We start from the raw sequence: 144,179 nt of genomic DNA on the forward strand, positions 1-144,179 counted from the left end.
GATGAAAAATGCGGTTTATGGGAGACGTTGATTGTAAGTCTCCTGAGCCCGGCTAGTCTGACCTCATATTTGGAATCTTGGCATGAAAAATGTTGCGAACACTGATGAGGTGAGGCTGAACAGCCTGTCTTCATATGGGATTGCATGAAAAGCTTCTTCTGATTTAGCAGAGAAATAATTCTCTCTCTTCATCCGAGTTATCAGTTCTACAGATCTCTTCTTCCTTATGTGAGCATTTGCTTTTTGGAAACTGTCAATAAACCGGTCACTTTTTGGAATCACCAATGCTGGAACGTGTATGTTCACTATTGTGCATATGCCTCCCCAGTCTCTTGGGCAGTCTGATGTATGCTTTGGATCCACACGCCCAATAATGGTCCATTATCACTGCGGTTCCATGTAACATTCCTGGAGCGTCAAAAACTCGTCCACAGTTCTGATTCTCTCCCATCTTCCTTGTGCCATTATTCCTAAAACAGAACATTGGGCTTTCTAGTGGCACTATCTGCAAGGGTCCTCCTCTGTCTTCGACCCATGTGAGTAGTTTAGCAAGTTTTGGGCATGATGGCTTGCATCCGTTTCGCACTATGTTGATGGTCGGCTCGTAGTGACCGAAGACCATCCATGCTTGGCATATCACTACTCCTTTCTCCCATCTGTCTGGTGAAAGCACTGTTCCCCAAATTTGCATTTGGCCTCGGTTCTTCCATCTCCGGGCTTCTTCTGGAGTTTTTCCTTGGACATTTAGCTTTTGATTTGCTTCTCTTCTGATCTCTGCTCCTGTAACTCCAGGCTTCTCATATCTGATCACAATGTGTTTCGTCTTTCCATTGTTTCTTGTCTTTATGTCCTGGACATAATCATCTTCATTTGGATCAGTTGCTTCAGTTGCCCATTTCATAGTGGCATCACTACCCATGAACTGGCCTCTGGTCTTGCACATTGCTACGTGTGACATACAGTGTGCTGTCTAGACATCAATTTCTAAAGCTATGAAGATCTTGGACTTCCCCATGCTGTATGGTAGGAGTGCGCAAACAAAGCATTCCCCTTCTGAACTTAAGTCTTCCAACTTCTTTCATGTGCTGGTACCAAATGTTGTTTCCCATATGTGCTGTGCTGTCCAGGTAGTCGTTGAGTTCATTGTTATCTCCATGCATACGTCTCTTGATTCTTAATATTTTCCTGTAGTTGGCTACGACTACATCCCCGAATGCATCGGTATGACTTTTTCTTGGCAGCTCTTTCCCTCTCTTCATACATCTTTCTCTGTTGGGTTATAAATGTTCGTATCCATTCTGGCATTGGTCTAGTATATGGTTGTACTGTGGAACTGGTGCTTGTTCCTTGCGTTGGAATGTATATGCTTGGTAATACAGTCTCTGCGATTTTGTTCTTCAGTTCCTCTTGTAGTTCCCTAGCTCGGGCTATGTGTGGAACTAATGAGTCTACTATCAGTTGTGTCTGTACACAGTGTTTCTCAGTGTTGGCTCTTGTTTTCTTAAGAGTTTTTGATATATATATATATATATATATATATATAGCAGGGCCTCTGTGTCCAGACTGCATTAAGTGATATTCAGATTGCATGGATAGGCCTCTCTCCCATTATACAGGTCTCTCAAGTTTAGCAGGGGTTCTGTCCCAAACTTGCATTATATGATATTCAGATTGCATTTATAGGCCCCTCTCCCACTATACAGGTCTCTCAAATCTAATAGGGTTTGTGTCCAGATTGCATTGTATGATAGCCAGATTGCATTGATAGACCTCTCTCCCACTATACAGGTCTCTCAAGCGTAGCAGGGGTTCTGTCTCCAAATTGCATTGTATGATACTCAGATTGCTTTGATAGGCCCATCTCTCAAATCCAGAAGGGCCCCTGTGTCCAGACTGCATTAAGTGATATTCAGAATGCATTTATAGGCCTCTCTCCCACTATACAGGTCCCTCAAGCGTAGCAGGGGTTCTGTCCCCAAATTGCATTATGTGATACTCAGATTGCATCGATAGGCCTTTTTCTCAAACCTAGCAGGGGTTCTGTGTCCAGATTGCATCAAGTGATATTTAGATTGCATTGATAGGCCTCTCTCCCACTATACAGGTATCTCAGGTTTAGCAGGAGTTCTGTCACCAAATTGCATTGATAGGCCCCCGCCCACTATACAGGTCTCTCAATTCACTTAGCAACTCACTCTAAAGTAAGGCAGAACCCACCACTGAACTATTTTGAAGTGATACTCCGATTAGGAGGTCACGCCTCATAAGGCGTAACTCCTAGCTGCGCCCCTCAAAGTCACTCCTCAACTAGTGCAGGTCCTTCCTAAACCTGCATGGCTAACGGAGCGCATTCAGGGAGACAGAGGCTAAAGAAAGCCACCGACAACCCCAACTATAACTATATTACCCTTAACCACCTCCCATACCCTCACAGAGACAGCGACTAAACGAATAAGCAACATCAGCCAGAAATACCACCTACTGACACAGACTAAAACCAGTAGCGGACAGTACCCACACCCAGTACTACACCACAAGACAACCAGACCAAAGCAGAACCAACTGGGCATCAGCAAACAAAGACTAAACAACTCTGAATCTTATAATGCTGCGCAAACGACCCATCGCGAGGGAATGAAAAGGAGAAGAAAGAACAAACACCCCAGAACTGCAACAAAGAACCACAACTACAGAACACACCCCCACAGACAGGAAAAAAAATCAAACCAACACTGAGAGAAGAGACAAATCCCTCTACTTAACTCCATATCTCGCTGACAACTGCTCACCAGACCAAACCAACCCAACGCTAGAAGCAGCAACATCAAACAACCTAACAAAATCACCCAGAAGAATGAACAACACCAGAAACAACAAACACACGACCGAAGCAATAACACCTTACATCACCAAAGTTAGAAGAACTTCCAATCGACAACCACAACTCCTGGAAGACGAATCCGATGAAAACAAAAACCCAAGACAAAACTTAGAAGAACTATTCGAGGACGCTGACCCCCGAAAACTTACACCTCAACAAGATCAGAAGACGACCCTAACAAGAAAAGCCAAACCAAACTACACCTCCAAACTCCACTGCAATCTAATAAACGCAAGATCCATGTCAAAACACTCTACAGAGATGTTCGACCTACTTGATGACAACGGCATTGACATCCTATTCATCACAGAACCATGGCTGGACGACGACTACAAAAATCACACTCCAAAGCTGCCTTCCGGCAAACTTCAAATGCCTTCAAGTAAACAGGAAAAACAAAAAAGGAGGAGGCATCGCAATAGCATTGAAAGAACACCTAAAAATAAAAACGGGCGAACCACTGAACATCCTCAACTGTGAAACCATGGTTATACATCTAACAGCGAGCCCAAACACCAACATCACATTCGTCTTGGTGTACAGACCACCGACTTATGACTCGTCCTTCGTCGACGACTTCATAGAAGCCATCACCAACATAGCCATCAACCACGAACACCTAATCATCCTGGGGGACTTCAACATCTGGTTCGAAGACAGTCGCGCCAACTCCCAAAACTTGCTGATTGAACAACTCGCCACCATGAAACGACAACTAGTAAAAGGGGCAACACACTCTGCAGGACACACCCTGGATGCAATTTTCGCCAAGGAAAAACTCATCACCACGGCACCACCAATACAAATACTGTGGAGCAACCATCTCATCATCCCATTCGTGACCAGTCTGCCTACTCATGGTTGCATCCCACCTCCTAGACTCGCAACTACCACAAACAGAAACTGGAAAGACGTCAGAGAAAGCAACCTATTCGAACAACTGGAGTTAACCAAACCATCAACTACAGAACTAGAGCTAGCTGACCTAGACGGGAAAGCGGAGCTATTACACAAATAGATTGCAGATAGAATTGACAAGATCGCCCCAGAAAAACCATTCACACCATCAAAAAAGGGGGCAATGGCAAAATGGTTCAAACCACTATTAAACACCATGAAAAAGGAAAACAAAAGGATGGAACAGGAATGGAGGAAAGAATACAACCCAGACAAAATAACACTGTTCCAGAAACAAATCCGTGCATACAAGAAGGAAATTCAAAAGGCGAAGAGAAGGCACTATGATGACAGAATCACAAATGCCACCAGCACACAAAAAGAAATGTTTAACATCATTAAAGAAATGAGAAACCCACCAGGCTGTGACAACACCCCAACCCACTTGGAGAAACTAGGGAACGACCTGGCAGACCACTTAAAAAAAATAAAATAAATTTAATAAAAAAAATCGCTGACATCCAACAAACCATTCAACAGAGGCCAACCAACCACAACACGCAACCAAACGAACCTAACTCACAACCACAGCACAAACTCAAAAATATTCCCGAAATATCAGCAGAGGCATTCGCGTCGCTGGTACAACAGAGCAAGAAAGCGGGTTCACCCATGGATCCCTGTCCCCCAGCCATCTACAAATCAATCCTTGCACAAGGAACTCCAGCAGAATATTACAGAAAACTTCTAAATCTATCACTAGCAAGAGGAGCTGTACCGAGAACATTCAAATCAGCATACAACAAACCACTTCTGAAAAATACAAGCAGCGACGTAGATGACCTCTCCAACTACAGACCGATCTCTAACATCCTCTACCCGGCAAAACTCCTGGAAACCTACGTATACAAAATAACTCAAGAACACGTTGAAAAACACCACCTGCTAGACCAAGCTCAAGTCGGCTTCAGACCCACAAGAAGAACAGAAATAGCACTACTATCCATCTGGGACGACCTAAAAATGAACGCAGACTCAAACACAACCTCAGCCCTTATTCTGCTCGACCTCTCCGCAGCCTTCGACACAGTTAGCTATGACACCATAACCAAAAGACTAGAAGACATAGGTATAACAGACGCAGCACTACGCTGGACTAAATCATTCCTAGCAGACATAAAAGAAACTGTATGGATTAAACCCTTCAAATCCACCCCACAAGTTAACAACTGTGGAGTGCCACAAGGATCCTCACTATCACCACTGTACTTCAACATCTACCAGACCCCAGTTATCAGAATCTTCAAGAAATACAACATTACATGCTACAACTACACAGATGATACTCAAATCATCTATAAAATCAAAGACACCCAAGCCAATCATTCAAACTTAACTGACTGTCTAAAAGAAGTCTCCAACTGGATGAATGCCAACAACCCGAAAATCAACCCAGGAAAAACAGAAATCATGGTCATATCCAAAGACCAAGAGAACAAAGCCGCCATCCCGTGGCCAACGGAAATGGGAACCGCACCATCACCATCTAAGGTAGTAAAAAATCTGGGAGTCCTGATGGACAACACCCTAACCTTAGAACCACAAATAAATGCAACAGTCAAGAAATGTTTCTTCCTCCTCCACATGGCAAGAAGAATCCTACCTTTCCTCTCCTTCACGCACAAAACACTATCGTTGCTCTGATCATGTAAAAAATCGACTATGCAAACAGCCTCTACCTCGGAATACCAGAATACCTCCTGAAGAAATTACAAAGGATCCAAAATTCAGCAGCCAGACTACTCTTCAAACTATCCAGAAGAGACCACATCACCCCCGCCCTAAAAACACGACACTGGCTCCCAGTAAAACATTGCATCACCTTCAAAACAATATCCAGAACACACAGGGCAATCTGTGGACAAGGAGCGGAATTCCTACAAAAGAAAATAATCTACAAGCCAACAAGACCCCTCAGGTCAAGCAACAAAATCCGCCTGGAACTAAAACCATACATTAAGAAAAAACTCGGAGGCACCGCCTTCTACCACTTAGCCGCAGAAACCTGGAACAACATCCCAAAAGAAGTAAGAAACACTGAAGATCACCTAAAATTCAGAAAACTACTAAAAACCTGGCTCTTCAACACCACAGACTCAAAAAGAAAACCGAAACAAAAAAAAAGAATTGACTAAACCGGAAAAGGACACTGACAAGCTCCCAGAACCAACTGAGAAGCACCCACGGCACCTGGACGGGCGACGTCGGGCAGAGTGGAACACAGGCGACACCCAAGAAGATCGAGACAACAAACCCAGCCAATCCCATCCAACATCTTCACCCACCCCTCAGCTGCTACTAGGTACTACCGTGTTGTGGAATTGTCGAGATACTACCAATCACCACACTTACTGAGTTGTGGACACTGGCAGATGCACTTGCCATGTAGGTGGGGGGAGGACCATTTGGGCTTGTTAGGGAGGCTAGTGGAGGTGGCAGCGAGACGTGAAAGTGACCTCGAATGCAGGACAGACCCAGACCGAACCAGAGGCACAGAGTGCCCTGCAGCCCATCTGGAGCGATTACGCAAGCTCAATTTGTCAAATCAGGATAGAAATGCCAACTAACTAACCACTAACAATTTCCTCCGCTGCTCACACCTCTCAAACTCCAAACCAGACAAAACCATGAATCTACAGCACAACAAACCACACAAACTTCACTACACCGCAAAAAAAAAAAAAAACACAGACTCACACAACAGTACACGACGACTACCGGCCGCAAACACCCCAGGCCCAGCCAATGGACCCACTGGGCTGAGGCCACCAACACCACATCATTGCACTCTTGCTTTTTGCAGCCTCCTCCCACTAACTCGCCCTCCCTCCCTCTTTCAGAGCCGCCAGAGTGCCAGGGGACCACTCCGGTGGTGATAGTGCGTGGTACAAATGTCCTTTAACATTAACATTAACATAAATGCTTGTGTTGGTTTTTGCTTTAATTCTTGTTTTCTCACCACGTCTGCTGTGGAGTTTCTTATGGCAGGCAGTCGCTTTTTCTCTGCTGCTTTGGTTTGTGGTTCTGCAGTCATTGACACTAGGCCTGTTTCGTGTGCATTCAGTGTTTGCGTGCGTGTAGTTGTCAGTAAGGTTACTTCATTCATCCCTTGCCGACCCTGTCTCCGGCTTTTCTCTTTGTTCGTTACCACAAGTGTGTGTGTATCGTTGCTAATTACATCCATTTCAAGTTCATTCACTCCACCATCAGATCTTCTAGGCACTGGAATGGCTATATAAGGTCTGGGTGCCTTTGTGGGTTTTATGCGTGCATCATTAGGTGGGTGCACTGAAATTGGGACACTTTGTGCACCAATAAAGAATGCAGTTCTGATTGTTAATGACAGTAAAACAATAATGAATATGATGCATAGGTACATTATGCCCCTGTAGTTCAGGCGACAGCATCTTCTTCCAGAGAAGCAGGGTTGCCTCTCTTCTTGTGGGAAGACCAGATTGATGTTCTGGACCCCCATCTCGATCATTCAACAAATGTCAGTGTTTATTGTTTCTGTGTTTTAAGATTGTCTGGTACCCCACAAGTGTTCCCCCCTCTCGTGAGTTTTAAAGTGTCCCTTTGTGTCAGGATACAGTTCCTTTGCTAGACTATGGGAAAAAATCAAAAATAAAAAACATTTTGATGAGTCCCTTTACTGTGCATGTTCAAAATAGGTGAGCTCCCAATCCACTCCTCCGGTTTGCTTCAGTCCTGAGGACATGGTGTACGTTGATCAGTATGAAGGAATGGGGACGAACGGAACAACAAATATGACACGTGGAGTTCTTGGCACCGCTTCTTTGATCTGTCCCTCGGCGGAAGGCTCTTAGAATCTCCTCAGATAGCTCCTCTGATGGTTAGAAAGTTCCACTTGGAGTACGATTCTGTGTAAGAGCATTCCCATCAGTGCAATATTAGCTGGGTCTCTGATGAAAGTGAGGACGTCAACGTCATCGATTGGTCTCCCCACTAGCTCTGGAAAGTCAGTGACTAGGCGAAAGAGAACATTATGGGCCAATCTGGTGTCTTCTGGTGACAGGAACATCCGTCCTGTCTTGCTGAACTTCAGGATTATATATTTTCTCCTAAATGTGTATAATGTCTGCACTGTCCAGTCGCATGGAGTGCAACTAGAATTATGATTTTATTTAAAAGATGGGTTAAATGTTCTGTGTTTGCCGAGTCTCTGAGGAATGTGAGTGTATCTGTTGTTTTCCCAATAAGAGTTGGACAGTCTTCGATTATGCAAAAGAACAATGTGTTGATGAGCTCATCTATTTCAACCTGTGTTGGGATCATTTGATTCTTTCTCACTGTACTCAGGGAGTAGGATAAATTGTTCGGCAATGACAGTGAGGAGTTGTCTTATTTATTTTTCGTTTTCAGGATCTTGTAGAAAGTCAGTGACACTGGTGAGCCTCCCTACCAATGACAGGTATGATCTTAGTACTAGAACAAGGTAGGTTATTATGTCCTTTGTGATGTCTCTACTGTGGGACACCATAAGTGATTCTGAATAGTTTCTCAGTATTAAACTAATCGGGATACTGTATTTGCCTCCAATGTAAGTGTCCTCAGTCAAAATTTGGTATACTCTTTTCTCAAGGCTTAAGTCTGCCTCAGTCCAAAATCATCAGACTGTGTTGTGGCTTGTGCGTGCAATTTTCTTCTTTACCCTGCAAATAGGATGCACAGAGTATCTGTTTTTTATGTCCTTATCCCCTTTTTTGCTTAGAGGAAGTGTTCCAATTTAAGCCACAATTTGCAAAACGTTCTTTGCCTTTGTCTGGCTGGTCATGCCTCCTTCTTCCACGTCATGGATCTCGTTTGCACGTGCTGTGGTTCTTCCCCTTGTCAATTCCTCTCGTTGGGGTGCAAGCAGGGGGCCTTCTCCGATGTAGGATTTTATATCGCAGAGAAAAATCCAAGCTCTCCTGCCTTGTAGTTTCACTGCGGACGCAGTGCAGTCCTCCACTGTAAAAGGACCGGTCAACCTTGGCTCGTCCCACTTTTTCCTTGTGTGATTCCTCATAAGGACGGCATCTCTAGGGAAGACGGGTGGAATACGTAAACCTTGAACTTGGTCTGTTGTAGTATCTCCTTTTGCGTTCTGTGTTGCACTGCACCCTTTTCGTCGCTGCGGCTGGTCTGAATTTACAGTAAAGCAAGATGTCATGCAGTTCAGATAGTTTTGCATTTCAGACCCTAAAACCTCTCCTGTTGACTGGACATCACATCTAGTTCTATCTCGGGGTGTCAGAGGAGTTCTCATTCTTCTTTCTGTGGCTATCTCGTGTGGCGTAAGATGATGGTCGGACCCGGGTTGGTTCCGAAGTGCATACAGTGCCAGTGGAAGGCAGTGCAACCATCCCTTCTTTAGAGTAAGCTTCACCTTGGCTATCCTTTGCTTTAACAAGCTGTTGAGCTTCTCACAGATCCCATTACCTTGTGGATGATAGGCCGACAAGAACTTGTGCTTTATACCAAGCAGCAAGCCAATCTTCTCAAACACTGCATTGACAAAATGAGGGCCATTATCTGACCTCATTACTTCGCACACCCCCCACCTAGGGAACACTTCTCTCACTAAAAATGTGGCCGCACAGGTAGAGTCTGGGTGTGTACATGGACCTGCCTCAATGCAACTAGAGAATGGACACGCCACAACAATTAAGTATCTGCAACAATTATGTAATCGACATGTAAGTTTTGAAAAGGCCCATTTGGCCTTGGGATGATTCCTCTCATTACTTTAATGTGTGCCCCGCCGTAAACTGCTGGCATATTATACAGTTTACCATAAAGAATGCAACGTGCGCTGCTAAATTCGGTATGAACCAGTCTTATGCGAGTGTTGCTGCTAGATTCTCTTTTGTCATGTGCGCCGGTTAATGAACTGCTCCAGCGCTATTTTTAATAGGGCTACAGGCATTACTGGTTTACTCTTCCTGTGGTGCCTCCCCTTGGAGTTCCATTAGCTGTGTTTGCCCCAAATTACTGTAGCTTTCAGGTGCAGTTCGTGTAACCATCATTCGTTTGTTGGTATGGATTACTTCCACAATTGTCTCATTTTAGGATGCCATACGCTTGGCTTCCGTGTCTGCTGCTTGATTCCTGCGTGAGATAAAATCTGTCCCTTTCGTGTGGGTGGCGCATTTCACGACCACTATGCCCACTGGGAGCTGTAGTGCCTTGATCAGCCTGTCCAATAAAGCTGCGTGCTGCACTGGTGTACCGTCTGCTCGGAGGTAGCCCTCCTTTTCCAGCGCGCTAAGCTTGCGTGCACTTTTGACGTCACATAGGCGGAGTCACTGTACACTGTTGCTTCCTGGTCTGCGTGATTCTCAATGGCGAGTATTAACTACTATAATTCTGCAGCCTCTGCTCAATAATGAGATGGTATTCGTGCACTAAGAAGCACTCAAAACTCTCCATTAGTTCATCATAGCAATGCCTGTATATCTTTGCCCATCATTTTGGTCGATCCTTGAAGACCCGTCAATAAAGACTTTCTCTCCTCCTGCCAAGGAATTTTCTTTCACCCTGGGGATTTCATCATAAAATTCTTCATAATTTGCACAGTCATGTATCGGCTCTCCTTCAGTGGCTGGCTCTACTATAAACATAGCTGGGTTCACTATCTTATATCGGACTATTTTAATCGAGGGATTTGATATGACCACTTCATAAGCAGGAGCTCTCTGAGATGTCAATGTGCCCTTTGGTTTCTCTAGAATGGCAAATAGCGAGTGCCCGATGTACAACGTCATTGAACATCCCATTACAATGGTTGTAGCTTTCTCCATGGCGAACGCTGCGGCAGCTAAACTTTGTTCACACTGGAAATGACCCCTGATTACTGGGTCCAAGTTCCCACTGTAGTACACCAAGGGCTTGTACCCCAACGTGGTTCTCTGTGTGAATACTGCCGTCATAATGCTGCCCTTTTTGTGTGAAAACAGGTAAAATTCCTCTGCATAATTGGGGATCCCTAGAACTGGTGCTGTGCAAATGGCTCTTTTGAGTTCAGCAAATCCTTTCTCCGTGGTCTCAGACCATTCGATCTTTTCCTTCGTCACTTGGGCCATCTTTAGACCTGAAGTAAAGGCTTGGTGTAAGAGCTGTAGTCGAAGACCAATGCCCTGACATAGTTGCATATGCCTAAAAAGCTCTGCATCTGCTTTATCGTGTGTGGCTTGGCTGTCTTAAGTATGGCTTGAGCCCTTTCTGGGGTAACTTTCTTTCCCTCATGTGAGATCAGCTGGCCTATGTACAGCACTTCTTGTTGACAATATTGTAACTTTTCCTTGTCAACTTTATATCCTTTCTCAGCCAGTATAGTCAATAGCTGAACAGAATCGTGCCTGCATTGCTCTTCTGTGGTGCTGCAAATTAAGATGTCATCCAAGTATTGCAGGACGACACTTTCTAGTGCAATATTGCTCAAGTCCATCTGCAGGACTCTGTTGAAAATAGATGGAGACTTACAATATCCCTTTGGCAGCCTTGTGCTTTTCAGACGCATCTGTCTGAACGTGAATGACGTCAGATCTTGTGAGTCATGGTGCAACAGGATTGAGAAAAATGCATTTTTCAGGAAAATCCCTGTGAAATATTTTGCCTCAAGAGGTATATTACATAGAATTGTAGAAGGGTTCTGGACTAGCGGGAACTCGGCCTCAACAATATCGTTTATTGGCCTTAGATCTTCAATTAGCCTCCACTACCCCCCTTTACTTTTTTCACAGGGTAAACTGACATATTACATGACGACTCTGACGTCACTAAGATGCCTTGCTCTATCATAGCAGAAATTGTCTTAAAAATCCCTACATCTGCCTCTCTGGACATGGGATATTGCCAGGCTCTTGGTAGGATTGCTCCTGGTTTAAGTTTAATCTTCACTTCTCCAACCCCCTTCAAGAGGCCTATGTCATAGGGGCCTGTACTCCATACTGAGACAGGCACCTTGGCTATGTCTTCAAAATATTCTGGAAGATTTAGTGCCAACATCATTCTCCGAGGTACTTCTCTTTTAATCATCTTTACCCAAAAGGTGAGACTCACTTCCCCCATTGTCTCTCCCATATCTGCTTGTTCTTCGAACAGATCGTCATCAGTGACGTCAGTAAATCGATATCCTTCCTCAATGGCGATTACTGCGCACCATTGTCGGCCCTCGTCGTCAAAACCATCAATCAAGGCCACTCTCCCTTTCACTGCAGCAGTGTGTATCATCAAGGGAAATACTTGTCCCTTTTCCTCATGCATCGTATTCTGGGTCTGAATAAGAACTCATCAGGTGTTCTCATGATTTTGTCTGCAAGGCCTGGCAATCCTGCCATAAGCACACGCATACCATATGCGAACACTTCTGGCTCTAATGGTATGGCCCTCATGGCTATCTGTCCTGAGTATGCTCTAATCATTTTGCATACATTTGAGTAGTGCATTCCTGGAGTGGAACATACTATGCCCTTCTCTGTGAACGAGATTATCATGTTTAACTTTGTTATTAAACTCGACCCAAAATATTTACTGGGGTCTGCCGAGAATATAATAAAGGTACATTCATTTCACATTCTCCTATGGCGAATTGAAGTGCATTTGTGAAGGGAACACGACTGGTAGCTCCTGTAAAACTCGGACCATCTCTGCCTCGCCGGACAAGGAAAACCTGCCTTCACGTCCTATAACGACATCCACCCTAGGTTCCCTGTGAGGGTCTGGTGTCACTGATAGGATAGAACACATCAGGGTTCCCAGTGAGCTGTCCTAGTTTATATACAAATTTGGCCCACTGTGTGCTGGTGAGTTTTCCCCATTCCCATTGTTACTCCCCATTCCAGGGTTTGTGGTCTGCCCTGTGCTCATCGTTTGTGATAGTTGCAGCGGTGCTTGTTGGGATTGTCCTTGTGGAAAATTTCCCATGCTTTGTGATTGCACACCTTGTTACGCTGCTGGCGCTAGTTGCACTGTGTGATTCTGCGCACCACCCTGCTGTAAAACTGCAGGTGGATTTGCCATTCCTGTTCCTTGGCTGTTCTGCATCATGCCTTGATTTCTGCATGTGCGCGCCAAATGCCCTGTCATTCCACACAGCCAACATACCGGCGGTGGTTGGATCATTTGCCAATTTGACATATCTTGGTTACCATTTTGCATATTTTGATGATTTTGAAAACCTCCCCGATTCCTCTGCCATCCTCTTCCCCTAATTCTTCTTCCCCTGGGATAAAACCCTGTATTGCCTTGATTATTTTGCTGTGGACTAGCCACCTGCTGCATGCTTGATTCAGCTGTGCTAGTTATCATGGCTCCCTCAAGAGTATATTTTGACAATTTCTTTTGCACCAGTTTCGCTTCCTCACCCTTTCGAGTTGCCTCCTTTTTGCGATTCTTTTCCTGCAGCAATCTACAATAATGTGCGATTGTCAGCTGTATTTCAGCCCAGGGCTTGGCTTCAATTCCCACCAACTTCTTGACTTGTTTCTGTATCGGCTCTGGCAGCTCTTGGCACAATATTTGGTAAAACACAGGTATAGATTTCGTCCAAGATTCATGAGTCTTGAGCACCCATGCATCTTGAAAATTCTGTATCTAAATTAACAGATCTTCAGACTCCTTCATCTTTCGCGTCATTATAGCTCCCATATCAGAAGTGTCTGGGTAAAGCACTTGTAGCGCCTTCCATACTGCAGCTCTACAATTGTTGAATGGAGCTCCGTTGTGCGCAGTATTAATTGTGGTTACGCCAAGGTAGCCTGCTCGTGCCCACATGTCGTCTGCTCTCTCACCAAGTATGGCGATTAGGAGATCTTTGATGTCCCCTATGGCTAACGTGTTTCCTCCTGTCATTTTTTTCTAACTCATGCATCCACTTTCCGGCTCCCGAGGTCAGCATTGGAAGCTTGTTTTTCAAATGTTCTCAATCCATGTGTGGCCATGGTATATATTGCGGTCTTACTCCCCCCTTCTCGAGCAATGGAAATTGGAATGTGTAGCCCTCTCTCTCTTCTCTCGTTGTTCTGTCTATTGCAGGGATAATATTCCTGCATCGCCGTCTGCCCGGCAATGCCCTTAGTCTGTCCCCATAGGGCGGCGAAGACACCCCCCCTCTGACCGTGAGATACTTCTTCATTATCAGTCAAGCTGCGTGGCAGACTCTGATGCTCTCGGTGCAGATTCATTATTGTCTGACCAGCTTATTCCTTTTTCCCTTGGGAGTCGTCTTTTGCTCCTTCCCTCTTCCTCATTTTCCTCGCGCTCCTCCCTTTCGGAGTCGGACATTGTCTGTCCCCAACTAGTGCGACTTCTCGTATCCTCTTTGTTTCTACTTATTTCTAATCTATCCAGGGATAGCTCTCTATTCCCACTACTTCGGGAGACATCCTCAGTGTCCTACAGCTGAGTGCTTTCCAGGCGCTCGTCTTCTCCCTCCCCTTGGGGTATTTGTTCTAGCCCCATTTCATCATATATTCTATCGATCGTCTCTCCGATGCTTTTGGTGTCGAAGTCATTGTCATTATTTGCCCTAGACATGCCCGTTACTGAATCGTACTCAGGAAAGAATTCTTCGATGTCTTCCCAATCTACAACTGGAGCAGGTTTTTTAACCTCCTTCCCCAGATATTCAAGATTGCGTGCTCTCTGTCTTTGATTATGTTCTACATCGTCGTCAAATTCTTTGCGTTTTCTCGCCTCTTATCTTCTTCCTTTCTCTTTTCATTTCTATGTTCATCTGCCCTTCGGAATTGCCTCATCTCTTCGTCTTTTTATTCTTTTCTCACGTTTCCTTTGCTCTTCCTCTAACCTTTGCGCGTTTCTGTTTGTCTTGGTCATTGGCTGCTCTTGGGTTGCGATCGAGCTGTCTTTCTTGCTCTTCACGATATAGCTGTTCTCGCCTTTGTCTGTATTTCTTTCTTATCTTTTTGTCTCTTAACTCCTTCTCTTTCCCCTTTCTCTGTGTCTCATCTAACCTCTCCTTTTGTTTCGCGTCATCAATGCCTTTGCCATCGAATTTCAATAAAATGTGCCCTCCCATCCGTACGTCTTTTGCAAATGCTAGCTCATCAGTTCTATCTGCGATTCCCTTCCATCGCTTCCCTTCTCTATCTTTGTCGAGACATGCACTTGTCTGTGCCTGATCTCTTCTTTCGTCATCACGTCTCGCCTTGTCCCTTGGGACTGCAGAGGTAATATTCTTGTCCTTATCTTTCCCTTGATTTTCATCACTACTATGCGTAGGTGACTCATATGAGGGGTTGCTGTACCCCATGGCTGCTTTGAGTTCTCTCAGTGGGTATAATTCCTCGTCCTTACTTTCTTCAATTTTCGTTTTGGGTGGGGCAGGTGGCACGGTAGGCGTCTCACCCCCCTCTGTGCATACATTAAGTATCCAATCTGTATCCAATCTGTTGGCAGCTCTTCCTCCTTTCCCTGTTCGTACATTTTCCATAACTCAAGAACAGCAAGGCGTTTTTCTAACTTCTTGCCTGTATATGTGGCATGCAAATATGTTGTCATATGTTGTAAGATGGCTTTATATAAAGACCCATTTTGCGGCCATGGCATAAACATCTTGTGGGCGGTACCTTTAACCCACTCAGTACTATATTTCTTTAGCTTGGGTGCATGTTTTGGCAACTGCTTGCATAAGTGTGCCAATGGAGTCATGTCTTCCATGCTTAAGTCTGTTCCCCTTGTCAACGTTTCCGTGTGGCTTAAACACTTCTAACAATATGAGCGAGCACCAAACACTGCAAGCTCCAATCCAAATTTTCACAAAATGTTATACCTTCTGATTTGTTCAAAAAACATCAATTCATATGCGATTTTATCTCAGCTATTAAATCGCATAAAATTTGAATCAGTTTTCTCCAAGAATTTTCTTTACATATGAGGTCACAAAGAACATGCAAGACAGATGCTTGACAGACTAGACAGACACCAGCTGGACATAGATATCTCTGCCTCTAATTATTACCCCTTCATGGGGTGTAAATGTACCCCTTTCATGACGTCTTTAAACGTTGTGGTAGTCTATCTGTTCCCCATTATGTGGGACTCCGGGTACACGTTTCTTCTAGGTGCTATATTAAAGTTTAGGAATAAGGCGAATCCTCTGACTTCTCGGGTGTCTGCCCCGGTAACCTCTCTCTTCTCGGGTGTCCTGCCCAGTAACCTTTATTTATTTAATTATTCCCCAGTCATTATCCCCTTATATATATACACACACATATTTAATTTTTTCTCTCGCCTCCCTCCTTTACCTTTTCCCGTTACCTGTTCTAAAGCATGTACTTGAACATTAGTCTTTTTCACTCACCGTTCGCATGGTTCTTCTCTGGACTCTCGGGATCACTACCTTTGTTACCACCTTCTTTGGTTTTTCACCCGTTCAGCTGCCCGTAGGAATGGGAAGGGACGCGTGGGGAACACGGGTCCCTTCAGGCCCTGACTGCTGTCTCTTTATGCTGCCATTGTCTACGGGGAGCTTTACAGTCTACTCAGCTGAATGGCAAAGGGCTTGTGATATTGCCGAAGACCTAGAGTTACTGTATGTTGCTGGTCAATAGGTGTCTTATTCAAATCAATAATCGATAACCATCCTCTGCTACCAAGTGTACTCAGGAGAACCTCGACCGGCCCATATAACCGAGGTTTGCTCCGAGAGTACTTTAAGACAAGATAGCTGCACCTTGAGATGGATGGGGGTGCAGATTTATTACTCCAACACCAATCCATAAGGACAACTCAATGGTTTGGCAAAGGGAGTCCGTTTAATGACAAGTACAAAAAACTGGGAGTCATGGCAATCAGCAGTGATAAGATAGTCCGTCTCGCTTCAACTCCAATGAACTTCATAAAAAACACATTGTTTATACTGAAAATTCATCATAAGTGACATGTAACACTCAAAAGTTAATAAGCATTTCTATTGGTTAGGAAAAAGTAACTTTAATATAGGTGCAATATCTGTATATGTTAACAGAGTGAAGGGATTGGGTAAAACACTGTCAGGTGGGCATCTGAGCCCTTCCTTCAAAATGACTACTGTAGACGTCCCTAAATGTATGACATCCCATTGGTTCTACTAATTATAGGACCCTAGATTATTTGGTCCATTGTGATTGGGTTGGCACCAACCCCATGCATACATTTCCACTTTACTTAGCAGCACACAGACTGGTCAGCCAGGTGCAGGGTGCCCCCCTCAGCTACCCGGCCTTCCTTTAATTAAGGTTACAATCAATCATCACTTCAGCAACAATGTATCAATTATGTTATTGAGGTTGGCCTCGAGACTGCATCTTCTGCCTGGGAAGGTGTTAGGCAGAAACCTGTGCAGTTCCCTTAGGGACCACTGCAAAAGATTTAGGACTACAGGTGGTTGGCAGTAAACCCAATTGGTAGCAGTCTGTACCACCCAGATTTACCTGGTAGCTGTGGCAGAGCAGTCAGACTTCTCTCAAGATGAGTTAGGCAGTATATATAGTATACACAATAGGTACAGAGATACAGTAGCACAAGCAAACACTGACCAGAGCTTTGGTGTAAAAGTATATAAATAATTATTTATTTAAAGACACACTTGTAAATTACACTAGCACAAAGAGGTAGGTAAATTCAAAACACAGTCACTATTATATATATATACAACCCTAATTACTTATTAGACAAGTCTTAATGAGAAACACCACTTATTTTCAGACAGAGGTGAGCGCTTAACATAAGATGGCACTCTAATAAGTTATTAAAAAAGGGAGGGAAAAAGGCAGGGTTATGAAAGCACACAAAGTTCAATACTTTTCAAAGAACCACAGTGAGGCAGGTTAGGCAAAGTCTACTGGAGCGCAAGGGAGTTCAAATGCCAGGCCCACTCTTAGAGAGCGCAAGCGAAATGTGTCCAGGATCACACAGTGGGGTTATGCCCAAAGAGTCTTTGTAGAAAGTTCACAAAAGATTGAGATCAAGTTAGGAAACGTTAGTTAACAGGTCCCAGGCTAGCCCAGGTTAGAAAGTCGAGGATTTACTGTCACCCCGAACAATCTCTCGCAAGGGAAGCCAGGTGGGTCACAGTACCTGAAAGTGGGAAGAACGCTCCAGCGGGGACAGTTGTGCCTGGCAGCGGGTGCAATTCGGTGTTTCGTCCAGAGGAAGAGGTCTCGACGTGGAGGAAAGCTGAAGGTCGTTTTGCTGCAAAGGAAGAAACCAGCCGCAGAGTTTCCCGGTTACAAGGTACCACCCTTTTCTTCGCGGTAGTGGTAAACCGTGGTATTTCGGTTGCTGGGGTGCTTGGCACGGGCAAGGTAGCCATGAGATGGTCCAGGAAGGCGAAAAGACGGGCAAACTGGTTATCCCCACCAGTCAAAGGAAGAAGACTCTCCGGTCTGGAGATCTCCTCTGTCGTCGGGAAAAGTGAAGCCCTGCTGAACCGTCTCACCACCGGTGGTGTCGTCGTTGCAGGTCGGCTCGGCTTCTCCATCCTCGGATTCTTTAGGTCCTGTGGCGACTTCTGAAGTTCCAGTCCCCAAAGCCCTGCTTTTATGCAGAAAACCCCCATTCATTCAGCCTAGCTATCACTCAAACATGCTAAGTGGTGGGCAAATCACACAAGAGTGTGCCTTGAGTTGCCGAGGCAACTCAGTCCAGGGTGCCTAAACCCCTTCCCACACCCCCTGTGGTACCCAGACAGAGTGGCACCACTTTTGTAGGCTTCTGTGGAGAAGCCCGCCAAAATGTGGAACAAAGGGCTCGACTTGGGTTGGAGTCACAGAAGTGAACACAAACACCATTTTGGAACCAAGTTTCAGCAAAAAATACCAACCGGTGAATTTATATTAATTTAATAAACCGGCGGTATGTTTGAGGCTATGTTAAAAAGAGGTAGCCTTGAACAATGGGAAAATCCCATAGGAATATATTTGCGGTCGAATATAAAAAGTAGTATCCACTGCCACCAGCCATAAACCCCAAAAATCCAGCAAAGCTGCTGGGGGACTCACTAGGTTTGGGAAATTAGCCTTTACAGAGAATTCTCCCTAACACTCGCCCCCCCCCCTCCCCCAGACTAAGGGACAGGAGGATTTAATCCACTCCTGGATGAATCTCATACCTCTAGTCGATGACATACATCCTAGAGAGACCATCAGCATTTTGGTGGGGACACCCTGACCTGTGCTCAATGGTGAAATCAAACCCTTGCAGGTAGATTGACCATCTCAATAGTTTTGGATTTTCCCCTTTCATTTGCATCAACCATCTCAAGGGTTGGTGGTCAGTCTGAATGACAAAAGTAGAACCATACAAGCATGGCCTAAACTTCTTCAGTGCCCACACAATAGCAAAACATTTTCTTTCAATAGTTTCCCACCTTGTCTCAGGATCCTTCAGCTTTCTGCTGATGAAGCAAATGGGGTGCTCCCTACCTTTCTCATCCAGTTGGCTAAGGACTGCACTTATACCTACATTAGAAGCATCTGTCTGCACAATGAAAGTTTGGTGGTAGTCAGGAGCTCTCAATACTGGTGCTTGGCAAAGAGCTTTCTTCAGGTTTTCAAAGGCCTGATTGCATTCCTCATTCCATTTGACCTTCTTAGGGAATTTTGGAGAGGAGATTACATTCAGTGGAGAAGCTATGGTCCCATAGTTCTCTATGAAATTCCTGTAATACCCAGTGAGGCCTAGGAAGGCTCTCACCTGGGTTTGAGTAGTAGGTGTTGTCCAATTTTGCACAGATTCAATCTTACTGAGCAAAGGCCTTATTTCTCCACCTCCTACCTCATGCCCAAGGTAGACCCCCTTACTCTGACCAATTTGGCATTTACTTGCCTTTAGGGTCAGATTGGCCTGTCCAAGAGCCTGCAAAACATGTCCTAGGTGGTTAACATGATCTTCCCAGGATTGGCTGAATACTGCAATGTCATCCAAGTATGCCATGCAGAAATCCTCCACCCCAGCCAGAACCTGATTTACCATCCTTTGGAATGTTGCAGGTGCATTTTTCAATTCGAAAGGCATAACCTTAAATTGGTATAAGCCAACTCGGGTAGGAAATGCAGTCTTCTCCTTGGCATGGTCTGTCAGGGCTATTTGCCAATAGCCTGACGTAAGGTCAAATGTGCTGAGGAACTTGGCTGAACCAAGTCTATCTACCAACTCATCTGTCCTTGGTAAAGGGTGGGCATCAGTCTTGATGACTGCATTAAGAGCTCTATAGTCCACACAGAATCTCAATTCTTTGGATCCTGCCTTTGGTACTAACACAACTGGGCTAGACCATGGGCTAGTAGAGGGCTCTATTACCCCAAGATCAAGCATCTTCTTGACCTCCCCTTTGATGTGGGTCCTTACATTTTCTGACATTCTATATCCTCTGCTTTTGACTGGCAGACAGTCACCAGTGAGGATATCATGCTGTCCCCAAGGGGCAAGCCTGGTGAAAGTGAGAACAGAGAGGCAAACTGATTTAACATGGCTTTGCACTCTTATTGTTGCTCAGGTGTCCGATTTGAAGAGAGTATTTACTCCTTCAATCTTTTAGTCCAAGGGTAAGCCTCTGAGGAGATCAGGGAGAGCTTCACTCTCTTCTTCCTCTTCTGTTGAAGCTAGAAGCAAGGCTACTTCAGGCATGGAGACATACGCCTTTAGTCGGTTGGTGTGGAAGACTCTGGGAGCCTCCTTGGGATTGCCCAAGTCCACCAGATAGTTTACCTCTCCATGTTTACCCACAACCTTGAAGGGTCCCATCCATTTATCTTGCAAGGCCCTCTGCCTTGTTGGGATCATAACTAGAACTAGCTGGTCTTGAGTGAACATATAGCCTTTTGGTCATGCCAATGTTTGACCAAAGCTTGTCCAGCTTTCAGGTTATCACTTGCTTCTGCCATCATTTGTTACATTCTCCTCCGGAGACCTATCACATAGTCAGTCACTCCGACTGGCTTGGGGGAAGGAGCACTCTCCAACCCCTCCTTAATCAGGGACAATGGACCTCTGACTGGATGGCCATAAAGACATTTGAAGGGAGAATAACCTACTCCCTCCTGAGGGACTTCTCTATAAGCAAAGAGAAGGCATGGCAATACAAGGTCCCACTTTCTTTTACGGGGATCCTCTAAAGCACCCATCATGCTCTTCATGGTTCTGTTGAACCTTTCTACCAACCCATTTGTCTGAGGGTGGTAGGCGGTAGAGAACTTGTAAGTAACTCCACAGGTTTTCCACATGGCTTTCATGTAGTGGGACATAACATTTGACCCCCTGTCAGAGATTACTTCCTTGGGAAACCCAACCCTGGTAAAAAATACCAAGGAGGGCCTTAGCCACAGCCTGAGCTGTAACAGTCCTCATAGGAATTGCCTCAGGGTACCTAGTAGCATGGTCTACTACAACAAGGATAAACCTGTTGCCAGAGGAGGTTGGGGGGATCAAGGGGACCAACAATGTCAATCCCTACCCTCTCAAATGGGACTCCCACAACTGGGAGGGGCACTAAAGGTGCCACATTCTTGGACCCAACCTTACCAGAAATCTGGCAGGTATTGCAGCTCTTGCAAAACTTATCTACCTCAGCCCCCATCTTTGGCCAATAAAAGTAGAGTGAGAGCATTTCCTTGGTCTTCTTGAAGCTCAAGTGACCAGCCAAAGGAATCTCATGTGCCAGTTGCAAGAACTGTTGTCTGTTTTCTTGAGGTACTACAAGCCGCTTGTAGTTTCCAGGTGCAGACTCAGTTGGTTCACTGTAGAAGAGGCCATCTTCCCAGTGCAACCTATACTTTCCAGGCTCTTGCCCATCAGCCTGAGAAGCTGCCTGTTGGCGAAGACCTTCCAGAGTTGGACATTCTCTCTGTCCCTTACTGAAGTCTGCCCTGTTGGGTCCACCTTCTGCCAGTAAAGACTGCAGCTCAGGATGGTCAACAGGGTCCAGATCTCCAATGTGTTCTTGGCCTTCCACTAGCTCTTCTTCAGAGTCTAGCTCCACCATACAGGGCTGTACCTCCCTCTCAGCCTCAGCTGGAGGTGGAGTTACAGGTGTAACTTTGGACAACCTAGGGGGGAAGTCCTTGCTGGAAGCACTAGAGTGCTTGCTGTTGGCTGTTTCTTGGAAGTCTTGGGTTTCCCCTTTGTTTCTTTTTGTTCAGTGATAGCAAGTTGTAACTCCAGTGGAGAAGAAGTGATATCTTTCTTCATCATCTCCTTGGGAGTACCTCTCATGGTTCTCTCCCTTGCAGGTCTGGTGAGCTTCTGTAACCTTTTACTAGGAGGTCTGAGGGTATGTGACACTACTCCCAAGAGTTTTCAGGTCATTACCCAACAGAACCCTTCCTGGTACCTAGCTTTGTATGCTGACAGGTATCTTCACAGTCATGTCATTACACTGGATGAGTACTGGTAATTGGGCAAGCATCTGCACAGGCCCTCCAGCTAACGTGGTGAGGCGTTTGGGTGCCTTAGCAACATCCTCAGCCTGAAAAAAAGATTTATCCACCACAGTTATGCTGGCTCCAGTGTCCCTAATGGCAGGAGTCTCCTGACCATTCACCTGGACACTGTCCTTATAATACTCTTTAGTATTATCTGGGACAGAGTTATAGACATCTAAATTCTGTTGTTCCCGCAGACCCAGAGACACTAAAGAAACACTGGCTGAGACTCCAATGGGTTCATCAGCCAGTAGTAGAAGGTTTCCACTTGCCATTTGTACTTCCTCCTCTGGAGCGAAGGCTAAGGAGACAAGCTGGACCCCTGAAGGTTTACCCTTACATCTGGGATCTCCTTTCTCATGGTCAGGTGAACCACAAACATAGCATTTGGTAAATGCTTTCTGGAATGGTGGCTTCTCTGACCTCCTTCTGGTTTACCACCAGAGGGTACACTAATCTCATTTGGTTTCCCTTATTGTTCCGTTTGGGGCCCTCTTTGGGATTGGAATTATTAGAATTCTCTTTGGAGTCCTTTTTTGGCTCTTTCCCCTCATCCTTTTTCTGAGTTACCCCAGAGTCCTTGTGAGTAGCCCTGTTGGCAACCCACAAGTCAGCAGCCTTAGCTAGTTTCCTGGCATCCAATTCCTTTGAATCAGCTAAGTGCTGTCTGAGCTCAGGAGAGCAGGCATCATAAATTGACTCCAACATCACAAGATTTTTCATCCCCTCATAAGTGTTCACTTTGTAACCCTTAATCCATCCCTCTAAGTTCTTCAAACTTTCACTCACCCAGGTAGCCCAAGGGGTACCATCAGGCTTTTTGAGGGTCCTAAACCTCTTAAGGTACTGGGAAGGGGGTCTTCCCAAATCTAGCTATCAAAGCTAGTTTCACACATTCATAATCCTTCTTATCCTCCTCCCCCAACTCCATTACCACATCAGTTGCAACAGGGGGGAGCCTAGAGAACAACCAGGAAAGTAACTCATTTCCTGTAATGTTCTGGAGCCCATGATTATATTCAAACAAACTCAACCAATCCAACACTTCCAACTTAGGCTCATACATACCCACCAACTCCTTAGGCATCCGGGGGTCTTTTGGGACTGGAACTCCTAGAGGATTCGGAGAGAGAAGCACTTTCCACATACAATTTTTTCATTTCTAGCTCATGGTTGGGCTCCATTTCTCTGAGCCTTAGTTCTTGGTGCCGTTGTTCTGTTTGAGAACTAATTCTTTTGAATTTTAATTCAAGCTTCATGTTTTCTAGTCCCATATATTGAGGATGAAGTGTGGGACCTGGTAAAGGTCCAGTAGGTACAGCTGGCAGGGCAGGTAGAGGCCCAGGGGAGACAACTCTAACATCTTCCCCCTCCTCTTCTGCTTCTGACTCAAAGTTATCAATACTAACATTCATATCAATATCATTGCTGTTATCTACAGTTGCTGGAGTGGTAGGTTCCTCTGAACCACCATCCAGACTTTGGTTTGCTAACAACTTTTCTATTAGCTCCATTTTATTGCCTTTAGTCAGGAGATTCTTATGCTTACAAAGAACTCTTAAACAATCAGCAGTTTTTGTAGCAAGGGACTCTTGACTATAACTTTCCATAGTTGACATGTTTTAGAAAATAACTTCTTTAGTGCTAAGCTTTGTGGTTAGTTGCAGTAAGGTATCTATAAGCACACTAAAATGTATACTCAATACAAATCCCACCGCTGTACACCAGTGTTAGACAGAAACCTGTGCAGTTCCCTTAGAGACCACTGCAAAAGATTTAGGACTACAGGTGGTTGGCAGTAAACCCCATTGGTAGCAGTCTGTACCACCCAGATGTACATGATAGCTGTGGCTGAGCAGTCAGACTTCTCTCAAGATGAGTTAAGCAGTATATATAGTATACACAATAGGTACAGAGATACAGTAGCACAAGCAAACACTGACCAGAGCTTTGGTGTAAAAGTATATAATTATTTATTTAAAGACACACTTGTAAATTACACTAGCACAAAGAGGTAAATAAATTCACACAGTCACTATTATATATATACAACCCGAATTACTTATTAGACAAGTCGTAATGAGAAACACCACTTATTTTCAGACAAAGGTGAGCACTGAACATAAGATGGCACTCTAATAAGTTAATAAAAAAGGGAGGGAAAAGGCAGGGTTATGAAAGCATACAAATTTCAATACTTTTCAAAGAACCACAGTGAGGCAGGTTAGGCAAAGTCTACTGGGGAGCAAGGGAGTTCAAATGCCAGGCCCACTCTTAGAGAGAGCAATCGAAATGTGTCCAGGATCACACAGTGGGGTTATGCCCAAAGAGTCTTTGTAGAAAGTTCACAAAAGATTGAGATCAAGTCAGGAAAAGTTAGTTAACAGGTCCCAGGCTAGCCAGGTTAGAAAGTCGAGGATTTACTGTCACCCCGAACGATCTGTTGCAAGGGAAGCCAGGCGGGACACAGTACCTGAAAGTGGGAAGAACGCTCCAGCGGGGGCAGTTGTTCCTGGCAGCGGGTGCAAGTCGGTGTTTCGTCCAGAGGAAGAGGAGGTCTCGACATGGAGGAAAGCTGAAGGTCGTTGTGCTGTCATGGAAGAAACCAGCCGCGGAGTTTCCCGGTTACAAGGTACCACCCTTTTCTTCGCGGTACTGGTAAACCGTGGTATTCCGGTTGCCGGGGTGCTTGGCACGTGCAAGGCGGCCACGAGATTGTCCAGGAAGGCGAAAAGAAGGGCAAACTGGTTATCCCCACCAGTCAAAGGAAGAAGACTCTCCGGTCTGGAGATATACTCTGTCATCGGGAAAAGTGGTGAGACGGTTCAGCAGGGCTCCACCGGTGGTGTCGTCGTTGCAGGTCGGCTCGGCTTCTCCCTCCTCGGATTCTTTAGGTCCTGTGGCGACTTCTGAAGTTCTAGTCCCCAAAGCCCTGCTTTTATGCAGAAAACCCCCATTCATTCAGCCTAGCTGTCACTCAAACATGCTAAGTGGTGAGCCGGGGGCCAATCACACAAGAGTGCGACTCGAGTTGCCGAGGCAACTCAGTCCAGGGCGATTAAACCCCCCTCTCCCACACCCCTTCTGGTACCCAGACAGAGGGGCACCACTTTTGGAGGCTTCTGTGGAGAAGCCCGCCAAAAAGTGGAACAAAGGGCTCAACTTGGGTTGGAGTCACAGAAGCGAACACAAACGCCATTTTGGAACCAAGTTTCGGCAAAAAATACCAACCAGTGAATTTATATTAATTTAATTAACCGGCGGTATGTTAGAGGCTATGTTAATAAGAGGTAGCCTCGAACAATGGGAAAATCCCATAGGAATATATTGTTACGCTCACCTGGCTCCCACAGAGGCGTTGATCTGAACTGGACAGCTGCGGTCTCCAGCAATGTGATGAGTAGGGCCACGATGACGGACTGGACTGGCCCACCTAGCTTTGTTTGCTTGGCCCGTAGAAATATTCTTCTGCAAATGGAGAAAGGGAATTAACCACCCGTGGAGTTCAGCGTAAACCCCTCCCCCCACCCCCGCTGTTCTCCCCACAGATCACCTTTGATGTCCCCTCTTTTAGTCTCACCTGATGGTTTGAAAAGATGAGCTCTCCATCCTGCATTCAGCGCAGGGGCGCGTTGATAACCAGTTGCTTCACTGGCTCGAAGGAATTGGTGAGTTCCTGAACAATATTGACTCCGAAAAGCATGTAATTCGTAAGAGTTCACATGTCTGACTTTCACTCTTGTCCGATTCCTTGCAGTTTGCAGCTTGACCCCAGCGAAGAGTTCCTCGTGGTAGCTGACGAAGTTCAGGTAAGGATTTGGCTTATCCTACACAGTTCAATAAAATAAGGCTAGAATGTAACCTGTTGCTTGCTCCCTTATTCAGGTGTGGAGAGAAAATATGAAGTTCGGGGAATAATGCCTCCGGCGGTAAAATTAGGTAAGTCTATTGCGGTGAGAAGAATTCCCCTTGTTTGTCCCTTTGTCTCCCCTTGTTGTCCTTTTGTTCCCCTTAGGGGCCAGGGTACGGCGAGGATGCAATGGAGTCTGCGCCAACCAGTCAAGAGGAATAGTACCCCCGGCGGTAATCAGGTAAGTCTATGGGGGTAGTTACTATTGCCTCTGTTTATTCCTTTGGCTCACCTTTGCTGCTCTTGTGTTCCCCTTAGGTGCCAGAATGCGGTGGGAACGTGCAGAAGGATGCGGTGGAACGTGAGGATGCTGCGAAGGCCGGTGAGTTCAGCACGGCGCTGCAGCAGGCGAGGCGGCGTGCGTAAAATGCTTCTTTCTTCCAGCTTGAAGGCGCGGTGGATCCGGAATTCAGGTAAGGACCGAAGGTTTTGCTCTTATTCTAACCCTTTCTCCTTCTGTTCCTCTCTTTTTCTAGGAGCTGCAGACTCGAGGCAGGCGTGGCAGAAGACTGGATGCAGGCTTGCAGACACGGTGAGCGTTACGCTGCTGGATGCAGAATAACGTGAAGCGTGTGCTGCTCTTCGGGCGTGGTTTAAATAGCCTCCAAAGTAGTCCCAGGTAAGTATTCCTCCCCAGCCCCACCCGAGTAAAAAATAGTCCCTAGGTAAAATAGTCCCTTCCAAGCCTCATTTGGCTTGGAGCTCTGCAGCATGGTCTGCATCAGGTAAGTTTTACTCTGAGCCTGGTGCCTATGGCACCAGGACTGACTCTCCATATGAGCCTGGCGCCATAGGCACCAGGACCGCACCCAAACAGCCCCTAGCAGGGGGTTTTGGGCTTGCTCAAAATAACTTGATGCCTGCTTCCGGGTTTCTTGGACCTGGTGTGGTTCCCCGGGGGTAGGCATCATGACATATATTCGCGGTCGAATATAAAAAGTAGTATACACTGCCACCAGCCAAAACTCGGTCGGGGGGACTGGACAGTGCCCCCTCGAACCACAGACCCCGGGGCAATCGAATTGCCCCGACCAGTACGTCCACAATAGGATGGTTTGTACTGGTTCTGTTCACAATTTGAGACTAGTAAAGCAAATGGTGACTTTACATGCCCTGGGAGACAGTAGTCAGTCCCAGGGAATGGAGTCTATGTTTGGGGGTCGCTACGACACCCCTGGGTTACGGCACGGAGGGTGCTGTGTAACCCACATACCAAAAACACATGAAGCCCTATGGGTAAAGGACCCCATAGCCCATAAAACACATACAAAGTCAAAGGAACACCTCAAATCATGTCCAAGAGTGGGAGGAAAAGAGTCTCACTCTTAGCAGGAGAAAAAAATAAACCCCAAAAATCCAGCAAAGCTGCTGGGGGACTCACTAGGTTTGGGAAATTAGCCTTTAGGGAGAATTCTCCCTAACAGAAGGTTCCGCTATCTTCTCCTGGGCAGATGCCACGCGAAGGTGTGAACTCGTGCTTCTCCTTGCTCGGATGGTCACGTGATGCAGACACTATGAATTTGCCTAGTTTCTCTCGATTTGTGCATTTAATTCTTAGTCGGCTTGCCACCTGCCTACGCTTCCTTATCTTGACCTTTCAGAGACAGGATACTCTGTTCTTAAGTTTTAATTAGATTTAGCTACTGTTTGTTCCTTCTATTGGTATGACCTTGGCTCCTTTTCGATTCAGCCGTCTCTTCTCATTTTGCTAGAACATGAATCTTGTCTTGTTTGGCCTCTAGTAACCAGAGTTGATTCTGCTTTTCGTGTAAAGTGGATTCACACTTATAATAATGTGCTTCGTTTTGAGGTAGATTATGTACAATGGCGCTTGCCGCGCTATTCTTCTACTTAGCATAGCAAGCTGCACTGTTTTCTTAGCTTTCTTGCGGTTTCAAGCATATGTACAGGTCGTTAGCTGGTTGAATATCTTCATCCTGCTTACAGCTCAACTCTTATGCTTTGATAGTTTTCTATCATTTTAAACTCACAATCTCTTTTCTCATGGCGTTTCGTCTCCTTGTGTCATTCTTGGTTCGTCATTTGTTCTATCTGTGAGTCCGTCCGGTCTCTCTTGACGCCACCATTCGTCTTCCATTAAGACCTTTTTGGTTTCTTCCGGGACGGTACTTGGGCAATCTTCATTTTGTCTCATTTGTTGGTAGGGTTTTCTCAATGGATACCTTACTGTCCATGGTTGTCTGGTTATTGGTATTTCAATAGGTGTTGCTCTTCTGATGGGTATTGGGCAGAGCCCTACTGCGGCTCTCTGCTGGTTTATTTGCTCATCACACGTCACTTATTTTGGTGTGAATGTTCCTGGTACTTATGGGCAATTGGAGTGCAGGCTTTTTTTGGGACCTCCTCTACACTATTATATTGTGTAATAGTATGTGATGTGCAATAAAAACCACACCCTTTTGTTGCCAAACACTTACACAATGTTTCAGTGCTCATTGAGGAAGCACAACATGGTTAAGGGTCACCAACCTCTTGGCTACACTGGTTATAGGCAGCGCTGCGGAGGGGGCACACTGCAGCTTGAAAAGGTGGACAAGTAAACTGGGAGGCAAGGAGGACAAAAGGGGAGGGGAAGGAGCAGAAAAAAAACACTGCAAGCACAGCGGTGGCCCCAACCCCCTCACCGCTCACCCAGCTGCACAGGGCCAAACAGGATGAGGGCCATAGCAGGGTGCCAGGGCACATCAGCAAGTGCTGCATCCGAGAGATCAGGGAGGCAGGAAGTAGCAGGTGACCAACAATGGTCTCCACGAGGTGCTAACTGCTGTCAGCACCAGTCGGCAGGGGGCACGGCAAAGCCCCCACAAACATGTATAGCCTAGGGCAAATCTTTCAGAATATAAGGGGCTGCCTGAGCAGCAAGAAACATAATCCTTGGTAATCCGTACAGACCTCCACAAGTAATCTGCACACGCAGAATACTTTTCTTGTTCCCAGAACCCACCCACTCAAGAAGGAGAGAAGTACAGGGCAACAAACGGTGCCCACGTCATCGTGGGAAGAAAGCAGCACGGGCCAGGCTGCACAACCCTGGACCTCATGCCCAAAAGTGTACACTACGTATTATATGGTTATCAATATGTTGTGTAATATTACGTGATGTGCAATCTAAACCACAGCCTTTTATTGCCAAACACAATGTTTCAGTGATCATTGGGGAAGCACAACATGGCTAAGGGTCACCAATTATATCCTTTGCTCGGCATAAAACTATCCGGGAGGATGACACGTGACGAGCTGGAGACTCTGGAACAATCTCTGGACTGCCCTTAGGATCACAACAGAGACACTGTGAAAAAGAAAACAAAAAACGAAACGCGTTGTTCAAAAGTCAGCCCGCGCTGCAGGCCTTGCTGGGCCTCTCATGCCGCCTGCCCAGCCGGAGACTTGCGCTCTTTTTGGTACAGCATTCCAACCACGGCCGAAAACATGGTGTGCTGTAAAAAAAACATAACACATGATGCGCATATGCACTTGGAGTGGAGTCGGGAATTTCTGTCTGCGACTTTCTGATCCAACAACTGGGAGAGATGAACTGACTGTAACTGCTGCTGCCTCTCGCGACTCACGAGTTTGGCTGTAAAATACATGTTGGTAATAATTAACAAGTAGAGGTCAGCAGCTTGTGTCTCATTCCCCCCTCAAACCCGTGTAGTTACAGTGGGGAGCGTGTAGTGACTAAGCTTCCCCCTGGACCCTGAGTAGAATGCTTCGTCTCTAACTACAAAGTGCATCCGTGGATCATATTTGTGGGTGCTGGTTCCTTCAGGGGCACCCCTCCCTACCCCAACCCTTTCTCTGGCGAGGGGGATGTCACTGCCATCAGGCCGGACCAAGGCCGGAGCCAGCGCACATCAGACGCCTCTTTCATCGCGGGCGGCTGCTCACATGCCTTTCTTCTGCTTTCAAAGGGCGACACGGGAGCACTAAGGACGGAATTTTTTATGGCCCCGTGCGAGCTCTGGCGCCGGCTTCGCGGATCAGGAAGCAGGCGGAAAGTTAAACCGGCCTCGGGTCAATCGGGTTATAATCAACAGAGGGCGATCGAGACGAGCGGAATTGCTGACTAGGCATACATTCGGGCCTGCGGGCAGCTATGCTTCCGTGACAGTGCAAAGAAGCTGTCAGCGGAGCCCAGGAAGTGCAACGCAGCAGCCGAAACGCACAGCGCTGAAGACGCACCTCGCCCCTCATCTCGTTGTTTGTCGCCTGTCCTATGTGACATCACTATAAACCGAGGCAAGCAGGAAAATACTAAGCTATAGGTGAAGGTGTAGCAGTTTTGTTGTTCGTCGCTTTAGCGCCTGTCAAAACCCTTTCCGTGATAGGGTTTGTTGATAACACATTGTTTTGGGCATCAAAAGCTCTTGGAAATTTCAGAACAAAGATGTCCTCGTTGTCATGGCGATGGTAGACACAAAGGTGTGGGATTTCTGATGTGGTTTCACACGTGGGGGCGGTCTCAAGATGAAGTGTTTTTCTCCGGTGTGTGCGTTAATCTATGCAAGAGATGTGTTATAATGTATAGTATGAGTAGTCCAAAAAAAGTACTGAAATAAACATCCGAAAAACTAAAGGAAATACACAGTTCCATGCAGGTTCTAACCCCTGTAAGACATCTCAGAGCTGCAGTTTTGCTTGTAAGTCGGAATGTTCCACCCCAGTAAGATAGATCAAGAGGGTAATGTGCCCACTGAAGCGTGTAACATGCTGGATGCAACTCCCTCCACCAAAATAAGAGAAGAGGTTTGGTCTCACTATCACTATACCACCACCTCCCCGCCCCAAACTGGAAAAAGTCCCATTCCAATTTGCTGCTCATAATACAATGGAAACCCCATTTCTTAGATGTTTGGCACCTTTAGGTTTAAGGGGTGTTGTGACCTGTGAAGTGTTCATAAATCATATTGGTTCCGTTTGTGTATAAATACCTCTGGGCACAGTGCGGGGCCATTTTCTCAGCAAACAAAATGTACACATAAATCCAAACGGTACTAGTCCTGTATACTGGTGTCAATTATCGGACACTTGGAGAGAGGATGACTTGCCACCCAACTGGCCGGATCCCGATTTACTCGGCATCATTTTGGGAGCTGCTCCAAATCTCCCAAAATGACACGACCCGGGTCGCTTTCTTTCACTGTCATTTGATTTGGGAGAAATCCGAGGGTGTCTGCGGCCCTTGGGAGATGGCAGTGATTCTCCACAATACCCCTGGGCAAGTCTGTGGGCATTCTCGATCCACTTGGGAACCTCCAAAGCGTTCGCATCTTCATAATATTCTGGGCATCGCCAGATTTGCGGCAGTGGACAATTTCAAAGCTGGTGTAAACCCAAGAGGCTCAGGGCATAGTTGGAAACGCCACAACTGAGAAGTTAACTCCCGCGCAACGTGCACCCCTTTGGGAACAGGACTACGCGGCGCAAAGGGGGGGGGGGGGCTGAGTTAGTGCTGCAATCCTAAATTAGGGAAGAATGGATCTGCCATCCGGTAAATTGACCGTCCCGTGAGCTTGGGCCGCCGTATTCAGGGAGGACACTCCCTCCCCCAGAAAGACCTTCCCTACCGGCCCACTTTCCTCTCTGCAGGTTTATTTCATTGCAATAGTGCTCCCCACGCAAGACGTGCAGTGCCACGAAATTCAAACATTGTTTGACTGCAGGGGCAGGGCCAGGAGCCTCTCATGATCGCCTTCACTCTCTCTTCCCCCGGGATGTACAGTCGCCCCTGTCCTGTTGTGGCAGTTCCCTGGCTCGGCAGTGTGCCGTTCTGCCTGACACTCTCTGGCATCTGATCTCCTTCACTCTCTTCCCCCGGGATGTACAGTCGCCCCTGTCCTGTTGTGGCAGTTCCCTGGCTCGGCAGTGTGCCGTTCTGCCTGACACTCTCTGGCATCTGACCAGTGGTCGAAGTGAGCGGGGGCGGTGCTCCTCTACTTTTTTAAATTACCTTTTACAGCTCCTATACTTTTATTTTAAAAAGAAACGGTTTCGTTTTAAAATAAAAAAGTGTAGGAAGAATTTGAAACCTTCACTTTCAGTGCACTGCACTGAGCGTTCCCTTAAACAGCAGGTGCACGTGTTTTGGGGGGTGTATTGTGCGTGGGAGGGATCGTGGCAATGGGGTTTGTGGGGACTGGGTGCAGGCCAGCTGGGAACATAGTTCCACTACTTCTTTTCGTACACTTCGACTACTGCATCTGACACTTAACTGGTGGGAACCTGGGCCGTAAGCCATCATTCTACACTCGAGTTTATGTGTGTGTCTGCCTGCTGGGATGTTGTGACTTGTGTGTTGGGAACCAAGAAGGCGAGACGCTGGCTCTGCCTCCTTTCCCTATGCGGGACCAAGCCACTTTTGTGGTAATGCTAAGAAAACCGGAACGGAGCTGCTAAATGTGAGTCTGTCTTGGGAGTCCAGCGTGCTGTGAACCAGTGCCTCGGAGCCCCTGTGCACAAACACTAATGTATTGTTCCTCTGAAGAGGCTGCTGGGAAGAATGGGCTGGTGGCATTCCCCGACTTAAGTTGGAGCTCTGGGGCCCTAAATTAAGAAACTTTTGAACCAATTTTGCTAAATTTGGGTTGAAACCAACTTTCAGGCCTTGTTCGGAAAACCAAAGGCCTGATTTACAGAAGTGTTTTATAATGGCACAATCCCATTCACGCTCGCTCGGTGAATCAGACCCCAAGAGTTCAAACACTTAAAAACGGACTAAAGTTAAGGTTTATTACTCTTTTCTGCAGAACTGAAAATAAGACTCTTCTAGGCGACTGTCCACACATGTTACGGTTGTCCTAGCTTTTTAATGAAAGTGGCAGGAAACCCAGGGTTTGCAATGTCTGTTCCTATACCAAGGCTCGTGGCACTGTGCAAAGACAAGTGACACATGATGCCATTAAGTCAATAAAAGGGCTGCACGGCTCCCTTTGTGGCAGCTTTCACACCAAATCACTGACTCCTGTGCCTATGTCCAGTAAGAATGCAGGAGGGGGCCTGGCCATATCCGGTGCCCCACAACAATTGCGACAAGAACTTCATCAACCACGTGTGCAGACCAGAGGCGTAGACAGGGTAGGACCTTAGCGGGCAAGGCCCACCCAAGGTCTGTAAATGCCCACTCAGCAGCTCTGTGTGGGCATTTGCAGATATTAATCTCACCTCAATGGGCTCCACTACATTAGCTTCAGGCCCCACTTGTTAGACAATCCTGGCTACGCACTGCAGACCGGCATGGTTGGTGCGTGCCCCTGAGCGCAACTGCTTGAAGGTGCTCATTTCTGTGTCAGGCCTTCCCCGACGAATGTCCGCCTCCCCGACCAGAGTCTCCGGGGCATGAACAGGACCCGCATCCATGTATGTTGGATTCCTGCCCAGAGAAGATGGCGCGCCGGGGCGGCAATGCGCGCTGCATGCCGTGGGGCCTGCTTGGGGGAGAGAGGAGCGGCGCTGCACAGACCGCCGCTGCATCAATATGCTCGGAGCTCCTGCCTGCGGAGATGAAGTGGTGCGGCAATGACCACTGCCGTTTTCACACAATACTGGTGGGGAGTGAGGTCAGGCGTGACCACTGACTGACCGCCCGTTGGCTTCCACGGCCACAGAGTGAGAGGCAATCCCACCGGAGGGAGTGCGAACCCAGATCAGCCACCACATCAGGTGAATAAGGTGAGGCTCTGGCTGCCACTGCATTTGGCGGCACATAATATATGGCTCCTGCCTGGAGGAGAGAAAGGAAGGGATCACCGACTCTTGATAAGGGAAGAGCAGCGCCTGAATGAACGCTGCACGTTGCTGCCCGATGCATTTAAATCTCGCACCACGGAAAAAGACAGGTGAGGCTCCCGCCGTAACCGCATTGACAGTTGCTTCCTGGAAGAGGTGAACGCGGCCCGGATAAGCAGCCTGCCCCCACCCTCCTCATGATGACTCCACCTGTAAACAAGTAAAAGATCTAGCGCATACTATGCGTTTAGCCCAGCGACTGATTTACCTTTGCATAAACTCTGTTCCAGTGTATGGGTGGCACACAATTTAGACATAGTAAGTGCCCCCTTTAAAACCGTGATCCTGTGGACTGCCTATAAGCTTAATTTGGACTCAGTAAAAGGTCACATCAGTGGTCTACCATCTGCCTGGATTAATAAAGCGGTTCGCTAGCGTGTTCCATGACCAGTGTGCCACTGGTGCAGTTTCTAAATGTTCGTGATTTTGTTCGATCACCCCATTGAATATTTTCCCAAATCTCAAATGTATGAGTGTACGTCAGCAAAAAAAAGAAGAAAAAACAACGAACTACATGTATTCTAAGTGTGGGGACACACATTTAATGTTGCATCATGTCATTTTGTTTTATTATATATTTGGCATGGGATGTAATGTCTGGTCCCCTCCCAAGGTTTTTGCTGTCAATGTCACGTATACAAGGACATGTGACACATGATGTCATTAAGTCAATAAAAGGGCCACATGGCTCCAACTGTCATTAAGGACAGCTGACCTTCACAGAGAACTGGACATTGAGATGTTGGACGAAAATCTAAGGAAGCAGAGTAAGAACTTCTGCCAAGGACTGGATCAGAACCCGAACCCTCTGATCAGAAGACTCACTGCCACCACTGCAACCGCTACCAGCAGCCCATCATGGTGAAGAGAGACCCTGTGAAACTAGCCCTACTGTGACAAGTCCACACAGACCAAGAAGAATCCTAACCCACGACTACATACTCAACCCCAGAAGATGAAGTCATGAGGCTCAAGCCTCGGTATCCAAAAATCACTGCTGATGGATAAAATCTATCAGCAACAAGAAGACGACGACGAGAGAACTGTCAGCAAGATAAAGTTCTCTCCGACATTGCGGCAGTTTTCACACCGACTCCTGCATCTACGTCCAGCAAGCATGCAGGAGGGGGCCAGGTCCTATCAGTTGCCCCACAACGGGGTTCACTGTGTGAGACCATTAAGGCAAATTAATTAATATTTAAAAATACCTCCCCTGCCAAAACATTAAGTGCTGTGACTGTGCACAACTGTATCACGCATCAATACCACGCGATGCCCCGTAGCGGTTTGACCTTGCAGCTCAGAGCGCTATCCTCGGGGAGGCAAGGAAAGGCAGGGGGTGCCGTTTTATCTTTTCGCTGAGAGCAGCCGGAGCTGGTAAGCGGCGTGTGTAGCGCCACCTTTGGACCACAGCGCGCGCGCCCCCCAAGCTTGCTACAAAACAGCGAAAGCCCGCCTCGTATCCGAAGCCACAAATCTGGCCTTTAAACTGCGCAGCTCTCCAACAAAGGAATGCTGCAGCTTCTCGTGGGATGAGCCGGTTCCCAGGGAACAGAGGCCTCGCGCCTGGCCTTCTACGCCGAGCTCTGTGGCACGCTGCCACCTGGCACAGTGTCAGAGGGCTGCCACAGCCCCGCCAGACACACGAAGCCTGGAAAACTCCCGCAGCTACCCAGCCCGTCAGATACTGGCACCTCGCTCCTGTTAAGCACCCGAAAGGCTGCTCTGACGTCTGTTCTGACCTCCAGTACGGCTTTTCTGATGGACACGACAAAACACACTGCTGCCGCGCCGCCGGCCTGCCTTGGGTACGGGAGAGTCACGCAGAGACTCCGAGCGCGAGGCACCCCCGATAGACCTGCCAGACACTAGGCCGCCCTCAAGGTGGGGCTGGGCGGCGGAAGAGGCCGCTGCCTTGGCTCTCTCGCGCTCGGCGCTGGCTGGCTCCCTCCTCTCCTCTCCTCACCTCACCCCCTCCTCCGCGTCTCCGCAGCTCATCCATCAGGTCTCACCAGCGCGCGCCGCGGGAGTCCGCTCCGACTGCCTGAGGGGAAAATGTCCGACGCAGTAAACAATACAGCACCTGTTGTCAATCACCCGCCCGCCCGCTCATTCGCTCCACCCGCGTGACTGAAAGTGACACGAGGGAATAATATTTCATCCTTCCCGCAGGCCAGCGCCCGGTGCAGGCTGGGCACGGAGAGCGAGGAAGAAATGCACACACGACGACTCCTTTCCTAGCGGCAGTTTGAAGGCGACGTCCATGTTAAACCGTATTTAATTACTTTTACATAATTTATGTAGCGTTCGCCCCTCTAACCCGAGCTGGCGGTGGATAGCACTGGGTGGGGGGCGGATGTAGCAGTGTAAGACTATAATACTAGGCCATGGAGGAAGCTTGGAACAGGATAGGCTCCCATCCCTACATCTGTTGTGCTTCACAGCCTGGACTAAACCGAGAAACTCTCCTATTTTTTCATATTTTAATTGCCATTTTCATTTGCCATCATTAAAAAATGTGGCCTTGTTTAAATCAAGTACTTAAACTTGTACGGTGTTATTGTAAATCATTATTGCAATATCTTGGGTGTGAGTAAACTAAAAAAAATCGTGATAGCCTTAGGCATGATCTACCATTTCACCTCATTCATGTTAACGACACTCATTTCAATAAAATAAAATCCCATCTCAATGCAGGACCATATCACGAAAATGTACACATTGGCGATAATGTAAAACTCACAGACATTTGGAATTATACTGAAAAAAAGCATCGTATAGCGTTTTACAAGAATTACATATTTAAATAATGAAACGTAAGGAGGAACACGTAGAAAAACAGGAAGGAGACCAGATGAATAATGAAAAGGAAAGTGAAATACATTAGAGGAAGAGGACAGTCAGAGCAAAAGGGAATTACAGGCTTTACAGCGCTTTGCAATAAAGAAGGATGGAATCTAAAAAGATAAATAATAAAATAAATCCCAAATTCGATGAGACGGCTTGACGTGAGGCCGAAAATGGCAATTTAATTTAGTTGGCATGCAATGAGATACGCTTGAGGAGAGATGGCTGTGATAAGATCTGTTTGCGGAGAGATAGCTGCAGAGCGTTGTGCTGGCAGAGGGTTACTGCTGAGCGTTGGGCTTGAGAATAGAGGGCTGCAATGAGATGTGCTTGAGGAGAGATGGCTGCAGAGCGTTGGATTTGAGGAGAGATGGCTGTAATGAGATGTGCTTGCAGAGAGATGGCTGCAGAGCGTTGGGCTTGAGGAGGGGTGGCTGTAGAGCGTTGGGCTTTAGGAGAGGGTAGCTGTGAGTTGGGCTTGAGAAGAGATGGCTGCAGTCAGATGTGCTTGAGGAGAGATGGCAGCAAAGTGTTGGGCTTGAAGAGGAATGGCTGCAGAGCATTGTGTTTGAGCAGAGACTGCTGCAGTGAGTTAGACTTGAGGTGTGACTGCTGCAATTCTTATGGATCGAGAAGAGACGTCTGCCGTGAGTTGGGCCACAGGTGAGGCGGCCGAAGAAGCTTTGCTTGAGGTGAGAGGGCTGCAGTGAGACGGATTTGAGGAGAAAGGGATTCAATGCAATGGGCTTGAAGTAAGATGGATGGAATGAGTTGGGATTTAGGAGAGATGGTTGAAACGAATTGGGCTTGAGTAGAGATGGCTGCAGTTCGTTGGCCTCTAGCAGAGAGTGCTGCAGTTGGCGGACCTTGAGGGGAGAGGGCTGTAGTGAGTTGGGCTTGAGGGGAGACAGTTGTGGTGAGTTGGATTTGAAGAGAGATGGCTGTAGCGAGTTGGGCTTGAGGAGAGTTGTGTGAAGTGAGTTGGGCTTGAGGAGAGACAACTGTAGAGAGTTTGGCATGAGGTCATGTTGCTGCATTGAGTTGGGATTAAGGAGACATGACTGCATTGAATTGGGTTTGAGGAGATGTGGTTTTCCCAGAGATGTCATCGAAACCTTGTAAAGAAATCTACATGTTGTAGAGGAGCAGCTGCATGCCTTTGCAGGTAATCCCCCCCTACCTCCTGTATGTTGGAAGCCTGAGATTGCGCCATGATTCACACAGTGAATATTTGAAAGAAGGTACCCTCTGAGAAAACCCTACCCAATGTATTCCCGAAGAGACGACAATCTGAGGGAGGAACTCCAGAAAGAAATATGAAAACGAGAGAAAGAGTAGCTTGTGAAGTCACGAGAGACGAACGTGACGCACTCAGAAGACTGGCTGAAGAGAATGTATGGACCTTATAGAAACTTACGACAAAGTAAAGAATTAAGTAAACTTTCATATGCAAGAATAAGATTGCATTTGTGTGACGCACTGCAGAAAATGCAAGACATTCAATAACTGTACAGATGCAGCAACGTAAGTAGACTAAGTGATCTTAGAAGCTGGCTATGTAGCGAATAGACTGCAGGCGGAACCGCCACTGTATAGAAACTGGACATCGGTGTCATGAATTTAGTAAACTCAGACCCATAGAGAAGGAAAGCTGAGAACTGTGTTGCAGCAAGAATTAGCCGAGATCATGGACACGAATGGCAAAGCCATTTGGCCTGGTGCTTTGCAGCTATGGCCGGTTATATATTCTTGTAGGCGGTGAACGTGAGAAGCTGAATCATCCCTTGTTAAGGTGCAAAGAAAGAACACCAGCCATGCCAAGTTTTATTGATTTAAGACATTTAAATGCTGCAAAATGGTCCAAATCATGGTCTCCTGTCACGTGAGCCAAGGATGGAAAAAGAGTTGGGCATGGAGTTTTAGAACAAGCGATAATGCGTACTCGCAATCCCTTCTGTTCTCACAGACAAGAATACACTGCAAGGCCAAGTTCAAAGACAATCTTCATGCCAGAAGGCATGGATGATGCGAGCCATTGGGCTAATTGGGTGGGGAGGTAAAGCCAAGTTCACCTCCCGGCACCTGGGTATGAGGTTACGTGCTGCTAAGTGAACCAAATTTTCCAGACACGGCACGAGCGTGCCAACCAATTGTAGAGGGTCAGATAACAAGGGGCCTTATAGTTTGAGAGCCAATGATATACTGTGTACTAAATATTGTTGAAGATGACACATTTTAGAGGTGGGCATAAGTTGTCCACCTGACAAGTAGACATTCACTTATAATCCCAGCCTTATAGAAAGTATACTTAGATGTTCCCCTTGAGCCTATCACCACTCTTCGTAGGTTTTTCATATTTGACACGTAATATGATGTAAAATATGGCATTTTTAGTATATAAATGTGTTTTTATGTGAAATGAGCCAATAAGCTCGAGTGAACGTCTGTTGGTGTCCGTTGTAACTCCCTGTTTTACACAATTGATAATAAAACAGTACACTTTGCCATCTTCCTGAGTTGGTTAGATTATTTGGTGTCAGAGTTGTTCTGCATCCCATCCATTGCATGCACGCTACCCAAAGGGCTCTAAGCTCATGTGGTAGCACTGCTGATGGTTAAAAGATCCAAACTAGTTTGTCTCCAGAGTTTCGAACGATCGGGCATCCTCTGCCATTAGCTGGAAGGTCGCAGGGATTCCTGTGTAGAGCGGCCGATAGAAATAAACTTGCAAGAACCGAGACGATGGGCAGGTCCCCCTATGACAAAATCCCTGCCCGGTTTCCACTGGTGATCTGCAGACGGAAGGCCAAGTGGTTTATTGGAGGATGAGTCGATACCAAAGGCCTCGAGTTGATTAACGAACAAATGGTGAGTAGACTAAGGGGAATGGCAAATTAAGGAGATGGGGTTGTGATCGTTTTTGAGTAACAGGAAATATTGTGTGAAGAAGAATAGCGCCTAGAGTCCTAACTCAAGGGAGTTCTGAAGGAGATGTCTCAAATCCCAACAGGGGTAAAGCAGAAAAATATAAACGCATGAACAGGTTCATGTAAGGTGACATCTCAAACCCTGTATAGGGTATTATGTAAAGGCGAGATAAAGGAAAAGGGTGAGCACAGTGTTTATTAATGTGTAAAGTCGATAAGTCTGCATCTTGTTTTTTTAATAGAAATATCGAGGAACGATAAAAGTTGTGAAGTCATTGAGAAAAATTTGAGGAGCTATAGTACTATCCTAGCGAAGTGGTGGGTACCAATCCCAAGGTAGAGATAGCTCAGTGAGAAATTAGAGGTTTGAGAGGCAAGTTGATGGTGCACGCTCATATTTGTTGTTTTAAAGAGTTGAAAAAGTCTTGTGGTGGTGATTTAAGCAAAAGTAGACCAAACCTTTTTATAAGTCTGTTAAGTATTGACAGTCAATTGATACTTGTCACATTAGGAGACACTCCTCTGATGCATTTATGCAAGACACTGCCAAAGCATATGCCCAAGCTTAAACAGTATATTGCGGAATGGGTGAAAGGCACGGCAGATAAAATGTTCATGCCCACAAGGGGATCGCTGTCAAAAGCGGCATTGCAACACATGACCACATACTTGCATGCTACGTACACAGTGAAGAAATTAGGGAAAATTATAGCAATTCTAGAGCTTTGGAAAATGTACCAGGAAGAGAGGCAAGATCCGCCACCTGATGAGTGGCTGCTTAGTCAGAGGAAGGTGTTGAGCTTTCAGCCCCGCCCCCTTACCTCACCTGAAGAAAAAGGCACTAGTACGGAAGAAATAGGGTTGTATCCTCTAAAGGAGTTGAAAGCGGCGACAGGATATAGTAACCCGATATACAAACCTCCCGCTTATATCAGCAATGATAGTCCAGAGGAGAATAAGAGAAAAGAAGAGATCTGTAAGATCTTACAAGACAAAGAAGAAAAGAGTGAGCGATCAAATATATCAACAGAAATAGAAAGGGAAATTAAAAGATGGAAAGGAGAAAAGGATAAAGCTGACGAGGTAGCGCTCGTGCAGAAAGAATGGATGGGAGGACAGATATTACTTGAAATTTATGGGAAAAGTATTGAGGAAGTTAGGCATAGAGAAGATAAGGACGGCAAGAAAAGGGACAAAGAACAAGAGAAGAGATTGAAAGAAGACGAGCAGAAAAGGAAGAACAGGCAGCGAAGAGAACAGATGTACCAAGATGAGCAAGAGAGAAAAGAACAGGCAGAAGAACAAAGAAAATATGACATTAGACAAAGAGCGATAGAAGATGGGCACAGAAGAGAAAGGAAGAGAGAAGAGGAGGAAGTGCAGAAATTAAGGGACACAAGAATACAGAGATGAAGGGAAGAAGAGGAAAGAAGGGAAGGAGTAAGGAGAGAAGAACAAAGGCAAGAGGAAGAAAGATTTAGAAGGGAGGCGAGGAAACAAAGAGAATTAGACAGATGAAGAAATAGAACAGGGGAGAAGAGAGCAGGGTTTTGATACCAGTGTTGTTAAAAAAGAACCAGTAGGGTCAAGCCCAGCAATACGGTGGGATAGAACAGAAGAGTTTCTTCCAATAAAGGAAGCAACGTCAGGGGAATCTAGAGTAGTATTGTAAGAAGAAAACTTTGATGTAGGAAGCATCGGGCAAAGGATCGATAAGGTCTATCAAGAATTAAAGGAAGGTAGCAACTATGAAAGTCGAGGGAAGAGGGATCAATCCCTAGCATTTCTGTTACGAAGTGAAGAAGAAAATCTGTTCTATCTCAAACATAGAGCGTTGTCCTTAAGTAGACTGAACCTAGACAGAGGTGAAGGGGAGGATAGTCGCACTAGTTGGGGACAAGACATGTCAGACGAGGAAAGAGAGTCCATCCTTGAAGTAGGAGGAGGGAGTGCTAGTGCCCCTGAAGGAAATCTGCAATTAGATAAAGAAGTAAGATGGTCTGATATGGAACAACCCAAGGATAGGATACCAGAACCCATAGAAGAAGTAAGATGGTCTGATATGGAACAACCTAAGGATAGGATACCAGATCCCATAGCATATCCAGAGCGTAACTGAGGACGATCATATAGTGAAAATGGAGAATTGCCACCATATGTGACCAGATTAATGTCACTACTGGCAAGGAGACGGACAGGGACGATCGTCCCTGCCATAGACTAAAGAGGGAAACTGACTGCGGTTTGGGGTTTACACAGTTTCCCTTATTGGAAAAAGGGGGAGCAAGGCCATAGTATATTCCATGGCCGCAGATGGATAAGGATAATTTAAGGTACAAGCTCCTGAGTTTGACTTTGGTGCCGGGAAATGGATATACGAGTTAGAAAAAATGACATGACAGGAGGAAACACAATAGCCATAGGAGACATAAACTGTCTCTTGGCAGCTATTGGTGGGGAGAGGGCTGACGACATATGGAGGAGAGCAGAGTATTCAAGTGTGACAGCACAAAACACATCACATGACGGAGCACCGTTTAACAATTGTAGAGCAGATGTGTGGAGGGCTCTCAGGGTACAGTATCCTGACACATCTGATATGGGTGCAATTATGACACATAAAATGAAGGAAGATGAAGACCATATTGCTTACATACGGGATATTCAAGAGAAATGGCAACTTGAAACTCGCGAGCCGTGGGATAAACAGTGGCATTATTTTACCACATTTTATGTCAGGGGTTGCCTGAACCAGTACAGAGGCAGATGAAGAAACAAGTGGGAATAGAAGCGAAACCGTGGGCTGAGAAACAGTTGACGATAGTACATCACTGTCGGTTGCTACAAGAGAAAAATAGCAAGAAAGATGAGACTAGAAAAATCGAGGAAGCCAAGTAAGTTCAGCAAAAATAGTAAAAATTTGCCATAGAAGGGGCGGTATTGACAAGTGGAGGATTGGGGATGCAGGAAGCAATGGGTACATCACAGGAGAGCAATCAGCGCCTGATGGACCAACGTGGATATGGATTAGTGCCATGGGCAGAGGTATGGACTATAGAGGAAGATGAGGATTCCAAAATAATCAAGGTGGGTTTCAGAATACACAGAATGAGAATCAGAGTGCACAGGGAGGATTTAACCAAGGGGGACACGTCCGACGGGCACCCCCAGTCTGTTGGACTTGTGGGATGACAGGGCACATTGCGCGCATATGTGGGAGTCAAAGGAATGTACAGAATGGTCAATTTTCAAGAGAGGGGGGACAGCTTATCCTCCACCATATAGCACTCAAACTAGGGAAGGGTTTTCAGAAGATCACACAGTGTATCAGACACAAGCGGCGTGAGTGCAGCAGGTACAGCAGCAAGAGCGAGTGCAAATGAATCCACAAGGGCAGTCGCAACAAGCCCCTATGCAGACACAGCAGTATGCAAAAATAGGAAAGCTCACAGGGTGACTTGATGTGTTCAGTACTATCTGTGACACCAGACCCCCAAGAGGAACCAAGAGTCGATGTGATGATAGGAAGCACATTGTTTTCTTTTCTAGTAGATAATGGGGCTACTGGTTCATGTATACAAGAGGGAAATATCCAATGTCGGGGATTGACATGAATGCCCAAGTGTTCTCTGGAGCTAAAAGTCAAGTTCCTTTTACTGATGAATTACCAGTCTCTATAGAAGAGTTTGACATGTTTGTTCCTTTGTTATATTACCAGACACCAGTTAACATTTTGGGAAGAGATTTCATGACAAAACTTAACATGACAATTTCATTCAATGGTCAAGGGATTGTGTGCTCCACACCAGGAATACACTATGTAAATGCTGGCAAATTTATACTGGTGTTCACAGCAAGTGGCTCTGTGAGGCGGTCCAGTAGATCCAAAGGTGTTTCTATGTGGGGTGAGCATTCTACTGACATGGCTACCTAACTTAGTGGGAAAAGAATTGTGAGGATACCTGACGAATATTTGTTTAGATCACGAATACCCATGGATGAAGAGGGGGGACAGGCTATCCCTATAGAATTGGAAGCAGCCATTGTAAGAAGGGAAATGTCAATGCTCGAAGGAGTAGATGATGAGGGTAGAACATGGAGAACAGTAATAGCTCTCGAGGAAGGGTACAGATTGACTGACATCCAGGTGTGGAGGGGTCTGGCGCACCGTGGGTGCTCATTCAAAAGACTATGACCGGGACCTGTTTGGAAACTACAAGAATCAGAAGGCCCTAATAAAGGGTGGCGTAAGGCATCAGTGGTTCTACCAGGGTTATGTTAAATCCCCTGTACAATCGGAAGTCTCTGACCCGTTGCTATGGGGAAAGCTAGGGGAAGGGAACCCCGCTTTCCAATAAGATTGTGAAATGTGAAATACAGCAAGTGTGAACCCGACAGAGGGATGCCGCAAGAAGGCTAGGAGAAGGAACACCCCGCTTTCTAACGAAACTGAGCAATACCTGAACTGTGTTAGGAAGACACAAAGTGTGTTGAAGAAAGGCCATAGTGAACTCGATGGAGGGAGGCCCATTGTTGTAAGGAGGATCCGAGCCCGGCAGAGGGAGATCCTAGGGGTGAAGAGCAATCGCCCAGGTGCTAGACCACCGAGAGAACTTTTCTTAGTTTGTTTGTGATTCAAGAGTATTACACCCATGAACAGTGTGCCGGGAAGAGTGAACCCGGTCGAGGGTTGTCCACAGAGGGAAGTTGTCCAAGAGGACATATGAATATGACAAGCAATATTTTAAAGGCCGTATTGAACCCGACAGAGGGAGGCCCAAGTTGCAAGAGGGATCCAAGCCCGACAGAGGGAGATGCAAGGGGCGAAGAGCAATCGTCCAAGGTACCGAAGGAACTTTTTGTTTGTATGTTTGATTCTATGAATTAGCCAGCCTTCTAACGCAAGAGATTTTTGCAGGAAAGAGACTTAGCCTCTGAAGGTTTGGTATCGTTGAACTGGAACTTTGAACCTCGTGCTTACGAGACCGAGGCATGTGCTGTGCTCAAAGTCCCAGCCATACCATCCTCACTTATCATTTTGTGAACACTTCTTTCTTTTCTGTGAACATCATCCCACACTCTTTTTGTAATTTAGTAGTAAGGATTGGCAATAGATTGTTTTAGTATAGGCCCCTTTTGTTTGACAAGATGCCACTGCGACTGCCTTATTTTCATTTGATGGTCGCAGCTTGCTCCCATCTCAGATTAGGCGTTTATCTCATCCATTATAAAGTTCAATAAACACCCTTGAACTGTGATCACTTGTGTCTGTCTTTACTGTTGCCACCATGAGTTCCTTACAGACATAGCTGAGTTATTTTGGCCTCTTTTCTTGTGGGCCAGGGCTATGGGCTCAGTAGTGTCCTTGTTGCCTCTTTGTAGGCGGTGGTTATTGTTTGAGACAGGCATAGTTTATCCCATGTTCTTTATCACTAAGGGCTATGAATGAGTTGTGTTTGGTTTAGCCCATTGTTGGTGCAGTAGCTATCTGAGCTGCGTTTGGAATGACAATATGGCAGGGGTTAGGATTTGAGTCATGTTTTATCTGGGACTTTGTGTGCAAGTGGTGTTTTGCCTAGACCTTTTGTGTGCAGTGATTTGATAACGTTTGGCCTTATATTTGGTATGCTGCGAATCAGAGACTGAGTCCCATTTTGACATGTCATCACGGCAGACTGTGTCTTTAGCCGTTCTTCATGGGCAGGGCTTTGGGGTTGAGGTATGGTTTATTTGGTTGTTCCATGATTGTTGCTAGAATTCGGGTCACCTAATTCTAAACATGAGTTTAGTTTTGAGTTGTATTTGACCTTGTGCAATGTGCCCATGATGTTTCCTACCTCCTGGGCATGCTGCGTTTAGGGCTTTAGCCTGTTTTAAGTTGTTCTTTAATGAGTTTGATTGGATTCAACCATGTTTACCCGGTTCCCTGCTGGTAATGTCATTAATCAAACAGAAAATGAGGTAAACCCACAATATTATTTCAGGTCTGGGCTCAGTGGGAATCAAAACTAGCACAAAAAAAGAAGAGGGAGTCCTTGACCTAGCTTATCTTTTTTTTCATAAGAGGGGGTTAACAAACATTTCTAATTAGGACACAGGTTATAATCACAGGACCACCAACAGTTAATACAAAATATATATATGTTCATTTATTCTAACATATCAATACTCATAATACAAACCAAATGTATTCAACAGACAAAGACTCTGTATATAAATCTTCTCTATCCCAACATACAACTCAATTACTATGGCATACTGTTGCACTCTCAATACATAGTCAGACACCAAACATTCTCTCCTCATACACATAAAAACATAAAACCTTACACCAACACCAACTCATACTACATAAAGGGTGATACAACTAGTTCTCACAAGGCACCAATAAATCTAGGTTCATGTGCCACTACGGTTTCTCATATGCAGACAACAAAGTGACAGCTACGCAATAAAAAAAACAGTTGATTTACATGTCATTTTCTTCAAATTTACATTTGTACTACATATAACAATTGCCAACTATAGACTCGGCTCTTTGTGTCAATATTCTGTTTTCACAACCCAGCATTCCTCAGGGCACATAACCTTCCCAAGAGTCAAAAGTAACATATCCATAGGTCTCTCAATGTATGTTCACCACCCGGTAGAGACTCAGTTGCATTACTGGAATAAAAACACATACAGTAAGCCAAACAAGTTGTGGCCCGTCTCCTCGTGGGACTCGGATTGTTCATACTTCCTCATCAATTACACAATGTGTTCCTGCTCGGATCACAGGGAGTGAGGGGACCAGCAGTCCGTGCTCCCACCACCATGTCAGTGCACTTCTCCAGGTAGGGTTGCCATACACCATGTGCTAGTGACCACTTCACCTGTGGGGAGGGGTATTGTGTCCCACACTGTGCTCCACTCCCAGTGATTAACAGACATGATCAAAACTATCCTTACTCCCGAGGTCCGACCTGACCACTGATTCACTGACTGAACTTCACCACTTCTATGCCAAGCACCTCACAAGATATCCATCTATACAACAGATAAAGGAGGGTGAATACCTCCAATCACATTAATACCTCACCCTACTCATGATAGCCAGATGTAATTCCGTCTCTACCCCACTTGACGTGTGGACACAGTAAACTTACCCAGTCACCAACACAGTACCTCCACAACCGGCAATCGTAGTCGGATGTTTCTTCCAGTTTTCAGTCCCTTCATCTTGCATCCACCACCTTGCTTATTTCTATCGGTCCTCTCTGAATTCTATAGCGAGACCTGCACTGACCAACAAGATTCCCATCAGTCTCCATCCTTTTCACCCCCTCTTCACACTCACACCAAGGATGGGAAAGCCATCGCAGGCTGCCCTCTATATTAATCAACTCGAGTTATCTGCTGTACGAACCCAGCTGCTCGCCTTTCCAGGACTCGACATACATGGTACCCTGTGATGTATCCTATTCACCGACACTGAGCGGTAGACAGAGTTTCTGAATTCAATGCCAGCCCGATCCTAGAGGTTGAAAAGGGACTACCTATTAATGTGTCTAACCCAGGGCGGCCATCTTAACCTGTTGTCAGCTTGCAGCCTCTCTCTATGCGCAGAGTGGAGTGCACCTGTGTTCTAACGCAAAATTTGGCAACAATAACCTAATTACAGATATTTAGCTAATGTCTCCAGTCAAACTTACCAGCGCCATGACCCCCAGAAACAAACCAGCCCAATGCAAGTTGTCTTGCTAGTTCATATATCACTCACACAGCACATGTGAAATGTCTGTGGTGGCGACAATTCACATCTATCTCGGGTTGTCCAGCAGCTACCTGGATTCGCCCGGGCAAGCCTTCCTGAACTTGCACTACCCAAGGGAGCTGGAATGGCTAAACTCTTGTTCCAGTCCAATGTCCCTGAATGTAAGTAGGCAATCCCTAGCATTCAAAGGATGCAGGGAACAATCATACAATTACTGATCCCACCATACTTGCCAGAAAGGTTGACCATGCAAAAGGGGCCTGGTCTAGCCCATCAAAGTGGCCCAATTCAGCCCCAAATGATGGGTTCCCAATCTTTGGGTTAAAACTTGTTCCAGACGATATAATCTACTGGCTGTCAGTGCCCCAAACTGGTCACTTTTTACCATGTACACCAATATCCACCTGATATCATCAGGTACATGGCTACATTCTCCAAAATGTGGTACCCCCAGTGCTGAAAGTGTATTAGCATGTATCCGACTCTGGTGCTCCCCAATCCGTGTTGAGATTTTGCGGGTTGTCATCCTAAAATACATCAAGTCACAAGGGCAGCTGATGATATAGATTACACTTTTTGAATTGCATGTAGTGAAGTTCCTCAGTCCCATGTAAAGTTTACATGTCTAAATGTCTATGTTTTCGTGGTAAACTTACACGCTTCACAATTACCGCAGGGATTATTTTCCTTCAACGGTACAGACACTGCTTGTAATGCCATTTGATGGTAGATTGGCACCCAGTAGGTCTCGACATCATTCGAGAGTGCACAAATTTATCACAGATATTGTAACCTCTTTTCGAAGCAAATAGTGGCATGTGTGGTGCACCCTGTCTCCAAGATGATCCTCCAATGTTTTTGATAGTCCTCCGTATTACATTGGTCATAGGTGAGAAAGTAGCAGTGCAGACCACTCGGTCCTTCATCTCTGGCAGATCTTTAGATGTCAACAGCAGTTCTCTTTGTGTAAATCTGGCCCTTTTGGTTGCATGCCTCACAACTTTATGTGGGTATCCCTGTTGTTTCAGCCTCACTGTCAATGCATGTACTTTCAATTTGAAGTCCTCTGCAAATCTACATTTCCTTCAGATCCTTAGAAACTGGCTGTAGGCCAAGTTATCCTTAAGGGCCTTTGGAAGTTGACTGTCATACATAAGTAGTGTACTGCGGTCTGTAGGTTTTCGAAAGTGGTTGGTAAATAAAACTCCATTCTTCTGACTAATATACAAATCCAGAAATGGTAATGTATCCCTATTCCTATTCATGGTGAACACTAGATCCACATGACATGTATTTAACCATGTAACAAAGTCCAAAATGCCTCCCTCTACTCCTGTTGATATAAAGACAATGACGTCAATGTATCTGGACCAGGGGATGAGCAAATATAAACAAAGTATTAGACCGAGAGGGACACATTGGCACGAAATGGATTCTCTTGGTAAATATGTAGCTCCTCAAATTCAGCCATGAACAGGTTGGCTAAACTGGGGGCAACGGCTGCCCCCATAGCCATCCTCTTCTTTTGTCTAAAAAGGTCATTGTTAAACATAAGAAAGTTGTTACAAAATGCTAGTTGTAGTAAAGCAATTATAAATGTGGTGGGCACATCATGTGGCATTGCTCTAGAGTCTAATACTTTGCGAGTCACCGCCAGGGCTTCCCCCTGTGGGTTATTCGTATATAAGACAGTTATGTCCTAGGTTACTAGCCATTGGACAGTGGGATCAAAGTCCAGACCTTCAAACCAGTTGATAGCTGTGGTAGTATCCTCTGATCTAATCGATGTTACACATTATTTAAAAAATGAGTCAATATATTGACCCATAGGTTCCAATATTGACCCACACAATGCCACGATAGGTCTACCTGATGGATCCGTAGTGGATTTATGCCTCTTAGGTAGGACACAGAAGGCAGGAACCTTGCACTCAGTAGGTTTCAGAAAGTCAACTTCTTTTCTCCTAAGAAAGCCTCCTTCTCTCCCCTAGCACAGTGATCCCCAATGTGTAGCTCAGGAGCAACATGTTGCTCGCAGCACCCTAAGTTGTTGCTCGTCAGTTGCTCTGGGCCACAAAGTGGAGGCCTAGAAGGGGATGCTGAAGGGATGAGACCTCAGCAGCAGTATAGCCAGGACAGAGCCCTGGACTGTGTGAGAATTTTGGCAACGAGCCTGCAGTGGTTCCAGTTGGCTTATTTTTGTAGATGCAAGATTTTATTGTCACAATGCAAATTATTTTTCTGTAAATGTCCTTACCTATTACAGGAGTGTCATTGTTAACAGTAAACTGTCATCTTAAGATACTTTGCCCAGCTGACAAATGTATTAATGAGCAAAAAATTGAACCATGCTCCCATGTTTGTGTCCTGGAGAAAATTGTCATACTCTGTTCGTTTGTATAGCTGGTAGGAGCAGTTTGGACAAATAAGTGGCATGCATGCCCAACTTTTGTAATTAAATAATTTACATGTTTGTTTGTTTATTCATTTGGTAATGCGCAACAAACCCTTAGGTACCTGTGCGCAGCAGTACAAGTAATCTTAGAGCTTAGTTACATTACATATAAATCTGTATACACATACATACAATTACATACAAGTTTACAAGTGCAAACAATCCTTGTGGCCGGATATGAAACTAGGCCTGTGGTTACAACAAGGTGGAGACAGGTGCATTGCATATTGTGTGGTGCCTAGTCAGGTGCACTAGGTGCAGTGATCACATCAGGTAGAGGGGAGGGAGGTGGAGGAGGCGGATCTGGTTATGAGTCATTAGTACGAAGCCATTTAAGTACATTGTGTCTAAATTTAGGGTAGGGCTGTTCCAGTCTGAGGTCGGGTGGGAGCATATTCCAAGATTGCGCTGCTTTGACCGGGAAGCTGGTACCTCCAGCCGTAGAGCGTTTAAATCTTGGGATCTCAAGCGTAGATGAGTTGGCAGCTCTCATGGGCCGGGTGGCTGTTCTTCTCGTGATTTTTGCCGAGAGGTAGGGGGGAGCTAAGTTGTTCAGGCACTTAGAGGTGAAAGAGACTGTTTTGAGGAAGATTCTGTCCTTTATTTCTAGCCACGGAGCCTCTTTCCTAAATTTAGTGATGTCCTCTCTGTGAGGGATATTTAACGCTGCTCTCAAGGCGTTATTTTGCATTCTTTGTATTTTATCTGGACGTACTTGTTGGCTCCCGAGTACAGGACGTTGCAGTAGTCTAATCTGGGCATTATGAGAGCATTGGCCAGGTTGATGCAACTCGCGCTAGTGAGATATGGTCTAGCGGCTCGAATGAGTTTGCAGGTGTAGGCTGTGGGAAGGCAAGGGAGTTAACTTGTTTCTTGAGGTTGAGGGAGGAGTCCAGATAGAATCCTAGGGTTTTAACCACGGGCATCACCTTGATAATATTGTTATCAATGTTGAAGGATGCGTAGTTTGGACTTAGCTTTTTGAGATTAGCTTCAGAGCCTAGGATCAGAATCTCAGTTTTTTCGTCATTCAGGCATAGGCCATGTGATGCCATCCATGCCTGAATGAGGATGTATATCTTGTTCAACAAGGCCAAATCCGTTTCAAAGTTGACCGAGAGGGGTATGAGGATCTGGGTGTCATCTGCATAGTTAGTGTAGGTGACGCCCAGTCTATCCAACTTATCGAATAGTGGCTTGGTGAAGATGTTATACATGGTGGGTGAGACACAGGATCCCTGAGGAACTCTGCAGGATATTGGGATGGGATCAGCGGCAGCTAAGGGGGAGAAGACTCTCATCGAGCGGTTGGCTAGAAAGGATTGGACCCATGCTATGGCCTCCCCTGACAAATTGGCAGCGAGCCTAAGGTGGTTACATAAGACTGCGTGATCCACCAAGTCGAAGGCTGCTGACAAGTCCCGTAGAAGTAGCAAGGCTGTTTTTCCGTTATCTTTCAGCTCCTCAATTTGCGTCTTAAGATCTAGCAAGGCTGTTTCTGTGCCATGGAGGGGGCGGAAGCCAGATTGCCGTGAGCCTAACAGGTGGTTGGATTCTAGGTAATCCTGAATTTGTAAGTAGGCGACTCTGTCAATAATTTTGAGTAGGAAGGGCACAGTGGTGATGGGTCTGTAGTTGGTAGGGACACCAGGGTCGAGGGTTTGATTTTTGAGCAGGGGGAGGACCCAGGATCCTTTCAGGTTGGTGGGCACCGTGTTTGATTTAAAGGAGGAGTTTATAATCTTGGATATAAATGGGGCTAGGTCCCTAGCTGCATCTTTTATTATTTGCGCAGGGCAGCTGTCGCCCTTGCAGTTTGAGGGTTTGAGGGAGAGTATGACCTTTTCTGTGTCGATGATGGAGATAGTCTTGAAGCTGAAGGGCGGGATTGCTCTTGTCTCCATATGTTGTGGTAGTTGCTGATCAAGGAGGGCAAGTGTGGCCTTTTTGTTAACTATTTTAAGTTGGAGAGAGGAGATTTTATTTGAAAGCGCGTTCTGTATGTCGTATCCTTTGGATTTGGCTGTTGCAATTCTGTCGTTGAATGTATTCTTTTTAGTGTTGATTATTTCTTTTTTATAAAGTTTAGATAGTTTGGATAGTTTGTCTTTGTTGGGCTCGGTGGGGGATCTACGCCAGATAGCTTGGAGTTTTCTTTTTTCTAATCTTAGCTTTTTTAGATGGGTGTGGACCAAGTATTTAGATGTGATTCCTGCCTTCCTTTACGCAGTTTGACTGGAGCAATAGTATCTAGTGCCTTGGTCATAGCGTTATTAAAGGTATTTACCAAAGTGTTGGGATCGGTCTCACTGTCCACGCCGTTGTTGGACGCTAGGAGGTAGGGGATGAGTTTTTCCGCTGAGATGTCCTTATTGATTCGGGAGGGGAGGTGTCATGCTGGTAGTTTTAGGACTAAGGAGGTCAAGTGTAGCGGAGAAGCTAACTATGGAGTGATCCGTCCAAGGATGAGGGGCAATATCGGTAATGGCGATATTGCAGTTTAGGTCAGATAACCAATCGAGGGTTCTTCCTTTGATATGGGTAGGAGAGAGGACTTTTTGAACATGTCTGTGATCCATTAGTAAGGCGGCTATGGACTGGGCATGTTTGTTATCAGTATCATTAAAGCCAAGATTAAAGTCGCCCAGCAACAAAGTTTGTGAGTGGTCTTTAGTATTATTGGCTATGAGATTAGTTAGGTCGTCTTCAAAAGTTCCTAGTGGTCCTGGTGGTCTGTAGACCAGATGGATAGTAAGCGTACAGTTGTTAGATAACTGTCGCTTAGCTGTGAGTATTTCACAGGACGAGCATGGTGGTGAGGTGACAAGCCTTATGGGGAGGGTGGTTTTGGAGATGATGGCTAGTCCGCCGCCTCTGGCATTGGGCCTGTCTGCTCTAAGAATCTGGTGGCTGTCAGGGACAGCTATCATAAGGGTTGGTCCTGCTGCCTCATGGAGCCAAGTCTCAGTTATGGCAAGCAGGTCAGGATTATCTTTGTTTAAGATGTCCGCTATTTCGGTAGCGTGGGCTACCATTGATCTGGCATTGATGAGTGATCCAGTTAACGTCATGGTGCTCTTAGGTTTAGGTTTGGGTATAAATGGGAGTTTCGCTGTGAGAGTATTTAGGGTTGTGACGTTAGAGGTGTTAGATTTGGGTGCCTGAGCTCGCTTAGGTAAAGGCTCATTGGCGTAGGCCAAGTTCTGTCTGGTACGTCTATTTGCATTATTTGTTTTAGGTTCAAAGAGGCGGGCCAGTCTTGCCCTGAGTCTCATATTTCTGTCCTTAGTTGGGCATGTTTTTCGGGTAGCGAAGGCTATGATATTAAACAGCGCAAGTGAAAATAGGAGAGTTGAAATCTCCTGTTTTTTACTCATGTTGGGTAGGTAGGGATCTCTTGTCACTTTGTTGTAAGAGAGGCTAGTTTTTTGGGCAATCAAATATCTGTCCATAGTATAGGTGGGTGCCGGATCTATTTGTAGAGTAGCTACTGCTTGTTCAGAGTGGTAAGGAGCACTAACATGCTATGCCTAGGTAAGATTTCATGTTGAGGGGCAAAGTAGTGCTAAGTATTGGAATATACCTAGTTTCGGTTTTCACACTAGAAGCGAGAATAGTGCTAAGTGTTGCACATGTACGGCAATAGGGTAAAATAATGCTGAGTATTGACAGATAGGTACAGTTAATGGCATTGCCTTGTGTACAAGCAAGGTTTGCGTTTGACGCCACCATGCATTATATTTATCCGAAATATTAGTGTCACCTATATTTATTATTACAGAATCATTATAACATTGTCATCGTTTGAAACTCTGCCCATCTGGGACATGGATAATGTGCAGATAGGACAAATTTGCCCTAAATTTAAATACAATTAAGTTACTGTTAACAGGTTTAAATTAATAAGCCAATTAATTAATCCAAATACCTAGTTAACATCACCACACACCTCTACGAAGAGGTCTTCAAATGCTTAAAGTTTTAACAAATGTTTGCCACTATGTTTTGTGTAAAATCTCTTTTGGGTAGAGAAAAGAGCCTCCAAATCCTTCAGAAAAATATTATTTTTATTCCCATCCACTTTTTCCCCAGATAAAAGACCAAAGCTGCTTTAAAATGCACGATTTGCCATGACATGCCAGAAGAATTCTTATGAGGCAACGTCCAAAGCCACACTGAAGTGATCAGTAAAGCCTACCGTGTAATTACCAGCATTAATCAATATATAATACTATTTCTACATTAGGTTTGTAACATTTAAAACATGTATATTTAATAAAATTCACCTTGAACAAGCCCAAAAAAAAAAGCAGCTTAAACATAAGAAATAAAAAAGCAGCTTAAACATATTAAAACAAGCTATATAAAAAAACCTGATCATTAAAATTAATTATATAAAACTTAACTCCCACGCATGTTCACGCTCATGTAAAACAAAGAAACAACAAATGAACAGAAAAAGAACCAAATGTTAATCGACTCCCATTTTGCAGGCACACGTTGTGCTTCCTCCTGCACTCCTTCATTTAGTGAGTTGTGGGTACAGGTAATCATATCATTAGCATCAGCCTGCTGCATTCTGAGGATCTTATTTCAAAGATTTCTCCTTGCCATCTTATATGTATACAAAAGACTGCATATAAAGCTAAAGAAGACAGCTTATGTATACTTTGGACATTTGCTTCTCTCCGCATCAGTTAAGTTCTTGCTTGAAGAGCTATTTTGAGTTGACTTAATTTGCCAAATTGGCAGTGCCTTACAACCCCCACTGTGCCACAAGTATTTTTCTTTACATGGGGGGACTGTAATTTCACTTACATTGAAATTCACTTTATGATTAGCAGTAAATCCCAGGTGTGCTTTTAAAAAATATGTTAAAAATCTTAACTGGGCCGACACCTTCAAACTGACCACCACCAATTCACCTTATAAGATGCTACCAGGTGACCTGGAGGGAGACCTACTATTCGGCACAGGAATTTAATTTGCAACCCCTCCAGGACATGACCGTTCGAACTACCTCAGATTTTGCTGTCATAAAAAATCATTGAACAGACCTTTACCTTATATATCTGCAGGCATTTGCCCAATCTGAATGCCCTGAACTTAAAATAAAATCTTAAAAAGCTCTTTCATTCTTAATGTTGCCCATTTAGTCTTCTTTAAATGATTGCCCCAAGCACCATGCTTTGATAAGAGTAGGCTCAAATATAAATGCAACTACCTCCTCATCCTTACATTAATTTAAAAACCAGCTACAAGGTTTCACCCTTTTCCTGAACACCATAATTTTTGTTTTTATCATATCTGATTTCAAACTATAGTTCCCAAAATAGTCATTTTTGCTTAGCAGGCCCTGGCGGACCCCTGTCGGGGTTAAATCCAAAATAGCTGTGCCATTGGTATGAGACAGAGGATTAACTTTCCTAAGAGAAGTACTAGAGTCAAAGTCTGAACGTATTAATTTGGGACCTATTGACATCCCTGCTCTTTTGCCTCTATTGGTGGGGAAAACAATGTATAACTACCCGATTTTGTATATTGGGCAGACAAAGAGATGTCTGCGTATCACAGTTGGATAATATTTAATAAACAATTAGGGACTCCAATAAAATGTAAATTGTGCCACAAGATGTTTCTATCAATCAATCAAATGCTTTTTCCAAATCTAAAAAAGCCACAATTAATCTCCCTCCCTTAACCTTACTGCTCAGAGTGAAGAAGTGGTCCACTGTACTAAGCCCTCCCATGAAGCCCACTTGGGAGGGGCTTCAAGATATTGTTACTTTGAGCCCACTCCTCCAGTCTGTTCAACAAACATTTGGAGAATATCTCACTGGCAGTATCCAGTAAGAAAATCGGCCTATGACTGGGGGGGTGGTGGGGGCTTGCCTCTGAACAGTTCAACAGTTTGAAAAGAATGGGCCTCATTACAAGTTTGCCGTTTCGGGAACTACAGTACCGGTAAGCGTGCTCACGGGTGCCTTTCTGCCCGCCAGGTCATATCTGGCGGGCAGAGCGGCACCCGCAAGCACAGCATGTCGAATGCACCAGCACCATTCGGAAATGTGCCAGTGCATCCCACCTCCCCATTCCCATTGAGCCCTTTGGGGTTCAAATGTGAGTGGGGAGTAAAGAATTCCGGAACCTGGCAATGTGGACATACAGGGTCCGCCAAGGTTGTAATGGCCCTGTATGTCCCCATTGCCAGAGGCTGGAAAAAAATGCAAGTTCGGCGGGAGCCTGCCGGTTTTACCGGCAAGGCTACTGCTGAACATGTAATGAGGTGCAATATCTTTTAATTTCTTGTGAATTAGTACTTCTTTCGATTGCCTCCCTGTCGTGTTTCGGCATCGCCAACCAGCCCCCTCTGGCTTTCGACATCTCCCTCCTGGTGCCTACTCCTGTACATTGGAAAATTGAAGAGGATAGTGATCACTCTCTGTTCAATTAGAAATGGAAAATGTCATAACATTCCTGAAGAAAAAACAGACCACAATACAGTAATCAATGACTGAGCAACCAGGCCTTTTATGCTTACGAATGCACCATTTGACACTAAGATTCCATGAAAATCTCTGGTCAAAACCCCAAAGTACACCTGAAAGCCAGTGCTCCATTTGTGTCCAATTTTACTGTCCAAACTTTTGCAGAACATTTCTGGAAAATATTTTGCTTGAGAATCTGAAGCCTTTGTTAATGTTTATTTAATTGTACTATATTTTTTAACATCTTGGCTGGTCCCATCTGTCTAAAAATGTACTAATGACCTCTCCATTTTTTTAAGATTTCCTGTTAGCAACCACTTAATGTCAAATGAAGTAAAAGGCCTTGCAAATTTCCTTTACCAGAATTGCCCATGATCTAGATAACTATTAGGTACTGCATATTAAAACTTTCTATTAGCAGCCTCAAGTTTATTATATTTCTAATTTGTGCTGCAATCATTTTTCCACCAACTGAGTGCGATGTGTTCCTTTGAAGAATGGCTGTTGCTCACCATTTCATTTGATATGCACATTTTGCTCATTGCACACAAAAGGTTGTGCACCCCTGACCTAGCACATAGATCATACAATTCATTCAGAATCTGATCTACAGGTTTAGAGCGTATTTTGGAATAGTGCTCCTCGTTTAATATCAGGGTGTGCACCATATTAATATACATTTCCTTATTAATTAATACAATCCTTCCACCTTTATTGGCACGTTTGATTATAAGGTTTCCATTGGCTGCTAGCTGTTTTAATGCCTGATTTTCCATGTGGGTCATATTACTGTAATGTTTACAATAGTCCCTCTCCTGATATGCCTTCATTAGGTCTTTGACTATCATTCCTTCGAAGGTAATGACTTCTGGGGAGACTTCCAAGTCACTTGTAGTGAATGTCGATTTGGGCTTGAATTTAGTAACCGCCACCTCCTTACTCATCTCGCGTCCTTGAACGAACGCTCTTAATCTGATGGTCCTGAAGAATTTCTTCAATTCTACTTCAGTCTGATGGGATGTCACAAATTGTGTGGGGACAAAACTCAGTCCTTTCTAATACGTTCTTTTTAGCTTTGCTGAATGTGATCCCTGCTAAATTGAAGATCAGTATTTTTACCGCAAATAATTCTTCCTCCTGGTGTCGAATGAGTATAGCATGCCCTGGTATTGCTGGTTCTGTTGTTCCCCGCCCCTTCTCGGGGGCTGGCGGCCTGATGTGAAGTCCAGGCTTAAAAAAGCTTGTCCCGAGGTTGAAGCCTGCACTTGTGCTTCCCATACGGGTCCATCCTCATTCAAGGAACTATTTGTATTTGGAAAGGTGTCCCACCTTCGTCTGGGTCTATTTAGACCACTAAAATTGAAAAAGTTTGAAAAATGTGAAAACTGAGGAGGTTTATAATCTGGCAACAAATATAGGTATGCTTTCTCTTTTTTGAAAGAGGCTGATGTCTTTCTAGAGTTTCAATGATTTTTTCTGAAGATTGAAGGCCTTAAATTCTTCTACCCCCTTGTTAACCGTCTCAAGTTTATCTCTTACATCAACAATTAAGGTATTAGTCAAAAAGGCCTGTTCCAGTAACTCAAATTCCTGTTGGACAGTCTCTCTGCAGTTTAAATGGTATGGACCATAAAAGATCTCTACTGCATTTAGTGGCTATTTGACTATATCCAATCCTGTATTCCTCATCCGCACGAAAGAGGACTGGCACGGTTTATATATGTAGGCCAAATGGAATAGTATTGGCCCAAAGGTAGACCTTCAGTAAATGTCCCTGTAGTTTGTGACCAGGATTCCTTCTTCTTAAAGTCTTTCTGCACTAATTGGGGATTCCCCATGCGTAGCAAAAATGGAGGGGCCACTTAGGCTTCAGTGAAGCTAAGTGTGTCAATGTCAGACATGATACAACATATCAAAAACTCTTTGCAAAGATAACGTGGCACTGCGTGACACCAGTACGTAATTATCAATAGTAGTACCAAGTTAGAGAATCCAGTCTCCCCTCATGCAGGTGTTAGATCCTGAGGTATACCACACTCCCACCTTTCGTGACCTAAGCAGCAACACATGTGATACAACACAAATTATTCTTTATGTAGCCCAATTTAAGCTAACCTTCACAGCCCAGGGCTGTACAAAACAGTCACACAACATATTATGTAAACCAATAATATCATTTCAGGTGTGGACTCAGTTGGAATCAAAACTAGCACAAAAAAGTAGAGGGAGTCATCGACCTAGCTGATTTTTTTTCATAAGAGGGGGTTAACAACCTTTCTAATTAGAACACAGGTTATAATCGCAGGACCACCAACAGTTAGTCAGAAATACTTATATTATTTATTCTAGCATATCAATACTTATAATACAAACCAAAGATATTCAACAGAGATAAATAACTGTAAATAAATCTTATCTGACCCAGCATACAACTCAATTACCATGGTATACTGTAACACTCTCACTACACTGTTCAGACACCAAACATGCTCTTCCCATACACACAAAAACATATAACCTTACACCATCACCAACTTATACTACATAAGGTTTAAGTTACTAACCTGTAACTATTGTTCCCCAGCATGAAAAAAAAAGTTAAACTTTCACTTTAAAGCTGTATTTCTCCTCTATCACTGTCCAATCACTGTCCTCTGGGTCATACTGCCCCCAATCGAATGACAGTCCTCTCCCTAAGCTCCACCCGTGGTGGCCATCTTAAGATTTTTACCGCACACTTCAGTGTTGGGAGTCCTCAAGTTGCTCTCTGAGCTAATTTTGTTTTTTTTTTCGTAAAGTTTTTTGCAGAATAGTTAGAATTTGACTGATTTTTGCTTAATCGTCTTCGACGAAGGATAGAGACCGACAGCCGGACTCTGCTACTGGTAAAGACGTTCAGCCACCATCAGATCATTGAAGTTTCAAGAAGGCCCAGCCTTGGGGCCCACTTCATGCTCTTTCAGCATGGCTGAGAAGGAAGGTTGCAGCCTCTTCAAGCTCTGCGCAAAGTGTGGTTTAAGAAATTTCTTTGTGGAAGATCAATACCATAAATGCTTGTACTGCAGGCATCCATACCACAAGGGATGCAAGGTGTGCTGTGGTTTCTCAAAGAAAACCAAAAAAGACTGATACAGCAAACTGTCGGCGTGGCTCAAATCGAGCAAGGTCTCTGATGCAGCCAGGGGGCAGGGTTAAGCCTCATCCAGGACCGGCTGGTCAGGGGAGCGTTCTCCCTCAGGGAGGTCAGGATTCTTTGTGGACGCTCCGCATGTCAGGATTCAAGAGAAGGCCAAGCTCCATGATGCTAGCTCCCCTTTGTTTGCCGCTGATGCGGGTCCCGATTCAGACAAAAGGCATTCGCCATCGCAATAATCCTCCACCTGCCAACGAAAGGAGCATCTTCAAAGAGAAAGTCGCTAACCCCGTACAACCTCTGTGTGTCCGTGGATAGTCCGACGAGGACTCGTCAGCGCCAGCTAAGGCTTCAACCACGGCTGATAGAGGGGGACCTACGTGAACTTTGTGTTGAAACATTATTTGGAGGTCTGAACGAGAGACTTTAACGTGGAAGGCCAGGCGGGCATAGATCCACGTTTTTGGAACAGTTTATTGTACTAAGAACCCGAGCCAGAGTGTGTCATCCTGCCTACAAAGACAGCCTCAATCCGTGGGGTATCACGTGGCGAGGAGAGCTGATTCAGCTACATTTATTAGTTTGAACACTGATTTTTCCTTTGCATACATTTCTCCTTTATACACTTTTTTGTACAAGAGACAGGGCAGGCATTAGGTTTTGTTAGCATAGGCCATTTTGATTTGATGGACTCTACTAGGACTACTTTGTTTTTCGTTTGATGATCGAAACCACTCTAGGAGTTTTCCAACCCTAGAAACTTCAATAAAGGTCTTTCAAATTGTACCCATTGTGTCAGTGTCATACTTGTGATACCATGCCTTCCCTACACTCGTTAACGTTGAAGTGCTACGGACATAAATGGAAACGCTTCTCTGTGTGGTGCCGGACTCAGAAGATTACCCCTCTGCATGTCACAGCTCTGCAACTTCTGCTCATGCCTCTATCAAGTTGCATCTTGCTGCCATATCCAGGTACACCAGGTCTCCAGGCAGACCTTCCCTGTGGTCTCACAGGCTCGTCAAGGAGTTCCTCAATGGGCTCTTCAGGACTTTTCCGTCGGTGAAGGCTCCTGCCCCGGCTTGGGAGTTTAATGTTGTGCTAACTAAGCTCATGGAAGTGCCCTTCAAACCCATGCATCAGGCTCTGCTCAAGTTTCTCTTGTGGAAGACAGCTTTCCTCGTGGCTATCATCTCGGCCAGGTGGGTCAGGGAGATTCAGGCCCTGTCTTGCAAGCAGCCTTAATTGTCTTTTCACACTTCAAGGGTGGTACTGCGTACACACCCCACCTTTATGCCTAAGGTACCATCGGAATTCCACCTCCACAAACCTTTGGTGTTACCCGTCTTCTTTCCGAATCAGTCGTCGCCAGTGGAGAGGGCCTTGTATTCGCTGGGCGTTGCTTGTTCCATAAAATTATACGTGGCACGTACGAAGGATTTTCGTAAGACTTCTCCGTTGTTCATCAACTTTGGACCTGTAAATCAGGGAAAGGCCTCGTCAAAGGCTTCCATCACCATGTGACCCTCCGGCTGCATCATGCACTGTCATTGAGTGGCTAGCAGGCCGTTGCCAGGCCGTCTGAGAGTCCATTCTCTCTGGTGTGCCCCTGCTCGACATCTGCAGTGCTGCTACGTGTAGGTCCAAACACACCATCACAAGGCTCTACTGCGTCCACAGGGATTCCAGGGAGGAGTCCTGAGTTTTTTGCATAAAGTCACTTTGGGTCTAACCCTAAGTTACTAGGGTAATCCAGACGTGAAACCCTTGCTCACTGCTCTTAGAGAGGCACAGCTCCACCCTACTGATTAGGTCCAACCAGACCGAAACATATGTTTGGGGTTGCTGTCGGTACTCTTGTTCAGGGAATTGCCTACCATTTCGGCGCTGGTCTGCCCCAGGGCAGGACAAAGACTAATATGTTATGGTTATTTCGCCTCAGTGAAAGACATAGTGAGCTAAAGAATCTGGGTAAGACTCTCAAAATCGGGACTAATGGTAGACAGAGGGACTCCCAGGACCCCCCTTGTTTTTTGCAGGAGTCCCGAGTCTGCCAAGCGGTGATACGCAACCTGTTTGTTTGAGTTGAGTTTGTTCCAGATTTGAGTGTTTATTGCTTCTGTTGAGCCTTGCCCCCTCCCGTGGTTGTGTATATGTACTGCTGTGTAATCGTTATTCATGAGCATGTGAATCCATGCCAGACCCCATGCTGGGGGAGATTTAAGTTACTTACCTGTAACTATTGCTCTCCAGCATGGGTCTGACATGGATTCACATGCAAACCCTCCCTCCTTCCCCTCTGTGGCTCTTCTTGGTTCATACTGCCACTTTACATGCTTAGAGTACAGTAGCCAAACAAGTCGTGGACTGTCCCCTCATGGGACTCCCAGTGTTCATACTTCCTCATCAATTACAGAATGTGTTCACGCTTGGGTCAGTCAGTGAGGGGACCGGCAGTCCATGCTCCCACCACCATGTCAGTGCAATTCTCCAGGTAAGGTCAGAGCTCCATAAGGTGCCATATACCAGGTCCTAGTGACATCTCCACCTGTGGCGAGGGGTATTATGTGTCCCACATTCTGTCCGCCGCAACACTGGGCTCCACTCCCAGTGATTCACGGCACATGATCAAAACTATCCTTACCTCTAAGGCCCGACCGGACCACTCATTCACTGACTGAACATCACCACTCCTAGGCCAAACTGCTCACAGGATATCTATCTATACAACAGATAAGGGAGGGTGAATATCTCTGATCACATTAATACCACACCCTACTCGTGATAGCCAGATGGAATTCTGGCTCTACCCCACTTCACGTGTGGCCACAGTAAACTTACCCAGTCACAAACGCAGTGCATCCGCAACCGGCAAGCATAGTCGTATGTTTCTTCCTGTGTTCAGTCCCACCACCTTACATCTACCACCTTCCTTATTCCTATCAGTCCTCTCTGAATTCTTTAGCGAGACCTGTATTGATGAACAAGAAACACATCTGTCACCATCCTGTTCACCCCCTCTTCACACTCACGCCAAAAGATAAGCTAGGTCGAGAACTCCCTCTTTTTTGTGCTGGTAATGTCATTAATATCATGCCTCCATGAGGACCTTTGCGCCTGATTTTGGGAAGAGACATGCAATCATCCCTTATTCTTGTACTGCATGATATGGGGTGAGTAGGGGTGATTACTGATCGACTGACAAACGCAGGCCGAAGGTCATGCAGTGAGCTTCATTTAATTGTGTTCATTATAGGGCGAGAAGTTGGGGTGTCTATCATTAGCATAGCATTTAAACCAAGTAATTAGTGTTGGATTACACTGCAGACACAGCATCGAGCGAGTTAGGGAGACTGACTATTGTTATGGAGTCGTTCCTTAAGAAGTGCAAATGCTGTGTTAGAAATGGGACAGGGGCATAACAAGTTTCCGAAGGCAAGATCCGTTGAATCGAGGGGCTGCCGGGTTGGACGGGCCGGCTTGGAGCAGAAGAGTCTGGTGGCGCCCAGTAGGTGCTGCCTGTAACCGGTTTGAGGCAGAGGTGGCGGCCTTGGGTAGGCCAGGCACGGGCCGGGGAGGCTGTGCAAAATGGTGCATAAAGGGGGGCCTGAAGGATGTGCCCCTGCCGACTTAACCCCGACGCCTGCGTCTTGACCCCGAAGTCACTGCTCCTACATGATTCTGAAATTTGGAGCAGGCTTCTGGGTCCAGTCATTTTCGCTCCTCCTTTGTGGCCTCCCTCAGGTCGGGGGACGAGAGATGTTTTGGATGGACGGAGCTCCTGGCCAGGAGTACGCTCACTAAGGGAAGGTGGGGTGCAGGCGCAGTCTTGTGTCGTGGTACAGTGTGTGCAGAGTGTCTCTAGATCGCACTAGACTCCGAGCAAGGATGACCGAGGGGTTGTTTGGGGGCCATTTGATGTGGTTATAAGTGTGTATCATCAGTGTGTATGCGCATAGTTACGACCGCACTTACCATTGCATCTGGTTGTTAGGAAGGTTGGTGTGGTACTGGCTGTTGAGCATGGACCCTACGAAATTGGCAACGCGCATTTTAATGCTAAAGGGCAGGAAAATTGACATGGTGTTAGCCACTGGCGCCTCCTAAAGGAAAACAAATAGCACCCAGGGCAGCTTTTCCTCCACCAAAGAGAAGGCAGTGAAAAATGGGGATGTAAAGCCACTCAATATGTGGACCTCGGTAAGATAAATAACGGATCAGGGCCAACTTGAGCAACCCACCCGGATAGGAAAGCAAGCCCTCCCCGTGATCATGACCGCAGCAAAACTGGCAATGACCGCCTGTTAGCAGGGCCTGGCTCCCGCGCTGCTGTTGAATTTTTTTTAAATTGAGAGCCGCAAATATTTACCCTAAACATGCGAGAATGACTAGGCTTACAAAGAGAGCCTGAATTAACCAAGGGAGATTCGGATTCGGGGGTTTCTCCCCTGAGAACATATTTTGAATAACGGGTAAAAATGGTGCATTATACAGCACACTGTCCATGAAAAAATTTGGTAAAAAGAAAGACAATTTGCAATTAGTTTTGAGTAACTCATGAAAAATCCTATAGATATCATTGCCAGTATAAAAAAACATGTTCACGCTGGCTGTGCCCATACATTTCCATGGTGTTTGCTTTGCACATGATACTAGAAGAAAACATGTCTAAGCAGGCTGTGCCACTTTTTGCCAGCATTGCCACATAAGAATATACTTGTTTTGGCTTTGCCATTAAAAATGCCCTGCCACAATAAGTAGGCATGTCCAAGCATAGGCGGCACCACTGTAGGCCACTCTAGACAAGTAAGAACACTTATCATATATGCCGATTGAAAAAATGTCATGCCACAGTAATAAATGGCTAAACTGGGTGCACCAAAACGCCAATCTAGCCACACAACATTTATCAGGCTTACTTTATCATAGATGCCTGGTATTTCAGATGCCACAATAAAAAATTGCCACACACCCTTCTGTCCTCTTTCCCCCGCCAAATTCATCATTAACTCACTCATTTACACCCAGCATTCACTTGCTCATTCACATGCACACCCACACATGCACTCCTTTACACACGCACCCATAAATCATACACTCAATCTATACACACACATGCATATACACATTATACTTTAAAGTTAATTTTACCTTCTGCCCCGGATTGGACGCTCTTCACTGCCTGTGCCTCCCTAAAAGCCCTCCAGTTAATGCGGCACAGACAGATCCAATCATACATAGAAGCTAACTCCATACTAGGCAAAAGACAATCTGGCTTCCGTGTCGGGCATGGAACAGAATCCGCCTTATTAGACCTAAAAAATCAAATCACACAGATCATGGAGAAAGGCAAACCTGCCTTGCTCCTCCTCCTTGATCTATCAGCTGCTTTTGACCTGGTAGATCACCAAACACTCACCACCCACCTCACCCATGCAGCCCATTTCTCTAATCAAGCAACATCCTGGACCACTTCCTTCCTTGAACCAAGAGCCATGAAGGTCTACTCTGACACAGCTAACGCAGTTCCTACCACTATAAACTGAGGTGTCCCCCAAGGATCTTGTACAGCCCCCACCCTCTATAACCTCTTCACAAAACCCCTCTTCAACCTACTTGACTCCATGGATGTTGCATATACAAACTATGCAGACGACACTCAAGTACTTTTACCCCTATCTGGACTCTATCACCAAGACGCCACGGCCCTTCACAACATCTATGCCACTATCCAAGCTTGAATGGCAATCAATGGCCTCTGTTTTAACGGGGAGAAGACTGAAATTCTCAACAAACACATTATCGAAACTAAGCTCCCAATACAACAACTTCAACATAGACAACTCAACCATCTCCGTATCATCCTCTGTCAAGACTCTAGGTGTTCACATTGATGCAAATCTATCGATGAACAAACAAGTCAGCGCCATAGCCTCTGCATCAGCGTTCAGCACCAAACTCATCAATGCCATTAAACCCTACTTATACACCCCCAACCACTTGGCCATAGCTAGAGCAACTATAGCAGCCAAACTTGATTATTGCAACGCCCTCCTAGCTGGCACCTCCGCCAAAAACATTCACAGACTGCAAACCACACAAAACAATGCCCTCAGAGCCGCCATGAACATCCCTAGAAGAGACCATATATCCCACACCAGACGTGAAGACCGGTGGCTCCAGGTCAAAGACCGTATTACTCTGAAAATCCTCACCATCACTCACAGGTGCATCAACAAAACCGCTCCAGCATACCTATCTGAAGCAATATCAAGGACCACATCCACTCGCCCCACCAGAGCTCAGTACACCAACCAGCGACACATACCACGCATAAAGAGAGCCACAGCGGGAGGTCTAGGCTTCTTCTATATTGCACCGGAACTCTGGAACTCACTCCCTGCCACCCTTAGAGCTGAAACTTCCATCTCTGTCTTCCACAACAACCTCAAGGCCACTCTCCTCAACTAGCAAATGGAGGACTGCCTCCTCCACTTCTGCCATGTATATTGTAATATACCACAAATGTAATATAACTATATTGTAACATGTATATATACACTGCTAATGACTATATAACTATATTGCAACCTGTATATATATTGCTAATGACCATGTAACTAAGTAACTAAGCTTTGTACTGTAACAAGTGCCACAATGTCCTCGGGCTGTTGTGTGCGATAAAAATACAAATAAAACAAACAAAACAAACAGGAAACAGAAGCATAGAGCGCTTCCTGGTTCCTGCACACGCAATCCGGATACGGTGTGCCCCTAAAGCGCTGCCCCGGATACTCTGAAAACACAGATGAGCGAGAGCTTCCTAACCTGCACACAGGTGCAGTTCCCCAGCCTGCATCCCGAAGGGGTCATGTGAGGCTGGGGAGGCCAAATGCACCCAGCCTTGCATGGTCCATTGCACATGCGCGCTGGGGAAAGGAAACCGGCTCCCCAATAATATGTGAGAGTACCGGCGGCCCAGCGCCCCCTCGCCCATTTTGGAGAAACTGTCTCTGCACGGCTCTGTTGTGCTTCTCTAATCCAAGCAGGAGATTAGAAAACTGAGTGCAATGTTTGACAACCCGAAATGCCCTTTGGCCCTTAGTAGAACGTGCTGGTTAGAGACCAATGTGTAACCTAATATGCGAAGCATGTGTTTTCTGGGGCACAAACCAAAGTATGGAGCAGTACAGAGCTGTGGTTCTCTCATGACTGACTATTTCAGCATATCATGTTCAGCGATGCCAAAAGCCATACATTTCCAAAAGAAACACGGGATGTAGAATAAGGCATCGAGTAAGCGCCTGAAGCTGAAGAAATAACAATGTCATGCTTTTATATAGCACTGCATGCTCTGGCTTCTAAGAGCTGCAACGAAGTTTTTAGATGCGTTTTTCAACTGCAGTCTTTAAAATGATCAAGAGATGCCCGCTTTCCCAGCCTATCCCCAATGTATTTCTCCGTGAAGCAAGAATGACTAAATCGGCTGGGGGTTGCACCTGTGACCGCAGGCTGCACACAGATCGTTGAGTGGAGCATTTAGCTCAATGTGATATATATTCAGAAAACGTGGGTATGAGAGACCTGCCCGAATCATGCCACTGGGTCCAAGAGCTGGCCTACTCTATATTCGCACGTGTAACTTGAGGTAACTTCACAGGACGAAAGAACGCGGCAAGAAGAAGAAGAACAAATATGGGTCGGGCCTCTTCATTCAAGCTTTTCGGAACCCGGCAAAACGGACTGACCCGAAGCCCTCCCAACCGCCCCTCTCTCGTCAACGTGCCACGCCTACTCCTTCACTGGTCTGCAGTGGGGAAGAGTTTGATAAACAACGGCGAACATTATGGAGTGACCGCTAACTTGAGCAAGGGAACTGTTATGTTATGGCCTGCTATGACGCAGACCAGGCTGACCAGCGCTGGGGGCACCCAGCCGACATGCTAGGGTACCCAGCAGACACACGGGCTGCGGTCACGCAGCAGGATTGCAGGCAGGGATCACTCGACATGACACCAAAGCTGGGGACACCTAGCAAACAGCTCCGGGCCAGGGCACCTGGTCAGCCGGGGGCACTCAGGCATCTAAGCGAGCACACGACACGACACAGCCAGAGTTGCCCAGCAGGGGCACTGCATACTTGCCAACCCTACAGATTTAGGCAGTAGGCTACTGCTTTTGAAGCAGCCCTATAGCCTGCAGATTTCAGTGACAGATTCTAGTGCTTTTCACAGTGGCAAGTAATTTATGTGATTCTAAGGCAAGCTCCAGGACACAGCATGTGACACATTAATTAGTCTGTCTATACAGTGGACTGGTAGGTGATTACTTTGATTGCACTCAGACCAATCCACTGACCCAACAGCTATGTGACTCTGTCCTGAACTCTTGCTGGTTCAACACTTGGTGCACCAGCAGTGAAAGCAAGTGGCAGTGTAACACCATCACACAGCATCTGCCGACAATTTGGTGTTAGCATTCAGAATTATATATTTTTAACATTTCAACATCTTTCCATGTTGTGCTGTTTGTATGTTTTGTATTTTCCTGTGACGTCATTGTTATGGGAATTATTTTTCAAACTTGAAAAATCCTACATCTTTTTGGTCACAGAATGTTGGCAAGTATGGCACAGGCCTCTCCAAACAGAGTTGCCCGGCAGGGGCTCTGCTATTGCTGCTCAAAATGAGGGACGGCGTTGCCCAGCACGGGCGCTGCCTTGTGATCCGGCTTGACGTGGGAGGCCATCTGCCCGCTGCAAATGATGACAGGCAGGCAGGAGTCTGTTACTTTTCAAGACTGGAAGTAGGAGGCCGCTCGTTCTTTTTATTTGACACTGTCACGTGGTTACTGCCACCAGCCCTTGGAGGCACCACGCTCCCAGGAGGGGTGACCCATTGCAGGAACAAGTGTCACTTTCTCTTACTGTGTGTCAGTGAGCACGTGGAATCTGTTTTGCGTGTATTCCTTGCACCTGAGTGATCGGGGAAGGACGTCCATTTTTCCAGGCTTCCCGGGCCATCAGAGACGGTTCTTCAATTGTAATCCTCTAGGCCTGGCTGTTCTTCTTTCTCACACACACCCCCATGACCCCATGGGGAACCGCTTACCCGTCCTCCTGTCAAGTACGAACCGTCGTTTGTGAAACATATCACGGTGGCGTTCCTCTTGGTTTCGGTCCGGCCTGCGACTAGAGACGAGAGTCCATTTGATCGCTGTATAAAAGCACGGCTACGGTTAAGCAAGAAGATGCCGCTGCGAGAGTGCTAGCCCGGGACGATGCGCCCATCCGGTTTGGGCCACCCAGGTCTAGGTTATGGGCCCCCTCCCCCAGCACCTCACACAAGTGCTTTTAAAAGGCCACACGACGACGCTTTACAAAAAAAAAAAAAAATACCCCCGAAATGAGCGCCTGTCTTAATCACGGGGCCCAGGAGGCTTGTGAAAATGCCGTCTCATCCTTTCCAGGGAGTCCTGTTACGGCCGATCGGCGAGGAGCAGCAGCAGCCAGGGCAGGGAGGTGTTTGGCAGCGACCTCGCTGAGGCGAGGCGTGGAGCTTGCAGGCCTCCCCGGGACACTCCGCTCGGGTTACATCGACCTATGCACACCCTCCTGTGCACTGGGGCCTGGCCCTGGGCCGGCCGTGCGGGCCGACGGCAGCTTGATCAACACGGGGACCGAGGGAGGCGGAGGGATGGGGACGGGGGAGGCGCTGTTGACTGAGCTGCCTGCCTGGCGCGGTAATTCCTCTCGCTGCCGGTCTCCCAGGCCCCCCGCGTCCTCCTCCCCCTCCAGCCCCACGGCTCTTTGATTTATTTCCTGGTTGCGAGGCAGATATTTGCTTGTCAGTTCAAGGGCAGGACAGGCGAGCTGCAAGCGGAGGCTTGTAGGCGGAAATCACTGGCTGACAGCCACGGCGCTGCCGGGAGCCTCCGCAAGGCCCAAGCCCGCGTGTACTGCCCAGACCCTGCCCCACCATCACTGCCCGCGCGCCCCTTCCCTTCCCTTCCTTTCAAGAAGTGTGGCTTATGCATTTCACCGCAGTGGCATTGCTGGCAATCATTCGCAGTTGGAACGAGTTTTGGGCGGTCCATCTCTGTGCACGGATGCGTTGAACGGAAGGAGAATTCGGGGAACATCGCAGTACATGGCCATCGCTCGGAGTGGAAATGGGGCAACAGTGCACATCAGTCCAAACGAGGGACGCCTATGCTGCCGCATCGCCTGCTGCGAATGCTTTGCACGAGGCCATCAAAACACCTTCTTTCATTTGATTTTCGTGTTTGCCTCTTTGGCAGGAAAAGAAAGAAATCGCAGCCTCGACTCATCGGCACTGACTGCTCTCAATGCATCTTTGCAAAAATGAAAACGAGTTCGGCGCTCAGGAATTAGCCCCGAGATAGACTTTCTGCGGTACAGCAGAAGCTACGACTGGACTTCATGGAACTTTTAGCGCGGTGCCTGCCAACAAACACCCTGATACACAGAGCGGTGCAAAGTGATTTTCACTGGCGCAAAAGTGGTGCAAATTCACTTTGCACTGCAAAAATACACTTTGCACCGCTCAGTGAATCAGTGTTTGTTGGCAGTGCAAAGTCTAGTTCCATGAATTAATCTGTTGTGCGCTTATTGCTGAAATGTAGATGTGCAGTTCTCAAGTATAAAAAGTAGCATGCCCAACTTTGTCATATACTCCTCCAAAGTGGCTAAATGATGGGTCATTAAATTGGGTGATAGTAAGTTACTCTAGCTATGTAACCAAGTGCCATGCTGGAGCAGGGTATACTATCCATTTTAATGTTTTTACTGGGTCCAGGTGCTGACATATGAGGTTGGAGACATTTAGAGCCTGCATTGTGGAATTTTTTGCACGGTGAAAAGTGAGTTTTGACTGGTGAAAAGTGCCTTTGCACTGCCAACAAACACCCTGATTCATGGAACAGTGCAGCGTGACTGCATGGCAAAAATACTCTTTGCACTGTTCCATGAATCAGGGTGTTTGTTGACAGTGCAAAGTCACTTTTCACCATTGAAAAGACCCTTAGCACCGTGCAAAAAAATCCACGAATCAGGCCATAAATAGGAGAACCATTATGACAACAACAAGTACGCGCATAGAGTTTGCTGGCACACCCTTGCAGCGCTAGGCTTTGTAAACAACAGGTGCTGCTGCTCGCCAACTCGATGGCACTCCATTAAAGGATGACCCGCACCCAGTAATCTCGAAACAGCGACTTGCGGGTTGCACCGATTGCGGCTGCAGGTGCCTTAACCGATCGAGATTTCCCATTGACTGTGCGAAATGGTTATAAATTATGGTTTAGCTGCCACAAATGAGGCAAGTCTTAACAGCAATGTGGCCCAATGAGAAAGAGAAAACACGTGTACATTCAAACGTGTATTGTCATTAAGTAAATTAAAAGAAAAACACAGGCTTCAAAAAGAGAGGATTCTTACGAGAGTAGGCACATTTCTAACCAGAATAACAAAACAATGTTAATGTATTGCCAAAGATCGATAAGCTTGGAAACTACAAAACCGAGGAAAATACAATTCGGCGCCGCGATGTCTCTGCAGGGCAGTTATGACTACAATAACACCGATTGTGTGTGCGCTTCAAGATACGGCAACAAAATGGCACCTGGGAAAATATGGTGAAAAGAATAGGCGGGGGCAACTCTTGGAGACTTGCACTGAGCGGTTCAGTGGGCAAATCCGCCCAGGAATGCCCCCCCCCGTCGGCTAAAGCCCTGCCATTATTGAATGGCTGCTGATGCTGGAGTGTCTGGCAAAGGCCTGCTTTTCCTGGCGGAGGAGGGGCTAGGCGGGCAAAACAGAGTGCTTAGCACAAGCGAGACCTGAAAAGAAAGCTGCCCGCAGCCTGGCTTCTGGAGAATAGAAGCCGGGCCACGGTGCACTCGCAGAAACAACACGACTAATGAAGGCTGCCTGCCAGCCTCCAGGAGCCGGGGGCAAGCGAGGGCGAGGCTGGCAGAGGGGGACCTATTTAGGGTTCTCTGCCACGGGGCATACTCTGGAGGCAGGGGAACGACTTGAGAGCACATACACTGGAGTACAGCGTAGGTGCACCCGACACTTCGCTTTCTAGAGATATTTTCATGTCCTTGATGCAGCATGGACCGCGAACCAATGAGCAGCGGTCTTCTATAACAGGGAGCTGTATTGTATGTGTCACAGAGAGCACTAGATGCTGGTGTGTGGTCCAATCGAGACGGAAGGCGTAGTGAAACCAGGAAGTGATTGCGCAGGGAGGGGGAGGGGCATGATTTGCAATTCGAGGTACCATGAATTGAAGTGAGTTGCTCAGAATCACATGCCGCTTATTTTCAAACGGTACAGTCAATAGGAGATCCCGATCTGCAAGGTCTGCAATTAAAACGCCCACACCAGCTGCATTTGACTGTGCGTGTTGGAATAAGTAGACACCCTAAAAAGGATGCAACAGAACAAATTAAGAGTTCACCGGGAGGGGCGGAGCAGAGAAGGGAGGGTGCTTATGGCTCGAGAAGAATACCAACCACGACTACATACATTCAACCCGAGAAGATGGAGTAATGAGGCTCAAGCCCCGGTATCCAAAAATCACAGCTGATGGATACAAATGTATTATCAGCAAGAAGAAGAACAAGCGCGGTGCTTCTGGACAGATTTATTTGATTTATTTATTTGCATTTATAAAGCGCACAAGCGGCCCGGGGGCATCGTGGCGCTGTTACAGAAGGCTGATGATCCACATATGCTTTCAATGCTCACAGCACTCTGCTCCAGTGCCCTGCAGGATGGAAACGCAGGCTGAGGGTGTATTGCTGCAAACACTCCCACTCCGTTTACTAAAGAAACATCACGGTGTTATGCAAACCTTTCAGAGCACCTCGGGGCAGTACACACAAATACATGCAAAACAGTAGCCACACGAAGCAGGCAAAAGGAAGAAACAACAGTCGCATAAGGCAGGCAATAGGGTCGAAACAGTGGCCCCACGAGGCAGGCAACAAGGCAAAACCGCAATCGCACGACGCAGGCAATAGGGTCGAAACAGCGCCCCCACGAGGCAGGCAATAAGGTCGAAACAGTGGTCCTGCAAGACAGGCAACATGCCGAAACAACAGTCACACGAGACAGGCAACATGCCGAAACAACAGTCACATGAGGCAGGAAACATGCCGAAACAGCAGTCACACGAGGCAGGCAATATGGAGGATAGCTCAACTGCAACATGCTTGCCTTGGAAGCAAGACGACAGGGAGTAACACAGGTTCGATCCCCGGGTCCGTGCTGAGAAACCTCTGGGTATTAAGCACGTTATAAATAACCTATCATAATAGGGTGAAACAGCAGTCACATGAGGCAAGCAATAGGGTGAAAGAGCAGTGTTAAGGTGGCCCCAAAATCCCAGACATGCCTAGCGGAATCAGAGTTAGTCCAAACCAGTCTCAATGATGGAGTAGACAAAGTGCACAGAAAAATCCAGCTTCATCATCAAAACAAAGTCGGGAGGGACAGCATACAAGCATTCAAATCTCATTGTTCTCAACATGTAAATCAAGAACAGTTGCTTAAGTACTACAAACTTGTCATCCGTGCCATAATAACATAATCTCAGCCTACAAAATATATTGGGAATGGCGAGAGGTTAGTGGGATTGGCTACATATAGATTTCACATTTCATTGGCTTACAAATATCTGATGCCTCCACCTGGAACTACCCCTACATTGATAGCGGTTCAAATACATTTCTCCACAAGTGATGGGTTGGCATACTACTTGATGGGTGGCATGACACTAAGGGCCTGATTCACAGAGCATTTTTCTATGGGATTGCCCCCATTATGAAACACTTCTGTGAATCAGACCCTAATGATTCTGATAGGTTGCCTCTCTGCTAACCAAGCTTGGACACTTGACAGGTCATCAAGATTTGAGCCAGACATAGAGAATTAAAAGTTACCATCCCTCATTCTCAGGCCATGAGACCGGGCAATCCCTTTGTACTGGGCCTTGTCTGGCACCTCGTCTTTCTGTGTGCGTTTAGAGAGTATTGCAGGTATCCTATCTATGTTCACTTCTAATGAATGGCCAGTGTTCTTTGTGTAGGGGCCACTTGCTCAGAGACCGTGTATGAAATTGAATTACCTTCTATTTATTAAAATTTTAGCTATTATTAACGTGCGTGTTGTGTTTTTTTCTGCCACTGGGGACACTCGAGTTATTGTTCATGGAGTCTTTTTGCTTACTGTTTTGTTGCACCTGGCTAATAAAGACTGGTTGTGCTCTTATAAAACCTTAATTAATATGGGAGTATACTACTTGCGTTTTGGGAATTGCTATCTCATGCCTTTGTTTAGTTGTATCAATCCTCCCTTATTTCACTCTAACCGTGGCACTAATTGCCAGATTCTGTTTGAGCTTGGCATGGATATGTGTTTCTGAGGATTCAGCCTTTTGAGTTTTCCCAGAGGCCTTGGGGCCTGTGCTCCTTCAAAGACATGCTGCAGCTTCCATCTTTGGAAAAAGGACTGGCAAATGACACTTTAGTTTCCGCATTAGCAAGCTATATTCATGTGTCATTTATGTTGCATTCACTTTATACATTGGTCATGTTAGTGTTCTTCATGTCTCTGGATGCTATGTCAATATTCTTCATGTCTAAATGTATTCATTACCTACTGTGCGTGTTCTTCATGTGGGTTGCATGTTTTCTTCGTGTCTAATGCATGCATGCTCTTTTACTGTTAAAATGTTAGTTTGAATGCTTTTGTTATCTTCAGCTCACAATCGTCCACAAGCCCTGCTGTACCTGCAGGGGATATGGGTGAAACGTTTTTTAAGTGAGTAATGTCTCTCCCCTTTGCAATATTGGTGTGGTGGAAGGGCAGAAGCTATGGATGATGTATTCATCTGCCTCCCAACAGCAGCCATACAAGGCAGGCAATAGGGTGAAATAGCAGTCACACAAGGCAGGCAATATGGTGAAACAGCAGTCACACAAGGCAGGCAATAGGACGAAACAGTAGTCACACCGTGTGTTGCAGACACAGCAAATTGCTGTGAATGCTGGCCATCTCCATGTGAAGGTCTGATGTTGTTTCGTGTTATTAGTATGCTTACAATTGTGACTTTTTAGCTGTTCTTGGAACATGGGCAGCCCATGTATACCCTATGGGTCGTTCCTATAGTATTACAGGCCTGGTGAGCCTAGCATTCCACGACTGAGAACCATAGCATTCAAGGCCCAGAGGTCATAGCATTCCAGGTCTAGGGACTATAGTGTACTAGATCTGGGGACCTCAGCATTTCAGGTATATTGACCTCAGCATTCCAGGGCTTGGGCGCCTAGTGTTTCAGGTCCGGAATTCCTAGTGTTCCAGTGTCGGGAATCTTGCAGATTGGGACCATTGTATTTCTGACCTGTTGACCCAAGCATTCCAGGACTTGGAAGCATAGCGTTTCTGGGCTGGGGACCCTAGTTTTTTTTATGGCTGGGGAACCAAGCGTGCCAGACATGGGGACACTAGCACACCAGGCCTGGGGAACTTAAGTGTTCCAGGATTTGTCAGGTTAGTGTTCCAGGGCTGGGGACCCTAGAGCTATAAATCCATTGATCTTAACATTTAGGGACTGGGGGATATTTCCCTCTGGGGATCTCCCATTCTCTAGGTTTTAATTGATGGAATTGAAAGGATTAGAGTTTCCTCGCGGTTGTTCGAGGTGTAACACGTTTTGGTTGGTAACTAATACATGGGCAGTATGTGCTGTCGCCCGGGGCCATGCAGGCACCACCTGCAGCCAGCTTATACATTAATGAATTGTGTTCTTGGAAGAGCTGCTCTGCTTCCAATGTGATCCTCTTTCTCCTCTCACCTCCTGGCCCCATGTGAGGCCCAGAGGGAAAACCTCTACCTCAATTTCCCAAGGGGCCAAGCAAAAGCCTTCCCAATGGGGCCTGCTAATAGTTTAGTCCTTCACATGCTCTTTGTTTAGACAGATCATTTAAATAGAAAGCTATTGGCAAATTATGGTTCATTTAAATACCCATTGTTTTCATCAAAAGCTTACGTTTTAAATAGTAGGTGATGTGAATACACCATGGGTATTTGTATTCTAAAGGCACTCCAAATCGAAGCCTTTTTTCAGGACGAAAAGTAACAAAAAAGATTTAAATCAAAAAAGGTTTAAATAATCCCCTTATTTTCAACTATACTTATTAAACACCTAAAAGTGTTTCTTTTTTGTAGAATGGCATTCTCCACCCTACCTAAGATGAATTCTGTGATGATGTCAGCAGTATATTGGCAATGAAGGGGGCTTCGCAAATCTGTTGCTGCCCACGGCCCCGCAAATCCTAGTGCCGGCCCTGCCAATACAACAGAAGGAAGAGGGTTCCTGCTGTTTGTGGAGGGAGCGATGACAGGCGCGCTGTGGAGAGCAGGGCCCGTAGCGTGCAGCCTCCATGGAATTCACACACAAGGAAGCCGTCTCGGGGGCAAGATAAAGGCCCCGTACACAGAGAGGATTAGTTATACAATGCAGAATATTCCAATTGAGGACTAAGGAGGCCAAAGTTCAAATCCCACAATAAATCGCCCTCAGCAAACAAATCATCACTCCAGGCGCCAGTCCCCTGAGCTGTCACAATGTGGACTTCCAGCAAACGGGGGTACATTCTAATATAAATAAGGGTTCCAGGTGACGCTGTGTCACCAGAGACTATATTTTCCATACCTGGGCTTTGCTTTGCCTTAGTCAATGCTTTTCAGTTGAAGTGACTCCCGCCTACAACTCCCAGAATGCAATAGATTAAGAACCTGATCAAACACATCAACACTAAAAACCTGTAGTCACCTTTAGATCCTTCCGTACCTTAGGCTAACTTTATATATGCGGTTATTTCTATACAACCTCTGCATCCTGTATATTAATTGCTATTAACCTTTTGACTATACTGTATCATTGTAAATATGTAAAGTGGATATCTATGTACTATTATAAATTTGTAACAATGTAATGGGCAGATTTTTGTAACACTGTAAGTTTCGCATATTCTTGTTCTGCTGTGTCCGGTTACCTTAGGGTCTGGCGCGCATTATAAATAAAAAAATAAACAGACACATGAAAGTTGAGGACTGGGGCACGGTGGCACGGAGTCATCAGGAGTACTGAAATGGCCTTCGCGTGGCTGAAAAGCGCAGCAATATTTCAAACGCCTCTCGTTCTGCACAGCCTTAGTAAATGACATAGCTCCGCTGGTTAACGCACCTACGGCAGAAACGTGTTAACAATGGTGCGGCACTATGTCGAATCCCAAAAACGGACTCTGCCTAATATGCCTACTCTGTTTTAGGTACACACGTTGCATTGGTACAGCTTGCGTCATTCACAGTACCATGAAATGCAGTTCGCCCACCGAGCTCGCCTGCGAACTTTCGAATAGGCGTCGCCATTAGAAGCTGTGATTGAAAAGAATAAAGAGAGCCTGTAAAAAGCCCACTTCAGCACAATCACTGTTCCCGCGGCCCCGAGCCGCAAAAAGGCATGTGGTCGGTCCATCGAAGCGCCTAGCCGTCCTCCTGCCCACGAAGCTGGCCTTCTCCTCCCGGCTGAGCCGCCTCCCCTCCGAGCCCGTCCATAAGTCAATAGCTCGCTGATGGATCGGGTCGGATCGCTGCTCTCTCCCCACAGCAATCTGCTCCAGACGGAGCAGGAGCGCCCGGCCTAATGCAAAATGCATGAGCAGTTTACCAGACGGAGGAAAACCTGGAAAAGGGGAGAGCGGGTGGGGGTGGAGGCTGGGGGAGGTGAGCAATCACCGTGAAGGAAGTTAAATAAAAACAGAGAGAGGCTTCTTAAAAAGCCCGCATGAATTCCCCTGGGGGCGTGCGATCGCGCCAAGCCGAGCCTGGGAATCCTGACGCGCTGCCAATAAACTCCCCCGGGCGTCTCTTGTACTGTCTGTGTGTGTGTGCGCAAAGGGGAGGGCAGGGTACCGGGCCACACTGCTCGTGTCGTACCACTCAGTGCGCTGTGTGTGGGGGCTGTTAGTGCCAATAACTCTCTGGGTTGTCTGTGAGCAAGGGAGGGGGGCAGCAAACACAGAGCAGCAGATCTACCTGGAGCGGAGTACTGGGCCGCAGTGCTCGTTTACCGCTCAGTACACGGTGTGTGTGTGTGTGTGTGGCAAAGCCAATGACCCGCTCGGGTGTAGAGAGAGTGTGTACGCGCGCGTGCCAGGGTGTGGGTTGGCAGCATTCACACATGTCAGCAGATGTGCAGAGAGCGTAGTACCGAATGGCAGTGCTCGTGTACCACTCCTTGTATGTACACTGTGTATGGGGGTGAGGGAATGGGGCGGTATCAATAACTCTCGGAGTTGTCCCTTGTAGTGTGTGTGTGTGTGCAAAGAGCCACACAGGGCAACAGTTCTGTAGGGTGCGGGGTACCTGGCCACTGGCTACCACTCCGTGTGCAGTGTTTGTAATACTATGTATGTGGAGGGAGGGGGGCTGTCAACAAGTCTCTCGGGTGTCCCTTGTACTGTGTGTGTGCAAGGGAGGAGGCAGACATACAGGGCAGCATCTCTGCAGGGAGAGGAGTACCGGGCCACAGTGCTCGTGTGCCACGTCTTGTACACTGTGTGTGTGGGTGTGAGGGTAGGTGGGTTGAGGAGGTGTGCCAATAATTCTCTGGGTGTCCCTTGCAATATACGTGTGTATGTGGGGTGGGGGAAGACAAAGGAGGGGACCAACTACACGGGATAAGTATATTTATGTTGGCGGATAAGGTACAGTGCCAATAAGTCTCTCAGCCAGGGCTTTAAGTGAGCCAGGGATAACCGCCACAGAGCCCCAACAGGCTCAGGAATATGGGCCTGAAGCGGGGCCCAGTCGTGGCCACCTAATGTCCCCTGTTAGCCGTGACCGCCGCCCTCTCCCCCCCAACCACCCGCTGGGCATCCTTTTAGGTAATAGATGCATAGATAGGGTTGCTTGGCTGCTGCCCAGGGCATTAAGCCTGCTCGTGGGGGGGGGGGGGGCGTGGCCTAACAAACCGGCAGGCAACCCCCTGCCATTAGGCCCCACACCCCCCCTTGATGTGCCCTGCCTCATTTTGCTGTGCCACTTAAGGCACTGCTCTCAGGAGTAAACAATATAGGTTGTCCCTGCGGCATCAGGAAATGCCTGTACAGCAATGGGGCGGCTCTGACAGACAACTCTGGCTGAGCATCACGTGGTGTGTGCAAGAGAATGGAGAGCAGGCCGGAGAGGCAAGCGAGTGGCAGTGCAGGCCGGAGAGCAACCGGCACAAACGGCCGCAGCAGTGCTCTTATATCTGGACGTGCACAGAAATAGGGCTGTGGGAGTGGCAACACGCTTTTCTCGGGAATCCCGCGTGTGCATTGGAGGCCCGCACTGAGATCCTTATTGCACGTGTCTGTGCGCTTAGACTCCGGCAATAACCCCTTCGCTCCCACCACCATCGTGTGTGGTGTATGGCTTCAGTGAGCTGCTAAAGTGTGTATTATGCATCTGGGAACACAACTGCAAACACCCGCATGTGGCCTGGTCATTGTACTAAGGTGTGCGCATTAGGGATCTGGGGCCACCCTGTAGTTGCATGCGGGCCCAGCTGGAGACTTGTGGGGGCCCATTTCAGCATGCTGGTTTGCCCCCCCCTTTCTTAGAGCGGAAAACAGGCGTAGGAACCTGCAGTGTGCCTCCATTATAATAGAGACAAAGAAATACAGCCTGGGGTTAAAACCCAGCCATTATCATGACGCGGCCAGCCAGCAGGGGGCTGAAACACAAAATGCCCACTGAAAAGCTATACATTTTTTGTTTGCCACCAAGTGGCTGATGGGGAGGCAACGCAGAGATAACACTTCTGTATACCCTGACGGAAATGACAGCTGGAAGGACTTTAGCAAGCGCATCATGTAAGGGGAGCGCTGACAGGCGTACATTTAAAACCCCAGAACGAAAGTAATTATTTAAAAAGGAATATATTGCAGTACTACAGAACTGCTGGCTGGTTACATGGGGACATTTGCGCCCCCCCAGGCTCAAGGCCCCTTTCAACTGCAAAGATTGAAAGGCCTTGATGCTGTCCCTGGTTGCATTGCTTAAGAAACCTTACCAGACGCAGGGAAGAGAGGCTGTGCCAATATGCTCCTATGGGGCAAATACAGAGATGGGGCCAGGGTGCTGTCAATACATTCCCTGGGGACACTTTGTATTGTTTGTATGTGCCAGTGAACAAAAGACATTGGCTCATGTCCCGCCCGTAATTCACTCGTAGCCCATGGCTAGTGGGGCTGAAAGGTCATTGCAGTGTTTAATAAAGTCTAAGATCTAGGGCAGTCAGTACGGCTTTTTCACATCTTCCCTGAGTTTTTCTTGTTTTTGCAAGCAGTTGCTCTGTGCTCGCAAATCATTTTGAGAAGAGGTGGCTCGTTTGAAATGTAAGGGAGCGGGAGTAGCCTTCTAGTGAATCCTTTCAAGGAGGCAGAGTTATGAAAAGTGACATCACGAGGTGTGAACACACAAAGTGGCATCACAGCCAAGTTGTGGGAGACGCAAGGTCTAGGCCTCGTTTGTTTTAATGGCACTCTGCTTTCCACCAAAACTAAATAGTGATACATGTAAAGTTGTAAATTAATCATAACCACTGGCGTTACTCACAATGACCTTTCATACCATAATTGTTTTAGCCAGTCTACACACCACAGAAAGTTGGGAGCCACCGGACACAAATGGGAGCAGTACAGCCAGGCATGCTAGTCCGCACACTCTGTGTGGGAGCACAGGCAGCCCCAAGCAAGTTTCAGACGTGTCTTCTAGCAGGACACCGTCATGAACACTGGGGGTAAGGCACACAAGAAAGGCATCCTGCCTGACTCTTAAAGTGAAGCTGCCCTACTGCAGCATTACCCATAGCAAAGAAAGCCATACAGGCTCTGGAAGAGCAAGCCGTTAATGACAGCACAACCCTGTGATCCTGGGCAAACACTATACTCTATTTGTTTATGTTAAACACAAATGCATTACGTTGCATAGTAAACACCCTCTCTGAAATTTAGTTAATATAAACTGAATCCTGCTTCCATAATATTAAAGGGGCAATATGGTCAGAAATTCTATTGGCCCAATCGATCAGGCATTTATTTTACATCATACAACGATCGTTCTTTAAAAAATGTCCAATGCAACTTACCTGACTTTTTCTCACTCTAACACATGCGAAAACAACGGGCCGAGTACCGCCATCTTGGGCTAATCTTATCCATTGTTCCATCCCCCAAAGTTCAAGTGCCCTCGTAGCACTAATTCAGATCACCTGGCCCTAATGCTGACATCACCAGAAACGCTGACATCACTAGATGCTTACGCCCCATTTCACAACGCCAATGGTAGTCTCATGTAAAAATCCTCTGTGTGCAATCTATTGATGTGACTCCATGGAAATGCCAAGATGACTTGTTCCGTCGACAAGAGTAAACAAACCGTTTCTGATCACACCACGTTGGAGTTTCTTTTACCTTTGTGTCAGTGTAGTTCATTTCAAGCTTCCCTGATTTGTTTCTGCTCTGTTCTGCTATCTGCCAAGTAAGACAACCTTAGAACCGCTCCGTCTACTGCCTAAAATGAATTAACTTAGGAGTCGCTTTTCATTTCTTATATTATGGACAAATGTTTTTACCAAACCATATGTAAACATGTGTCTTTGCGAACTTTTAAAGTTTGAGTCTATTAATCTTGTCTTTTCACAATGTGTTTTTGTAAAATGGCTGTTTCTTCGCTTCTCTTTCTTTAACATTCACTGTTAATAGGAAACCTCTTTTCTTTACTGTATACAAACAAAAACTTTTCATTTACCTCACTGTTGAATCTGTGCTTCTTTACTATTCAGGATCTATGGCAACAATTCAGCCCTATCTGCACAAGCCCGAATGTTCAGAAGACGAAATCCCTGCAAGAGAAAAAAGGTGAGACAATGTGGAATCAGATGAAAGTCATGAGGAACAATCACCGGAACCTGAACCCAGTCGCATGCCACACGTTTCCACCTGGTGTACCTGCTATCATTGTGAGTTTATGCCTACTCGGGCGGAGAGCTGCTGTTGCAGAGAAAACTCTGGCTGCTTGACCTACATTGCAAAGAAGACACACCACCGCTATGCGTTACTGTTACGCTCACCTGGTCTCTGCAGAGGCGTTGGGGCATGGTTGCAGCCCTCCCGGGGGTGAGGTTGCTCGGGTCCGACTTCGCCCTCTGCGCTTATGTGGTGACTGGTGGTAATAGGTGATGCTGCTCGGGACTGCTCCAGCGTGGAGAATAGGGGGCGTGAGTATGCCAGCTTGTGCACTTGATCCCCTTCCAGACCCCTTCTCCCAAACCGTGATACCCATGGGATGCGCTGTCCCTGGAAAGCTCACCTGCTGATAAGTTTTAGCGAGCACTCCGTCCTGCTGCTTCTGGCAGGGGCGCTTTTATGATCTGGACGAGTTCCTTCACTGGTACCTTGCACTTGGTAGTCCAGTCCTGCTGCGACTAAGCCACTATAATTCAATTAAGTGTTCCTGTTTGCCTATGTCTTTCCTTGTCTGTTTTTGTTGTATTATAAAGTTCGTTGTCTTGTATTGCTGTCTGTTCCACTTTTGATGTTTGCTCTTTTGCTTTCTTCCCTTGCAGGTGATGTTGCTGGCCCGGCAGAAGCTGCAGAGCTCGAGGCGACAGCCAGAGGGAAGGAGGAACAAAGCTGCAGTGGTACAGTAGCTGGTAAGTTGTTAACTAGGGGCGCGCAGGGTTCAAATGCGGCGCGGCCCTAGGATGGATGTTCTAACATTGTCCTTCTTCTTCTTCACAGGGTCCGAGTTCGTGGATGTGGAGTGTGGTGCTGCGGCGTCGGGATCAAGATCACTGGATGTCAGGAGATGAGTCTGCAGATGAAGCGATCAAGCACTGGTTTCCTGGAGGTGAGTATGCAGGAGAACGCCTGGTTTCAAAGGTAAGTAAACTGGTCCAAGCAGCGGTGAGCATCACGTTGCACGCAAGTGCACAGTATCGCGAAGCACCAGCCTTAAGGATGGAGCAGCTTATATAGCTGAGCTTCTGAAGCCACGCTCACCAGGTTCAGCTTGCCTGCCACACCCTGCCCCACCCGATGAGTCATCACATGAAGACCAGGTCTAGGGAGCCACACCCGATGAGTCAGCACATGAGGATGTTCTCTGGAATAAAGGCTTTCAGCTCTTGGAAAGTTCTTGTAAAATAAAAGCACTCCTGCACTGAAATAAGTCTATGGTGGTAAGAATTATATTTGTTGGTTCCCTCGGCTCACCTTGTGGTTTTCTTTTGTCTCCTAGGTGCCGAAGTTCGGCGAAGAAATGATGGAGGCAGCGCCGACCCGAAGGATGCTGTGAAGACTGGTCAGTATGGCGCGGCGCTGCAGCTGGAGGTGCGGAGCATGCAGAAATGATGTTCTTTACAGGTCCGGAGACAAGATGGATCCAGAATCAGGTGTGGAATAGAAATAAGTTTGTTTTCTAACCTTGTCCCTTTCTTTCCTCTTTGTTTTAGGAGCTCCGGATTCGAGGCGGGCGTGGCAGAAGACTGGATGCAGGCTGCAGGCACGGTGAGTGTTACGCTGCTGGATGCAGAATAACGCGAAGCATGTGTTGCTGGTCGGGTGTGGTTTAAATAGCCTCAAAAGTAGTCCCAGGTAAGAAGTCCCAGAACCACACCCGAGTAAAAAATAGTCCCTGTAGAAAAATATTCCCTTTCAGGCTTCATGTTGGATTGGAGTCATTTGCAGCATGGTCTGCCTGAGGTAAGTAATGACTATGAGCCTGGCGCCTTAGGCGCCAGGACTGATTCCTACTATGAGCAGCGCCAGGACTGAACCCAGATACCCTAGCCGGGGCTGTTGAGGTTTTACTAAATGTCTAGATGCCTGCTCTGGGTGCTGATGGGCTTGGTCCGGATGCCTGGGGGTAGGCATCATGACATTAATCGTGGAGCGTGGACATGCTCACTGGGTTCCCAGGTCCAATCTTGGGGTCCATAACCTTTCCAGTCTATAAGGTAGTAAAACTTGGACCGGACCATCTTCGAGTCTAGGATCCTTTTAACTTCGTATTCTGGTTCTCCTTCAACTATTTTGTTATCCGGTGGAGTATTGATCCGCGTACCTGGTCTCAATGGTTTAAGGAGGGAGACCTAAAACAGCAGGTGGATCCGCATCTGAGACGGTAATTCTAATTTCATGGCCGCAGGGTTGATCACAGCCTTGATAGTGTAGGGTCCCAGATATCTGGGATGGAACACCTGTGGTCCTTTCAGGGGGATGTTTTTGGATGCTAACCAAACCTTGGGCCTCATTACACAGTAGGCGGTAAGGGTTAACCGTCACCGGTAACCCTTACCGCCTTACTACGCGGTCTCTTAGCGGGTTGGTACTTTAACGTCTGCTTTTAGCAGGCGTTAAAAACCAACCCGCTAAGGGACCTTGGTGCTAATTACGGCACTGCAAATTTGCGGTACCGTAATTAGCACCTTCCCCATTCCCATTATGCCCTATGAGGCAAAAATGGGAATGGGGAAGGGCAATGGTGGAAGGGGGAATTACCGCCCGCCAACCTTGGAATAGGGCGGTAATTCACCTTTCCACCAAGGCGGTGCCGGTATTTTACCGGCATGGACCAAGGTGCTATTAGCACCTTGGTCCACCGCCTACCGTGTAATGAGGCCCCTTGTCTCCGACTTGGTAGTTGGGAGTTTCACTTTGGTGTCGATCTGCAAACTGCTTCTGTTTATCTTTGGCTCTGGCAAGATGCTCTGCTGCTTCCTTAAAAACTTGGGTGATGGTTTTGTGTAAGGTCGTTACAGCGGGCATTTCTAATGATTCGAGTGGGTCAAAAACGGATGTCTGTGGATGTCGACCGTACACTTCGTAGAATGGGCTTTGTCCCGTACTGGTGTGAATGGAGTTGTTATATGCGTATTCTGCTAACCAAAGTATGTCCTTCCAGGTATTCTCGGTTTGTTGCAGCAAACCCCTTATGTATTGCTCGAGGGTCTGGTTAGTCTGTTCGGTCTGGCCATCAGTTTGGGGGTGATGGCTTCTAGATAACCGGAGGCCAGTTTTGGCACTTTTACAACACGTTTTCCAGAATGCAGAGACAAACTAAGTTCCTCGATTGGATATCAATATTGATGGGAACCCGTGTAGCCGGACAATCTGTTCCAAAAACACAGTAGCCAGAGTAGAAGCAGTTGGGAGACCTTTCAGGGGAATAAAGTGGGCCATTTTGGAAAACAGATCTACGACGACTAAGATGGTATTGTATCCGTTACAGGAGGGAAGGTCTGTAATAGAATCCATTGATAGCGTATGCTAAGGTGCTGGGGGTACTTCTAAAGGACATAGCAGACCTGAGGGACTTTATTTTTGGGACTCGTGGTGTGCACAGGTGCCACAGGTTGCGATGAACTGGACAATGTCCTTTCGCCAAGTTGGTCACCAGTAATTATTTTTTAATTTTAGCTTGGGTTTTGGCTATTCCCGGATGCCCTTCTACTAATGAATCGTGATAGTTTGCGATGATTTGATTCTGTAATTTCTTGTCCGGGATGTACAATCGTCCTGGGTAGTATGGTAGGTTGTCCAGGATCGTATGTCGGTCTCCCTTCCCTAGCCATTCCTGTTGCGCTGGTGGACTCATCAAGTGTTGCAGGTCAGATGATGACGAAGTCATGTTCCGCAAAGAAGAGAGCCCAGAGGAGTTGGCGTGATGATTGCGCTTTAGCGGTCTTCAGATAATGTAGATTGCGATGATCCGTGACAACAGTAACTGTATGTCTAGCGCCAAGAAGATAATGTCTCCAGGCTTTGAACGCTGCCTTAATTGCTAGCAGTTCTTTATCAGTGATTGCATAATTCAATTCAGGGGTTGAAAACTTGCGAGACCAGAATGCCACCAGATGCAACTGACCTGTTTCGGGCTCTCGTTGTGACAGGACTGCTCCCATTGCTATGTTGGAAGCATCAGTTTCGACCACTTATGGTAGTTCTGGTCGAGGATGCCATAGAATTGGTGCTGTGGTAAATGCTTGTTTTAGCTCCTGGAAGGCTTTCTCTGCCTCTGCGGACAAATTAATTTGTTTATTTTTCCGTAGTAAAGAGGTGATTGGGTGGGCAATCTGGGAGAACCCGGGAATGAACCGGCGATAAAAGCTGGCAAACCCAAGTACACTCTGTACTCCCTTTATGGATGCCGGTGAGGGCCAGTTAAGGATAGCGTCTACCTTGCGCGTGTCCATGCGTACGCCCCGTGGTGTGAGAATGAAGCCGAGGAATTCTACCTCTGTCCCATGAAAGAAGCATTTCTCCAATTTGGCATATAGCCGATGTTGCCACAGTTTCTCCAAAACTGCCCAGACATGGTTGACGGAGCCCTCCTTGGTGGTCGAATAGATAAGAATGTCATCAATATAGACAAGAGCGCAGACATCCAACAGTTCACGGAGCACGTCATGCATGAAAAATTGGAACGCCGCCGGGGCATTACGTAGTCCAAAGGGCATAACCTGATATTCATAAAGGCCATATTTCGTGCAAAAGGCCGTCTTCCAATCGTCTCTTTTTTTGACTCTTACTAGATGGTAGGCTCCTTGTAAGTCTAGTTTTGTATATTTCTGAGCATTTTTTACTTGATCCAAGAGCTCGGGTTTAAGCGGTAATGGGTACCATTTTTTTACCGTGATCTGGTTAAGTGCTGTCTAGTCAATACAAGTTCTCAGGTCTCCCTCCTTTTTAGGCACAAAAAAGAGGGGCGAGGATGCAGGGGACTTGGACGGACGAATGAAACCATTTTCCAGAAACTGATAGAGTTAGGTTTTTAGATGCTGGTTTTCCTGTTCTGTTAGGGCGTAAATCCGGCTGCAGGGAACTTGAGCTCCAGGTACCAGATCAATTTGGCAGACATACGGTCTATGCGGAGGTAGGGTGTTTGCTTGCTCTTTTTGAAAGACATCTAGGTAATTCAGGTATTCAGGTGGTAGTGAACTGGTGAGGTCCAGTATGGTTTCTTTCTTCAACAAACCTGGGTTGGTAAGACCTTTTAATGAGAATCCCTTGCTATAACAGGTGTCGGCACAGTCTTGGGGAAAGGTCAGAACTCGTTTACGCCAGTCAATCCTGGGATTGTGGGTCTCCAGCCAGGGCATTCCCAATATCATCTGGAACTGAGGAGTGCCTATGAGATCGAAGGTGATGTCTTCATGGTGACCGTCCTGACACAGAAGCGTGACCTTTTCGGTGTAATGCGTCACAGGCCGGATGATAGCTGAGATCCATCAACTGCTGTGACGTTTTCCAAAGCCTGCTTCTGTCGGAGAGGAAGGCCTATCCGGGTAGCAAGATCTTGGTCCATGTAATTTCTCACAGCCCCACTGTCAATGTATGCCTCCAAGGCATGTATTTTCAATGGTTGCTTGTGGTTTACCAGGAGCACAGGGATGACTAGATGCGAGTTCTGTATAGGTTCCTTTTCACCGCTCGACAAGTGGACCCCTACGCTTGCCGGGCGTTCGAGTTTCCTGAGTCCCGTTCTTCTTCTTCACCCTTGTCAGTTGCTCCAACTGCTTTTCTGGGTGGTTTCACTGGGCATTCTCGGAGATAGTGACCTGCCATACCACAGTACAAACAAAACTGCTGCTGTCTCCTTTTCTCCTTTTCTGCCTTCGTGAGTGGGCGCCGCAAGCCTCCGATTTGCATTGGCTCGGACCTATCATGTGATTTGGTTTGATTCTCACGAGGTCGTACGTAGACCAACCGTCCCTTGGCCTTGGCCCGATCCATCTTCCGATCCTGCAATCTGTGTACGAGCTGCACTGTCACGTCGATGTATTCAGCACATCTTTCCGGGGGATTTACTACTTGGGCTAATACGTCCTTAAGTTACCCTCGCAAGCATTGGTAAACGAGCGTAGTTCCTTTCTCCTCTGGCCAGTTAGTTTGTGCTATCAGACGATTGAAGGAAGCGATATATGTTAGTAGGTCTTGATTACCCTGCTGTAGTGATAACAGTTCATTGTCCAGAGCCCGCCCTTGAGTATGCCATGCAAATAGTTTCTCCATTTCACGCTGGAAACCTCCGAAATGTCTTGAAGCAAAGGATCATCCTGGTTTACCAAGGGCATTGACCAGTGCTCTGCACTAACTCCCAAATATGAGAGTACAAATGCCACTGTTGCTTAATCATTGGGGAATGCCCCAGGTCTGCACAAGAAATGTAGGCGACATTGATTCATAAAGATGGCATACTTATTTGAATCGCCTGTGAAGCGTTCGGGTGGGGCCAGGGGAACCCCCCCTGGAAGAACCACCTGTACTGGTGTGGGCCGTGGAGGTGCGGCAGGAGGGGCATACCCCAGCAGTGGGACCTGGCCTGCCTGTGCCTGGAGCATTTGCCTTGCTAGTTCATCTATCCACTCACGGTTCACAATTAGATCCCTCCTTAGGGCATTGGTTTCCTGTCTTGAGGAATGAACTTCAGCCCGTAACTCTCCCAGTAATTGGGCCACTGGTCCATTTCAGAAGTTTCCATAACGCTCAGGCAGAGATTCGAAGAGGCTTTGTGTTCTGTTACGCTCACCTGGTCTCTGCGGAGGGGTTGGGGCACGGTTGCAGCCCTCCCGGGGGTGAGGTCGCTCGGGTCCCATTTCGCCCTCTGCGGTTATGTGGTGACTGGTGGTAATAGGTGATGCTGTTCGGGGCTGCTCCTGCATGGAGAATAGGGGGCGTGAGTATGCCAGCTTGTGCGCCTGATCCCCTTCCAGACCCCTTTTCCCAAACCGTGGTAACCATGGTATGCGCTGTCCCTGGAACGCTCACCTGTTGATTAGTTTTGGCGAGCACTCCATCCTGCTGCTTCTGGCAGGGGCACTTGTATGATCTGGACCGAGTTCCTTCACTGGTCCCTTGCACGTGGTAGTCCATTCCTGCTGCGACTAAGCCACTATACTTCAGGTAAGTGTTCCTGTTTTCCTTTGTCTTTCCTCGTCTGTTTTTGTTGTATTGTAAAGTTTGTTGTCCTGTATTGCTGTCCGTTCCACTTTTGATGTTTGCTCTTTTGCTTTCTTCCCTTGCAGGTGATGTTGCCGGCCCGGCAGAAGCTGCGGAGCTCAAGGTGACAGCAGGAGGGAATGAGGAAAGAAGCTGCAGTGGTACAGTAGCTGGTAAGTTGTTAACTAGGGGCGCACTGGGTTCAAATGCGGCGTGGCCCTAAGAAGGATGTTCTAACCTTGTCTTTCTTCTTCTTCACAGGGTCCGAGTTCGTGGATGCGGAGTGCGGTGCTGCGGCGTCGGGATCAAGATCACTGGATGTCAGGAGATGAGTCTGCAGATGAAACGATGAAGCACCGGTTTCCTGGAGGTGAGTATGCAGGAGAACGCCTGGTTTCAAAGGTAAGTAAACTGGTCCAAGCGGCGGTGAGCATCACGTTGCACACTAGTGCACAGTAACGCGAAGCACCGGCCTTAGGGATGGAGCAGCTTATATAGCTGAGCTTCTGACGCCACACCCACCAGGTTCAGCCTGCCTGACCCGATGAGTCAGCACATGAGGATGTTCTCTGGAATAAAGGCTTTCAGCTCCTGGAAAGTTCCTGTAAAATAAAATCACTCCTGCACTGAAATAAAGTAAAGGCACTCCTGCACTGAAATAAAGTGTTCCTGCTCACATCTCTTTATGAGCCTGTCGCCAAACGCGCCAGGACTGACTCCAGCCAGGGCCCCGGTGTTTATAGGTCCCAAAGGGACATAAATGAGTCAAGTGAACCATTGCCCCCCTCACTAGATGCTGTGATTTTTGTGTTGTGGGGCCTCTGGCCATGACAGTTACCGACTTGCATGATTTCAGGGCAGCGTATCTTACAAAATCCGTGTTGCGAATGATGATGGTCCTTATGCACGAACTTTGAGCTACAGTTCGCCCTCGTAATCCAAGTAATGAGTGTGTTGACTCTATATATGCTGTGTGTTTGACGACTGAGACGGCTAACATAATATGGTGTTCCCCAACATCAATATAACTTCGATGGATCACTGACGAAATCATTGTTCTGTAAATTGAATACATTACTCATACTAAAGTGTTCATCTTTAGATTTATCATCCGAACAATTACGTTTCTTTCACTTGGAAGTATCTTGCAAACTGTTTTTGCTGGAATGTGCGTTCACATTTCTATTTGATCCCTACTGGAAATCACAAGTACTGTGCATGAAAAGGTACTTTTTAAAGCATAACAATGCCTTACAAAAATTAAATTGTTGGGTTTATTCAAGTAAACTATTTCTGTATCTCTTACACAGGTGGTATAGAGTTGTGCCATATCATGCCTTTACATGGTGGATTCATGGATGACTGGGATTTCGTGTTTGACGAAAAATACCTGCCTGTATGGTTCAAGCCATTCGTGATGAATTCCCCAGTGACCACGGACAATACTGTGGATGTATACAGACAGTACATAGACTGCAGCAGTATCATTTGTAATGTCATTGACATCCACTTTACCAAACTAAATAATAAAATTAAAATAATAGTTAATCTGAACAGTTGTTAGACATTTTTTGTAAGTCCACAACACGTCCAAACATCTAAGAGTATCACGCTCCCCTCATCCACATCCTTCCCCCCGCTATTAACGGCTCTTCGCGTGCGCTTGCAAGGGGGCTGGGATTATGGGAACGCTAAAGGTGCCAAATACCATGTACACCACAAAGGGTTCTTTCGCATGGGGACCCTTATCCGCATGGCCACCCCAGACCCGGTGTATCCAGATTCCCCTTTGATGACCCCGTCCCTGCAATCAACATATGTCTGTGTCCTTTGACTGTGTTCCGGGCCTATTGCGATTGCCTCTTCCACATCCATCGCCCTCCACTATTAATGACAGTTCGCACCTGTGGGCTTGTGTTCACAAGGGGGCTGGAAGGATGTAAACGCTAAAGGTGCCATATACCATGTACACCAGAAAAGGGTTCTTTCGCATGGGCACCCATATCAACATGGCCACCCCAGACCCGGTGTATCCAGATTCCACTTTGAAGACCGCATTCCTGCAATCAACAAATGCTATCAATGACAGTTCACACCTGTGGGCGTGCGCTCGCAAGGGGGCTGCACTGGCCGATTGAGGAGGTCAAAGATTGTCATCGAGGCCTGGTGGGTGTGAATGAATATGTCAGACATTCACATACACACCCACTTCTGTAATTCTCTATAAACACTGTGGGAGTTAACAAGAAAACATCTGTGAGATCGACAACGGATAGCGCCAGCTCTCCACTTTCTACCTTGTTTGCTGAGTCGGCTCATCTGCTCTTCCAAATAACGGTTAGTCAACTTTTACTATTGTTTTCTGTAGTGTCAGCTTTCTCTGCTAGGACATTTTCTATTGCTTTATAGTCAATGTACACCCTATTCTCGGTTTATTTTATTTAAAAAATCTACACCATTATCAACCATCCTATGCATTTTTATCTGTGTAATTAGCACATAACATTACATAGTATTGTTTGCAAACGTAATCTTTCGTAGTGCATGTTTTCAATGCATGTTTGCTTTAGGTGCCATTTTTTATCAAGTCAAATCTTTATGTTATTAAAGGAATATGATATTTGATTTACTCACTGCGATACTTTTTTAATAGTAATATTTATTTAACAGATTATATGGACAATCCAACAATGCCTTCTTGTATCGTTTTGGGTTGCAGTAATAACAGCCATCCTTAAAGTCAGAGTACAGTCCTGCATGTATTCCAAAGGATTTCAATTTAATAAGAAATTGGCTCTTGAGCTGCGGATTTCCAGTGTCTGAAATTGAAGGCAGAGCCATAGATATCTTGGATGACGTGAGGGGCAATCGATTCCACATCTGCAGTATGCACTTCTCAGATGATATTTATGAACAATCACAGTACATTAAAAAGCGTTGCCCGAGACTCCTTCGCAAACTACTTCCCAATGCAGTTGCAACTGAATTTCAGCACACACTTACCCAGGCGAGTAGTGGACGTTGCATTTTTAAATGTATTTTACTGTTTCCTAAATTTGCCTGGATAATATGTCTTATAAATGACCACTCAATATATTGAAATCGTCTGTGAACAGGTAACATAATGAACGGTTCTCATTTTTTGGGGAATGCTTCCATCGATTTTTTTCCTTTGTGACACGATGTACTGTGGTTTGTACATTTTGAACTTTAGATTTCTTTGTGTATCCCTACTTTCGAGATACTCAAATAGTTCTGTGCAATGGGAGCCTTTCCATACACACACTCACATTTCGTCCTTTAAAAATAGGTCATTTTTTTAAAAATGACCATGGGCCTCATTACGGGTCTGGCAGTAACCCTGCTGGTGCTACTGGTGGGTTGCTGCCAGACCCATAAAAAATTATTGGCGCCTGACTTCCCGGTGCCACTGGACTATTCCGAGTCTGGTGGCCAGGAAGTCAGGCGCCAGTAATTTTGTTAGTACCCATTCCCATGGAGTCCCTTAGGACTCCATGGGAATTATGTGATATGATGGTTTATTGGTTCCATGTAATAATGTCGGCACAAAAATATTGCCATACAAAAATATCGCCGAAAAATGGTCGTTTTTTGCATGGAACATGCGGGGGACACCCCCGCAACCCCCACATTTTTATTTTTTTTAAATATTTTATTTTTTTAGTTAAATTTTTTTTTTTTTAAATCTTTTTTTTTTTGCCCCTATCGCCACATATATGGTCACCCAAATAATATTGCCACGAAATTTTCGCGGCAATATTATTTACGGCAACCATATATGTGGCGATATTAATACCTGATACCGGTTTATTTATATAGCGCCTATACGCAATGTGTTTCAAAGCGCTTCACGAAAAGGGAGGGAATAAGGGAGAAGTACAAAACATTCTTACAGGCCATAAACAACAAGAATGTGAAATTAACTATCATACTCGGCATAGAAACATTTCAGATAGTGCAAGTGTAGGAAGGAAAAGGGAGACAGACAGGCGACTACCGTACTAGGCCTGACAACATTTCTGGTAGAGCCGGAAGGTTACAAAAGGTGAGGGAGAGGGGAGGAGAAGGGGGAGAGGAACAAAACAAGCGACTATCGTACTAGACCTGACAATATTTCAGATAGTGCTGGAGGGCGAGGGGGGAATGACAAGTAAGGAGGGGGGAGGAGACAAACAAAGTAACTATCATACTAGGTCCAGGAACCATTCAGAAAGAGTAAGTGCATAGACAGAAGTAAGAGGGGTAGGAGACAGAGAGAAGGGAACAGAGAATAGCAGTGTGAGGAACAGAGAAGCAGAGAGGAGAGCGAAAACAGTGGCAGAGGTCAGTGAGGCACATATTGTTGCAATGGAACAGATAAAGGCATGGATTCACAATGTCAATGGGCACAGCATGATACAGGGCCAATTTGAGTGGGAGATCCAGGGAAGTTCCAGCATGCAAGTTGAGGGGGTGAAGCCCCAAGAGTCCATGTGTCCAACAAGTCAATCCAGGCGTAGGCAAAGTCATTAAGGGGAACCCTTGTGAATCAAGACAGCTCCAGCAATAAAAAAGGGGGGGGCAGAGAGGGCAGGAGTGTACTCACAGATACAACGAGGGACCAGAGGGGGGAAGGGGGTACTCACAGACATAACGGGGGACCAGAGGAGGCAGGGTACTCAGATATAACGTGGACCAGAGGGGGCAGGGGGGTACTCACAGACATAATGGGGGACAACAGGGGGCAGGGGGTACTCACAGACATAACAGGGGACCAGAGGGTGCAAGGCGGGTACTCACAGACATTACGGGGTACCAGAGGGGACAGGGGGGTACTCATGGACATAACGGGGGACCAGAGGAGGCAGGGGGCTACTCAGACATAACGGGGGACCAGAGGGGGCAAGGGGGTACTCAGACATAACGGGGGAGCAGAGGGGGTAGGGGGGTAATCACAGACATAACAAGGGACCAGAGGGGAGGGGGCTACTCACAGACATAACAGGGGACCAGAGGGGGCAGGGGGTACTCACAGACATAATGGGGGACCAGAGGGGACAGGGGGGTACTCATGGACATAACGGGGGACCAGAGGAGGCAGGGGGCTACTCACAGATATAACGGGGGACCAGACGGGGCAGTTGGCTACTCATAGACATAACAGGGAACCAGCGCGGGCAGGGGGTACTCACGGACATAACGGAGGACCAGAGGGGGCAGGGGTTACTCACAGACATAACAGGGGACCGGAGGGGGGCAAAGAAGCAAACCTGAAGCTGACAGGGAGCTGACAGGGGCCTAGGAGTAGGCGTTGGAGGGAGGGCCGGCCAAGCCTGTCAACTATCCCATAGGCCAGTAAGAACCTAGCCCTAGCCAATCAGGCCCAACACACAGACACAAAGGCCCAGGCACTCCGGTGCACGAGGGGGCAGCCATCTTGGAATGGTCAAGGATGCACCATAAGGTATTGCAGAAAGACATGAAGGCCAGCAATATGCCAAAACAAGCATTCTTCCCAAAAGGCAACAGAGATCCGCTGCTTCAACAAATAATGAAGTCATTAATTTTGAAATTCAGAGATTTTCTTAGGAAATATATGTAAGATGGCATGACGACGTATGGTGCGTGATGCCAGCTTTAGGAAGTGCCCGGACCCTTTGTGCACATTAAACACACATCATACATTTTTGAACTGGAGAGGCCTACATTTTTGCACCAATTATGTGGGATTGACAGAGCACAGTGCACAGTGAGGGAGCCCAAACCAAACAAGGAGTGCTTGGGATGGTTTCTTGCCCCAAAATGATTTTGAAACAAATGAAAATGGTACATTTGACCGCACTTTCTTAAAAATTAGTTTAAAAAGCCATAGAGTTTGCACTTGGTTGTGTATGGTAGCACATGGAAAGAAACCAATAGATATAAGTCATGAACCACTCACAGGAGCATTTCTGATTGCATTTTATGCCGACTTTGCCCACAGCATATGCCAGTATGAAATTTTGTTCATGTTGGCTGTTCCAATACACGTCTATGCAGGTTGCACCAATATGTGCCAGTATTATTATATAAGGAATGACACCCAGTACAGAATACCATGCCACCAAAAGTATATCCAGACTGTCTGTGCCCCATAAGTGTTATTACTGGCTAGACTGGCCAACATTCAATGTAGGCCAGTCTAGCCACCTGATAACACTTATGTTTTCTTTACCTAGGCCTGGCTGAAGATGAGTTGGGGCCCATTTCAAAATTACGGTTGGGGGCCCCAAACTGCTTACAACGTAAATCAGACTGAGGCACCCTGTGGGTGCCTACATTATAATGGAGACAGAAAACTACAGCCAGGAGTTCATAGCCGCTGATTATTACAAAACGGCCAGCCAGCAGTGAGCTGAAACACAAAATGCCCACTGAAAATCTTTAAATCACCTTTGTCAGAAGTTGGCTGATGTGGAGGAACCGGTGTTAAAAGGCAACGAGGTGATAACATTTCTGTATACCCCAGGGAAGTGACAAATGAAAGGGCTCCAGCAAACACAGCTGTAAGGCGAGCATTTCAAAGCGCTCATTTTAAGCCCCAGAAAGAAAGCATATATAAAGAGGAATATATTGCTGTGTTACAAGACTGATGACTGGCAACATGGGGGCATTTGCTGGTGTCCCCCATAGCCACTTTGAACTGAAAGAGCTGAAAGGCCCCGGCGAGACAGCCAGCTAGCAGGGAGCTGAAACACTAAATGCCCACTGAAAATCTTTGAATCCTCCTTTGTGAGCAAGTGGCTGATGGGGAGGAACCGGTGTCAAAAGGCAACAAGGTGATAATACTTATGTGTACCCCAGGGAAGTGACGGCTGGAAGAGCTTCATCAATAGCAGGTTGTAAGCGAGCATTTGAAAGCGCTCATTTCAAGCCCCGGAATAAAATGAATATATTGCTGTGTTACAAGACTGATGACTGGCAACATGGGGGCATTTGCTGTGGTCCCCCAAGGACCCTTTCAACTGAAAAGTCTGAAAGGCCCTGACGCTGTCCCTAGCTCTACCCTTATGTTTGCTTTACCCTTGATGCATGGATCCATGCATCCTGGCTAAAGCAACCCAGTAGCTGCCACCCCTTAAATCAGGGGTGAGGACTGGCACATAAAATACTTTCATCCACCAGTCACACAACTCCTTGCATGCACGCATACATAAAAACAAACACATCATTGTCCCTAACATATATGCACAGCTACATACACACACAGTTAATTTAAATACACATATATACACACAAACACACATTTAATTTTAAAACAAAACACTTACCTCCTTAAAACAACCGAGCACCCCCCCCCAAAATGTAGTGTCCCCCTGGGCCAGTAAAATTAGGTGTGGGGGTGGCACATATATATAACAGGCCTCTCCTGTCAGCATGTTCATGTTGCTGGTCTCCGCATCGTGAACATGACAGGAGAGGTCTTCTCTCCTGTCATTCAGTGTGCCTGAGCGGCCAGCACAGTAATGAGAGGCGGAGGAGCTCACTTCTGAGCCCCGCCGCCTCTCATTTTTCAGTTCAAACAAAAAAGCATTTTACATGGGACAGGACCCTGCTGAGAGACTGGCAGCACCGTCCCCCGTGTAAATTAAGAACACAGGTGGTCTGTGCTGCCTTCCACTCCGGTGCAGGGGGGTGCTGTGTGGCCCTCCCAAGAGCAAGGCCCGGGGCAGATTGCCCCCCCTGGACCCACCTTGTGACGGTCCTGCTTGGAGGGAGTGCCGGCCAATGGGGACACAGGAGCACCTGCACCGTTAACAACAGTGCCAGTGCTCCCGTGAAAACTCTGCAAACGGTTGCCGTTCCGCCCGGCAGGTCTGACTATGGCGGGTGGGTTGGCACCCACCTACAGAGTTGTAGTGTGCCAGTCCAGAAACAACAGTGCCGGAAGGCTTACCGGCACCGTTGTTTCCGGCCCGGCACTGCTATGAGGCACCATGTCTGTCTTTACGTAGACTGCATTGATGGAATTACAGACCGTTATGGAGGAAACCACAGACACGTCCAACATCCTAATAGTGAGGCCAAGCAACTTGCAAACAAACTTTTTAAATCGTTTTTCATGTGGTCTAAATTATAATACTAATGTCCATTTTCTATTGAACAATTATATGAATTTATACATCGATTAAAGGACTGTGAGGCTACATCGACTGCTATTCCAGCGTCAACAGCAACCTCACTCACCTTCCAAGTAATTTTTTTTTAAATATTCCTTCAGATGTGACTATACAACATTTGTATTTGTTCAAGTTCAACTTAAAAAATATTGATTATTGTTATGTATAACATTAGCTTTTGATAGAAACTGGCTGGCAGGCTTCTTTGTCAATATCGACCATCCTTGACATGTAATTTTTTGTTGTTGATGTTACATCTTTATTATTACAATTACTGTTATATAGACGGAGCCTGGAACTTCAACAACATACTATTCTACTACTGAAACCGGTCTGGAGGATGAGGTATGAGAAGTGATCATTTATTGATTTATGCTAATAATTATTGATTAACAATATCATTTTTACATTTAAGATAACTTATTTTTTTGATAATTTGCAACATTGTCAGCAAATTGCAAAGCTTTAGATCAACAACCTTGATGTATTTATCACAGAAACACATGTAACAATGAAAGTAAACCTTCAGAAAAATGTACTTTGTCACTGAATAAAATAGACCCTTTCATTATATGAATGGTGTATGTTTTTGTTTATAAACTTTAGCTGCTTAGTGAAAAATGGAATTGGTGAATCAAAATAGCATTACAACGCATTAAAGGGGCCACGATGTAATCAATATGTTTTGCAGGATGATCTCGCCCCAACTCCCTGCAACATCTCTGAAGGTTATCAGGTACATTTTTCAAATATGTATTTTTAAAATGTAACATGTACACAGTGTTTGACTTTATGTCAATACTAATTTAAACATTTGAATCAGACGATTAACCATATCTTTTTACAAGGGCCCTGCAAAGCATAGGTGTTACGGAAGCTCTGGCACTGCTGCTAAGGGTGCCGGTGCTTCCGAGTCCCCATTCCCGTGGAGTCCTAGTTTACTCCACGGGAATGGGGACTAATATTTTGCGGCGCTTGACTTCCCGATCCGCTGGGACTTGTAATGTCCGCTGGAGTAGGTGTTACGAGGATGGTGGCAACCCACCGGTTGCACCGGCGGGTTACCTCCGTCCTCGTAATGAGGCCCTTTGTTACATATGCATATATGTATATATGATACTTTAAGTGGAAGAGCACATTTCAGGGTTAATACAATTTCAAAATGCTGTTTTTCCGTTGGGTATGGTGGTCGGCAAATCCAATTTGACTGTTTCAAGGAAAATCGGAAAACAAGGGTATATAACACAAAGGTTGCTTGCCATTAAAATTGTTAATTTTTGTGGCATGTGTTCCCAAAACGAAACTCTTTCTGACACACTGTGAACGCTGCATGAAAGGTTGCATTGTTATTTATCCTTGAATCCACCACGCTAATAATTTGAAGGACAAAATGTGTCGAATATCCAAAAAGAATTGATAAGATTCACTACATTGAAAGCTTACATAGGAAAGTTACGTTTCTTTTACTGAGATCTGTCTTTCGAAGCATTGGTCATCCGTTACATAGGGAGAATGGAAACACAAGACACAATGGGCCTCATCACGTGTTGGGCTGTAGCCTTTAATGTGGTGGTAACCGTATTACAGCCGCATTTCAGGGCTGGGCCTGTCACAAGTTGGGCGCTAAATGGGCTGTTTTACCTCCAGCCTTTCTCTGGAGGTGAAAAACCCCTACTTTCGGCTGTATTACTGCTGGCTGTATTAGCCCGCATAATTAGCACTGAAAATGCCCCATTGAAACCAATGGACCCAATGTGGAATGGGGATTTACCGTTAATACCCAACCAGTAATCTGACTGTAATACCGCTGGACCGATCGGTGCTAGGGCTATTACAGACAGGCTGTATTACAGCCGGGATACAGCCCAAATCGTGATGAGGCCCAATGTAATCAAAGTTTTAAATAATATTTATGCAAGTGAGGATGGCAAGTGTGCTGTATACTACATGATTAAGGTGACGGATGAATGTTCAATTTGACCCAAATAATAGACATTGTACAGGTTAATATAAATATGTACTGTGTATATACAATTATAAATTGGGTACTGAAACATATTTTTGCATTCTCGATTTTACATAGTTATATTATACTGCTGTGAGCCTGTCATGGGTACAGTTTACCAGTCAACGGCTTCTTCAACTGTAACTGCACAATAATCATTAACAACGCATCTGTGATAACCATTATCTGGGACGATTGCCAGACACCAATATGTCCTTTTGCGATTGCAGTAATAAGGAGCTGCCTCTAGGTTCTGAAACGTGCAGATGTGTGTCATGATGCATACTCCAGGAGAGCCAGTCCAAGAACGGCAGCCCCGGAAGCACACATCAGGTACCCAAGGGAAGGTCCAGCAACCCCAAATAGGGGCCCTTTGGCAACAGTCCTGGCGCCTTTGGCGCCAGGCTCATTTTGGACATCAGTCCTGGCGCCGTAGGCGCCAGGCTCATAAAGGGAGTGCTTTTGGTGGACTTGCCTGATGCAGACCATGCTGCCAGATCCAGACCTCTTTGAGGCCTGAAAGGAACTACTTTACCTGTGGGACTATTTTGCCACTCGGGCGTGGTCAGGGAAGGATACATACCTGATTGGGGAAGGATACATACCTGGGACTTCTTTGGAGGCTATTTAAGTCACGCCTAGACAGCAGCTCACGCTTCGCGTTGCTCTGCTCCTAGCAGCTGGACGCTCACCGTGTCTGCTCCTGCATCCTGGCGCCAGCCACGCCTGCTTCAGTCCTGGAACACCTAAAAGGAAGAAGAGAGGAAGAGAAGGTGAATAAAGGACATTACCTGATATTGCATGGGATCCGGAACCAACGCGCCGACGATCCTAAAGGAAAAGACATTATTTTTGGATTCCTCGCGTTGCTCGTTGCAGCGCTGCGCTCAACTCACCTGTCCACAAGGAATTCCGTACTCCTACGACCATCCGCACGTTCCGCCGCATTCCAGCACCTTGGAAGGAAAAGAGAAGAACAAAAGGTGAGCCAGAGAAAACATTGGGAAAAAACTGATTTGCCAGAAGGCTTACCTGGCGATTGGTGGGGGAGAATCCTTCCTCATCTCGGGTCGGCACGCCTTTTGGCAGTACCGCGCTCCGGCCCCTATGGGGAAAAATGAACACGCGCATTAGTGGGTGAACATACAGACATTAGAAAAAACACCCCAACATAAGCTCACCTGAATTATCAACAGCGAATTGTCTTCTCTACGTGAAATCTTTACTCTGCACCTGCGCTAAAAGACTAAAAGCAGTCCATTGAAAATGAAGGCCAAAAAGGAAGGAAGAACAACCCTTGAACTTGATAAGTCATATACTTACGAAAGCGCCTTATTCATCCAAAAAAACTAGTGAAGCAACTGGACCTGAATGCCCGTCCGATAACCAGTGAAGTAACTGGATTCTATCGCACCCCTGCACCAGAAGCAGGATGGAGAGCTCGTCATTTCAAATCTTAAGGTGAGAATTAACGGGAAGGTTCAGAGGTGGTTTGAAGAGAGAGTAAAAGGGGAAAGGAGGGGTTCGACTGGTCACTCCGCAGGTGATTAAAATCCTTTTCCCCATCTACAGAAAGATCTTCCTACGCATCAGACAGGCGAGGTTTGGGGGACCGGCCCAGTCGGTGTTCGGAGTCCTGCGCATCACCTTAGAAGAGGCCGCAGCAGCCCAGGCCTGGTCAGCGTCTCCGTGGGAGTCAGGTGAGCGTTACAGAACGCGAAGACTTCCTACAATTTCCCACCCGGACGCTATGGAGACTTCCGAAACCGATCAGCTGGCCCACCTATTGGGGGAATTACGGGTCGAAGTGCATTCCGCACGTCAGGAGACAAACGCTCTCAGGAGGGAACTAATTGTATCTAAGGAACGAACTGATGACCTTTCCAGGCAGTTGTTGCAAGTTCAAGCTGGACAAACTCCTCTACCAGGTTTGGGGGGTATTCCCGCCCCAATGGTTTCAAGCAACCCTGTGCAAATTAATCTACCGGGAAATATGCCATTGGCCCCACCTGAACGTTTTGCGGGGGACCACAGAAGATTTGCTGTATTCATGAATCAATGCCGATTACACTTCCTTTGCAGAAAGGGGGCCTTTCCTAACGACCAAACCAAAGTAGCCTTTGTATAATCGTATCTCAGCGGCTGCGCTGCAGATTGGTCGGTTCCACTGGTCACTCAAGACGACCCGATACTCCGAGACTTTCAAGGTTTTCAGACCCGCATGGAAAGATTATTTGCTTGGCACTCTCAGGGACAGGCCCTGGACAACAAACTTCTGTCCTTACGACAAGGTAACCAGGATCTATTAGCCTATATCGCAACCTTCAATAGGTTGATAGTGGAGACTGGGTGGCCAGAGGATAAAAGAATCACGTTATTTCATCAAGGTCTACGTGGGGAACTTAAAGATGTTCTAGCCCAAGTTGTAAATCCACCCCAAGACTGTATGGAATATATAGACTTAGTGGTCCAATTAGACCATAGGCTTCAAAATAGAAAAGCAGATCGGTCCAAGTTTGAGACTCGCGTGTTAGTCAAGACCCACGTTAACCCCAAGAATGCCGATGTTACAGAACCTATGCAAATTGGAGGAGTTAAAGGACCGTTATCTCAAAAGGAACGTGAAAGAAGACGACATATGCAATTGTGTCTTTATTGTGGGGCTTCTGGACACTTTTTACGAGATTGCTCGGTGAAACCACCCAAGAAAACGGTAGGAGCCGCGGATAAGAATCATAAGGAACCGGATTCGGGAAAAGACCACGCCCGACAAGCGTAGAGGTCCACTTGTCGAGCCTGAAAACGGACTCTCAGACCTCGCACTTCATCATGCCAATGATCCTTGTGAATCCGGAACAGCCTGGACAGTTGCATGCTATACAGGCATACATCGACAGTGGAGCTATTGGGAACTATGTGGATCATGAATTGGCTTCTATGATCAACCTCCCTCTTCGTCCAAAAACCACTAAAGAAGTCATCACCACAGTCGATGGATCCGAAATTGCCTCTGGGCCAGTAACACATTCCACTGCAGAGGTGACACTAGTAGGTCAGGACGGGCATCGGGAGGCTGTTGTGTTTGACGTTATCAAGGCCCCGCAGTTTCAAGTAATTCTAGGAATCCTTTGGTTAAAAACACACAATCCTCTAATTGATTGGCGAGCGAAGAGGATAACCTTTCCTGATTGCGCACAAACCTGTTATCCAAAGATAGGCCTGGCTACAGTAATCCCTGTCACTTTACAGCTACCGCCAGAGTACATGGAGTTTCAAGACGTCTTCCAGAAGGAACAGGCCAACACGCTACCCCCTCACAGGTCATACGATTGCCAAATTGATCTGATGCCGGGTGCGCAACCCCTGTGTAGCAGAATTTATGCTCTTACGGAACCTGAAAATCTTCATTTGCGAGAATATTTAGATCAGTACCTAGCCAATGGTTTAATTCGCCCATCAAAGTCTCCTGCATCCTCGGCCCTGTTCTTCGTGCCAAAAAAAGAAGGCAACCTCAGAATTTGTATCGACTATCGCGCATTGAACCAGATAACTGTCAAAAACCGTTACCCTCTGGCCCTGATCCCCGAACTTCTTGACCAAGTAAAGGAGGCCTGCATATATACCAAGTTAGATCTCCGGGGGACTTTCCATCTGGTGCGAATAAAAGAAGGCGACGAATGGAAGACCGCCTTCCGTACCAAATATGGACTATTCGAGTACCAAGTAATGCCTTTCGGATTGTGCAACACCCCTGCTGCCTTCCAAAACTTCATGAACGATGTCCTTCGAGAACTCCTAGATGTTTGTGTCATCGTATATATCGATGACATTCTGATATACTCCTCTTCGGAATCTGAACATATAAGGCATGTTAAGGCAGTTCTCGAGAAACTGCGCCAACACAAACTATTTGCGAAAATTGAAAAGTGTGTTTTCCATACCACAGAAGTCGAGTTTCTTGGTTTCATCCTGACACCTAAAGGAGTCCGAATGGATTCACGAAAAGTGGATGCCATCCTCCAATGGCCATCGCCTAGCTCTGTGAAAGGCGTACAAAGCATGCTTGGCTTTGCCAACTTTTACCGCAGATTTATCCCGGAATTTTCGCGGATCGTTCAACCCATCACTTCACTCTTGAAGAAAAATAAACGCTTTGAATGGTCTGGGGAAGCCGAACAGGCTTTTCAGGAGCTGAAAGCCAAAGTTACCTCTGCACCAGTACTGAAACACCCGCGTCCGGATCTTCCATACATACTTGAGACCGACGCATCCAGTTTAGCCATGGGAGCTGTTCTGTCTGAAAGAGATCCCGAATCTAATCAACTACACCCCGTAGCCTTTTGGTCCAGAAAATTCTCAGCACCTGAAGTTAACTATGCAATCACCGATAAGGAGTTATTGGCCATTAAATCCGCTTTTAAGGCTTGGAGGCACTATCTTCTTGGCGCCAGACATACCATCACGGTGATCACAGACCACCGGAACTTGCAATATTTGAAAACTGCCAAAGCTCAGTCATCACGTCAGCTCCGATGGGCTTTGTTCTTTGCTGAATTCGATTTTGTAATCACCTATCGTCCTGGCAGCAAGAACGGTAAAGCTGATGCCCTTTCCCGTATAGGACTGGGTGAAATAGATACAAGCGCAGAACCAGTACCAATAATTCCCGAACAAAGAATTCTGGGTATGATTATCTCACAAACTCTGGAGGACATTCCAACTAGAGTTAAGCAACTCCTGGACCCTACAGCCTTGCAAGATTGGATTTTAAAAGGATCTAACTTGACTGTTAAGGATGACCTACCTTACTTCCAAGGGCGCCTATTTTTGCCACACAAAGAACTACAAGAACTAGTTATTTCTCGTTATCATGATACCCTGATAGAAGGACACCCAGGGATTGCCAAAACGGAAGAAAAGGTAAAACGACAATTCTGGTGGCCCTCTTGGCGAAAGGACATTAAATCTTTTGTGATGTCATGTGGTATTTGCGCCCAAAACAAAGGACAAAAGAGGAGACCAGCTGGTCTTCTTCAACCCTTAGACATTCCACCAGCACCTTGGCACACCTTGTCACTGGATTTTATTATGGAACTGCCTCCTTGCTGTGGATATTACTCTATCCTTGTTATAGTGGATTTATTTTCTAAAATGGCCCACTTCATTCCATTAAAAGGCTTGCCTTCAGCTTCAGTCCTAGCTAAGGAATTTCTGGAAAACATTGTTCGCTTACATGGATTCCCATCCATACTAGTCTCTGACCGAGGAAACCAATTCATTTCCCAGTGAAGTAACTGGATTCTACCGCACCCCTGCACCAGAAGCAGGATGGAGAGCTCGTCATTTCAAATCTTAAGGTGAGAATTAACGGGAAGGTTCAGAGGTGGTTTGAAGAGAGAGTAAAAGGGGAAAGGAGGGGGTCGACTGGTCACTCCGCAGGTGATTAAAATCCTTTTCCCCATCTACAGAAAGATCTTCCTACGCATCAGACAGGCAAGGTTTGGGGGTCCGGCCCAGTCGGTGTTCCGAGTCCTGCGCATCACCTTAGAAGAGGCTGCAGCAGCCCAGGCCTGGTCAGCGTCTCCGTGGGAGTCAGGTGAGCGTTACAATGTGAAAGTGTTGCATTTGAAATTTAAACCACTAATTTCTTCTCTGTAATGGAACGCCATGTGTGTCGATCAGAAATCGGTGATGGAAGATAATAACTTTCTGTGAAGAATGCAAATACTGGGATTAATCGATCACTGAACGGAATCAGCATTATAAAATCACTGTTCACAGTTAAACAAAAAATTAGTACCTTGCGACATTTGCGTTACCCATGTTTTCGTGGACTTATTTACCTCTTTTCAGCGTTATGTCAAAATTAAAAGTACTTGTTATGTTCCCGACTATTGCTGTTTTCTTCGAAATAATGTTTTCATAATTATTGTGAAAAGAAACACAAGTTTTGCATCTGTTGTGGATGTGTGTGTTTATGTTCCTGGTTCTGTCTTAGATAACGTTATGATGTTGGTGATATCAGGGTACATTTGGCTACGCTGACCACTAACGTCTTTAAAATAGATGGAGCTCATTGTGAGCGTCTAGTGATGATGTTGCTATATAAAACAATAAATACAAATACAAATGTCGGTGTTAGGGGTGGGTGATCTGAATTAGTGCCGCGAGGGACTGAACTTAGGGCGATGGATCAACGGATGCGATTAGCACAAGATGGCGGTAGCTAACCCGTTGTTTTCACATGTGTTAAAGTGAGAAAAACTTACCCGATTGATTGGGCCAATAACATTTCTGACCGAACTACCCCTTTAATCATTTCACAAGCAATTGTTTATCTCTCTGCTTCCCTTTTAGCATTATTTTCCACCCTGAGCAAGCATATCGTCTGGGCTCCACCAATAATGTTCTGCACCTCTCACCCACACCCCTTGGTGACCTCCCCTAGATTGTATGTGGGTGCTGGTAGGGATGACAAACTGGCTTTGCCTCAACGGAAGCAAGACTGAGCTCATGATCTTTGGATCACCCCAGGCAAGAGCTAAATTAGACACAGATTACATCACCTTTAAGATCAAAGACACAAATATAGGGGTCTCTGACAAGGTCAAGACATTAGGTGTCTACCTGCAAGCATCCTTGGGAGCGGAAGCCCACGTAACATACCTGAAAAACCATTGCCGATATCACTAAAAGGCTGCTCCGTCGCATCAGTCCTGTATTGAGTAAACAAAACAGCACCATTATCACTGGAGCCACAATCTTATCTAGACTGGACTACGGTAATGCACTGCTGATGGGGGCTAATAACAAATGCATAAAACAATGTCAGATCATACAGAACAACGCAGTGAGGACCATTACCAGGAAAAAAGTGGGGAACATATCACAGAAGACAGAAAGTCCCTTCATTGTTTAGACCTGGAAAGACTGCAGCACCTTTAAAGCAATGAACATTATCCATCACTATAAATTTGGATCCGCCCCTGTCTACCGAAAAAAACAAATAACCATATACGAACCTTGCCACACCTTAAGATCCAAGACGCAAGGTTTCGTGAAAGTAACTCACTCCAAAAAAGTCAATGGACTTGGGCAAGCCTCCACTACCAAAGCGACATCAAAGTGGAATGAACTCCCAAACAGCCTAAGGCTAGAATCTAACTACCTATCCTTTAGGAAGAAACTGAAGACACTGTTGTTCAAACAAAGGACCTGTATAAATACTAAAGACCATGTAAAGTAATCTACTCAGGATCAGTAATCCTGCTCTGCTGTCCCATCACTTTCCTGTTGTCCACGTCTTTATGTAATGCGCGCTGATGCCTGCGGGCTTCGGCGCTATATAAATAAATAAATAAATAAATGTGGTGGCCTTTCAGGCCAGCAGCACCATATTGTTCTCAATGCTTGGGTGTCTGTCCGCACTTGATCCTTTGTACTGCGTGTGTGTGTGTGTGTGAGGGCACTGCTAATAAGCTCTGCCTGGCTATGCTTGTGTTCGATAGATCTAGTAATTGTTTGGAGGCGCAGAACTGAGAAATGTAGAGGGCCGTCTTGCAGTTAACGCCTTCTGAACTTTCGCATCACCAGAACGAGGAGGCCTTTATAATGGGGCCATAACACCAGCGTGCAGCAGCCTGTGTGTAGTGTTTGTGTGTGTGCGTGCAGGATCTCGCACAATGCAAGCCTTAGTAGATATCGCACCTCACACTCTCTGTGTGAGCAGGGAGGGGAGATGTTCTCAATACCCACACATAACTCTGTGCTGTGTTTGTGCTTGGGTGGGGTTGGCCTTAAACTGTCCCAAGTGTCCCTCATGCGGTGTGCGTTCTCTGGAGGTGAGGGGCTGTAACGTTTTCTGGAAATCTTTTGTACTGAATCTGTGTACGAGGAAGGGAAGGAAGTGTTCAGGATCTGTCTGTATGATTGGACACTAGAGCAATGCCCAAAAGGCCTGTCTGATGAAAGTGGACTGGATTTGTGGGCCACTTTAAGCCAGTGGGATGACTTACTTTACCATGAAGCTGATGGTTTTGGCCAATGTTATTGACTTTTAACCACTCTAAATTAAGTGATTCTACGCTGGATTAGCCCACCTCGAGCTAGTATGACGTGAATATATGCTGATTTTGACTACCTTGTACCATTACTAGCTTTGCACTAGATTTGGACTAGCCTATCTTGATTTACAGTTGCCCTGCCGATGTCGGACTAGCCGATTTTGATTTGCATTTGCCCTGCCTATGTAAGACTAGCCTATTTTGATTTGCATTTGCCCTACCTATGTCGGACTAGCCTACTTTGATTTGAATTTGCCCTGCCTATGTCGGACTAGCCTACTTTGATTTGCATTTGCCCAGCCTATGTCAGACTAGCCTATTTTGATTTGCATTCGCCCTGCCTATGTCGGACTAGCCTACTTTGATTTCCATTTGCCCTGCCTATGTCAGAGTAGCATATTTTGATTTGCATTTGCCCTGCCAATGTCAGACTAGCCTACTCTGAATTGTATTTGCCCTGCCTATGTCAGACTATCCTATTCTGATTTACAACTGCCCTGCCTATGTCGGATTAGCATACCCCGATTTATATGCGTTCCATACCCTGAGGGACTAACCCACTGGACTGCATTGCCACATCCAGGCTACCATACTAATCTATCCCTACCTTGCACCTACTTAAAACTATGTTTCTTAGAAAGACCCTGTTGTCCTTTCTGCTGTTGCTCACCTTACCAACAATCTACTCAACTATGTCCCAAACTATGCATGTACCATATCCCACACTTGATAGAAATATCAGACTTCGAGCTAGATTATCATGCCTCTACGAGCCTAGAACTAATAGCAACAAGGACCTAAACTCCTGCTCTAGCTACAAAACAACTACCTTGCATCCTGAGCAAGTCTCCACACTAACAACACCCTGCATTAAAACTAACCAACCTAAACCTACCACCATGGAATCCCAGAAACTATAACACAACCACGATATCTTGAGCCCTGATAAACGCCAGATCCATAGTGGCTCACGCCACAGAAATAGCTGACATCCTAACCTCTGATGACCTAGACCCTTTAGCCATCACGGAATCCTGACTGCACGAGGCAGCGTGCCCAGCCCTCACATTAGCCATACCTGATAATTATCAATTTATCAGAATGGACAGACCTAATGCCAGAGGAGGTGGCTTAGCCATTATAGCGAAAGCTAACCTCGCCTTAAGACTTCTAACTCTACCCCCACTTAAATCATGCAAACTACTCACCACCAAATTTCCCATCTCCCACTACCTCACCCTAACAATGTATCTAATATACAGGCCACCAGGGCCTATTGGCACCTTTGAGGAGGACCTATCCAGTCTCCTAGCCAATAACACCAAAGACTCCTCTCAATTACTTATACTGGGCGACTTTAACTTAGGATCCAATGATCCAGAGGACAAGCAATCCCAAACTATAGCGAAAATGCTTGCCGAACATGGCCTAATCCAAAAGGTCCTCAGTCCAACTCATGACAAAGGCAGGACCCTAGACTGGGTTGCCACCTTGAACTGTTCTACCACTATCACTAAAATCACCCCTCAACTATGGACCGTCCACCATTTAATCGACTTCTCCATAATTATAGATAAACAAATAGCCAAAGATAAAGTTATGTCACCTCCCCCCCCACTAGATCTAAAAAAGAAATCACACCCGACAAACTCCTAACACTCCTCCTTCTCACTATCAATGCTCTTCCAAGTAACTCAGATCCTGACCTCCTGGTGGATCTCTATAACAACACAATGACTAAGGCCCTTGACACTATTGCGCCCCTCAAGCTACGCAAGAGTAAACAGCAGACACACCTCAACGCCTGGTTTACCCCTCACCTTAAAGCATTAAGATTGCAAAAGAGAAATTAGAAAACCTATAGCGACACCTCCCACGAATGAAAACAAATTGCAACTTAATCACTTTGCAAATAACTACAAAAAAGAAATTATCCGTACTAAAAAAGGTCTTTTAAATGAAAGAATCACTAATGCCAGCTCCAACACCAATGAGCTATTTGTGATCCTTCAGGAATTAGAATCCCCTAGACCTCCACCTGACAATGTTCCTACTGACAAACAATGGTGCACTAGCATCCAGAATGCCCTAGCCAACAAAATAACAACACTTTAAACCAAAATTGCCAAAGAAATAGCCTCCCTCACCCCTACCGAGACGCCACTTACCCACGCTACTTAAGACACGTCCGGTCCAGCACTGTTCAAATTCACCAAAGTATCCATTTAGGAAACTGAAAAAAATATTGCATCTCTGAATCCCTCTAATTGCAAGGGCGACATTTTCCCAGCCCAACTAATTAAGGATGCTGCAAGAGATTTAGGCCCCTTCATTTCAAAATTAATGAATGCCTCCTTCTCAACCAATACTGTCCCAAGTAACTTAAAAGAGTCATGGGTTTTACCACTTCTCAAGAAGCAAACTCTAGACCCATCCATCCCTACCAACTACAGGCCCATTACTACGGTACCCTTCCTTCTTTCTCAAGATAATAGATAGAGTAGCCTATCTTCAAATTCAGAACTATCTTGAAGCCAACCAGCTCCTCGGCTCCCGCCAATCCAGATTTAAATCACAACATGGTACGGAGACGGCCTTAATTGACCTCACAACACAAATTGACGAGCTCAACGACAAAGGAAACACTGCCATGCTTCTCCTTCTTGACCTGTCGGCAGCCTTTGACCTGGTGGACCATGCAGTTTTATGCAAACACCTTGCATCGGCTGCGCACTTCTCGAGTGAAGCCATAGCTTGGGTCCAGTCATTCCTAGACAATAGAACAATAATAGTTTTCTCCACATCGGCGGACCCAATCCAGACAGCATGCAGTTTTCCACAAGGCTCTTGCTTCTCGCCAACTATGTATAATATATTTACCAAGCCCCTATTTGACAAATTGGACAGACTGGGTGTCACCTACACGAATTACACAGATGACACCAAGATCCTCATTCCCCTTTCGGGCAACTTTGTCACTTGGTAAATGAAATATACCTCCTCATTCAGGCATGAATGGCTAGCCACGGCCTCTGCCTGAATGACGATAAAACAGAGATCCTGATTCTTGGCTCCGCTACCAATCTAAAAAAACTCGACACCAACTACTCTGCTTTCAATATCGATGGCAATATAATCACAGTAGCCAAAGAAGGGAAAACGTTAGGTTTTTACCTTGACGCTACCCTAACTTTGAGTAAACAGGTAAACTCTCTGGCATCATCTACCGCCTATACCTGTAAACTTATTAGATCATTCAGACCATTTCTAACACAAACCAGTTGCATTATCCTCGCCAATGCCCTAATATTATCAAAACTAGATTATTGCAACACCCTGTATCTGGGAGCCAACAAATACATCACTAACAAAATCCAGACACTGCAAAATAACACCCTCAGAACGGCACTGAACTTACCTACCAGAGAACATATATCAAACATAAGAAGAGATCACCACTGGCTAATAATAAGCGATAGGATTCTACTTAAAACAGTCTCACTAACTTTCAAGTGCCTTAATAACGCAGCTCCCCTTTACCTTACGGAGAGAATAGTCAGAAGAACATCAACTCACCCTTCCAGAGCGGCTAACTCCCACTGCCTACAGATACCTAGATTTAGGTTAAAAAAAAAACAGGCGGAAACAGTTTCCCAGTAAAAGCTGCCCAGTACTGGAATGCACTCCCACTCGAACTTAGAATAGACCAGTCCTACTACATCTTTAGACATAATACTCTTAACTGGCTATGATCCAACGACCAGTACGACTAACCAATATGCACCAGCTTTTTGAACCTTCTCCTGCATTCGCCTGTACCTCTGTACCCAGCACCCTACTGTTATTGTACCCTGATTCTTGTATTCATGTATCTATGAACCTTATCTGATCTTCCAACTATGCAATGTATGTAAGTACCTAGCTTACCCCCCTATTATGTAACTATGCAATGTATGTATGCACCTCAGCTTACCCCCCCCTATTATGTAACCAAGCTTTAAGTATCCTTGGTACTCTGTTGAGTCCAGTTACCTAAGGGTTCGGTGCACCCTACAAATTAATAAACAAACAAACAAACCCAATAGACTTTAAAAAAAACACTACTGTACGATGTTTTAATCAGGCGACATCCGATGAAGGGGAGCTTTCCACCACCGCAAACCAAGTGCGCACACATTTCCTTTATTTAATCAAGTTCATTGTATCAATCTAGGACCCCCAATTTAATAACATTGATTTCTTACAGCTTCCCTCCTCTTTTGTGATAAGAAACACACAGGGTTGCACAGAAGGTCTATTTATTTAAAGAATACTCCTGATCATGCCGAGGCAATGAGGTCTTCCCTTTCCTTTATACTTGGCCTTGCATGCCGTCTGGTGTCTGTCTGTATTGAGGGAGTTTTGCAGGTGTCTTATCTGTGTTTGGCTTGTAATTAATAGCCAGTGTTCCTCCTGTCTGGATCATGTGTTTGGGTACCATGTTTGAGAGTGGATTTCTTTCTATTAAGGTTTTAGGTAATTCTGAGGTGCATGTTGTGTTCATTGGGGCCACTCAGGGGACTAGTCAGTTACTTTCCATAAAGTATTTTGGTAATTAACTTGGGCATCTACCACTTCTCGTTTCCAGGAAATGTTATCTTGCGCCTGCGTTTATATTAATCTATTACCCCCTTCCTTGTTTCTGACCGTGAGCCTGGCCGTGAGCTACTGCCTGAGCTCTGCACGAGTTTCTATATTCATATATGTTTGTAAATTAAGCATCTTGTGTTCTGAGGCCTTGCTAATTTTGAGACCTGCTGCAGCCTCTGCATTTAGGAAAATGGCTGCACTTCTGCCTTCTTACCTCCATATTGGCGACCTATAGCCTTGTTTATTCATCTGGTATATCTGCCATATGATGATGTCCCTGGCCGTGTATTCAGCATCTTATCTACCTATGATTCCACTGCCCTATCATTGTAGTGAGTCCCTTTCTTCGTACACTGGATGGTATAATGTGAAGGCAGCATGAAATCGACATAGTTAAATAAGTGGAGGTTTAAGATACAAACCTTTATTAACTAAAAAGTGGGTTTGGAGAAAGGGCTAACTTGCCTTTTGCTAAGGTGGGATTTCCCTACCTAAAGGAAACTAATGATAGTTTGTGTCAGGAAGTCAAAAACAAATATCTGTCTGTGTCCAAAACTTATACTTGCCCACACATCTAACTGTATATGCCTCACAATTTCCATTGCTCGAGAAAGGAGGAGCGAGACCACAGTATATTCCATGGCCACACATGGATCGGGAAAACCTGAAAAAATAAGCTTCCAATGTTAACATCGGGAGCCGGAAAGTGGATACATGAGCTAGAAAAAATGATGGGAGGAAACACGTTAGCTATAGGGGTTATCAAGGGTCTTTTAATTGCCAAACTTGGTGATAGAGCTGACAATGTGTGGACACGTGCAGGTTACCCTGGCGTAACCACAGTTAATACTGCGCACAACAGCGCACCATTTAACAATTGCAGAGCCATGGTATGGAAAGCATTACGATTGCTATATCTGGATATTTCCGACATGGGAGCTATAATGGGGGTCATTACGACCCAGGCGGTAAGTACGCCAACTTTACCACCATGGTGTAAACTGTGTTTACACCATGGTGGATGGCGGATTTACCGCCCCATTCCAAGGTGAGTGGGGCGGTAAATCCCCATTTCCCATTTACCCTTCCCCCTTCCCATTTTTGCCCCATAGGGCATAATGGGAGTGGGGACGGCGCTAATTACGCCACCGTAAATTACGGTGGCGTAATTAGCACCAAGGCGGTTTAGCGCCATGGATTTTAACGGCTGCTAAAAGCAGCCATTAAAATCGGAATCAGGCATTAAGGGTTAACGACGGCGTTAACCCTTAACGCCTGAGTTGTAATGAGGCCCAATGACACATAAGATAAAGGAGTCAGAGGACCCTTTGCTTTACATTCAGAATTTACAAGACACGTGGGTACTCGAAACTCGTGAATCTTGGGCGAAATCTATACACGTGTTTTACCAAATATTATGCCAAGGGCTGCCAGACCAGGTACAGCAGAAGCTCAAGAAATTGGTAGGAATCGAGGCCAAACCGTGGTCTGAAATACAGTTGACCACAGCACACTATTGCAGACTACTGCAGGAAAAGAATCGCAAGAAAGAGGCTGCACAAAAAGCCAAAGAGGCAAAATGAGTGCAGAAAAAGTTGTCAAAATATGCCATTGAAGGGGTAATGGTAACTAGCACAGACGGATCAAAAATACAGCAGGTCAATAATCCACAGCAGGTTAATCAGAGCAATAATGGGTTTTACCCCAGAGGGAGAGGATATAGAGGAAGAGGATGGCAGAGCAATCAGGGAGGCTTTCAAAACATGCAAGATGGCAATCAGGATATGTTGAATGGGCAAGTAATCAGGCCACCGCCAATATGTTGGACGTGTGGGATGACAGGGCATCTAGCACGCACATGCAGAAGTCAAGACCATGGTGCAAAACGACCAAGGAACAAGAGAAGGTATGGTGAATCCACCTGTGTTTTTAAAGCAGGGAGGAAATGGAGTTGCACAGCACACGGTGCAACAGCAAACGCCAGGAGCGCAGCAAAGCTTGCAACCTCAGAACTTGATAAGTTTTCCACAAGGACAGTCTCAACAGTCACCAATGCAACTGGTACAGAGAGTAGGTGCAGGACGGACAGGCTGCAAACTCTGGAATAAGAGCTAACACTGGTGACGGAGGAAGTACATTCATGCAACACAGGACCAAGTTGTATATGGACTAGGACAGCTCACTGGGAACCCTGATGTGTTCTATCCTATCAGTGACACTAGGCCCTCAACAGGAACCAAGGGTGGATGTTGTTGTAGGGGATAAAGAATAATCCTTCTTAGTTGACACGGGTGCAACACGCTCAGGTATACATGTAGGCAAGTTTTCCTTGTCCAGTGATGTATATACTATAAATACTCAGGGCTTCACAGAAGCAACACACTGTGTTCCTTTTACAGATACACTTCCAGTCTCTATAGGAGAATGTGATATGAATGTACCACTATTATATTCGAGACAAACCCCAGTAAATATCTTGGGACAAGACTTAATGACTAAGCTAAACATGACAATCTCATTCACAGAGAAGGGCATAATATGTTCAACTCCAGGAATGCACTATTTGAACATATACACGATGATTAGAGCATACGAAGGACACACAGCTATGAGAGCTATCCCATTAGAGCCAGAAATATTTGCGTATGGAGTACGTGTACTAATGGCGGGGCTACCAGGCCTTGCAGTCAAAACCATGAGGACCCCAGAAAAATGTCTATTTAGGCCAAAAATACCTATGCATGAGGAGAAGGGACAAGAATTTCCCTTCATGATACACACAGCTATAGTGCAAGGGAAAATGGCTTTGATCGATGGTTGCGATGATGAAGGCCGACAATGGTGCACAGTAATCGCCGTTGGAGAAGGGCACAGATTGGCTGACGTCACTGATGACGATCTGTTTGACGAGCAAGCAGAAGGAGAAGAACCAACAGTTGAAGTAAATCTCACTTTCTGGGTGAATATGATCAAAAGAGAAGTGCCTCAGAGACTCATGTTGGCACAGAATCGTCCTGAATATTTTGAGGACGATATGGCCCAGGTGCCTGTCTCAGTATGGACCACAGGCCCCCATGACGTAGGCTTATTGAAAGGAGTCGGAGAAGTAAGAATTAAATTGAAACAAGGAGCAATTTTACCCAAAGTACAACAGTATCCCATGTCTAGGGAAGCAGATGAAGGAATTTTCAAGACAATTTCGGCTATGATGGAACAGGGCATCTTAGTGATGCCAGAGTCATCATGCAATACTGCAGTTTACCCTATCAAAAAATCAAAGGGAGGGTCTTGGAGACTAATTCAAGATTTATGCCCGATAAATGATATTGTAGAGGCCGAGTTCCCTTTAGTCTCTAACCCGGCCACAATCCTATGTAATATACCTGTTGAGGCCAAATATTTCACGGTGATTGACTTGAAAAATGCGTTTTTTTCAATCCCATTGCACCAAGAATCACTAAATTTGACGTCATTTACATTCAGACAGATGTGTCTGAAAAGCATGAGGTTGCCCCAGGGGTACTGTGAGTCTCTTTCAATTTTTAAGGAATCCTGCAGATGGACTTAAGTAATGTTGCATTAGAGAGTGTTGTCTTGCAATATGTGGATGATATCCTAATTTGCAGCACGACAGAGAAAAGATGCAGACGCGATTCCATTCAGCTCTTGACCATATTGGCTGAGAAAAGATATAAAGTTGACTGAAGCCATACTGAACACCTCTAAACCACACACGATAAAGCAGATGCAGAGTTTTTCTAGGTCTTTGCAATTATGTCAGGGCTTGGGCCTTTGACTACAGCTCATACACCAAACCCTTGTTACAGGCCCTAAAGAAGGCACAGGTGACGAAAGAAAAAATTGAATGGTCTGAAACCATGGAAGAAGGGTTTACTGAACTTAAGAGAGCCATTTGCATAGCACCAGTTTTAGGGATTCCCAATTATGCAGAGGAATTCTACCTGTTTTCATACACAAATGGCAGCGCTATGACGGCAGTGTTCACACAGAGAACCACATTGGGGCACAAGCCCCTGGCATACTACAGTGGGAATTTGGACCCAGTGATGAGAGTCCACTTCCCTTGCAAACAAAGTTTAGCTGCCGGAGTGTTCGCCATAGAGAAAGCTACAACCATTGTGGTGAGATGCTCCATGAAGTACGTCGAGCATGCGCTATTTGCTAATCTAGAGAAACCAAAGGGCACATTGACACCTCAGAGAGCTTCTGCTTATGAAGTTATCATATCTAATCCATCGATTTAGATAATTCGATGTAAGATAGTGAACCCAGCTATGTTTATAGCAGAGCCAGTCACTGAAGGAGAGCCAATATATGACTGCGTGAATTATGAATAATTTTATGATGAGATTCCCAGAATGAAAGAAAATGCATTGGCAGAAGGGGAAATTGTCTTTGTTGATGGTTCCTCGAGAATCGATCAAAACGATGGGCAAAGATATACAGGCACTGCTGTGGTGAAGCACACAGCAAATGGAGAATTTTGAGTACTTATTAGGGCACGATTACCATCTCATTATTCAGCACAAGCTGCAGAACTAGTGGTGTTGATACTGGCGATTGAGAATCACGCAGACCAGGAAGTAACTTTGTACAGTGACTCTGCCTATGTGACATCGACGTTACACGCAGGCCTAGCGTGCTGGAAAAGGAGGGGCTACCTCCGAGCGGACGGCACGCCAGTGCAGCACACAGCCCTATTGGTTAGGCTCATTAAGGCACTACAGCTCCCAGTGGGCATAGCGGTCGTGAAATGTGCCACCCACACAAAGGGGACAGATTTTATCTCACAATGAAATCAAGCAGCAGAGACGGAGGCCAAGCATATGGCATCCAAGGGCGAAACCATAATGGATGTGGAAATAAATTATGTAAATGAAAAAATGATTGTTGCATGAAGTGAACCTGAGAGCTATAGTAACATGGGGCAGACCCAGTTAATGGAACTCCAAGGGGAGGCACCACAGGAGGAGAAGAACCACTGGAAGCGGCGAGGGTGCTCTTTAAACCCCTCCGAAAGCTTGTGGCGACAAGACAGCACTGGTAAACCAGTAATGCCTATAGCCCTGTTAAAATTAGCACTGGAACAGCTGCACTATCCAGCGCATATGACAAAAGAGAATCTCGCAGCAACGCTTGCTGAAGACTGGTTCGTACCAAACTTAGCAGAGCATGTTGCATTTTTTATGGTGAACTGTGTAATCTGCCAACAAACAGTTCACGGCTGGGCATACACTAAAGTAATTAGAGGAGTCATCCCAAGGCCCAATGGACCTTTTCAGCACTTGCATGTTGATTACATCGATATGATTCAAGTATGTAACGGGTACAGGTACCTAACTGTTGTGGTGTGTCCATTCTCTAGATGGATAGAAGCAGGTCCATGTACACACCCAGACTCGACCTGTGTTGCCAAATTTCTGGTGAGAGAGGTATTTCCTAGATGGGGAGTATGTGAGGTTATGAGATCAGATAAGGGTCCTCACTTCGTTAATACAGTATTTGAGCAGATCAGCATGCTGCTTGGTATAAAGCACAAGTTCTCGTCGTCGTATCACCCGCAAGGTAATGGGTATGTGAGAAGCTCAACAGCTTCTTAAAGGAAAGGATAGCCAAGTTAAAGCTTACTCTAAGAAAGGGATGGTTACACTGCCTTCCTTTGGCACTGTATGCACTCAGAAACCAGCCTGGTTCTGACCATCATCTTACGCCGCACGAAATAGCAACAGGCAGAAGGATGCACACTCCCATGACGCCACGAGACAGAGCTAGAAGTGATGCCCAGCCAACAAGAGACATCGTAGGGTCTGAAATGCTAAATTACTCGAATTGCATGACATCTTGTCTTACTGTAATTTCAGGCCAGCTGGAATGACGACGAAAAGGGTGCAGGGCAGCACAGAACACAGAAGGAGATACTACTGAAGACACAGTTCAGAGTATATGGGTTCCATCAATCTTCCCTGGAGACATGGTCCTGGTGAAGAATCATACGAGAAAGAAGTGGGACGAGCCAAGGTTCAACGGTCCCTTCACAGTGGAGGATGTCAATCCCTCTGCAGTCAAGCTGCAAGGAAGAAGAGCTTGGATCTTTCTGGGTGACATCAAGCCATACATCGGAGAAGGCCCCCTGCCCTCACCCTAATGCGTAGAGACTACAGACGACAGGGAAGAACCGCAGCATGTGCAGATGAGATCCATCACGAGGAAGAAGGATGCATGACCAACAAGGACAAGAAACCTTTGCACAAAGTTGTGGTTTAATTTTGGACATTTCCTCTGAGCAAAAAAGGGGATAAGGACATATAAACGGACACTCTGTGCATCCTAGTTGCAGGGTGAAGAAGAGAATTGCATGCATAAGCCACAACAGAGGTTATTAACTTTGGACTGAGGCACACTAAAGCATTGATAAGAAAAGATCAGGCCAAACTTTCATTGAGGACACACAAATTGGAAGAAAATACAGTATCCAGATTCTTTCCAAACGGAAATATTGTTCGGACTCACTTATGGTGTCCCACAGTAGCGACATCACCTAAGACGTCCTGAGTTACTTTGACCTAGTCTTAAGGTCATACCCGTCGTTGGTGGGGAGACTCACCAGCATCACTGAATTTCTTCGAGATCCTGAAAACGAAAAGACAATAAGGAGGCTGCTCACTGTGATTGCTGAGCAGTTCCTCCTGCTTCCAGAAAACACAGAGGAAACAACAAATGTCCCAAGCAGATGAAGAAGCGAATAGGCTTATCAACGTACTGTTCTTTTGCTTAATTGAAGGCTGTCCAGATCTTGTCAGGAGAAACACAGACATTTTGACATTTCTTCGAGATCCAGCAAACACAGAACGTTTAAGTATAATCCTGAACGGAATAATCATCCAAGTTGCTTTACCCACACATCGAGATTGCAGAAACTGCTCACAGAGAGTGAGGGCCAAACGGTTCCAAACTTTATCAAGGGTAGGACAAATGTCCCTGTCACCAGAAGATGGCGATTGGCAAGCAACGTCTTCTTTTGCCTAATCGAGGATTTTCCAGAACTTGTGGGGAGACCTGCCGGTGTTGACGTCATCACGTTCATCAGAGACCCAGCTAACTCTACACAGATGGGCATGCTCTTGCATGGTATTGTGTTGCAGGCCGAACTTTCTAACCATCAACAGAACTATCTGCGAAGATTTTAACTTTCCGCCGAGGGACAGATCGAGAAGGTATTGCCAGAGACTTCTCTCTTGTTATACTGACAAGGACGACATGTCTTCTGGAATGAAACAAATAAGAGGCATTGACTGGGAACTTGTGTACTTTGAACATGCACAGTGAAGAGACTTGCTGAACTGATCATAACCGAACAAAAGAACTGTTTCTAGAGACAAGAGTCAATCCATTGTCCAGACCAAGAAGGACAATTGTTTCAGTACCTGCAATCCACAAGCAGAAATGGCAGAATCCAGAGATAATATTGTCTGAGTGTATTAAAAGTTAGTTTCTTTCCTCAGATGATCAAGATGGGAAATCAACGTAGCAATTATGTCGTCCCTCAGGAGGAGAGACACTCTCATTGCTCCAGAACTAAGTGCTGTAGATTAACCTATAGAGGAGTCATTTACCTATGCATTGTATTCATCAATATATTACTGTCACTGACAATTAGAACTGCATTTTTTATTGGTGCACAAAGTGTTCTGGTTCCAGTGCACCCACCTAATGATGTACACATTAAACCCACGAAGGCACCCAGACCTTACATAGTCATTCCAGTCCCTAGAAGGTCTGATAGCAGAATGAGTGAACTTGAGATGGATGTGATTAGCAATGACACACACACACTTATGGTAACAAACAAAGCCGGAGACAGGGTTGGCCGAGTAAGAATGAAAGAAGGTTACTGACAACCACACGCATGCAAACTCTGAATGCACACACACCAAGTCTAGTGTCAATAATTACAGAACCACATGCCAAGGAAGACGGGAAGGTTGGCCAGCCAACAATGAGAAGCTCTACTATAAGTGAAGTTTAAAGCCAAATGAAGACATGAGCTAGTGAAGAAACAAAAGGAGTTGGAGAAGAAACCAACTGAAACAACATTAATGAACACCCCTGATCCAGCACTGAAAGGGGCAAGTGCAAGCCCAGAGAAAATCTCACAAGCACAGATGATAACAGAATCAATATGGTCGTTCATAACCAGAGCCAGGAAAATACAAGAGTAAAAGGAAAGAATTGCCAGACTTTCCTCTGCTCGACTGGCACAGATGAAGATGCCTGCACCATGGATTGGGATACCTGAGAATCCTCCAGCAAGAAGAAGCCATACGGATGCATTCAAGGACGTAGTTATAGAAAACTACATGAACATTTTAAGAATCAAGAGAAGCATACAAGGAGATGACAGTGAGCTAAACGACTACTTGGACAGCACAGCACATTTGGGAAATAACATATGGTACCAGCATATGAAAGAAGTTGGATGATGGAACTCAGAGGGGGAATGCTTTGTTTGTGCACTCCTACCTTACAGGATGGGGAAAAGATCTTTGTAGCTGTAGAAATTGATGTACAGACAGCACACTGTCTATCACACGTAGCAATGTGCAAGACCAGAGGCCAGTTCATGGGAAGTGATGCCTCACTGAAATGGGCAACTGAAGCAACTGATCAAAATGAAGATGATTATGTCCAAGACATAAAGACAAGAAACAATGGAAAAACAAAGCACTTTGTGATCAGATATGAGAAACATGGAGTTAAAGGAGCAGAAATAAGATGAGAAGCAAATCACAAACTAAACGTTCAAGGGAAGATGCCAGAAGAGGCTCGAAAGTGGAAGAACAGAGGCCAAATGAAAATTTGTGGAACAGTGCTTTCACCAGGCAGATGGGAGCAAGGAGTGGTGATCTATAGAGCAAATATACCAGCAGAGAGATGCAGTGGGGCTCTGTCCAGTAGAACCAGTGGGGCTCTGTCCAGTAGAACCGCACCCATTGAGGTACCTACACCTAAGAAAACTTGGAAAGTAAAGTACCCATTGAGAAAACCATATCAACAAATGAAACGGAATGAAGATTGTCTGAGTACAGTGCCTGAAGAAGCCAAAAAGGTCTTAATGGAAGACGAATGGTGACGTCGCAAGAACCCGGACTGACTCACATATAGAAGATATGACGACCTGCGAGTGACAAAAGGAGACAAAACGCTATGGATAAGGGACATCGTGAACCTAAAGTGAAAGGACAATGTCAAATGTAAGAAGCTTATGCCATAAGCACGACGAAGATATTCAGTTAGTTTACACTAGTACATATGATTGGAACCACAAGAAATCTAAGAAAATCGTGCGGCTTGCTATACTTAGTAGTAAGGTAGATTGCGGCAAGCACCACCTATACATATCTACCTCAATAGAAGCTCTTTATATAAGTATACTTCCACTTTGCACAAGGCAGAATCAACCAAAGGTTGCCAGAGGCCGCATGAGGAGAGTTTCATAATTAACAAATCAAGAATAAAAGACAGAAGCGAAACTCAGACAGAGACGAATTGTGCCAAAAAGCCAAGGTCGTATCAGCTAAAATAGACTTACAGTAGCTACAATTAATGAAGCAAAGAACAGAATATCCAGCTCAGAAAGGTCAAGATAAGAAGCAGAAGGTAGGTGGTGGACAAAACAAAAATCAAATGCACGAATTACATGGAGAATGAGAGGATTTTACGGTGTCTGAAGCACGTGACCAGCCGAGCGAGAAGAAGGTGGACTTTAACACTTATGCATAGTGGAGTGCCATGCAAAGATATAATAACTTTTCCAAACAGAGATGCAGTATCAAAGCCAACCACTGTGAAATAATCGACACATGACCACCGAAGTGATGATTGATTGTAGCAATAATTGGAGAAAGGCCAGGGAGCTGATGTGCACCCTGCACCTGGCCGACCATTCTGCACGTTGCTAGGCAAAGTGGAAAAGCATGAGTGGGGTTGGTGCCAACCCAATCATAGTGGACTAAGTAATCTAGGGTCCTATAGTTAGTAGAACCAATTAGACGTCATACTTTTAGTGACGTCTATAGAAGCCATTACTAATGTAGGGCTTATATGCCTCACCTGACAGTGTTTACCCAATCTCCTCACTCCGTTACCATATACAGATATAGTACCTATATTAAAGTTACTTTCCTAGAGCCAATAGAATTGCATGCAACATTTTAAGCATTATGCGTCAGTGATGAAGAGTTTTTAGTATAAATGATGTGTTTTTTACAAAGTTCGTTGGAGTTGTGAAGCGAGAAGGAAGATCTAGCAACTGCTGATATTCATGAGACTCCCCGTTTTTTGTACTTGTCATTAAACTGACTCCCTTTGCCAAACCATTGAGTTGTCATTATTGATTTGATGCTAGAGTACTAATCTGCATCCCCATCCATCTCACGGGTGCTGCTATTCCATCTTAAAGTGCCATTGGGCAACCCCCAGCTTTATGGGCCGGTTGGGGTTCTAGTGCACACAGTTCACATATATCTTCCTTGGTTCAATCACAAAAGTTGCTTTTTCTTAGGTGGGTGTACTCGGTCTAGGCACAGTTGTCGGACCACACAGTCCACCCATTACAGGTCATGCAACCAACACACCTTACTGTGCTTCATATGAATCATGACAGTTTCAGCTTTTCAGTGAAGCTTGACTTAGTCTTCATTCACATATCATTGTTACTTTATTATATCTTGCTTTATCACCATTCACTCGTAGCTCTTACTTGCAAAGACCAACATACGCTTCCCAGAACCCTCTACTGCTAGGAAACCTATCCATTGTTTCATCTCTTTCATCAATACCTCTGGCACCCTTTGCCAGGGTCATATCTGATTGACTCTTGACAATGCTTGCTTGACTCTTGGCAATGCTTGTTTGCTTCTTGACAATGTTCATTATAACCATTAATTCCTTTCAATAATAGCTTGCTTCTTTGAAAATGCTCACTTGATTATTAGCAAAGCCTCTTTGCCTCTTGAAAATGTTCATTACAAACATTCATTCCTTTCATTGATAACTTGGCTTTTGATAATGTTCACTTGATTATTGGCAATGCCGTTTTGCCTCTTTAATAGTACCTGGTCCCTTATTCTCTGACTTTTAATTGTTACACACATTCACAGCTTCTTCTGTTTATTCGACACGCCTGGGCAGGCTCACCGGTTTCCAGTTGCGTGTCTGCCAGCTTCTGTTTGGCGCTGGAAAACCACCTTTGGTACTCGCTGCCTCATGCCACCTTTTCACGTCCTAAGGTTCCTCTGCAAAGGACTTGGCTTCACCTTGCTATGGCACGTGGCCACGGAAAGGCAGAAGCTTCCTGACTCTGATCCTGGGGGAGGACCACGTAGGGGAAGATCAACTCCAGATAGGTCGGAAAACGTATATAAATGAGCTTACTGTGAGGAATTCGACCATCCGCATGGTGGGTGTGCGCTCACCTGGGCTTTTTTGAAATTTTAAAAGAAATTGAATGATGGTAGATCAACCTCCAGAAAATGTGTGGGGCTAAACCGCCCACATTTTCCTATGCTCACTGCACGACATACACATAGTCTTGTATACTCTGGGTGGACACAGCCTACAGGCACCATCTCCCTGTCATATTTAGTTGGCATATGACAGTCAGGATTACACAATGTCCTCTCAGAAGGCCATGCATAATTTTCTAACAAAGGCTCCATGGACCCGCCCTGTCCTTTTGTTATCTCTGCTGCTGGTGGCAGCTTTGCATACTAATCAGAGTTTAATTCGAACAGGCCCACATGGGGCCTGGCTGCAGAGGCTAACAAAGGAGAAAGGAAACCCGAACAACCTTTGATACGCACTTTGCCAACCTGAAGCCAGCTCCCGCCCTTACTATCAATGGACAGTGAAATGTCATGTCTGGGAATGCATGGATCACAGTAGTCATCCCTGCAGGGAGACTGCATTCAGAAGGTAGGAGTATGTGATTTGGCAGAGACAGAAAGTCTGGTCCCGCCGCCGCTTCAAGGGAGACGTGCCGCTTTCCTCAGGAACCACAGAGAGCTCAATTAACTAGAGAGAACCCTTGATCCACAACAGACAGGAAGATGGGTGGGACTTAGTATTACATGTATACACCCCTTTTCCTTTTCTGTTGCAAAGCACTCTGGTTATGACCTCTTTGATTGTTGGGAGCGACCCAGGATTGGTTTGTTAAGGTAGGCCTAGCTGACACCAATGACTGTGGCCCTTTTTGCTTTAAAAAAGGGCTGCCTCCTCCGGAAAGTGCATCTGAAGACTTTGCAAGAAGTAGCAAGAATAACTTAGCATTGGACCCTAGCCGAAGGTACAGTCTGCCTTACATCTTCTACCAGTGAAGGAAGGCGGGGACCTCCAAGAGGGAAGCAAGGTCCCTCCACTAAACATATCCCAGGGAACAGAGGGAGATACTGAATCCAGAGGACTCTCCAGCAGCTCCAGAACCGGTACCCAGCCAGCACACAGCATGCCCTGCTAGGCTCTGCAGCAAGCTTCCTAGGTGGGACCAAACCAAGAACAAGGCAACTGCCTGCAACACTCTCCTCAACTTTCATCCATCTGCCTTAAAGGACGACACAATCCCAGTGATGAAGGTAGGAGAAGTGCATCAACAAGCATCTACTGACGTCTGCCTTAAAGGACATTTTTGTGCCAGTTGAGCCACTCGAGCTGCAAGCGACTTCACTGCTGACTGTTGTTACGCCACAGGTGCTGTCCGAGATGCCTTGATCTTGACTTCAGAACCGCCGACCAGCACTGAGACAAAGATTCTTAACCCTGAGCCGCCATGTAGGCCAGCCTGCAGCCGTCCATCCAGCCTCACTCGCCGAACTGCCTGCTTCCTGATACCCGCAGATGTCTCCCATCCAAACTCTGTCGCAGAAGCTGCAAAGTGCTGTGAAGCCAACTCGACCCTGTCAACCACTAAGAACTCCTACAGCACAAGGTACATTATGGTTCTGTCCACCCGGCTCTTCTCTGAAGGCCCCTAGTGACATGGTACGACCCATTGCTGCCTTTGTGTTCAAACCTAATATCCTTGAACTATTGTGATTAATTACAATACTGAGTTCCCTCCTGTCAGTATGCAGAGTGCATCCCTTTTCCTTTTTTGAAACTGTCTGTCCTTTGTATTCCTTTACAGGTTGGGTTGTATTTTGTAGTGTGCTAGTAGTGTCTGTTCTGATTATAATAAAGTAGATATATTCATACAACCTTGACTGGACAGTCATTTTTATCATTGGGTATTAATTGCATTTTTGCTGTATTACAACTAATCAACGATCAACGACCTTGCAGAGATAAGCCTGCCACTCCGTCCACGTTACCAAACTTGGACAAGGAGGTTTATAATTTGCTTGTGTTTCCAATCTGTTCGGATTCCCTTCTGGTGCACTAGAGGTGTGGGGCTGATTGTTGGTTTAGAAACCGATATTCATCCCTGGACCACTGGTGTACAAGAAGATGATTTGTCACACTTACAGCCCCAATTCCACATGAATCCCGTGTGCCTTTACAACATATCTGTATGACCTATTACGCCATAGATAATGATGTATCCGTTTTTCCCAACCAATTGCCCTATTTACCCCTCCCCCCATTTTAGTACTGAGACAAGGAGGAGGAATGGAGCAATGAAGATAACTAGAAGCGGGAAGTCAACACTATGTTCTAGACTTTGGAAACGTTTGTCCAATGCCGAAAAGTTTGAAATGCCACAGCTGCTCCATGAGCTGGAGAGAGGCAGAGCCAGAAGCTGTATGTAACTTGTTCTCACGCCGGTCGGGACGCCAGAGAAGAGACGGTCATAAGAAGCAGCTCAGAGGCTGACACAAATGATGTGCAGGGAGACCGAGCAGAAGGAAGCTTACCACTTGAGGACAGTGAGCAGCTGGAATCGTCCTGAGCTAAGGAAGGATAAGGGAAAGTGGACTGGCTGACGGGGTGCACTCTCAGTGAGGGAATCGAGAGAGAAATGGAAGACAAGATGCGAGGACCACCAAAGCCACCCGGTAAGCCAAGGGAGAACAAATAGGTTACAGGGGCATGTGAAGGCAAATGCTGTGTCACAGTGATAATGCAGGAGAGCCCAATTGAAGACAGTAAAGAAAAAGACACGGATGAAAACATAGTTGAAAAAGGGGCCCTGAGCCAATGCTTGGGAAGAGGATTTTATATACTTAGTACATAAGCGAGCAGTGTTAAAGGAGAGTCGGAGACCCAATGCTTGAGAAGACGATTTGATATACATGCAAATAGTGGTGAGAGAGGCTCGGAGACCCAACACTTGAAAACAGGAATTAACACAGTTGCGAACTTTGTCAAGAAATGGTCAGGGACCCAACATTGGAAACATATTGTCACGTGGATGAAAGAAAGAGTGAACAGAGAAAGGAAAAGCCCTGGCAGGTTAGTGCACCAGGCAACCAATGAGTCTGGGACTCGCACCCAGGAAAGGAGTAAGAAGAGAAGTGAAGTAACATCCTGGCACGTGAGTAAACCAGGAGTGAGCAGTGAAGTAACATCCTGGAAGGAGTGTAAACCAGTAGTGAGAAGTGAAGGAACATCCTGACAGGAGAGTAAACCCGGACTGAGAAGTGAAGTCATATCCTGGCAGGAGAGTAAACCAGGAGTGAGAAGAGAAGTGAAGTAATATCCTGGCAGGAGAGTAAACCAGTAGTGCGAAGTGAAGTCATATCCTGGCAGGAGAGTAAACCAGGAGTGAGAAGAGAAGTGAAGTAATATCCTGGCAGGAGAGTAAATCAGAAGTGAGAGAAGCGGTGAACCTGAAATTCTCAATTCAAGAGGAAGGATTCATACCAATTTTAAGGATCAGTAAGAATGTTACAAATACCCAGGCAGGAGAGTATACCAAGGGTAGAAGGAGAACCGAGTGTGAGAAATTGAACACTGTAAAGAACTACTTGCTTAAGGGACAACTCAAAGGGAAAACACAGGCCCCTTGAGTAAAGTTGAACAGTGGAAGTAAAATGTAACAAGTGGAGGAATTCCAAGGGAAGAGTCATTACCCTGGTGTGAAGCAGAAATACTCTAAAGTGCTGGATGTGAAAGATAGAAGAAGACAAGGGAAAATAAGTATTTTCCTTAAAACTATGGGAATATAAGAACTGGAGGACCTCAAGGAGGAAGCTGTTCCCTTTCAAAACTGTGGAATAAAACAGTTGGAGAAGAGTGAAACATATGGGAGGAAATCCATTCCTTTTTTTGTGGAACAATTTGGACCTTTATCCAGAAGTGCTGGATAGACACTGAATGACAAGAGAAAACATAGGGGAAGGGGACCACTTTCTCTATTCTGTACCTTAAAAACTGTATGTTGAGAAATTTGAAAGAAAGCTACATAGCTTACCAGACTCCCCTTTTACACATGCTGGGAAAGGGACACAATCTATCCACTCCCCCAAGCACTTCAGAATAAGGCAAATACTGTGAAAGTTAACACAAGAGACTGGGGTGCCCTTAAAGGTGCCTACATGATTACATTATTGCATGCTTCGTAGAAGTAGTGCCCATGTGGGAATAGCAGCCATATTGGGACACAAAGCTTAAACGCAGCACAGTAGTCAGCACTCCAAGCCTAGGCCACAAACATGATCAAAGGAATAGGTTGTATCCCAGGCACTGATGAGAAAGGCCAGAGCTACAGAGACCCATAAACCCTTCATTGTCTAAACAGTTGCCAGCCTTTGTGCCCTGGGAAGAATGTGCCTTGAAAGGCCATGGGAGGAGGGGTTGAGTATCTTTGTATTATACGATCCCACTAGAAGGAGGGCACAGGCCTCCAACCCCAACCAGTCCCAATCCTAAATTATAGCACTCACATGCCCCAGCTTTAGGGCCTCTGAATTCCAAGGCACCAGCCAGCCCCATACCACTGATCATAAACCTGTTAGGCCCCTGATTGATCAAAAAGATCAGAAAGCAGGGTTTTCCTGCCTTCACTTCTAGGCCACGTGATTTGTATTTTGTATTTATTTGAGGCACAGGGAGGGATGACATTATAGCCCAGAATGAGGGTGGGAGAACTTGGAGAGGTGCCTGGGAGCTAGTGAAGTATGTGAGTTAGTGTGATCTCGCCCCTCCACCCCCGGGACTCTGTGTGCTCATACCAGGTGCACTGCTACATAGATAGTGATGTGTTATTTAGTTTGCAAATAATTGGAAATAACCCGGCTTGGGACCGATGATGAATGAAGCATCACCTATGTGGAAGAAGATGGACGGACATGGCTGGATCAATGGCCTGGCATTCCTTATGGAGCAGGTGACTTATGTATAGGGTCCCAACAAACAAGATGCTTGGATTTCTACTGTATGTAATGATGTTACTGATGACATTGTGTTCCTTCGTAATGTGCTACTCATGCCGATTTTTCCAGAGTGTTCGGCAGCAGCAGAGATCTTTGTTAGCACTTACCATTTTTGTGTGGAAACAATCTTGTTATCCTTGCTATTGGGTGTTTTCCCCTAGGGGTTTGCACTTTTCTGGTGTGAGCATCTAGGGGCTTTCCAACACACATTATATTGAGTTTAGAGTGTGAGGGTCAGTTTAGGATTTTTGGACACAGGACTGAGGACGATCTTTTGTTTAACATCATGACACGGACATTCCTTAGTTTTGCTGAGGCAGGGAAACCCTCTTAGGATTAGGGGCATATATGATTCCCCCAACCCTCCTTATTAATTTCTAATCAATAAAACACCAAGTTTGTATCACAACTGATTACTGCGTCTGAGTCTTATGCTTCATCTCTTATATAAGGAATTACTTCAATTATATTAATTTCTAGGTATGCGCACAGTGAGATGCCCATTTAACTCCCCAATAATTCTTCCGTGCTAGACGTCTTTTCACAGAGAAAGACTGAGGGGATCTCACTGTAGAGACACCATAGACATATTGTATCCATTACATATGTTTTTCCAGAAGCACATACTCACATATTTAATTTCCTTTGGATTTATCACAGATGGGTGGGCACCCTCTTAAGGACTGGTTCAATTACCCCTCTCCCCCTCTAGCAACAGGTGGGCATCAGTCAGCAAGCTGGTGGGAGTGACTTCTTAACCCAGTTTCCCTCCCATTTAATGTGATATCATCTCAGGGATTTCTTGCATTCAATATTGCCACATTCTTATATAATGGATTCCACACATATTACCACTTTACTAATTTGCCCACCAGATTCCTCTCTCTAGCACGTATCAATTGATGCAATTCTAATCATAATAGCACAAATAATTGCTGATTTATAGATATTTCCATTTAACTCAAATCTACATTTATATCCAAATTATTTTCCCATCTCAAAGTGACAGGCTCATCCCCACGAACACTATGATATATAATTCATTGCCATGCACCATTCCTATGCCTCAAAATACAAATTTGCCCAATTGGCATACTTAAAATCACATTTTAAAAAATCATTTTGATAGCCCTAAATAAAGCATCTCTAGTGGAACATTTTGCAAAAAGAATTCATTTTCTATGAGTCTCTATTAAAGTATTAAAGAATTATGAGCAAAATAGTAAATCCCAATGTGAAAAAATTAATTTTTCCCATGCCAAATATGAAATCACTTCTGCAGTTGGGTCGGTCACCCACAGAACATCTGGAGTCTTCAGTCCTTTAGCTGTTAGTCTAGGGCTAATCTTTACCACTCAGAATTCTGGCAGCGATATAGTCTTGGAGGTTTGGTTCTTTAGGGCTTTATGACTTTTGTCATTGCCCCTGACACCCCTGGTCAATCTCCGGGTCTGTAGATAGATTTTTCAGATTAACCTTTGCTTTTCCAGATATTTACTTTTCTTCTGCCTTCCTGATGGCATGGGAGATGGAAGATCAGATTAGGCACCACAGATCTTCTCAACCCCCTTTACTTGTATTGTACTTGTCATTTATGTAGCGCCTTTTACCATTATTATAGTCTCAATGCGCTGTTATTGGGAATGCCCTCGGAGGACCAGAGTCCAGAGAGTTGGAGGTCATGGAGTAAGATTAGGATGTGTGTGTGCATTTGGCCAAATAAGGCTTAGCTGGATTCGCCAGGCTCTGATAGAGAGCAACCCATGCAGTCAGGCATGTGGATGGGTGGTGAGAGTAGCCAGGAGATGCCGTGAATGCTAGAGATCACTATGTGTTCAGTGTGCCCGAATGTGTCATAGGTCTTCGCTGTATTCTGATGTCAGAGGTGTTGAGGCGTAGTCTGGTGTAAATAGGCATAGAATTATGTGAACAGCATGACCAAATTTTGTCATAGTCCTTGCTGTATTATGATGTGTGCAGGCAGCCATGCCTGCGTCCAGTGTCTACCAAAGTGGTGCGTTATGCGTACCTAGCAGAGTTTGGTGGTGATTTGTTGTCTGGCTGCCCGCTCAGGTAATTGGCTTCTTCTGTCGATTCCTGTGGCTGCAATGAAATGGTTAGCGACAGCAACAGTCTCAGCTCCAACTATTTGCAATAAGAGGAGCATGGGTTGTACTCCCAGGTTCTTCTAGGCAGATAATGTGACAAGTCTACCCAGAGATCAAGCGCATTTGGAACCTTTTCAGTTGTTACCTTTACCATGGGCGGTCCATCCTATAGTTCATACATCTGCAATACCTGCCCATCCCCCCTTCCTTCCAGAGAGATTCCAGAGCTGGTTCTTGATTGCCCTCCTGGAGTATTGTATGGGGGCCCCCCACCTGGCCTACTGGTACGAGACATGGCCATTGGACGCATCCTCAATTCCCTGCCGTGCATCCCAAACTTTACGATTGCGATTGTGATGATTCTATCGCGACTACTGTGAGTGAACTTTGCCTGTTTTTTTCCATACATGGCAGGTGCAGTGACTCATCGGTTCTCTGACATTTCATATATGGAGGACTGTGATTCAACTAATGGTGCTTTTGGGAACCAGGGTCATGATTGGTGTATGTTAGTGTGTGTTGTCTGGGCTGCTGCGAAAGCGCGCAGTGCCACCAGGTGCTGAGAATTTGGGGTTACCGTGAATGCAGCCGGCACCATCCGGTGCTGAGTGTTTGGATCGGATTGGGAATTTAATTTATTTTTAGAGAGGGGTTTCAGGATAATGCTGCAAATAGCCAGGTTTTGAGGACATTTTGGAAGTAAAGGTAGTTTTTGGTGCAGCAGATGTGCAGAAGAACAATATTCCAGATGATGGGAGCTAGGATAGAGAAAGCCGAGCTGCCAACTCTGGTGGAGTGGTAAGGGGGATGGCGAGGAGGAGAGGTCAACCCGATCAGAGGTTTCTGGGGGGTTGGTAGTGGTTGACTTTGTTCTGAAGGAACTCAGGTCCTGTATTATGAAGGGCTTGATGTGTGATGCACATGGCTTTGAAAGTTACTCTTGGGCTAACAGGGAGCCAATTCAATTTTCTGAGTGCTGGGGTGGTGTGTTCACTGGGCGAGAGGGCAAGGAGCAGTCTAGCTGCTGCGTTTTGGATTCGTTGGAAGTTTCGTGAACTGGCATTCCAGGATGCCGAGATAAAGGGAGCTGGCATAGCCTAGGTGGGAGATGATGATGGCCAGTATTGTAGAGACTCTTTGGGGATAGGAGGTTTTAGGATGCGTAAGTGGAAGTGTCAGGTTCTGGATACAAAGTTGATGTGTTTGGAGAAAGATAGGTCTGCGTCCATGGTGCATCCAAGATTTTCAATGCAGATGAAGGCGGCAGGAGGGGCTTCCAGGGCAATTGGCCATGGAAAAGTTCGGGGGATCAGAGCAGGTTTGCAACATATTAGGATTTCTGATTTGCCCGGGTTGAGGATTAGGTGTTTCGTTGTCATCCATGGGTCGATATCCAAGAGGCAAGGTCGGGAAGTGGGGAGGCTGGAATCTTGGGGATTTAAAAATTGATCTGGGTGTCGCCTGCATAGTTGTAGCAGGTAAGGTTCTGTGAGCAGATGAGAACTGGCAGCGGGCTTAGGTAGAGGTTGACGAGGGAGGGTGAAAGGGAGGCTCCTTGTGGCACCCCTTTTGTGATGGGAAGAAGGGCAGAAGGGAAAGGAGGAAGGAGAATGATTTGCAAGCATTTGGAAATACACAAGGTGATCCAATTACGGGCAGACTCTTTGATGCCTGGTTGAGGAGCCTGTTCCTGAGTATTGTGTGGTCAATGGTATCAAAGGCCGCGGATTGATCCAGGAGGATGAGTGCAGAACACCCTTCTGAGTCAGAAATTCTTTTAAGGTTGTCGCAAATAGAGACTAGCAAGGATTCTGTTTCAAAGAGGGATTGTAACCCTGATTGGGCTGGGTCAGGGAGCCTGTTGGCTTTTGTGAAGATGCTTACATGTCACGCAGTCAATTATTTAGCAATGAAGGGGGTGTTGGAGATTGGGTGGTGACTTGATGGGGAGAGTGGGTCGAAGTTGGGTTTTTTGAGTAGAGGTTTGACATGAGAGGTTTTGAAAGCCTCTGGGAAGTGCCAGAAGAGAGGGATTAATAATGATGGAGCGAGCTACACTGCCAGCACATGTGAATGTAAGGATCTTTTGTTAGAAGGGGTGTTGGGTGAGCCCGAGGGTTGGCTGAGTGCTAGTAGGTTGCAGAAATCGGCCTGGGAAAGAGGTGTGAATGAGGAGAAAGTTGGTCGAGAGGGCAAGGAAAAGTTTCGATTTAAGAGAGGGCCAGATGTAGATGGCTGGATCAGAGCTAGTTTTGAGGTGATGATACAATTGGCCTCATTACAAGTTCGGCAGTAGCCGTGCCGGTAAAACTGGCAGGCTGCCACCAGAATTGTGATTTTTTCGGGTGCCTGGCTTCACGGAACCACCGGGGGATTACGACCCGGTGTTCCTGGAAGTCAGGCGCCGGAAAATTGTTAATCCCCATTCCCATTGAGTCCCATAGGACTCGATGGGAATCGGGATGAGGGAAGCACCGGCACCGTTAATAATGGTGCCGGTGCTTCCGTGAAAGTCTGCGGACGGCTGCCGTCCCGCCCCCCAATTCTGGGGGGCAGGACAGCAGCCACCTGCAGACTCAAAGTCTGCCGGTCCGGTAACAACGGTGCCAGTAGGCTTACCAGCACCGTTGTTACCGGACCGGCACACTCCTAATGAGGCCCAATGTCTTACAGGTGCAACGTTATGGAAGTGGTTCGAAAGTTAATTGCAGAGAGTTTATGACTTAGGGGACGGTAGTTAGGCAACCAGGGGAATTGAATTCCCCTAGGATTTTGTGGAGTTCCATGCATATATTTTGCAAATTGGAGATTCTGTTTCCAAAGTGTTTTTTGTTTTATTTTCTTGATTTCGTACAAATATGCCCTGTTCAGTCTTGTGAGGACCGTTTTGTTTTGGGGGGGTAGTGTTGGTCTTCCAGATTCGCTCTAGGCGATGCTTGAGGGTTTTGAGAGCTTTAAGGGAAGGGGTGTACCACTTTTGGTGTGGGGTTGATCATTGGGAGGGGTCACAGGTTGGTGTTGAAGAGGTTAATGGAGGGGTGTTCTTCCTTGCAAGAGAGATCTGGTAGTATATGAAGTGAAGAATTGGCCATGTCTGGGTTGTTGATGATTTTATTCCAGAGAGGGAGGGTGGCCAGGGTGGTTGAGGGGATGTTTGCTGGAAGTGGTGGGGAGGGGGAGAGGTGTTGAAGTGAGAAAGGTATAGCATGTTGATCAGTCCAGATGAGGGGGAAAGGCGCGAGTGAGGAGACTTGACCTGGAATGCAGAATAGTGCATTTAGGATGTGTCCTGCAATGTGGGTCGGGTGGGAAATCAGTTGTGTTAGTCCGAGAGCTTCCATATTGTCAGTGAGGGAGCGGGTCAGGGGGTTGGCAGGAACATCAAACCAGATGTTGAAGTCTCCTAACAAAGTGAGTGGTGGGTGCTTGATCAGCGTCGTTGAGAGGGAGTGGCAGAGAGAGTATGTAAAATGTCGGTCATAGCCGGGTGGCCTATGTAGGAGAAGGAAGCTGTGACAGACGGAAGGGCTGAGGTGCAACTTAGCAAGAATAGATTGGCACTTTGGGCCTCATCACAAGTTGGGCGGAGCGGTGAAAATGCAGCAGTAACGCTGGAGGTAAATCTGCTGACTTTCCGGCCATTTTCAGCACAAAATATTGTGGCAGTATTAGTGCTGTTGCAATTGCACTGAAAATGCCCCAACGGGTCCAATGGACCTGAATAAATGGGGACTTACTGCGCCACCGCAAATTGAGATCCAGTGCTAATAGCGCTGGACCAAATTGCGTTAACGCTAATTGCATTGGATGGTATCCCGATGGTTTTACCACTGGGATACCACCCAACTTGGAATGGCCCCCTTAGTGTTGCAAGGTAGATTCTCAGTGGATAGTACTGAAAGGTGTTTGTGGATGGCTAGACCCCCCGCTCTGCTGGGCCTGTTATGTATAAGCTAGTAGTAGCCGGGAGGGAAGGCCTTGTGTACGATGGGTTTGAAGTCATCAGTGAACCAGGTTTCAGTGATGAAAAGGAAATGAGGGTTTTCAGTGGCTATGAGTTTGAACATGTGTTTATTTTTGGTGACCGATTTGGCGTTGATGAGTATGCAGGATAGTGTGAGAGAATTCTGCTGTATGGTCAGCATTGGGAGTGGTAGGGGTTGGGTATGGTGGCGTTGGGAGTGATAGTTGGTTAGGCATGGTGGGCAGGGGAGCTGGGATGCCTGAGTGCATGGTGTGAAGTTCAGAAGGAGGGAGGGTTAGAGGGATAGTGATCTGGGAAGGGTGTTTTGGAGGGGAGGTGAAAAGGGCTAAAACAGGGTTAGGGAGTGGACGGGAGGCTGGGGAGAGTAGGGAGGGAGAGCAGAGGGTGCCCTGGGGAGGAGGACGGGAGAGCAATGTGTCAGTGGTGGTCTGTGATGAGTACGGCCTGTGTGATCTGTGGGGTGCTTCAGGGGCACAGGAGTGTGCGAGAAGGTAGGAGGGTTTGCTGACAGGGCTGTGTTGGCCAGTGCTGCTCGTGCTGCGCTTAGGGAGGGGAAGTGAGAGTTAGGTGTTAGAGTGGGTGGGGCAGAGGGCAATGAGGTGGTAGCCGAGGGGCGGTGCAACGCTGCCACGTTTGGGGGCATGTTCAACGGGGGTGCGTGGTTTATAGAGCGAGATGTACGCTGGGGTGTCAAGATGGAGTTTGGGGGGTTTGCACGCCAGCGAGCTGCCCAAGCTGCCTTATTTCTGTGTTGGTGAGGTGAGTGGGTGGGAGCTGTCAGTGGTGGAGTTAGATGGGCAGGGTGATTTGTGGAAGGCGGGATTGGTGAGTATTGAAGGGGTTCAGGAGAGTGGCGTGCCAGTGTGCTGCCCGAGTCACCTTTAAGAATGGTGAAGTGTTGGCTGAGTGGGTGGGGGGCTGCTGAGAGAGAGAGAGGAGACATTTGGGTTGGAGAAGGGGGTATGAGTGTGGATTGGTGTGGTGATTCCAGGGCCCGCATGGCAGAGCGAGGAGTGAAAGCTAGAGTCGCCTAAAATCACCTTTGGCACAGCACTGGAGAAACACTCAGGTTCAACATTGGCACAGCAATGGACAAATTACCTTGTGCAAACTTTGGTAGAGCAATTTTATTTTTATTTTATTGAGCATTTGTTGGGCGCTTATACAACAGAATTGTGTTTCGAAGAGCCACAAGGCTAAATGGGAAGGAAACAGGGGAGAAAAACATTTGCAAAACAGTAAATATACAATTGTGGACCTACTATGCCTTGTGGTATTTGGACGTGCAAGTGCAGTGAAGAGGTGCAGGAGATATGGATTGGTGGGTGGGTTGAAGGGGCAATGAATGGATAAGTGCTGGTGGGGGGCCCGGGAGGGAAGTGCCAAGGGAAGCCAATGAGGATGCCTCAGACTAAGTACTAAGTGCTGGTGTGGGCAACTCTCAAGGATGGGAAGTAGAGCTGCCAAGCAGGGGCCGCAGGGGCAGTGCAATGGGGGGGAGGTGCTGGTGTTGACTGGGTAGAAGGCCTGATATCCTGTGAGATTTATGTGGACCAGGCCACTTGTCACAGCGGCAGTGGGGTGATTAGCATAGAAGGAAAAGAGGGAAAGAGGCAGAGAAACGCAGAGTTTTGAGCAGTTTTCAGAATTTAAGAAGGTCCGGCTCCAGTCTGAGAGGGGCAGGGAGGCTGTCCCAAAGGGAGGCACCAGCCGAGGCAAGAGACCTGCCCCCCACTCTTTGCTTGGAGACGCATTTGACAATCAAAGAGTTGGAGTTAGAGGAGCGGAGGGATCCAGCAGGGGAGTATTTAGGGAGGGAAAGTTGGCGATAGCGTGCTCCCATGCCCCAGAAAGTCTTGTGGATGATACAATAGGTCTTGAATCTGATCCTTGCAGTCTCCAGGAGCCAGTTTAGAGATTATAGGGCTGGAAAGATGCAGTCCCTGGGCTTGAGGCCAAGGATATGTCTTGCAGCCCTATTGTGGATTAGCTGGAGGTGGCATAGGGAGGAAAGAGGGGGATTGAGAAAGAGGCTGTTGCAATAGTCCAGCCTAGAGAGGACCAGAGCGCTGGAGACATTGAGCTTCTGGGTTGGTGAGGAAAGGGAGAATGCCTCTCAAGAGGTGGAGCTGGAAGTGGGCCTTCTTGGTGAGGTCCATGATGTGAGGGTGAAGGAGCGAGCAAAGTCGAAGATGACCCCGAGTTTTTTGCCTCACTGGTTGGTGAGGTAGAGGGCCCAGAGGGGTGGCCAGGGGGTAGGAGGAAAGGAGGGTGCAGGTGTCCCAGTGTGAAGGATTTCCGTCTTACTGGCATTAAGACAGAGATTGTTGGCTGCGCACATGCCTGGATGGCAGACAGACAATCAGTGATGAGAAAGGAGGAAGAGGAGGTAGCAGAAGGAGGTTTGATGGAAAGATGTGTGTCATCAGCATAGCACTAGAAATGAGGAGAGAAGGAGGAGATCAGGTGAGCCAGAGGGGCGAGATAGATATGGAAGAGCCATGGCGATAGAGGGGTGCCACAGGTAGAGATTGTGGTAGTGGAGAAGAAAGGGCCCCGTTGCAACTGGGAAGTGCGGTTAGTGAGGAAAGAGGTCCGCTAATCTAGTGCCCGGTCATTGATGCCGAGGGTATCACAGAGTCGTTTAATGAGGATAGAGTGATTGACTGTATCAAAGGCAGAGGGAGGTCAAGGAGAATGAGAACAGCGGGAAAGTTAGAATCGAGATTTGCGAGCATGACTTCATGGGTGTTCAGGAGAGCAATTTCCTTGCCTATGGATAGGCTGAATCCAGATTGATGGTCATAGAGGCAACTAACAAGTTCAGTATGGAGGGTCAGTTGGGGGAAGACCAGCTTCTCCAAATGTTTACCAAGGAAGGGGGTAGTGGAGACAGGGCAATAACCGGGCAGGAGGGGTCAGCAGACAGCTTTTTTGAGAGAGGGTGCACAAGAGAGTGCTTGAGGGAAAGAGGCAGTTGCGAAAGAGTGGTTGCAGAGGTCGGCGAGAGAGGGGATGTTCTCCTTAATGGTTCTAGAAGAGCAGGGGAGCACCTGTTTGGAGGAGACCTTCATAGAGTGGACAACTTTAGAGATATCGTCTGGTGCTATGGGCAGGAGGGAGGAGAGTAAGGTGGGTAGAGGCCAGGGAGCCAAGGGAGGCAGGCAAGATAGCGTGGAGTGGTGATGGGGGTGGAGGAGAGGGAGGATAGGATGTCCTGAGTTTTTGATGTGAAATGAGAGGCCAAAGTGGTGCAGAGAGCTTGGGATGGAAGGAGAGAGGTGGAGACTGTAGCAGGATTTATGAGTTCCTTGCAGATTTTGAAAAGCTTGGCCGTTTCCCTAGTGACTCCAGAGATGCAGGCTTGGGTGTGGGTCCGCTTCTTGGAGTGGATAGAGAAACAATATTGCCTTTGGAGCAGGCCAGTTTGTCAGAGGGTAGACCCAAGGTCTGCCACTTCCGTTCAGCAACTCTGCACTTGCGTTTCAGAGTTGCTAGATCAGAGTCATACCAGACGTTGTTCTTGGAGGCAGGTTTTAGGTGGATCCTCATGACAGGGGCAAGGATGTCAAGGGTGTTAGAGATTGAGAGATGTAGATTAGCAAGGACAGAATCAGAATGAGGGTCAGAGGTGGGAGTCGGAGAGGGGGGCAGGTTTTAGGTGGGTCCTCATGACAGGGGCAAGGGTGTCAAGGGTGTTAGAGATGGAGAGATGTAGATTAGCAAGGACAGAATCAGAATGAGAGTCAGTGGTGGGAGTCGGAAGGGGGATGAACCTGGAATCAAAATCAGCGACCGACACTCGCTTCATCACTCGGATGATGGCAAAGGAGGAAGACAGTGTTGGGGGGGTTCAGAAAGAGGACCAAGGGGCCTTAGGCAGGAGGAGAGGAGAGAGTGTTCAGATCATGAGAGGGTGGTGTTGACCGGATTAGAGCTAGGGATGTTAAGAGAGATGAGGGCGTCCAGCATGTGTCCAGTTGAGTGGGTCGGGCCGGAAAGAAAAATAAATAGTGAGAGAGAGGGAGTCACAGAGGACACAGCACTGGGAGGTGGATGATTCCAGGGAGTCGAGGTGGATATTGAAGTTACCAAGGAGGAGGAGGAGTTTGGAAGAAGAGGTTGAGAGGGAGGAAGCAGGGTCGGCCCATTCAGAGAGGAAGAGAGAGATAGGGCCAGGGGGCCTGTAGATGGTGGCGAGGGTGAGAGAGAGTAGCCGAGATGTAGATGAGGCATTCAAAAGAGGTGTAGGATTGAGTATGTATGATGGAAGCAGGGACCCGCTCAGGGAAAATCAGGGCCATCCTCCCTCAATGGGATACGCTGTGATTTAACTTTGGCACAGTAATGGAAAACTGTCTAGAATCAACTTTGGCACAGCAGTGGGAGGCAGCCAAATTTAACTTTGCACAGTGAGGCAAGATACTTCGATTCAACTAGGTTGAAGCAGTTGAGAACCACCTAGATTCAACTTATGGTAGAGCAATGTGAAAACACTTAGATCCAACTTGGGCAACAATGTAAATTTGGCACTGCAGTGGAAAGACACTTAGATTCAACTAGGCTAAAGGAGTTGAAAAGGTATCAGGTAATATTGTCCCCACCAATAATGTCACCATACATATAGTCACCGGGAAACGGAATAGACAAGATTATTTGTGGGGACAATATATGGCGTAAATTGGAGCAAGGGTCGTGGGGGTGTCCCCCGCTCCCTTTAAAAAAAAGGGTGGGGTTGCAGGGGTGTCCCCCGCAGGTTCCATATGTTAATGTCGCCACAAAAAAACAGTGCTATTCTTGCATGGCGACATTTTTGCAGGGACATTAATACATGAACCGTTGAAAACCACCTAGATTCAATTTATAGTGGAGCAATGCGAAGACACTTGAAGACTACATTATCTTAAGCCCACCAGACACAGATGCAACCCATAAAAGCGCCGGCTCAGGGTGGATTTCCATTTTGGCCTCTCTGTGACTAAGTTGCAGTCAATTCATTATCATTATGGATCAACACCCATTAATTGTTCCTTACTTTGAGGAAGCATGGGACATGTTTTCACATCTGATTTTGGGGGAGGTGGTATAAGCAGAATACAGATGTCAAGAGTTATGTGGTCCCATTCACAATTCAGCTTTTAAAATTTACATTTTCCTGTTGTCCTGTTACATTTATCCAAAAACACAGCAGCATAAAATATTTGTTTTTCTTTCTTGAAACTGCTAGTCTCTTTCTTCTCAGGTTGGGCAGTTCTACATTTAAACAAAAGTTACAGGTTATTTTCTGGTACTTGAAATGTTCATCTCAGGCCTTGTCAATTATGGTTTTGAGTGGCTCCAAAACATTGCACATTTCGTTTGCGGATGTGTACAGGCTGCAGTTTATGTGCTGTTTTTAAAATGATGCCTTGCTCTGCATCTTTTCTGCTGAGCCATCCTTCCCTTCACTACCCACCATCATTTCCCCCTAAATCGTTCCCAAAGTAATAACTCGGAGCATTATTGGAAAAAAGTCACTCATTCCAATTTCTTTAATTTGTTATTTTTTTATTATTGCCGTTGTTTTTTTAGTTTGTAAACAAACGTTTACAACATCAAACTTAATACATTTGTGCAGAAAGTAAGGTTGCAAATAAACTTGTTAAATAACACGTCAAGACATTGACAAATCGAAATAAATTCACAGATATTGGATAAAACATTGCATGTGTTTTGTAACCGTAATTGGGTTGCCTGATCAGACAGCTTCTAGTGCAAATAGCAATATGTGCAAATCAACTTAAAATATATAGAATTAAAAATATAGCATTTTGATAACGGGCCAATCACACATTAAAAACAATATCTGTGGAACTTTACAAAGTGACAACCTGTCATAGTGTCTCCAAGGTAATTCAATTCCCGTGCAATTGAAGACAATAGACCGTTAAAAAGATAGTTACGGGATAAGTCAGCGGAATCATTACCAAACTGTGCAAATGTCTACAAACTGATGTCTTCATATATTAACTAGTGCTGTACATGTAACTTTGCTGTGAGTTCTTCATTGATAACAGTCAACAGTCTAGAGACAGAACCAACAAAGTGTTGGTACCCCACATACATCTGTTCCATAGCCATTCTCTCGAGAACAGTTTTATCAATATTGCATGTGCCAAATGTGGATTCTCTTAGCATTTCAAAATAGGGGCAAAAAATAACTACATGTTTTATACTTTCTGGCTGAATCGAACATAAACAGAAACGACATGCACCATTCGTGCTGCCTTCCTCGTTGGGATGCCAATGTTTGATTCTTTCGTTGGTCGAAAAATTGGTTTAGTTTAAATCTCAAGTATAGTTTTTGGGCCTTTTCACAGGGCAACCGAGTTAAATAGGACATTCTACGAGTTCTTTTGGTGATTAATAGTGCACTTTCCTTGTAACTAGAATATGTACTAGCAGGGGAGTTGCTAGGTCTGGAAAAGACCCACGGCTAAGCTGATGTCGAAACTGTTGGGACTGGGGGCTAGCTAGCCTTTTGGCTCTAGCTCCTGAGATTCTATCCGGGGCTACAACCAAAAGATCAGGGGCTATAGCCCCCTAAGCCCCCCCCTAGCAACGCCCCTGTGTACTAGTGTGATCTATAATGCTACACCAATCATATTGATACGATTTTTCTTGACATGTGCAGGCCTCATGATCAAATCCTCAATGTTGGAGTCAATCATCTTCAATAGGTTTTTCATTTTGCCATCAAATATCAACATGGACGCGGGAGGACCTGCTTTGAGCATGGAATTCAAGTCTTCATACAAAGAGTTAGGGGAGGGACAGAGTATTTTTGCAAAACTAGGCAGAAGTCTCTGTCTATATCTAGCAGATACAGTCGATAGCCCCAATTCATGACACAGAATTGCATTAGGTAGAGAGGGGGCAAGTCTTAATGTCTTCTTCCAAATATGGCCCTGGAGTCGGTTGAGAGCATCTTCAATGTTAACTAGACACAAGTACAACCCGTATAGGAGGATAGCGTCTACCTTTAAAATATAAAAGCCAATCAGAGGGCTCATAGGAAATGCACAATATTTTCTGTAGATGACTTTCATCTGCGAAGTAAGGGAATTTGCTTTTTGGTTCAAAGCAAGCCTCCACATGTTTAATGAGGTGGAATCGCATAAATCATAACCCAGATATCTGAGTGAGACAGCACGATCAATACAAAGTCCATCAATGGACCAACTAAACAAACATGTTTTTTTTCTTCATATTGGTGAAGATGACAATTTTTGATTTGGTGGCATTAGAGTGTAAGTTTAATTCCTGTGCGTATTCAGAGAAAAGTTTAAGTTTAGCCTGAAGGCCAAAGGGTGTTCTGTCAAATATGAGAATATCATAGGCAAAGGCGAGCCAATGAAGCTGGAATTCGCCCAATGTTATTGGAAAACTGACCACATGTTGCCATAAGTCTTCAAAATCGCATAGCTAGAGGTTGAACAAGGTGGAGGCTAGATTACAGCCTTGTTTGAATCCCACACACGTTGCAATAGGCTTGGTGGTCACACCAAATTAATTGACCCTTACCATGTAGCTGGTATTGGTATGCAACTTGGATAACAAAAGAATTAGCTGAGTGGAAAATCCAAATGTGACCAGTTTATTACACAGAATATTTCGACTAACACAGTTGAGTGTTGCTGACATGTCTAGGGAAGCCATGTGTACGGGGCCAGTGATTAGTTGTTTGGTCCTAGCAAGTATATGTGCTATAATTGTGGCGTTCAAGGCTGTCTCCATGTTTTTGCGGATCCCGGCCTGGAATCAAGATAAGATGTTCTGATATCTGATGTATGTGTCCATTTCTCTTAGAATTAATATGGAGAAGACCTTTGCTGACACATCTAAGAGGGCAATGGGGCAGAAATATGCAGGATATGCTGGGTTCCCCTTTTTGAAGATCGGAATAATGATCGATGTGAGCCATGATTCTGGCAGCTGACTGGAGTTAAATATATTGTTGAATTTGATTTTTAAAATAGAAGCCCAGAATTGAGGGTCATGTTTGATGACACATGCCGGGATGCCGTCTGGGCCTGGAGCTTTAGAATATTTGAATCTATTAATAGCCCACCCATTCCACATCAGCCTCTGACCACGGACAAATGCCCCATTTTATTTCATGACTCTTTTTAAACTCCACTAATTCCAATTTAAAGTGTGGGACATTTTATTTGGGGGTGTTCCCAGTTGTATTTTCTATCTCTGACCCCTCCTGTGCATGCTCTCCAGGGCAGGGGTGGTACAAAATCCAAGACCACATGGAGTTTTATGGTAAAATACAGAAAATGTTCCTATTTGCATGAATTTCACCCTGCTCTAAATTTGACTTCACTCGTGAATATTTTTTTCATTCAGAAATGTGCAATGTTTTGCTTGAGAAGCAGGAATTATTCAGGGTTCATAAAGTGTAGTTTCACCACTTGAAATCCATTTCGACCAAACCTACCCTTATGGCAGCAGACTTGCAAGGTGCAGCAGCATGTGGTGGCAAGTCCGGTAGCATACCAGGGCGGCCCGATTGGGGAGCAGGTTCAGGCATTGCTACAGAGTACCACTTCTGGGGCTGTGTGGTGTTGTGTAATTCGGTGCAGGAGGCTGGGGTAGACTGGTGACCAAAAGAGGCCCAAAAGAACCCAAAACGGTCCTGAAAATAATGTTCAAAGTGGACCCATATTAATTACACAGTTTTAGCATGCCTAACCCCTTTCCTATAGGAACATTTGGAAATAAAATAGCAAAGAGGCCCGTGATGCAGAGGCCCACCATGAAATCTCCAGAGTTCCCTGTAAGCCAGTCCACCCCTGCCCAGAAGTCGGGGTTTTGTGTGGTCTGGGAAGGGGCAGTGCGCACAGAAAACTGGGCATAAAAGGCACAGTGGCAGTGCCCACTATGCATCACCTTTCCCATTGCGCCATTGTCCCTACTCTGGGGTACATTTAAGGCCCATGACAGAAATCCCCTTCAAACCAAAAACCGCATTGAAATAATGCCACAAAAACAGCTGTGCTTTTTGTTGCCTGTTGCATGTGTGGGGAGCATTGAACACGGTCACCCAAAGAATGGCTTTGTATTTGTTTTATTCTAAATGAAATCATCAGAAAATGGCCTACATTAAGAACGGCATCACATTGTTGTTCTGTACTCTGAAGACTAAAACTGCACCTGACATCCAAAACTGCTTTGCAAATTGTTCTTTATTTCATGAAAACATCACAAAGTTGTGCCCTTCATGGAAATACACCCTTGCATGCTTTATTTCTCCTGATCACCAAGAAGTGAGGCAATACATTTCAGGAACAGCTGCTGTACTGATAAAGTACTTGAGGAGCAAAGAATTCTGTTTTCCACTTAACACGGCTTTTGCTTTCTTTTGCTATGAACCATCACGCTCAAATTGCGGTAAATGGAAAGAAATAACGTGGTGTTTCTTTTTCTCATGTCAATATCAATGAAATCCTGGGAAGCATCCTTTTGAGTCCATAAATCAACCATATATGCAAAAACCCCCAGAGGATTAAGTGAAATGAAACTATGGTCTACAGAAACCCCATTTGTAAACTTGAAATGCAAGGAAATGAGCACATTTGCTCATCTGAAAACCAGGAAAATGCAGTTTAAAAGTGATTTGATAAGTGACAGCTGGTGTTCGCACAGAAATGTGATTGAATATGTGGGTGTTTTTTTTCTGTATAATGTACAGTATATTTATCCCCACAAGACCTGGTTTCCTTTGAGAAAAAAAAATCAGAAACCAGCAGAACTGGTTTTTAGCCCAGGCACTGTCTTCAAGGATGCCCTGCCTACCACAGAAAAAGCTGCACCCATAAGCCCACAAGGATACCTGAAAGGCCCAAGAGTGTGAAAATTCACTGCCCCGCTAGACTGGCGCCATCCCTACAGAAAGGAACAAAGAAACCCAGTAGGGCTGGTGCATGACTGAGAGGTGTGATTTCCTCCAGCACCCACCCTGAAGGGGGAACTGTAGGAACTTCAAAGGGCATCATAAAAACCCTCTGTTGCAAGCCATGCCTGGCAGAGACAGTTGGCTGTGAGGGTTTGCAGGACCTCCCACACAGTAACAAATTCACCCCATTGACTTTAAAGAATATTTGTACATCAAGAACTTTTTC

This window comes from Ambystoma mexicanum, chromosome 7p (assembly GCF_040938575.1).
Source record: "Ambystoma mexicanum isolate Mex_15411 chromosome 7p, UKY_AmexF1_1, whole genome shotgun sequence".
Taxonomy (NCBI): Eukaryota; Metazoa; Chordata; class Amphibia; order Caudata; family Ambystomatidae; genus Ambystoma; species Ambystoma mexicanum.